The 123,502-nt window shown below is 53.7% G+C and overlaps 8 protein-coding genes across 12 annotated transcripts; 4 read left to right on the top strand and 4 right to left on the bottom strand.

The window, feature by feature from the left end:
• Positions 1–8,919: 8,919 nt before the first annotated feature.
• SDC4 (syndecan 4) lies at positions 8,920–26,119 on the bottom strand. The gene is made up of 5 exons (XM_054644320.2): positions 25,963–26,119; positions 12,409–12,550; positions 11,471–11,523; positions 11,060–11,243; positions 8,920–9,882 (listed from the first exon to the last, which is right to left on the bottom strand). Exons 1-5 carry the CDS (start codon positions 26,035–26,037, stop codon positions 9,731–9,733), a joined length of 606 nt encoding a protein of 201 aa, XP_054500295.2. The 5' UTR covers positions 26,038–26,119; the 3' UTR covers positions 8,920–9,730.
• A 6,086-nt stretch (positions 26,120–32,205) lies between these two features.
• SYS1 (SYS1 golgi trafficking protein) lies at positions 32,206–34,559 on the top strand. Its single transcript, XM_054644262.2, has 3 exons — positions 32,206–32,411; positions 33,052–33,119; positions 33,677–34,559. Exons 1-3 carry the CDS (start codon positions 32,250–32,252, stop codon positions 33,915–33,917), a joined length of 471 nt encoding a protein of 156 aa, XP_054500237.1. The 5' UTR covers positions 32,206–32,249; the 3' UTR covers positions 33,918–34,559.
• Positions 34,560–37,814: 3,255 nt separating this feature from the next.
• On the bottom strand, positions 37,815–41,978 carry LOC129127691 (neuritin-like). Its single transcript, XM_054644528.2, has 3 exons — positions 41,821–41,978; positions 41,305–41,452; positions 37,815–38,844 (listed from the first exon to the last, which is right to left on the bottom strand). The coding sequence occupies exons 1-3, from the start codon at positions 41,861–41,863 to the stop codon at positions 38,619–38,621; spliced, it is 417 nt and encodes a 138-aa protein (XP_054500503.2). The 5' UTR covers positions 41,864–41,978; the 3' UTR covers positions 37,815–38,618.
• A 3,465-nt stretch (positions 41,979–45,443) lies between these two features.
• DBNDD2 (dysbindin domain containing 2) lies at positions 45,444–52,861 on the top strand. Of its 2 annotated transcripts, none has more exons than XM_054644574.2 (4): positions 45,444–45,606; positions 50,743–50,898; positions 51,361–51,504; positions 52,265–52,861. In XM_054644574.2, the coding sequence occupies exons 1-4, from the start codon at positions 45,597–45,599 to the stop codon at positions 52,471–52,473; spliced, it is 519 nt and encodes a 172-aa protein (XP_054500549.1). In that variant the 5' UTR covers positions 45,444–45,596; the 3' UTR covers positions 52,474–52,861. The 2 variants fall into 2 exon arrangements, with proteins under 2 accessions (XP_054500549.1, XP_054500548.2); XM_054644573.2 differs by lacking the exon at positions 45,444–45,606 and adding an exon at positions 45,750–46,146.
• A 1,775-nt stretch (positions 52,862–54,636) lies between these two features.
• On the top strand, positions 54,637–60,098 carry PIGT (phosphatidylinositol glycan anchor biosynthesis class T). 2 transcript variants are annotated; one of them, XM_054644460.2, is made up of 12 exons: positions 54,637–54,847; positions 55,216–55,393; positions 56,324–56,451; positions 56,933–57,033; positions 57,175–57,261; positions 57,509–57,596; positions 57,671–57,768; positions 58,062–58,227; positions 58,348–58,516; positions 58,953–59,219; positions 59,339–59,422; positions 59,555–60,098. In XM_054644460.2, exons 1-12 carry the CDS (start codon positions 54,658–54,660, stop codon positions 59,805–59,807), a joined length of 1,809 nt encoding a protein of 602 aa, XP_054500435.2. In that variant the 5' UTR covers positions 54,637–54,657; the 3' UTR covers positions 59,808–60,098. The 2 variants fall into 2 exon arrangements, with proteins under 2 accessions (XP_054500435.2, XP_054500434.2); XM_054644459.2 differs by having other exon boundaries at positions 58,316–58,516; positions 59,054–59,219.
• Positions 60,099–62,837: 2,739 nt separating this feature from the next.
• BLCAP (BLCAP apoptosis inducing factor) lies at positions 62,838–70,687 on the top strand. The gene is made up of 2 exons (XM_054644457.2): positions 62,838–63,072; positions 69,072–70,687. Exon 2 carries the CDS (start codon positions 69,161–69,163, stop codon positions 69,422–69,424), a length of 264 nt encoding a protein of 87 aa, XP_054500432.1. The 5' UTR covers positions 62,838–63,072; positions 69,072–69,160; the 3' UTR covers positions 69,425–70,687.
• Positions 70,688–71,291: 604 nt separating this feature from the next.
• SRC (SRC proto-oncogene, non-receptor tyrosine kinase) lies at positions 71,292–102,983 on the bottom strand. Of its 3 annotated transcripts, XM_077187229.1 has the most exons (14): positions 102,752–102,983; positions 90,485–90,559; positions 86,130–86,379; positions 85,440–85,539; positions 84,961–84,978; positions 81,569–81,667; positions 80,711–80,814; positions 79,419–79,568; positions 78,999–79,154; positions 78,657–78,836; positions 78,500–78,576; positions 77,971–78,124; positions 77,727–77,858; positions 71,292–77,280 (listed from the first exon to the last, which is right to left on the bottom strand). In XM_077187229.1, exons 3-14 carry the CDS (start codon positions 86,368–86,370, stop codon positions 77,072–77,074), a joined length of 1,620 nt encoding a protein of 539 aa, XP_077043344.1. In that variant the 5' UTR covers positions 86,371–86,379; positions 90,485–90,559; positions 102,752–102,983; the 3' UTR covers positions 71,292–77,071. The 3 variants fall into 3 exon arrangements, with proteins under 3 accessions (XP_077043344.1, XP_054500281.2, XP_077043345.1); XM_054644306.2 differs by lacking the exon at positions 84,961–84,978; XM_077187230.1 differs by lacking the exon at positions 90,485–90,559.
• A 7,803-nt stretch (positions 102,984–110,786) lies between these two features.
• Positions 110,787–119,168, bottom strand: MANBAL (mannosidase beta like). The gene is made up of 4 exons (XM_054644428.2): positions 119,073–119,168; positions 117,516–117,564; positions 115,646–115,840; positions 110,787–113,213 (listed from the first exon to the last, which is right to left on the bottom strand). Exons 3-4 carry the CDS (start codon positions 115,793–115,795, stop codon positions 113,106–113,108), a joined length of 258 nt encoding a protein of 85 aa, XP_054500403.1. The 5' UTR covers positions 115,796–115,840; positions 117,516–117,564; positions 119,073–119,168; the 3' UTR covers positions 110,787–113,105.
• Positions 119,169–123,502: the final 4,334 nt, after the last annotated feature.

Raw genomic sequence — 123,502 nt, 5'->3', positions numbered from 1 at the left:
TGCAGGGGACACTCGCCTGCCATAGGAACAGATGCTCCTCATCGCGCCGCGAGCCGGGAGCGTGGCAGAGCTGTTTATTTGCATAATCGCTGATTAACACAAATGTCTCGGACAGGAGCCAGCCAGCCAGTTGCGTGTTCTCGCTCGGGAATGTCTCTGCCGGATCCCACAATAACCCAGCCTGTGCCGGGGAAGGGACACGGCCCGTCCTGTTTGACAACTCTGCTCTGAGCTCTGCCTGCAGCTTCTGCCTGTTCCCAGGCAGCCAGAAACACGGCTGGGCACAAAATCGGGCATGAAAACACCTTTACATGGCTCCAAGAGCTGGATTTAGGAAGAGCATCGAATGCTTTAGGGATGCACGGGATAATTCATGTGTAGGATTGGTGTGGCATGAGCATCTCCAGGTGAGGGTGAGGCTCGAAGGCGCTGGGGATCCCCTGCTCTCGGCAGCCCCACCACATCAAACTGCCACTTCAGGTCCCGGAGCAGAGCATTACCTTTAAAAACATCAAGAAGAAAATGAAATAATGAAATCCCGGCTTTCCCGCCGTGACACAAGATCCCAGAGGAGCGCTCAGCCCGTGTCGGGTGCCTCGCTCCCCGCCTGGGCTGTGTCACTGCGCTGTTTGGAAGAAGCTGCTGCCATCTAGTGAAGAATCCCAGCCTCAGCCCGGTGATCACACTGACTGCCCATCGTGCCCAGGGCTCAGGACAGCCCGGGACACGCACCGGGCACCTCTGGCCACCTTCGGGGCACATCTTCTGTCCGAATCAAAGGGTCTGGCTGCTTTCTGAATGGCCACTGCGCTGCGTTTTGCCCCGCATCACCCAGCAGGTTTCCCCGTGGGTTGGTTGAGTGTTTTTCAGAAAGGGGAGAGCAGCTGTGGGACACGTGGAGGGTGGGCACGGTCCCTTCCCTGCTCACTCAGCCCAGCTGGTGACACCGCTCCTGGCACTGAGGTGGCAGCTGCCCCTGGCTTCCAGGGCAGTTTGTAACAACACCTGCAGGAAAACCAGAAAAACTCGGTTAAAGCAGGGGATTTGCAACCCCTGAGTGCAAGGGCTGGGCCAAGGGGAGCTGTAAAAGTGAGGCTGTTCTGTACCAGAGGTTTTGCCTCGGCAAGGACAGCCCCAGGGCAGGTCCCTCTGCTGTGCTGTGATTTGGTCACCTCCCTGGCAGGAGTGGGGCAATTCTCCAGGTCCCTGTCCATGCCCTGTGGAGAAGCACAGGGTGTAGGCCAGCATCACCAGGGGATGTGCACCAGGATGAGCAGCAGACACGCACTGAGAGCAGCCTGTGTCCCCTGCTCTGAGCCCTTTGCCTGGGGCTGTCCCTGCCCCACACCCAGGCACAGCCCCCAGGAGGGCCACAATCCTCACTGCTCAGTGTAAATGTCTGCATCCCTGGCCCTCAGGAGCAGGGGATGTGGGGATGCTGCTCTGCCCATCAGCCAGGGTAAAGCAGCAGGGAGAAACCTTCTCTTGAAAACTGCCCCCAAAGGTGTTGGTACCCAGGGCTGATGCAGTGCACAGGAGGGACTCAGCCAGCCAGGCTGAGCCAAGGGGCCAGTTACTGCATCACAAGGCATAAAATCCCTCTCCTACCAAGCCTGGTCCCAGCACTACCCACAGACCCCAGTGGGGTCCCTGAGCATCCCACCAAGGGCACTCCCAGCACACAGGGCCCAGATTTGCACAGTGCCCAGAAACCCTGTGCTGATTTTATCCTTTTTCTGACAGAGCTATAAATTACCCAGCTGGGCCTCAGGATGCAAAACTATGCTGGGGCCAAAATAAGCCAAGCTGGGTTGCTGAGGAATTACAATTACCTGCTCAAGAGGCTTCAAGCACATCAGGAACTGCTCAGGCGTGTGGCCCTGCTGGCCAGGCTCTGAAATAAACCCAAACAGCAGCAAGGACAAAGTGAGGCACCCGTGGATGCCTGTGGCACCAGCAGTGCCAGGAGTGGGTGTTATTAGCCCTGAGATGGGCAGTTCAGGGGCAGAGACTGCCACGCTTCTGTGCCCACAACCCTGGGCACTCAGCCCTGCCCTGCAGCCAAAAAGCCTGTGGAAAATTAGGCTTCCTTTTTGTCAGTGGTTTTGGGTATTTTTCCTAAAAGCAAGCTGAACACAAGCTAATTCCTGTCAAGCTCTGGACTCCCTGCAAGTCAGGGAAGGACCAAGCCCAGGGGCCAGCAGTGTCCCAGGGGCCAGCAGTGTCCCCCAAGGCTGAAGCTGGGCTTGGATGGCCTGATTAGGGGTGGGGGTCAGTGCTGGCACAGCTCCCTGTGATCAGCCCCACGCTGCAGCACTGCTGGGGGCTTTGGGGATCCAGGAAGGGAGGGAGGGCACTGGCAATCTCCTTTCATCCTGCTCTCAAAATAAACACATGCATAGTTTTCTCAGGATTCACTAGGGAAGGGAAGGAAAGTCGCTTTTTAAACAGCTTAAATAAACAACTGGGCTTGAAAGCACGGCCCTGATTTCCATGCACTGCTGCAGTAATGAGGGTGCAGGGCAGTAACAGATCAGCACTGAGAAGGACAGGACTGGAAACAGCTCCCTCCCCATGAGGCCAGGGGGGATTTGGCATCAGTGGAGCTGCCAGTGGATGAGCTGAGCAGCACCCCTGGGTGCTCATGCACAGCCCCAAGGCTGTGGGGCTTGGCAGGAGCCTGGCATGGCTTTGGCCAGAGCACTGTGAGGAGCAGGCAGGACTATGCAGTGCCATGTGTGACCGTGTTCACAGGGGTCTCGGGTTGAGGGAAGAGAGAAGGATCTGACTCCATGTTTCAGAAAGCTTGATTTATTATTTTATATATTATATTATTATATTTATTTATTATTTTATATATTATTTATATATTGATTTATTATTTTATATATTAATAATATATTACATTAAAACTATACTAAAAGAATAGAAGAAAGGATTTCATCAGAAGGCTGGCTAAGAATAGAATAGGAAGGAATGATAAAGGTTCTGTCTCGGGCTCTCTGCCCGAGCCAGCTGACTGTGATTGGCCATTAATTAGAAACATCCAACATGGACCAACCACAGATCCACCTGCTGCATTCCACAGCAGCAGATAATCATTGCTTACATTTTGTTCTTGAGGCCTCTCAGCTTCTCAGGAGGAAAAATCCTAAGGAAAGGCTTTTTCATAAGAGATGTCTGTGACAGCCATGCAGGGAGCACACTGGCACCCAGCTGCGTGGTGGTGCTGCCTGCAAGAACCCCCCTGCCCCACATCCTGCTAAATCAAACCTCCTGCCCTGGCTGGTGTGGGCTGGGACAGCTTAGGGGTGAAGCCCCAGCTGTCCCACTGATGCCCCTTGCCTCTGCAGCAGATTTGGCCAGAGGCAGAAGGAAAGGCACTTCATGAATGGATAGCAAGAGTAGGATGTGTGACAAGAGGCAGGGTGAGATTTGCCCTTTGCTTTCTGCCTTGGGGTGCTCACCAGGAGTGTGGCTCTGCAGAGCAGCCTCCCCACTGCAGCTGTGGCTCCCAAGGAAACTGGGGATGCCCCCAGGGTTTGTTCCCAAGGCCTGCCCAGTGTCCCCATCCCTGCTGGGCTGCTTTTGTGGGTGTGCATGGTCACTGTCCCCTCACACCCGCTGAGCACTGACACGTGTGTGTGTGCCCACAGCCCCGGGCTGTGCTGGGGGGTTTGAAGGGCTCTTTGTTCCCCCTGTAATTATACCTGAGCAGCGGAATAGGAACGTGCTGAAAACCCCTGCTGGACCTTTCTGACGGAGCCGGGGCCTTCGGCTGCACAGTGGCTCCATTGTTCCCCTCCATGTGCCTCGAGCAGCCAGACCACCTCCTGCACCCCCCCTGCTTCCCCAAAATAACCAGCCTGGAGTAAAAAACAGATCTTCTCCCTCCAATACTGGGCAAAATGCCTCAAGCCACCGCCCTACCCAGGGCTGGCAGGGCGACGCTGTGGCAGCAAGGGCAGGGCCCACAGGTCAGGCAGTGCCTTTGGCACTGGAGACACCCCCAGCACCCAGGACCTTCCCAGAGCCATGGGGACATCATGGGGACACATCCATGAGGACATCCATGGGGACATCCACAGGACTCGTATCCATTCCTGCCCATGGCAAACCCCACGGGTGGAACAGGGCAGGGGGGAAGGCAGGGGGAGGGGAAAAAGCGGGGAAAGAAGAGGGGAAAGGGGAAAAAAGAAAAGGAAAAAACACAAACTCCTGCATCCAGCAGGAGATCGCAGAATTCCCACCCGCAGCGGGGCCGGTCGGGCAGCCTGTAACCAGCAGGGACGGCCCCTAAAGGATCCCCTTGGCCATGGGAGGCAGCGGGGAGCCCCCCAAAGGTGCCCTTGGCGGTGGGAGACAGCGGGGAGCCCCCCAAAGGTGCCCTTGGCGGTGGGAGGCAGCGGGAAGGTCCCTAAAGGTGCCCTTGGCGGTGGGAGGCAGCGGGAAGGTCCCTAAAGGTGCCCTTGGCGGTGGGAGGCAGCGGGGAGCCCCCCAAAGGTGCCCTTGGCGGTGGGAGGCAGCGGGGAGCCCCCCAAAGGTGCCCTTGGCCGTGGGAGGCAGCGGGAAGGTCCCTAAAGGTGCCCTTGGCCATGGGAGGCAGCGGGAGCGGGGCAGAGACGGGGGCAGCGGGGCCCTGCAGTACCGGGCGTGCCCAGGAGGGGGCAGCAGACACGCGGGGAGCGGGACGGGATAACGGGGGAGGAACTGGGATAACGGGGGAGGAACCGAGATAACGAGGGGAGAACCGGGACAACGGGGAGAGCCGGGATAACGGGAGGGACCGGGATAATGGAGAGGAACCGGGATAACGGGGGGAACAGGGATAACGGGAGGGAACTGGGATAGTGGAGGAACCGGGATAACGGGGAGGAACGGGGATAACGGGAGGGAACCGGGATAATGGAGGAAGCGGGATAATGGAGAGGAACCGGGATAACGGGGGGGAACCGGGATAACGGGAGGAATCAGGATAACGGGGGGAGCCGGGATAACAGGGGGGACAGGGATAATGGGGAGGAACCGGGATAACGGGGGTGCCAGGGGATGTCACAGTGCTCTGCCAGGAAATTCTGGTTGTGCCAATCCTGGAAGTGTTGAGAACCATGTTGGATGGGTCCCTGAGCAAGCTGGTCTAGTGGACGTTGCCCTGCCCCTGGCAGGGGCGGTGGAGGATCAGACTTTGAGGTCCCTTTCAAAGCAAGTCATGCTCTGATTCTATCAAACACAGCCCTTCAAGAGCCCCTTTGGCACAGGGGACAGGCTTGGACCCCCAAAGGGACCAGAACTTTGGGCATCACCACCTGCACCAGGACTGGCACCAAGCAAGGTGGGACAGAGGACAGGGGAGGAGGAACTGACAGGTTTTAGCCCTAAATATCAGAACATCCCTGCAGCAAAGGGTCACCTACACCCAGTGATACCTGGCAGACCCAGCCCAAGGACACCCTGCTCTGTCACCTCCCACACAGTCCCAGCCTGTCCAGCTAACTGGGAGCCCAGTGATGCCCCACTGCAGCCCCAGAGGGCAGAGCAGGGCTGTACCCAGGACTCCATCCCCTGGGCTCACCCTGACCCTGCCTGCAGCCACAGGGAGCCCAGCTGAGCACCTGACTCAGCACCCAGGGGGCTGGGGAGGCTCATGGGATGCTCATGGCAAACACCACATCCCCAGGGTGCAGGAATTGTGCCCTCCCAGACTCTGCAGGTGTTTGTCACAGCACATCAGTGCTGTGAGCCATTTTGGCATCTTTGGCACACAGCCCAGTGCCTCAGCTCACACTGCAAAACAAACACCCACAAACATCACCTCAAAACCCCCTGGAAGCCATAAAGCAAAGGGGGTTAGCAAGGTTAAACCTAATTTTCAGGCTCCTCCATGTCCCCCATTCAGGGAGCATTTGGGAATGACAGACCTTCCCTGGCTGCTCGATCACATCAGTACCTGGGAGGGTTCCAGCTATTTTCAAGCCAAATAAAGCAGATCTTCAGCCTTTTGGCTTTAAAACCAGAGTAGCACTAAAAAGAAAACAACAAGTGCCATCTGTGAGGTCAGAGATGAAGACCAGGAATTCTCAAGGTATTGGTGCTTCTCAGCACACAACCAGGTACAGGCAGGCTGGCTAGAAGGGCAGAAAGGCAGATGGAGGGAATGGTGACAAATCCATCTCAGGAGCCTGGGCTCTGCAAGGACAGGCAGGCAGCCAGGCTTGTGCTCTGGGGATTTGCAGGCTACCCGTCCAGATTGCTGTGCAAAAACAAGGCACTTCTACACGGAGTGAGGGCAGTTTTGGAAAGTACACAGCATTCTTGCAACCAAGAGACGAAGCCCAGGAGAGAAAGAAAGGGAAAAGCAAAATAAAAAAACCAAAAGTGACAAACATAGGTTGTTCCAAGCAGCACTTCCAAGAAGCTGTCAGAGCCAGGAGAACACAGAGCTGGCAGGGGTACGTAGCCATGTGCTGACAAACAGCAGCTCCCATGGGCACAGCAGGGCCCTGGGAGCACAGGGCTCTGCTTTTCTTGGCACTGCAGGAGACTCTCAGAGGACCTTTGAGAGCACACCTGGCACAGAGCAGGCAACAAGGAGCACAGGAGCACGTGCTACTCCCTCACCCTGAGGCAGCCTGTGTGCTCGTCCCAATTTGTTTCCTCTGTCTGTGCTAATCCAAAGCACCTGGAGCAGGAATTCCCACCAGGGAGAAGGGAATTAGATTTTCTCGAGGATGATAATCCATTTAAATACAGCACTTGTGAGGAGCCTCAGCACTGTTCCCAGTGAGCAGCCCCTGCTCTCCCACCTGCCCAGGGAGAGAGGTGAGTCCTGTCCAGTGAGAGCACCGAGCTGACAGAGCAGGGGAGCTTGGACAAACAGCAGCTTCCTCCAGAGCCGGCCTCAAAGTGCAGCTGTTTAACCCCAAACTGCAGGAACTCACTGTGGACTTGCTCCCAGAGCAGCTGAGCAGCTCTGCACCCATTGGAAGGCTGCATTGGTTAAACAGGGTTGGCCTGAAACTTGATTAAGCAGAACAGCCAGTGCACTGCTTTCATTCCAGGGGATGTGCTTTCTGCCTCCCTCTGCTCCTCCTGCTCACAAGGGGACAGCACTCTCCAGGTGCCATCACAAAACTGATCACGAGCAGCACACTGACCCCATGGCACTGTGCTGTGTCTGCTTTACCTGAGCAGCTCCAGAGACCCAGGGCTGCTGGTGCTCCGGGAATCCTGCACGGGTGAGGCACTGGAGGCAGCTCAGGAGCTGCTGACAAAGCCCCTTTGAGCTGCAGGCCAGGTCCCAGCCTGCCTCCCCCTTCAGTAACCAAGTAGTTACACAAACATTAGCTCCCAGTTATCCAGCTCCCAAAAGTAATTTCAGATCAGAAACAGTCCAAAAAGCCAGTTTTAGAAAGTACCATTTATTTGAGGAAAAAAAAAAAAAAAAACCAAACAAAAAACAAAAAAAAACAACAAAACCAGTAACAGTGGAAAATCCCCAAGAGCAATTACACAAGAGAATCTGAATATCCCGAGAAGCAGCCACAGCTCCTGCCTGCCTGGCAGTGCTGTCCACAGGCAGTGCAGCCCTCCCTCTCCTTTCCAGCCTCCTGTGAACTCTGTGCAGCTTTGAGAGCCTCCCAGAGCCCCCAGTTTCCCAAACACACTCATAATTGGGACTGAGTCACCCAGAGGAGGATCCCTCCTCTGCCCTGATGTCTCAACATTCCTGCCTCACCCCGACAAGGGGACACATTTTTTTCTATCTCCTCTCTGGATTTGGCCTCAAGCCTACAGCAAAGCCTCAGGAGGGTTTCAGGAGCCATGAAGATTTCCAACCAGCCTTTGCAACTGCCTGGCTTAGTGCTGCCTGCTCAGGTGCTCAGTTTGGGGACCCACACACAGATTTTTGTCTCACACCACGTCAGACTGGGAGATGCAGGAGGACCCAGCCTGCTCGTGGTTCTGTAACACCTTCCTGGCACCAGACACACATCACCCTTTGCTCTGGGAGACTGGGGGGCTGGTCCCCCCCTCAGTGGAGGCAGGAGCCATGCACAGGGGACACAGAAAGATCCAGAGCAGGGGAGCTCAGAGCCCGCCCCTGTGAAAGCTCAGTGCTTCCCAGTGGGAGATGCAGAGCTCAGAGCCAGCCTTCCCTGAGGCAGGGCTCGGCACAGCACCACAGGGGACAGAAAGCTGTCACCTCTACACTGAAGCTCCCAAGGAAGGGCAGCTCGAGGTGGGGATCTCTGCTCTGACTCTGTGGATCCAGCCCACCACATCTGGCCACAGCCATGGAGCCCCCAGGCTCCTCCCCAAGCACAAGCCCCTGGTGCTCTACACAAGACATTGGACAAACAGCAGCACAAACAAGATCAAAAGCCTCTTACACACCACACCATAAGGCTGCTGAAGAATTAACTCCAGCCTTTTCATTCTCATCTGTATATATCTCAGTAAAATATATAATATATAGCTCTATAGGACTGATTGTAATATATTACAGCCTAGAATTACTCCTGTCTTTTCCCTACTTCAATCATATTTATGCATCCAACTTTGCATACAGAAGTTATTGCCTTGAATTTGTAATTGAAATTCACAGAATAAAGCTTAAATAGTTTTCACAGAGACTCATTATATTAGTGTTTTACATAAAAAGGATAAAAGTTACCAAATGAGAAAGCAGCCATTTCAGAAACGATAAATAATTCTATTTTAAAAAATCCTAGAAAAGTTATGAGAAAACCATAAATATCTTTACCCTCTAAAGTAGCTGCTGTAGAACTAGAAGAAACCTGTAACACTCTGTAGCTAACTCTGCTTCAGTTCAGAATAGGAATCATATAAAACAGCATCTCTAGAGAAATGCCTGGCCAAAGGAAACACAAAGGGATTGAAAAAATAAATCTGAGGAAATTAAAAAAGTAGATTATTTTTTTTATTATTTCAAAACAATTTCTACAAACTTTATATAAACATTAGGCTATTTTCTTTTAAATTTTGTTATAAAAAAATCCTACAAGCGATCCTTAAAAAAAGGTAAGAGACTGAAGGCAAGGAAAGGGTGTTGCCATAGCCAAACACAACTGGCTGTCCTGATTTCAAGGACTAATGACCCTTGCCTGGGGCCAACAGGAAAAGACAGAAATCTCCTGGGGAAGACATTCCCATAGGCCCTTTATGGCATTCAGGGATATTGAGCCCTTGTGGGCCTTTTACTCCCTGATAAGGCAACATTATCTGTAGTGTAAGAGATTCATAAATAGTTCTCCACAAAAATGCTTCACATCAACAGCCTGCTGCAAGACATCTAGTAGCAAGATTTATATTAAAAAAAAAGCCATCTTCTATAGAAGCAGCCAATCCCAGCACGGCACACAGGATGCAAACACATGGTGTTTGCTTCCATACAGTCTGGTTTGTGTTTATATACCCTCTATAAAACCAAGCAGAAAATTTGGCATCTTTATTCTTTTTACACTAACTTAGGGGGAAAAAAATACACTGAGGTTTTTTTTTCAGACTCTTTGTATTTCATTGGGCCCTTGTTAGCTGAGTGGGATGGGAAGGGTCACGAAGGAAGTTTGTTTTTTCTCTCAAAGTCACTTTGAAATTCAATCCAAAAAAATAAAAAAAAAAAAAGCATTTGTTCAGCACATCTCATCTGAGGGCACAGTGTTTCAGTACAGTCTGCTTGTCCCTTGATGGGCAAAGGTGCTGCTGAGCTTTAGGCATAGAACTCATTTGTGGGGGCTTTCTTGTAGATGGGTTTCTTGCCCAGGTCGTAACTGCCCTCGTCCTTTTTCTTCATGCGGTAGACCAAGAGCAGGATCAGGAAGATGGCAAACAGGAGACCCACTGCTCCTCCTGCAATGAGAGCTGGGGAGGAGAGAGACTGGAATGAGCCTTGGAGAACCCCAAACCCCCACTGCTTCAAGGGTAGCAGCCCCCAGACAGTGTCCATGTGCCTGTCACTGCATGTGCTGGCACTGTCAGCCACAGCAGATGGTACTGGGAAAGGCCAGGATTGCTCCCAGCCCAACCACAGAATAATCACATGTTCCACATTAACCAGTTTGAGCTAATCTGCCAGTTTAGTCCAAAAGAGAAATGTTGACAAAAGATGTTCTCCCTGTATAGAGACAGAACAACAACAAAAAAACCCACCCAAAAAAGCCCCACCACAGCCCACAGGAAAATGGTACAGCTCCAAGCTGAATGCTTTGTTAACAACCTCTGTGAGCACACCCTGGGGACTCTGTATCTCAATTCATCAACATCCAATACCAACACCACTTCCCTCAAAAAAAAAAAAAAATCAGAAAACCCCATCAACCAAAACCCACAAACCTGCAAAAAACCACTAAGATTTCCTCTCTCCTCACACCAAGCATGGTCACAAGAGTCACTTAAGTTTATTCCTTGTTGTGACACCTATTGCTTGCACTAAATCAGCTTCTTTGTTAAATGATTTTGCAATCCACTCTTCCCATCTCTTCTCTGGCTGGGAGGATGGCTGCAGATCAGCACAAGGGGCTTGGGTTTGTACTTGGACCATCAGGCCAAATGCTTGAAGCAGCAATATGGTGGGGACAGACCTGTCCCACATACTGAGGGGAAGGCAGTCACTTGGTTTGCTCTAAACATTGGTACTCAGATTCCTACAGCTGACCACGTGTTGGAATCCCTTAGAGGGATTTAGAGGGGTTGCTCGACTCCTGGCAAAGCTCAGAAAAGGCAGAACTTGGGCAGAGGGTGGAAGGAAAATGCCTGTTGGATATGAAACTCTGATGACACTGCTTTATGGACAGAGCAGCTGCCACATGAGTCAAGCCAACAGTCAGCTGGCAGGCTCAAAAATGAGCTGTTCATCCCAGCAAAGACAGCAGCAGGCTCTGCTGTTAAGGACTGGGAGGCAGAAACCACCCTGCTACAGGCAGCCACAGAGGTAAAGCAACTCATTCCCCAGGGAGCTGCTCCCCAGGGAAACAGGGAACAACAGAAGCCATTCTGATTTTCATTATTAATGATTTACCAGTTCAAGGTGGAGTATTACCTGTAAGGACTTCTGTTCTTTCAAAGATGCTGCTGTTGGCTGTGCTTGCCATGGAGATCTTGTTGGACAGGTTCTCTTCCACAGCTACAGCTTTGTCTGGAATGATTTCATTGTCCACCATTGTGTTTTCCTTCTCACCTTCTATCTTTCTCCCAGTATCTCCAGGGATATAGTTGTCAGATATCTACAGAACACAGACAAACCACACCCATCAGCAAGCAGCACCCAGCCTACCCACAGCTGAAACCAGGAGGGTGTGCAGGGAATAGAAAGTTTGCTCAGTGCATTACAAACACTCTGTGCCTGCTCATGCAGGTGGATTTGTCTTGATGCCACGTCCTGCAGGGCAGGAGGGTGCTCAGAAGGTTTCACAGACACACCAGAGGAGCTAAATGCTGCTTAAATACCTACCACAGGGGTATCCATGGTGGTCAGATACAAGCCATCTTCAGAGTCTGGGTAGTCTGCAGAAATGACAAAGAAAAATATAGAAAGGGCTCTCAAGATTTTGCCAAGATTTTGCCTCATTACATGCTGTTTTTACAGGATTCAGACACTTCCTGCAATACCAGCAACTGCACATATTAGGACTCTTGTCCTCTACAATTCCCCCTTATCTACTAGCACTATTTATCACTGAATGACTTGGATTGCACAAGACCTCGAGATGCAATCATGAAACCAGCACCTCTCCACTGGGAGGGATCTGCAGCTGGACCCATTGGCCCTGCAGAGCAGGTGTGCCACAGCTCCTCAGGTAATGCCAATGGAGGGCACTGCTCCCACCACCCACCCCTAGAGCAGCCCTCACCAAGCCTCCAGATCTGCCCAGACATGCCAGGCACCGATTGCAGCATTTGTTCTTTTGCTTTTAGAGAACAAATGTTCACATAAAGGGACACAGAGCTACAGAAACTGGTTTGGGCAGGGAGCTTTGCATGTCACAGAGAGTTCACTTGAACACCAGTTGGTTCTTTACCTTGTTTGGCCTCAACTGAGACATTAACTTTAAGCCTTTTAACACTGCCTCAACAATAGATTATTTTTTGTTTTAAAGTTTCTCAGCAGTTCTTTGGAGTTCAACAGGAAAAAGATCCAGCCAGCACAAGGCTTTTTCATTTGCAGCAAGACAAGCTTGGCTGGACTCCATCTGTCCTCCCTGAGTGATTCAACATCACAGCACCACAACTTTCACTGTTCTCATCTGAGTGACTGGAGTCACAGTTTTCATCTCCACCTGACACTGTGCTTTCTCTGGAGCTCTGGCTGTGATTTAGCCCATCACTCAAGGGCTGGTGCTGAAAGAAATCTCACAGCAGCTGCTGAGGGAGATCCACTTCCCCACTTACCTCCTGACCCAGATGTCTCATCTATATCTAACCCATCAGAGGTTAAGTGAGGCCTGAATTCACCAATGTCTTCATCATCTGGCAGGTCCCCAGAGGCAGGGTAGTCCAGCCATCCAGCATCCATGGTTTCAGTTTCCCTCACCTGTAAATGGAGGTGGAGACATGTTATATATGAAACAACTCCCCAGAAGCATTTCACAGAAGGTTCAGAGCCTGAGCATATCACTTCCACCAGAAAAAAAAAATTAAATGCTGAATTTCCTCTCCACCAAAAGCATTATCTTTATCAGCTGAATTTCCCTAGAATTTCTCAGAACAGAAGTGAGAGCCAGACTGGGAGGGGAATTTCCTGAGGGCTACAGATTGAAGAGGTTCACCCAAACACACAGGGTGAAAATATCACAACAGGATCTTGGTCAGGAGTTTGTGGCAAAGCATTTGGAAAAGCAGTACCTTGAGCTTGTGATAAGGGAGAGTTAGGAAGGACTTGTAATTCCCAGGAAAAAAGCCTGATGGGTGTAGGGCAGGTTTTTGCATAGCACCAAAGCCTCATGCCAAAGCAATTTCTCACTCTTTATAGTGAGAACAAGGCTATTTTATCACCCAAGGGTTAAAAGCTGGTCTGTCAGTTCAGCTGAACTGCAGTGCAATACAGGCTGAGTTCAAGAGCACTGCTATCAATAATGACTTGCCTGAAGGAAGAGCTTCCCCTGCATCACCTTCTTTAAAAGCATGTAAACAAACAAACCCATAAAATATCTCCAGGATCCAAAGGCCCTAGGAGTGCAGTTCCAGCAGGAAAGCTGGAGAGCCTCCCAGATATCAGCTGTTTGCCCACAGTGGCAATTTGCACACCAGAGCTCATTTGCACTTGGACCTTCAAGGAGCCACAAGCCCAAACCTCCTGCCCTCACCCAAGTTATGCAACTCCCCAGAACTATTTCTCCTCACCCCACAGCCCTGGGGCCAGGCCAGTGAGGGTAGCACAGGTATGAGCTTTGGGGTTGCTCAACACCACCCCACAGACTCCAGATGCTTCCAGAGCCATGAAATCATCACCGAGGAGGGGGACTCAGCCCCTTCCCCCAGGCCAGAGGCACAATGCAGATGGACAGGTCCCTTAGCTGGGGGCTAAGCTGACAACATTCTTCTGTGCTGGCCTCACAGGACAACTTGGGAAGTCTTGACAAAGGTTCTGTCCAGCCAGAAGAGCATTCCATGAGGGTTTTTCCCAATACAAGATTTCCAGGCTACAGCCTCACCGGGGTGAGCAGGATCAGGGCCTGGTGGGGACACTCAGAGCTGGATGGCAGCACCACAGAGCCCTGAGCAGCTGGGGTCACCCCCCCTGCTCACCTGGCCAGGTGTGGCCCATCCCACAGCCCAGAGGTGATGAATTACATCCGCTATTGATCTCTGACCAAAGCAAACAATCAGCCACAAGCCATGTGTCAGCTTCCTCTGCCCACAGCCCTGATTCCAGCCCCATTCCCCTGCCCACTGGCACACAGGGCTGGCCACAAACAAGCACAAGATGTTTCTCAGTTTGCAGCACCAGGAGCAGCAGCACTGGATGTGCTTTTCCTTGCTTATTGAGGCATTTTTGGTTTCCCCAGCAACGCTGCTACAGGCTAAGCAGATGTACAGCCCAGAGGGCATGAAGTGCTGAGGCCAGAGCCTCTCTCCCTGCTATGCCAAGCCTGGCACTAGGCGCTGGGAAGGGGGCTGGGAGGAAAGTCAGCTTGGAAGGAATCCTCTCCCAGCCTGGAATCAGGCATTCCTAACGTTATGGATCACTTGCTCCAAGGCAAATTCACTTGAAGATATGTGAAACCCAGCCTCAGCTAGCCCTGCAATGGAAACTGCTTGCCAGCAGGCAATAGCTGTTCCCAGGGCAGCTTCTGGCCATTCCATGGAGGGGCAGGAAGAACTCAATTCCTGGGCCTGGGGAGCACATCTGCTGCAGACCCCAAAAGCCCTGCACCAGGCACGGATTGGTGTTGGCAAGGGCTGTGCCGAGCCACACCCCAGTGCCAGCTCACCCTGTACCTCACCATGAGTCACAGCCAGCAATGGCCAAGCAAGGACAGCTCAAGAAAAGCCAGGTTTAAGCCCTGAGGTGGCTGGACAGCCCACTGGCCTTTATCAGATCAGCGCAGCCAGGAGCTGAGTGGTGGCACACAGCCACAGTGATTAGTGCACGCTGTGGGCTGGCTATCAAAAATCCCTATTTAAATCAGGACAGACAGTGTTTACCAGCAGGGCACATAACAAGGAAATTACTGACTCACAAGCATAAATAAGATTAAATGGGAGCGTTCCCTGAGCTCATTCTTCATCATCCTCTTGAGCAAGGATGGGGAAGTTCCTGGAGGCTGCAAGAACTCCTCAAACCATACAGGAAACTTTTCTTGTGGGCAGTGGCCTCACATGACAGGTTCATCCAACAGGGAAGTCCAAGGGCTGCTGGGCACCTGTACAATTACTCTCCAGGTTTAAAGGCATGTCCTTCTAGGAAGCAGCCCTGCCTGGAGCTGGGGCACGGCAGGCTGGGAAGGGTTAACACTGGAGTGCAGGGCTCACAGGGCAGGTCTGGGGCAGGCACATTCCTCACATACACACCTGTGAGAGGGCACACAGACAGGCACCTTCCTCACATACACACCTGTGAGAGGGCACACAGACAGGCACCTTCACAGCTCTGGGGCGTCCCAAGTGCCACATAAAGAGCTCTCTGCAGTATTGTTTAAAAAAGCACATCCCTTTCCAAGAGCACACAGTGCTCCCTGCAGCTCTGCTGCCTGGTGCAGAGGCGCCACGGAAGGTGCCTGTAACTTCCTCTGGCCTGCAGGCTGTGGCCAAGAGGGAAAAGCTCTGGGATGACCACAAGAGGATGGTCAGCCCTTGCCAAGAGGAAGAAGCTCTGAGATGACCACAAGAGGATGGTCACCCCTGGCACATCCAGCTGAACACCCCCTGCAGCTGCCAGCTCTGAGCCTGCCTTCCACCACCTGCTGTCCTGCACTGGAGCCAGGGCAGGGGCTGGGGGAGAGCCTGGGGGGCTGCACAGCCCCACCTCACCCTGGCAGCTGAACTGCAGTCCTACAGTCAACGTGCTCCTCTCTAGGAGGGGTCTGTACAGGAATCCACCTTTCCTGCAGGAGTCCAGTTCAAGGATTTCTTCCTCATGTTAAGCAGCTTTATCCCCAGTAAGCACGAAGGGAGATTAAACAGCTGAAGCTTTTCCTGCCTGGCAGTGGCAAAAAAATAAATAAATAAATAAGAGTTTATTCCCTGCCAGACAGCCAGCACGTCAGGCACGTGAACTGTGAGTGCCATTCCTGGAAAAGCTGGGCACAGAGGCCCTATGTTTCCAGACAGGCAGCACCACTGGATGAGGCCAGACACTCTTTGCTGAGTGGAGGCACAGGAACAGCACCCCTGGGACTCCAGGCAGCCCTGCTGTGCTCCATCCCTAACCCATCCCACTCCATTTCGTGCTCCTGGGGTTTTCCCTTACAGCCCCAGAACACCACTCACCTCTTCTCAAAGCAAAATCAGCTGTTTGCTGAGGCAGTGAGCAAAGTTTCTGTGCAATGTGTGAACTTCCCCAGCCACTGTCACCTGCCCCAGCCTACATGTCCTCACCACAGCCTTTGCAAACCCTTTCAAAAAAACCCAAATGGTGTTTTGGGGCAGAGACAAAGTTTTCCAAACATGGAACTGGCTTTTACAGTTGTCCCTCACCTCTGATCAAACACAGAGTTCATTAAAAGCTCCCTTGAAGGGTCACAGCCAGCAAGCTGCAAAGGGAGTCAGACCTGCAGGGACTGGGGCATTCACAGTGTACACAGCCCTTTATCAAGTTTATAATTTTGGCATGGAGACCCAGCGCTTGCTCCTGGCCTCCCTTCCCAGCAGTGTGTACATAAACCCGGGAGTAAACAGGAACAAGGTGAAAGTCAACCTTTCCTAGACAAAGGCACATGGAGCTGGGCCAGCCTGGGGGGTGGCAGAAGAGGGCAGAGGCACAGACCTGTTAACCCTGTGTGGCCTGCAGGGACAGGTGGGTGTAAAGCTGTCCCCAGGGCATCTCAGGCTCTGCACTCTGGGTCAGGGGTACAGATCACCTCATTGCACTGCAGCAGGCAGCAAAACACAAAATAAGATATCCTCCCCAGCCCCTGTGCTGTCACAGACAGATGTCACCTCCCAGCACCCAACACACAGCTATCAGCATAGCCAGGAAGGGCTCCTGAGCACGAGCAGCTGCAAGGATGCAGAGCTCTGCAAACCACAGAGCCCAAGAGAGGGGATTTCCATACTCCCATCCAGCTCTTGCAGGAGCCCACAAACCAGGAAGGTTTTAAAGATCACACCAAGCATGTGAAAGAGCAGGGGTTAGGAGTGAGCTCACCCCCTTGGTGCCCCAGCATCTGCTCCCCCAAGAGCAGAGGAGCCACACAGCACTGGAAACAGGGCAGCTCATGTCAGGGTGAAACAGGAGGTGTGCAGTGACCACAGGCAAAGACTGCTCTATCTTCCCATCTGAATAAGCATTAAAAAACCTTATTAGAAGTTATGAGCTTCCAGCAGAGGCAGCTCTTTCCAGACAAGTAAGGGGAGGGTCTGTATCCCCCCACAAAATACCCTTCACTCCCTTCTCCTACTCCATGCTTCAGCTCCACGTAAGGGAGAAGAAAATAAACACCCAGAAGTCATTTTAGTCCTGAGAGCAAAGCAAATATCAACATTTCAACTAAAGTCACACCTAACTCCCTTAACACACCAGCCACAGTAAAATAATTAAAAAATCCACTTGTGCCAGCTCCTTGTGACTATGCCTGGAGGTATCATTTTACCACCCATTCCTGGTCGGTCTCCCACAAAACTTGCAGCACACACGGCCTGCACTGGCCTTTGTGCCAAGGGACAAAAGTTACACAGCTCCCATCCAGGCATGTTTGCATTTAGTTGCATGACAGGATCACCTGGGGCTTCCAGACATAGTTAAATACCACCTTTGCTCCACACTTCCCAGGCAGTCCCAGAGCAGGGCCACAGCCAGCCTTGCCCATCTCCCCTGACAGCCACTTCCCACCACGGTGACCCAGAAAGGTAAACCCACAGCATTGAGGAAAGGTGAAATCAGAGTGGAGAACAGCCCAGGGCTTGCAGGCAGCCCCAGCACCCACAGCAGTTACTGCACAGTCTGTGCCTCTCACCAAAGAGGGGAAAAGAATTTTTTTAATTGTTTTTGCTTAAAAAGACAGCAGAAGCACCAGGCAGGCTGGGGAGCTGCTGAGCTGGTTAGAGCATCACTTGTTCCAGGTGACACCAGTGCCTGTCCAAGCAGGTCTGCATCTCCCAGTGTGCTCACCCTCCACAGCCCACGTGCAGAAGGCACATCCAGCCCCATCCCAGCCCCATCCCAGCCCACTCCCCCCTTAGTCAGTCCCTGGGTGATTCTTTAAGCCCTGTGGCCACAAGCAGCTCTCAGGGCTCATGTGGCAGCACAGCCATAATCCCCGTGACAGTGACAGTAATCCCGGGCTCTCAGAGCCACTCCTGTCCCCTGCAGCAGGGATGAACCCTCCCAGCCCCTGCCTGCTCAAAATAGGCTTCCTTGCACTCACAGAGTCAAACCTCAGCTACCTTTGAGCTGCCGTGCTCCTGCTGACACACAGCCTGTTCCCTCCAGCCCACACCGTGCACGGCCACGCTGCAGGAGCAGGAGGACAGAGAGATTAAAAAGGAATGAACTCTTGTTTAACTGCTTTTGCCTGATTATCAGCCAAGAGCAAAGCCATAAAGATCGAGTCCTTTGCCAGACAGGCACATGCTGGGGTATGTTTACTGCAATGGTGGCAAAATAGCTGCTCTAAACACTCAATTCCCAGCTCCACACTCAATTCCCAGCTCCAGAGCCCGAGTGGGAAGGAGTTGACTGCTCCCCACTCCAGCTCAGGGAGATAAAGCTCAGCAGACAGTTGCAGATGGCTGTGTGTCCATCACTTGCCCTGAAGCAAAATGAAGAAAGTTTGGCTGTGTGTCCATCACTTGCCCTGAAGCAAATGAAGAAACCTTGGAGGAAAACTACAGGAGGAAAAAGCAGGAGGTGTCATGTGACTCAAGAGGAAAACAACTGTGACAGACATTTCACGCCCTTGAAGGGTTCTCCTGGTCACAGGCCATGATACACACCTAGTTCATAAAGAGATTATTTTTTATAGTATTTACAAACCTAATCATAAGTAGTTCATATGCTTCACTGTCCAGAGCTCAGCTCAGAAGCTGGAAAAATTCTGTTCAAGCTTAAAAAAGGAATTTACAATTTTTCCAGCTCACAACTCACTCTGAGTTGCCCTAGTCTAGAATAAATCTTTCTATTGCATCCTGGTCTGTGGAAGGAAAAAAAAGGATATAAATGCCTCAGCAAAACAGCTTTTCCATCAAGGATGACTTCTCATGCTGACACTTCAAACTGGGGATATCTCACATGTCCCACTTCCCCCGCATGCCAGGAAGAAGCCTGCCCTCACTGCCCTTTCCTAGAATACAGCTACACCCCAATGCTTCCCCGAACACGCACACAAGCACAATTTCCACTTAGGAAGAAATCTGTGACGTGCACTTTTGGGATCTTTCTGCTCCCCCATGCCAGAGCTTTAGCAAAGCTCAGCCAGGCAGACACCCAACTTCAAAGGGTGCCCTTCCTCTCTAGCTCACCATGCAGCTAATCTCAGCTTGTTTGTACAGTCAAGATTCCCAACGCTGCGCCCTACAAATGCTTCCCCTCCCACCATCCATTTTAATCTAATCAGAAGTAGTAGCCCAAAGATTTAGGCTTAGCCCAGGCTGTTGAGCTCTGCCAGCACAGTTGTGCTATTTCAAAGCCTGCTCTGCTGGCAGAGGTGCCAGCAAAGAGCAGCAGCAGGGGAAGTTATCAGCACCAAAGCACTCGAAACAGCAGAGCGCTGCTGCTACGCTATCAGCTATACCCGTGTGAGCATTTATACAAACAAACATTTCAACAGCAGGGATTTTCCTGGCTAGCTGCAGCACCACAGGCTGGGTTTTCAGCGCATGGGGCTCAGTGGGGATTTTTTGGTTTGTTCCTTCACAAAGACATTGCCTACTTCTGGCTTGGCTTGGGCCCAGAAAGCAGCAGACACAGCACGTGCTCTTTGGGATAATACAGCTGCACTTCAGGAAACCTGTCACTTCCAGAAGCATTTTCCTCCCTCTGAGGGCTCTGAACTCCCTGTCAGGTTCCTTCCCCTCTCTGAGCAGAGGGTGAGCAACCAGCAGCAGCTTTCCAGCCCTCCCTGACCACATCTGTGCACCCACAGAGCCAGAGCAGAGGGACCCAGGCGTTGTTTTGGTCACTCCTTCCCCTGCAGAGCCACGCTGGGCTGGACCAGCGAGTCCGGGAGCAACCAACACGCAGGACCTGCTCCTCGTCCTCAGCCTCAGGAAATTCGGAATTAGCGCCAAGAACAGCCCGCACATAAACAGTCTCCTGCAAGATCCTGGCTCCAGACTCTGCTCCACTGCACACTGAGGAATTGCAACAAATATTTACCTCGCTGGGGAACAGAATCTTCCAAGCAAAAGCTCCTGACATCAGTAAGGGGTTGTATTTCCATTTGGAGGAGAGTAGGAGCTTCTCTGTTTTTAAAGCAGGGCATTAGCCCACTAAAGCAGCTTCTGCCACCCTCCTAGCACCACAGCAGGCAGGATCTGTCCCTCCACCTATGGTCCCACTCCTCTCCAGGCCAGCACAGCAGCACACCTGGTGTCTTCCTTCCAGCCACACTCATCTCAGTCACTCTGCCTTCTGCACAGAGATTTCTGGCTACTGCACTGTGCAGGCCACTTCAGTGCAAGTCCAAGCACTTTCACAGTCATTAATACACATTACCATTGCTTTTCATTGCTCTAGTTTGACTGTGGCAGCAGCTAAAGGGCAGGAGGCAGGGTTAGCCTCACAGCAAGGTAAGTGGGGCAAGGCCACATCTCTTTGTATTCAAGTTGGACAGCAGCACAGTTTTAGAGGAAACATAGTGAATATACCTTTTTCCCTTCAGCAGCTAAGAGAGAGCAACATCAAGAGAGAAATCCTTCCCATGGAAGGCTTTGCTTTCCCTGACAGAACAGGATTTGTTTAAGCAAGAGGCAGCCGTGGTTTTGGTTGACATAAGACCAGCTGCTTGGGTAACAGTGCTATGGGTCTTCCCAGTCTCCTTCCTGCCCCAAGGAGTGTCTCCCTGAGATTTTAATTAACTGCTTTGATTTTTAAGTGATCCCAATAATTTGTCTAACAACAGCCTCTTGGCATTTCACAAGCAGAGTCTCAGCCCCAAAGGATTTAAGGATAAAACTGACAAGAGTGCATACTTCCAGCAAAAATAAAGACTTTTACAAGAAGCACACTTTTCAAGTCAGCCAGCCTTCAGAAACGGAGAGGGACACAGCTATGTATTGCATGCTTTCCCCTCCTACGCTGACATTTTCTCCAGATTCAGGATTAAGTATTTAACCCGCTCTTTTGAGACTTTACGCTCCTTTAGCTTGCTTTGAATGCTTTCAGTCATTTCAGATAATACTGCTGCTTTCCTGTCTCCCATGCAGCTCTTGTTTCCAACAGTATCTGCCTGAAAATGAAGGAACCACAGTGCTACCAGAGCGAGTTACAGCTCCTCAAGACAGGGCCATTTTCTGGTCTGTCCTTGCCAACACCAACTCTGCTGCTGGCAGCAGTCACATGGCAGAGCCCGACAGCTTTTCTGCCCACCAAAGCCACAACCAGATTAAACAGGAGGCAGCAGCTCGGTGCCAAGGGCAGCACAGACTGGGTGCCAAGCAGCAGCACCAGTTTTGCCTGTCAACCCCTTTTCTAGCCCCAGAAGAAGAGATCCACCTCTGCCTCAGAAGTGTGAGTCACTGCTTTGGGTAAGGGGCCAGGGCCGTTACTCAGAGGTGACAGCAGTGTCCTGGAGCTGGGATGCCAAGCCAAGTGCCAGAAACCTGAGTCAGAGCATGACTGCTGCAAGTCAGGGCAGCAGAGCTGGTCCTCTGACCAGCAGCGTTTACCGGACAAACATTCAGGCACACGCTTAAATATAAAAAAAAACTAAGTCTGAACTAACCCAGCAGCACAGCCCTAACTGCTCATTAGGGTAGGATCTTTTACAGCCCCTCAGAGCAGAAGCCTATTACAAGTGAAACTCTTTAACTAGGCTGCCCTGTCTATTCAGAGCCACCCAGCCCAGTCTCATCACAAGAGTCTCATTCTAGTGCAAATCATTTGAATCCTTAATCTCGAGCATTTGCATTCCAGCGAGTCTCAAACAAACAGCCACACATGCTCCTCAGCAGCAGCCCGGAGGTCAGGCGTGTGCAGGGCTCGTCCCCTCCGTTCTGTAGTGCTTCAACTGCATCAGCTTCTCCTTTGAGGCTGCAAAAGCAGCACAGCCCGGCTGTTGTTACAGGGCATAAAGGAACAGGATGTACTGAGCAGAGGGGGAGAATGCAGCTGCAAGACCTAAGAGCAGGCTCAAGAGGATAAATGTGGACTCAAGAGCTAGGAAGTGTTTTGAAGGATGGATGCTGAGTTTAGTCTGGCCCAAGTGATAGCTGGGGAGCTCTGCAGGATCACAGAGCCATGATAACTGCCAGTAATTTACATGGCAAACTGTGGAACCACAGCTACCATGCCACCCTTACAGGTACAGATACTATCACTGATCAAAAAAGTATTTAAACCTAACTCCATCAATCCATTCATTTGAGGAAAAACAACTTACAAAATACAGCACAGCTTAGGGGTAACTTACAGTCAAGGGGATTCAAGCAACCAGGATATTTCTAACAGAGCATTTAGCAGCACCTAAAGAGTGGAAAAGTAGCTGTAGGAGTCAAAAGGGAAGGAAAAGTAGCTGTAGGAGCTGTGCTGAAGCCTGCATGCTGAGCAGCAAGCCAGTGTGCCCCACCCCACCATCATCAATGGGAAAGTCAGGTTAGCAGCTTCCAGCTTGTGGGGGAAGTGGGACGCACACATTTTGAAAAGGCAGTAAGGCACTACAGGAAAATCATGGCACGGTCACATTAGGCTCTAGTTCAGGCATTTGAGAGCAAATGGCCTCCCCAAGCCATTCAAACAGCTCAAGGCAATAGTACAGCCATTAACAGAGGCTTGGAAGGGAAGGAAGAGGTGAAGACACATAGGAAAAACATTTTCCCTGTTGCTGGACTGGAAGTAGGATCCCAAAGTGCCGAGACCTCGGGAGAGAGCAACCAGAGGGGCAGGAAAGAGAGCAATCAGGTTGGCTAACAGCCTTTACTTCCCAGGGTGAATGAGCCTGTGGTATCACAACTCTGAGAAGTACCAAGTTCAGCTCCAATTCGCCTCTTGCGCAAGATGTTCGGGAAAGCTCTGGAGCACAGGAAAGCACTCTGCAGCATGGGAGCTGGCAGCACTTGGGACAGATGAGAGCTGGCAGCAGTGCTGTTCCCCTCACTGTGCCCCAAGTGCTGCAGGGTGACTGTTCCTACCCATGGGAACCCTCACATCCAAGGTGCTCAGCTGTGGAGGGACCAAGCAGCCCTGCATGGTCCCACCCCATCCCAGGAGTTGTGCACGCAGGTCAAGAAAGTACAGGGTGCTAAAGGAGTTGTTTTTTTCCTACACATTACAGTCATTTCATCCCAACAACTATAGGTTTGACTTCCAGAAGTCATGAGCTCCTTCCCCTTAAGGGCTGAGGGACATTGCTTCAGACACTGTCATTTTGCTGCTCTGTGTTTTAGAGAGACTGAAGCAGAGCAGAGATTTGCTCTAAATGTGAACATGGCAAGTAAAGGTAAAATAAAGTAAAACATGCAGATAGAAATGTCTTGATTTGATTGGGAGGGACAGATGAGAAACTGGGCAAAGAGCAGAAAGAACAGGCCTCGGGGATCAATGGCAGCAGGACAAGCCAAACCGGTTTTAACATTAATAATGCTGCACTACTTTCCAAACACAGCTATCATCAACAAGACACCAGCTTTGCCAATCAGGAGGCCTCTGAGCATGATTGCTTTAAACCAGCAAACAGAGCCCACAAACAGCACGAAGCCTCCCCCACCTCTCCCTGAGCAATCCTCTGCCAGCAGCTTCTGGGTTGGATTTGTGCTCCTCTGTACTGCTGAGGACACACAAACACGATGTGGTGCTGCACGAAGACTTTTTCTGCAGAGTTCAAGGCACAAAAGTAGGACAACTGCAACAAGCCTGCAGCCCACTAGCACTGCTCCAGCCCTGCTGGGCTCCGGGCCCCTTTGCAGCCCAGACAAACGGAGCAGAGCCCAAGCCTGCAGCAGAGGGAACACTCTCACCATGGGGAACATCCCCTGCGCCCCTCCTGTGCTGCCAGGGGCACGGCTGGAGGCTCAACGCACAGGGAAAGCTCAGCCACTCTGCCCAAGCAAGGCAGACCTCACGTCCTTTGTTAACTCCACCGATCCCACATCTTGGATGCATTGGTGACTTTCTGTGCATCCCCCCCTCAAGCATCTTCTGCAGGAAGCCCATCCTTGCACAGCACAGAGGGGAGCATCCTGCCCACGCATCCTCTGCTTTCCAAGGCACTCAAGCAGAGAGGGCTGGGGACCACCTGGTGACATCAGGCACCAGCTCCAGCCCCCCGGCCCCAGGGGGAGAAGGCAATGTTCTCACACAAAGCTGCGGGGCTGTTGTAACACAACCCACCCACCCACAGCCTGAGCTCCAACGTCACACTGAGGCACTTCAGTCCCCACCCTCTTACACATCCAGGATTGCTTCACACGGAGAAATCCCACTTACACCAGAAAGCTGCTCAAGGGGAAAAGAGCCAAGGCACTTTTGTTTGTACAGGCTTGGGGAAATATTCAAGCACCGATTCACTCTCAACGTCCATGCTCTTACATAAGCACAAGAAATACAATCCCCATCTTGTTAAGAAACAGCTACCTGTCTTCACCCTGCCTGCCCAGAAAAACCAAGAGCCACATGCTGTGCAGCCCTGCACGTTTTGCCAGTGCTATTAAAAAAAAATACGGGAGGAGTGCCAGGCAGAACTCTCCCAAACCGTGTGTCATCCTTGTCTCCTCCCCTGTAACCCAAACAATTTGTTTGGATTAGGCTTTATAGTACTCCAGTGTTACTTCTCAAGCATACACTCAATCTTAGGTAGCTTAAAAGAAACGGGTAAATATTCCACGTAAATTCTATATAAGTATTTACAGACCACATCTGTGCAAAATTTGTTGTCTTTGCAGAAACCCGATGCTCGCAGACCAGTCCAGTCCCCAGGGACACCAAGTTGCATTTCATACCAAACATGGTCAGTGCAACTTCCAGATGCTGTCTGCCCCAAAGGTTTGCCCTACTAGTTTGGGCCAGTTCCCAAACGACCGATTCACGTGCTTAATGGCAGGGATAAACACACCAGATTAGAGTAAAGTGGATTTGGGCTGCTTGGTTTTAGAGAGTAGCTGACAATTACTACAGATGCTCTCTGTGGGAGATTCCTGCTCTACAATCAGCAACCCCCCAGCCCTGTGTCCCTACAAGAAAGCAGCAGAGCCTTATCAGTTCTGATCGGCCCACCCAGCCATCAGTCCAAAACAAACCAACGTGGATGATTAAATCTACTTTGGGAATCCCTGATCTCCTGCAGTTACCTTAATCTCAGCAGCTCTTTCACACTACCAGAGGAATCTGCCCTGATTGCACTATCAGCAAGATGGTCACACACAAAAACAAACAAACAGCAGGGAAGCCAGAATGCCCAGACCTCTGATTCACCACGAAGACCCCACATGTGCTGGCTTGAAGAACATCCAAATGCTTCACCTCATTGTACGTTTAAGAGATTTTTAAACCCTTCACGGTAATGCATCATTTTTCACTCTCATGAGGACGCGAGGAAGGTTTGATAGACACAGAAAGACACTCGGTACCAGCACAAGCAAACTCAAGTAAGGCTGGAAAGCCTATCCAGGTACTGTACGCATCCACACGCACAAGAAAATAAGAATTACAGGACTTTCACGTCAAGAAATTGAAGATTAAAACTGTAATGGAGAGCGGCTCATTTCCACCAGGTAGCCGGTGGAAAACCTGAACTGCTGCAAGCCCGGCACCCTGAGCACGGCAGAGCGGGATACGTGAGCAGCGGCACAGCCGCGGGGACCGCGGGGCACCGGGCACGGCGACAGCACCGGGGCACCGGGCACGGCCGAGCGGGGACAGCGCTGCCCCGGCATCCGCCGGAGGAAGCAGCGTCCGAGCCAAGGGAACCGGAGGAAGCACAGGAACGGCCCTATCACCATACTTGGCTCACCCTTCCCTTTCCCGGAGAAGGGCAGACCGCCCGGGGGGCAGCGGCGGCACCGGCTCTCGGGCTGCCAGCGAGCGGAGCCCCAGAGCTGCATGCCACCCACCCCTCCGGGCACCGGGAGCCCTTCGCTGCCGGGGCAGACCCTCCCCTTCCCCCCTGTCCCGCGGGGCCCGGCCGGACTCACCGACTCGGCGGCGGCGGCTCGCAGGAGGAGGCCGAGCAGCAGCGCGGCGCGCAGGGGGACGCGGGGCAGCGGCATGGCTGAGGCTGGGCTGGGCCGGGACACACGGAGCGACAGCGGCGGCACCGACCGGAGCGGGCTCTGACCGTGCCCTGCCGCCGCCACCGCCCTTATAGGGCCGGCGGAATGCGGGGCGGAGCGGGGCGGTGCCTGCGGTCTGCCGGGAATGCCCCGCACAGACACCGGCACCGGGGGTGCGAACTGCCCCCACCGACACCGGGGAAGGGACACTGTGGGGCTGACGGCGGGGGGACACGGAGGAACCCAGCCCCGGACCCCGCTGTGCACGGCCGGGACCCCCGCAAGGCTGGCGGCCACCGTCACTGCGTTATGGGGAGCGGGCGGAAAGGAGAAAGGGAAAGGGGAGAAAGGGGCAGGGGGAAGAAAAGGGAGGGAAGGGGGGGAAAAGGCAGGGAGAAAGAGGTCAGGAGAAAACGAAAGGAGGAAAAAGATGGAAAGGGAAGGGAGAAGTGAAAAGAGAGAGGGAAAGCGAAAGGGGCCGGGGGGGGGAAGGAAAAAAGGGAAGGGAAAGCGGGGGTAAGAAGGAGGAAAGAGAAAGTGGGGGCAGCGGGCACCCAGGATCCGCTTTTGCAGCATTCCACAAGTGACGATGTCACATTTACAGAAAGCCCTGTCCCTGGCAGCGTGTCACCGCCGCGCTTGCATCACTCGGGGATGGAACACGAAACCGCTCCCTCAGTCTTCTAAGTAAGCGGCAAGCGCAAAAACCCACACTGATAAAGGAGGCGGAAAACCCAACAGCACAGTTCAACTATTTCCGTTTCTCTTCTCACAAGAATAACTTTGCCTGACCTTAAGAATTTGCTTGACAATCTCTATTTCAGCCCCTTAACCCGAGGGGCAGCTGAAACACCATAACACTACAGCCCCGTGCTCATGCTGCAGCCACATCAAATTTTCACTTGGATTTCCAGCAGGTTTTCTCTGGTTTGTAGAGAATAAAATGTTTTCTTAACAGGGAAGCAATGCACAACAAAGCATATGTGCCATGATCCCACCTGCCAGGTACACATGCCAGCTCTTCTTGGTCTGATACTCAGTCTCCTCCAGCACTGCAAAGTTACCTGAGAGAACTTGTAGCCTTCCCCCTGTCCCACCTCCAACCAAAAAGATCCCTAAGGTGAAGCGGCTTTTCCAAGTGCCTGTTCCTTTGGGAACAAAAAACTTCAGAGGGTGTGAGCTGAGATCCATTCGTGTCCTCAATGTTTACTGGCAGGAGGGATCCGTGCTGAGCTGGCTGTGGAGCCTGTTGGCATAATATAAAGTGACAAGGGGCACTGCTCAGGGCTTTAAAAAGTAGTTAAGATCTGAAGACAGCACACATGTGGGTAATGGTAGGAGCCAACCTGGAACAGGCTGTGGGGGAGTTTGCTGAGCTGCTCTGCTCAGGACAGCCATGTGTCACTAACCCTGTAGTTCACCTCAGCATCCAAGGCCATCAGGGAGGGATTTGTGCTGCAGGCTGGGTTACTACCCTTCCTTATTACCTTTACTTCGTCACACAGAGGAACTGATAAAAATCACTGCTGCTGCAGCCAGGGAGCCCAGCTCTCATAAATATCCAGCTCTGGACACTCAGCAGAGGTGGGGAGCAGTAGATGGTGAGGAACAAGAGCACATAGATTGAGTCAAATGTGCAAAGAGAGGTCCATACCATGACATCTGCCAGACAGGAGACAGCCTCAGCAGCACAAGGTGGCCAGAAGTTCTCCATGCCCCTGAACCCTCTAAATGCCTCCTGTATTTGTGTGCATGTGGCCACGACCTCTCTACACATCCTTCCAGCTAAAGCAGCCACCACAAAGATGCTTTCAAAACCAGCTTTCTGTATTGTGGCTACAAATATTGCTCACTCACCTGCTAACTTCCTCTCCAAACCAGCACAATATGCCAAGCTCCTGGTAACCATACCCCTCAGCACATACCCCTTCCACCAAAAAGTCCCCTTGCATGGCACAGGACAGTGTTTTCCCTCCCAGGGAAGTTCTGCTGGGATAGGATGGAGAGGAGTCAGTCTGCCTGGCCTGGGGAGCACACACATTGTCCATCCATCTCACATCTGCGGGCACAATCCTTCAGGCAAACTGATCTTGGGCTTCTGGAAACAGAAGAGAAAATTAAACTAAAGCCTAATGTACTTTTCAGCCTTGAGAACAAATTCCTATAACTTTACTGATGACATTTTTAAAGTGCATTGTGTAGATCCACCTCCGTTCCTCACACACACACAAACGTTCTGTGACTGTATCCCAAGAGAATAAGAGGAAATGCAGTCATAAGAATCATAATATGATTCTAAACTGATGGCCATAAAACAGCTGCCTTCATTTTGCCCTTCAAGTGTTTCCTTTCAAGATGCTGACATTCTCCTCTCTGGAATAATGCAGAAAACCTGTGGGTATGTGACACTCTGAGAGAGCAACAGGACAAATGGCCCCAGAGAGCAAAAATGCACCACTGAAATGTCCTTTCCTGAAACTTCACCACAAGGGAGAGAAGCAGAAGCAAAATAAAATGCATGTTGAGAAACACATTTGTTCTGGGCAATGAACTCTCACATTCAAGGTGTGTCAGTTGCATTCTCCACATAAAAGTTACAGCTGGCAGAGAAATAACACAGGCTGGTCACCACTGTTCCCAACCTAGTGAAGAATTACCTAAGCCTCATGTTGAAAATAGAAATAAACAGCTGTCAGTTACCAACACAACACAAACATGCTGGAAGTGGAATGGAGTGTCCAAATACAATACATTTGGAGGGTGAAGGGAATCTCACTTCTACATGGCACATTAAGAAATAATCTAGAGATAAATAAAAATAAATAATAATAGAAATAATAGAAATAAATAATAATAGAATAATAGAAATAAAAAGAAATAATCTAGATAATCTTGAGAAGACCACACACAAGGCCCTTTAAACAACTCAATCATAAATTCTGTTGCACTAATCAGGAAAAGAGATTCTCCAGCCAAGCTCAGCACAGTTCCTACAGGCAAATTTTTAAAAAGTGCTTAGAGCAGGATTCTCAAGCGAGAAGGAACCTTAAGTAGAGTTTTAAAAATTCCAAAGTCCATTCAGTACACTGAATTCTTTGGAAAAACACACCTGCACACCACGTGGGTGGAGGAAGAGGAGTGACTCAAAACTCTCATCCCATGGTTTGAGCCACTTAATGTCGAATTATTCTGGAAATGTGTGCTCTTAGCCTTGCTGTCCCTTTAGCAAAGGTGACCTTAGCACAACTCCTACCTTCCAGTCAAGAGGGAAATGAACTCCAGCAAAGGTTATCCAGACAGCACCACCCTTTGTACACCAGCTGGTAAAATAGAGACCACCTAAACAAACAGCTTCCTGTTTAGGCAGTGATTCCTGGGGAGGAAAACAGTGCCCTCCTAGGCAGCTATTTTTTAAGTAAAGAATCTGTGGCTAAATAGGGTATTCTTTTCCTACACTCCTGATAAAGAAGTGACCACAATAGTTTCATGTGACCTGGGTACACCCTCAAGTCATCAGCTGCGTCCTGGGCGTATCGCCACTGCTCCTTCCACCTGCTGCTCTTCACAACACACACACACACACTCACACAACAGTCACTGGTTAAAAAGGATGTTCTAAGCAGAAGTCAGGCCAGCAGCACCCACTGTGGCACCCTAGAAATCACGGTCTTTGTGTTTCAACATCCTTTTCCTCTTTAAGACGTTTCCTCCACAGCTGTCTCCAACTTTTTGTTTAAACAAAAGAGGAAGAAAGGAGAAATTAAGAAAGCTGTTTAATTCCCCAGTACTGCTTTCTTTCCAGGTCCACTTTAAACCCTATTCCACAGAGCAGGAGTGTGGGGCAAGGCACCCCATAGGGAGACCACCCTCTTTTCCAGGAGAAGGACACAGTCCCCTATGCTGGAGCAGCCTGGAGAGGAGAGAGAGCCAAATCAGGAGCAGGAGCAAACAAACATGACCATGAAAGATGCTGTCACAAAGTCAGACAGGAAACAAGTTCACAAACTGGGCTGCAGTTGAGTCAGAGCACAGATGTCTTTGTGCCACAGCCCTTCCCCGTGTCCATATGGGAACTCTGCCTGTCCAGGGCAGGAGAGAGCCTCAAATCTCACCTGAGGCTCACCTGTGGCTATTCAATGCCTTCAGTCACAAGGGCAGCAACCAAGCAGGGAGGAGCCTCAAATTCCAAAGCAATTCAAGTCAACACCTCCCAAAAAACCGGCTTGTATCATGTGATACCGTGGACTTTTGGATAAGTCAGATATTTGGCTGTGGAAAGATAACCAACAATGATACCAAGAGTGCTCCCTTACACTAGCTTGGAGCTTTAGTCAGCTTCTTCTAAACTGACAAAATTTTTGCTGGCAAAGGAAAGTTAGTCCTATGAGGGAATATAAAAGAATTAGGTAAGTGAGAATAATATCTAGGCGATGGTTTGCCTGTCTCTGAGAGCCAAACACAGCAGATTTCAGGAAAGGAAACCAATTTCTACCAAGAATTAACAGAGGAAGTGTCGAGCCTCACAATTTATGCTCAGCAACGTGTTGACAGCAGACAGCACTGACAAGGCTGGGATTTTCCCCTGTTCATTTCTACACTGGCTGAGGCTGGAGCTTCTGCAAAGATAAATTCTCCAAGGGCCTAAGTGAGAACTCAGCAATAGTGCCCCATATCCACCACACATGTGCCTCTGCCTTGCACAATCTTTCCTAGGAAATGGTCAGGGAACAGGGAACAAAATGTGTCAAACCTGGCTCAGCGCAGAAATTCACAGAATGAGGAAAGGAAAACATACAGCAGAGCTGCATAGGGAACTTCCCATAAGAGGCATGGAAAAAACGTCATGAGAGCCTGTCAGAGATCATAATCTGTGTTCCCATAGCCAGCATATTCCACACCCACGACTGATGTGAGCCTACCACCTCCCTCAGAACCTGGATTCCCCTTTTTATTCCTTCTCTTCTTTTCCAGGTGAAAACGGCTCTTGTGGCAACTCCCCCATCGACCGAAACAGCCCCGGGGGCGCCTCCTCTCCTTTTTCCAGCAAAGATTTTATCTCCAAAATGCTCCGTTGTCCCACACAGCCTTGGGGATTTTGCTATTAAGTCAGTGACAATTCTTATACCTGAAGCCAAGCAAGCAGGACAGCTCACAACAAGCCCCAGCAGCCAGGAGCTGATCACAGAGGGGGTACAGTGGAGCATGAGGGTGTCTGGCACCTGGCCATGTCATGAGGCTAAATAGACAATATCAGCAAGTACCAGAAAAAACCTCCCAACCCAACCCCGTAACGGAAAGGTGCTGCCAGGGCACACCAGGACTCAGAACAACATCCTGGTACCCGATGGCCTAGAGCTAAAACGAGCACAGCTGGGCAGCAGCTGCCAAGAGCCTCTGCGCCTACAGGAACTGGCCTGGAAATGAAATACCCGGGGACAACAATTTCTTGTATGGTTGGTATTTGTGTCTTTAGCAAGGGCTGCTCGGCCAAGTTACTGAACACACTGACACCAGTGCAGATGGGCAGGGCAGGGCCAGGGAAGCCTTATCTCCAAAATTCTCTGTTGTCCTTCACAGCCTCGGGAATTTCACTGTTCACACAGCAACAATCTCATACCTGAAGCCAAGCAAACACTGCGGCTCACTGAGGCCACCAAACCCAACCCCTGCAGCCAAGAGCTGATCACAGGAGGGGGACTCTGCGTCTTTTAGCAACTTTTAGCCAAGTTACTGAAGGCACCGACCCTGGGCTGGGGACAAGGCTGGGGACGCCCTTGGCAGGCAGATGTGGGAGAGCTGGTGCTGGACACTGGGCACGGAGGGCACGGAGGTTGCAGCTGCGAGTCGGGGGCAGCGGGCGGGGTCGGGATTGGGCGGCGTCGGGATCGAGCAGGGTTGGGATCGGGTTCGAGTGGGGTCGGGAACACCAAGCGGAGTTAGGATCAGGATCGGGATCGAGTGGGATCGGGAGGGCTCGGGGCAGCGGGCGGGGGGGTCAGGATCGGGACCGAGCGGGCTCGGGGACACCGAGCGGGGTCAGGCTCGGGACCGGGATCCAGCGGGGTCGGTATCGAGCGGGGTCGGGACCGGGACGGAGCCGGTCAGGGCAGCGGGCGGGGCTCGGGGCCGCAGCGGGTCCTCCCCCCGCCAGGGGGCGCTCTGGCGCGGCGCCGCCGGCACTTCCGTCGCGGGCGGGCGGCGGGCGGGCGATGGCGGCGCAGTTCCGCAGCTACGTGTGGGACCCCGCGCTGATCGTGGCGCAGATGGTGCTGCTGCAGGCGGGATACTACAGCTCCCTCGGGCTCTGGCTCGCCCTCCTCGGCACCCTGGGCAGCACCGGGCCCTCCCTCCAACAGGTGTTCAGCGACGAGGTGAGGGCGCGCCCCGGCAAGCCGCCGTGGGCACAGGCCCCTGGAGCGGGGGGATTGCTGGGGCTCTCCGGGGGAGGCAGAGCCCGCTGCCGTGTGGGCATTCCCGGTGCTAGGGACAGCCCCCCGCCCTGGGAGCACCCCGGTGCGAGCTCAGGGCTCCCCTGCCCCATAGCAACCCCCAATGCATAGACCTGTCCTGTGCGGGTGCCCCAGTGCGGAGGTAAAGCCGTCCCTCTGAATAGGTACCCGGGGTAGAGGCAGCAATTCGGTGTATGGTGGGAGGTACCCCCATAGAGGGACAGACCCTGTGCAGGTGGTGCCCCTGTGGAGAGGGAGCACCTCGTTCTGTGGGTGATACCCCCTCATAGAGATACCCTTTATAGGTACCCCCGGTATAAAGACAGCTCCCCTACCCCCTAGAAATAACCCCACTATGGACGCACACCCTCCACCCCCAGTTTAGGTGGTTCCCCTCAGCACAGAACCGGACCTTTCCCTTTCCCATAGGTGCCCTCAGACAGACAGACAGACAGACAGACATGTCCAGCTCCTCCTGTAGATCCTGATCCATGCAGGGCTGTGCCACGGGAGAGTCGGGCTGCGATTTGTGCCGCGGGTTCCTACTAATAGTCCCATGTAGATTTTAGGCTTCTCAACCCCGCCGGGGAGGCTCTCCATGATGGCTTTCATCCTCAATGCACTCACCTGGTAAGTCTGCAGCTAGCTGGAGCACCTGCATCTTGTCCTTTCATACCATTAAGCTGTTACAGAATTCAGTGTGGTTTACTGCCTCTCTCCAAACATCTCCCAAACTCCCTGTGCCTTCTTAAGCGTGTCTGCCGAGGGCAGTTGGGAACTGCTGACTCTTGGCCTTCTAGAACCTGGAAAAGTCATTTCAATTCTCTGCCTCAGTTTCCCAGCTGGGACTGAGATTTGCTTTTGTGGGAGATTTTACTACAAGTTAGAATTAATGGATTTCAGCAACCACTGGTCTATAAACACTAATGTATTAGGAGATAGTCTATAAATTCCTACCTGTTCTCTGCACTAAAATCTACTTTTCCTGCCATCACGTAATTAAAAGCTGTAAGCTTGCAAGTCTTGCTGCAGCAGCCAGGAGAGAGATCAGAAACAACCTATTAAAATATTTGAAGAAGTTTTAAACCCACTGCATAATCAGCAGTGAGAACTGCTGACAGCTCTTGCTGCAGCACCTTTTCCACAGGTCTGGTGGAGTTCATAAATCCCTTGCCTTTACTTTGCAGCGCTTTGGGCTTGCTGTACTTCATCCGCCGAGGGAAGCAGTGCCTGGATTTCACCGTCACCGTTCACTTCTTCCACCTGCTGGGCTGCTGGATCTACAACTCGCGCTTCCCCTCGACGCTGACGTGGTGGCTGGTGCACATCGTGTGCACGGCGCTGATGGCGGCCATCGGCGAGTACCTGTGCATGAGAATAGAGCTGCGGGAGATCCCCCTCAACTCCGCCCCCAAATCCAACGTATAGACTGCCGCTGGCAACCACGTGCTGCGTTTTGTCATTGTTCCCAGCACAATGCATCCAATGCCTCAGAATCATCCCTCAAGAAGCACAGCAGGTCTGTTTAGACTTTATGGTTTTGGTTTTTTTTTCCTTTGGACCTCGGTGACTGCATGAGTGTGAGCGTCTCCTCTGGCATCGGCTGACAGCGGGGGAGGAGCAGATGTTTATTTTGTTAACACAAAGTATTAATATGACTGGATGGAGAGTGTGCCCTTCAGCTCTTCACTCGTGAGACTGTTAAAAGCCAGGTAGCAAAACTCGGTGCGTGAGGAGCATTTGGAATTTAACGATGTGGGAGTGCCCTGGATGGGTAACACAATGGTCAGCTCTTCTTGCTGGAGCTGGCACGGTGAGCAGTGGGGCTGGGAGCTGCAGCTTCCAATCTGTGACTTCTTTGGGCTTTGCTTGGGAAAAGAGTCAAGGAAGTGAATGGATGGGGAGAAAGAAAACAGTTGTACTTACCTGAATCACCAGCTGAGACACTAAATAATAACCTGTAACGTTAGATGGGTTTGTTTGCTGTTTCCATGTTTGATACACAGAGGTGACAGACAGCAGTTTGCTGAAGAAATCTTTTGTAATAATAAAAATATAATGTTGCTGTGAGTGTTACGGCTCTCCTGGGAAGCTGAGCACTTCAAGAAATACCACGAGTGTCTGTATCATGGCAACAGGAGGATGCAGCCAGAGAACACTTGGCTGTGAGGTGCCCACTGTCTGGGCCACATAAAAATTCCTACAATAAACATTTCATACCTCTGCTCTGGAAGGAAGGCATCATTGAGTGCTGTCTTGGGAAGTCAGCTGGCATAACCCCACTTCAGAGGGAGTGTCAGCAGTCCACGATCTCCACATCTCCAGCCTGAGCCTGGAGCTGCCCTGGGGAAACCTGCAGAAGTGTCCTGGAGCCAGGATGCTCTTCCTTGGATGGGCTTTCCCATCAGGCTTCAGCAGTCCAGCAACAGGTCTTGCCTTGTAGAGGTGATGTTAAGTAAGAGACTGTTGTTATTTCATGATTATTTAGAGGTCTTTCAAATAAACTTCACCAGGCAGGGACATCCCCTTACTGCTGAGGGTCCAGACTGGGTGATTCCTCCAGATCCAGCGGCCCAAGCAGGCAGCCCCACATCCTGCCTGGTTTCCACTGAGGGATGGCCATGTTGTGCAACCCCAAACGAGGGCAAAGCCAGGTCTAGACAGATTTTTCTCCTGTGCAGCCTCTTGCTGCAGTAACTTCCCTCTGTATGTTAATATTTGCAAGTTTTAATTTGCAGAAATCGTTTGCGAATTCAGTTCATTGAAAAGTGGTGGGATAATGTGAGACTGATAAACTCTCTGAAGCTGCTCTTTTGAGTTCTGTTACTGAGCAGCTGAGCTGAATTTCAATCCCTGCTCTCACACTCAGACACTGTAAATGGGGGTAGGATGACATCCTGCTGCTTTACATGCTCAGCAGGTCTCCAAAGGAGGATTTCTGTCTAAACAAATGTAACCAGCACTTTTTATACTGGGGCAGTTCACCAGGACCCCTTCCTGAGCACAGCTCCTGTAAGCAGAGTTTCAAACAGCAGCAGCTTTCAGAGGGAAGAGTTTACACAAGTGTTTCTCTGGGCAGGAGCCAGCCTGGAGGGCCACCCAAAGGTCACTTCCTAGGGCTGCCCCTGCAGCAAGTCAGTCCATCCCTTCTTAAAATCTCATTTTTCCCGTACAAGGATACTTGCCTTTGTCCCAGTCACCTCAGCCTGGATATAAACTGATCTCCAGTAGGTGCCAGTATCTCCCTCAGAAAGGAGCAGGGAGTGCTGTGTGGGGATCAGGGTGAGGAGCAGAGGGCAGTGCTGCCTCGGGGTGATGAGTACTGCCCTGCTGTTAGCCATGTTTTCAGACTGCTTCAGGGTCATTTTGTCCTCTGCTGCTTCTTGGTGCTATTCTTGAGAAAGAACATCCCAGTCCTGCAGGGACAGGGAAAGCTTGCAGGTTTACTTTAAGGCTTAATACCACACCAAAGCCTTGTGTGAACTCCTGTGTTCAGGGCTGTTCTTGAGGCAAGCAGGAGCTGAGGATTAATTACAGTGAATTTGAGAGCAAGGAGACAAAGCCACTGTCTTCCAGCTGCTCCCAGAGTTGCTGTGGGTCTGTATTAATAGAGCTGCCACCTTTGTTCCCCTGCAAGAACAAAGGTGAAGACTTTGGACTAAAGAACACTTAACCCATTTCTTTCTGAATACATGAGACTGTAACAGCTTCAGCAGCTCCCCTGGGGTGGAGATCTGGGGACAGCTTTGTGTCTGGAGAAACTCACAGCAAGGCCATGAGAAGAATCCTTGACAAATGGGGCTTTAACACTGAGGCTGCAGGACATCCCAGGAGCTGCACTGCATCAGCATGAAGTGTGCTGTAGGATCAGAAATCTTTCTGAAAGGCTGCTGACTGCCTAGGAGAAATGAACCTGTGTATTACTTTTTTTTTTTTAAGGACCTCTACTTTAATTGTCCTAGTCATAGAGGAAGTTCTGCTAAAAATGAAATACTGATTGAGGAAACTCATCACTCCCATACTGTGAGACCTAGTTTTCTCTCACATGCTTTCAGTCAGATTTAGAAGCACCTTTGGCTTACAAAAAAAATCTGCTGCTCCATACCAGAACAGTGGCAGATGGTCTTTGTTTCTTAATGAATCTTTTGGGGGTTTTTTTGTGTGCAAGAGTTGAGGGATTTGCTTCCAGGGAAGATATGTCCCAAGACCTGTTCTTCTCAGAGACAGTGGCAGTCAGCCATTTGCATCCATGGTTTTGCTGAATGATTTCTTGCTGATCTAATTCTCTCACCTTCCCTTTCCCCAAAGCTGTTTCAACATAGAAAATTTTAAGAGAGGAATTGCCATGGTTTTGCTGAATGATTTCTTGCTGATCTAATTCTCTCACCTTCCCTTTCCCCAAAGCTTTTTCAACATAGAAAATTTTAAGAGAGGAATTGCCAAATTCAAAGAGAAGGCAAAGGGTGTGGGATTTTAGGGGGCTGTGCTTATTTCTTTTCCTAATGGCATCAAACAGTTGTTCTAAACAAAGAGCAGGTACAGGATTTGGAGCCAAAATACTCCAGTCTTGGTTGTACATCATTCTCCCCTGCTTCACTTTCCCCAGCCACTAAAGTTACCAGGGGAGAGGGAACAGGATGAAACAGCAAACAGTGCTGTTGGCATGGAGTACAAAGAGAAAAGTGAAGCATCTGAGTGGTTCACTCCAGGTTTTACAATGTTCTGATTTACCCTTTCTCCACTGCTCACCCTAAGGCTTTGTGCCCCAGATGCTGAGTACTGAATACATAAGTAATAACTTGTGCACTGAAGTGCTGTCTGAACACCAGCTGCTCTGGCTTATTTCTTGGAATTTGCTCTAATTTCTTCATTATCTCCTGCTGCTGCTACAGGAGTAGAGTGTTGAGGGATAGTGAAGGTAAGAGGAAGAACACGTGAATGCCAGAGGAAAGCAGCATGACCCAACAGCACTGTTAGGACTAAGATCCTTTGCTCCAGAAGCTTCCCAATGCCTGGAATGCATCTGGTGGGATCTGTGGAGTTAGCAGGGCTCTGGTTTCCCTGCTCACACTGTGAGCACACACCCCATGGCCCTGTGCAGCCAGGCAGGGCACAGAGATCCATCAGCATCCTTAAAACACAGACTGCCTTGGGCTAACCAATAAAATTGTTGTGTTTCTCCAACATACTCAGAAATCACTTGCAAACACCTCTTGGTTCCAAGTACTTCCATGCTTGTACTGAAGCTGCAAAACTGACAACACTCTGAGCCATAAAGGAGACAAGAGGAGACTGTGCAAGAGCAAGGACAAATAACTTCTGTCATGCTGTTGGCTCTACAACAAACTTTAATACTCTGGAATTACACACTTCTACCCACAGCTGCTTACAGGTACCTTGGGGAAAACTTTAAAGCAGAAGAGTTGCTATAAATCCCTTTTTTCCTCCTAGCTTGATACTCCCTCTCCCCCCAAATATTTTTCACCTCTGTCCATAGAAAAGGGATTTACACATAACACAGAAGTTACTCAGGAATTCAGATGTGTGCAAGAGAAGTCATGCAACTGTGATTGTTGTTCAGCAGGGGTTTTACCACATCCTCAAAGAAGAAAGGCCAGTATAGGACAGTAAGGGCTCCTTTCAGCCTGTGACAGGACAGACACCATCCCCTGCACCTCAGGGAGCAGTGGGAAAAAGACCCATCTTGTTTTGAGTGTCCAAATCAAAACCCTGGAGAGTTGATCTGGTGGAAAGAGTCAGCAAAGTAAACAGGTTTCCTTCCAGTTGCCATAAAAGAGTGCAGAAGTATCCAGCATTCATCCTTTTTCCAGAATTTATCATTTCTCTCCAAATCCTGTGCCCTGTATTTACAAGTTCCCAAATCTCCCGACAGCCAGATCTGTGCCCGTGCCTTCAGGCAGAAGGGGGAGAGGAGTTACTCCAAATTACAGAGAAATTTCAACACCCTGGAGATGCTGCCAAGCTCTTCCATGTCTCACAGGTGCAGGATGGAGCTGGGAGTTTCTGAGCTCCACACAGTGCATTCCTCAAAGGTTTGGAAAACAGATCTGAAAGATGCCACACCACACCCTGCCACCACTTCTGTTGGGATACTCACAGAGCTGCAGTTTATAAGTTCAGCCAAGTGACAATGAGGGGGATGCTGAGGATGGAAATGTTGGGAACGTGGGTCCAGGCAGAGCTTTGTGCCATGCTGGGGCTGCAGAGGTCGAACAAGCTGCCTTGAAATTTGGTTTTTCGGGACTCCCTTCTCAGCATCTCCCAGACAGCTGCTGCTTCCTTCTGGCACTCCCAGAGCACTGTCAGGGCACAGGTGTGGAATTCATCCCAATACCTGCAGCCAGGGAGACACCACACTGTCAGTCCCTTTGCACTCCCACAGTGCAGGATGCCAGGCAGTGCCTTGCTGCCCTCTGAGCAGCAGCAACCCTTGTGTTTTGTGCAAGCTTCCCAGACTATTCATCCCCTCCATCATCTCCCAGAGCATCTTGGCTAAAACTCCAAATCTCAAAACACTGAAATTATTTATTCCTTTTTTTTCCCCCTCCCTTTTCTCTCGAAGTCAATAAAATCCATTATTTTCCATCAACAAATGTTTCCCTGAGTATCTCACACAGGCTGCAAACAAAGGCCCAGCACATCTCATTCATCACTTTCTCCAAGCAGAGTCAAGGGCAAATGGGAGCACAAAGCATGGAGAAGGACAAGAGCTCCCACAGGCTGTCTCAGCTTTCCTGAGGTATGGGCAGGGGCAGGAGGAGTTAGTCACTGTGTTCTCATTAGAATCATCTCCATTTATCTGCTGGGTATTACTTTCACAAGTAGAAGCTGTTCAGTGGAAAGAGGCTTTTGGAGACTACCAGAAGGAAAAGAGAAAACAGGCAAAGATAACCTGTGGTCCTGCAGGTATAAAGCAGGAGCTGCTCTGCTGTCCTGTCCCAATGGGCTGGGGCTGGGCACCTCGCCCAGCTCCCTGCAAGCTGGAAGACAGGAGTCTAGAGGACAGGAGCAATTGCTCTGACACCTTCCCCGTGTCTGCCAACACTCCAGGCACACATGTCACCTGTCAGGAAGGGGATGCAGTCCAGCTGGCTGAGAGGGGACACTGTGCACCTGTAAAGGACAGCACGGTGCTGTGCCCTGTGCTGGAGATGACACTTTGTGCAGACAGGCAAACCTGAGCACTCTGCTTGCTCAGAGCTGGGGCTTACGTCAGAACGCCAGCTGTGAGGGAGTTCATTAAACCGAGTCACTGTGGCAGAATAAACCTCCCCAGATAATGAGAAAAGCTGGTGCCAGCCCTGGCAACCTCCAGTGCTCACTCCCAACCTGCAGCAGCAGCAGGCAGCTCAGACAGGTAAGAGTTAAACCTACCCCATGTCTTCAGGCAAGACAAGCTGGGAAGGTGAAGGAGAATGGCAGCTCCGGCCTGGATCTGCTCTCAGCTGGGATGGCAATTCCCAGCCTTTCACCCTCCACAGCCCCCATCTGCTCAGGCAGGCAGGCTGCACACCGAGCTGAGACACCACCAGCCCCCCAGGCTCCCTGTCCATCCCTCACCCACCCTCCTGGAGAGGGGATCAGCTCCAGAAATGCAAGCAGCAGTGGATAAGGCTGAGTGTCAAAGGCAAATAATTCAGAAATATTTCCTGGCAGGAAGCTGGGACATCATCAGCTTCCTGCTAGGGAAGATCCCAGGACCTGTTCTGGGATGGTCTGTGCCTCTGGGCTGCAGGAAAAACTCAGCTCACGCATTTCTCGTGTAAAAACACCCAGCTCCTTCAGCAAAGGAACCTCTCCTCCAGCAGCCAGCAGCAGCATGGGCTGGGCCGACTGTTGGGTGTTTTCTAATACCAAGAAGCCTCCTTTAAAAAAAAAACCCAAACAAACCAAAAAGTATCAATTCTGTCCAAAGCAGAGCAGTTCCCATTTCAGCCCACCCATAGGCAGGCCCCAGAGAGGCTGTTCATCCTGATCCGGGCTGTCTCCTGGAGAAGGGGGACACAGAGCATGTCCCAGCCTGCAGGGTGGCTCCCAGCAGCTCAGAAAGCCTGACCCCAGGGCACTCAGCCCTCCACCTTGCTCTGCCAGCTTTCCACCGCCCCCAGGCACGTGGCTTTTCCATTCATTGCTATCTGCATTTCCTTGTAACTCCTGTTCACTCCCCACAGCTCACTCGGGAGATGCAAAGCTGCCTCCATTTATCTCTGCGAACATTTTACATCCACCTTGCTGCTTCTCGTCTGCTTTTTAAGCGGGCCTTACTCCAAACTGCCCAACACCACCCCTCCTTGCCCAGCTCCTCTTCAGTTCTGTTAAAGCTAACATCCTGCTAATATCGTCATCTCAGGGCATCGCTACAAACTCGGGCAAACTAGGGCTGGGAGAAATCCAAGCCTGAAGGATGAAGGGTCCAGACAGGGAGGGAGAAAGCTTCTTTTGGGCTGCTCCCAGCAGTGCTGGGCACTGGGGCAGAGCACTGCCTGAAAACTGGGGTGCAGGGGAGATTTTCCTGGGTCCCTCTCGGCTCCTCCTGGCTGCGGGCATGCAGGGTCTGATGGGACCAGTGCTGGGGCTGGAGCTGCTGCCAAGGACCAGGGATACAAACTCCGGTGGGACACAGTTAGGAGGTGGATGGATGGACGGACAGAGAAAAGAAGCTCGCTGGGTCAACGTGAAACCGGAGTGAGGTGTGGAGCACATGTGTGTGTGCAGGCACGACGGGACTCGGGAGGGCAGGAGCCTTCAGACAGGGACAATGCCAGGAGCCAGGCTGGCCATGCACCGTACTCACCTGCAGACCCTGCGCAGCCCCTGCAGCTCCATGACCTCCTCCTCCTCGTACGCGGCCATGCTGTCCCCCAGCTTGAGGACGCAGTCCGAGAGGCCCCGGTAAGCATCGGCGCAGGTGGGTCCGGCTGCCAGCAGCCCGGCCAGGTGCCCTGCCAGCACCGGGGGCCGAGGTGAGCACCGGCACCTCCGGGGACAGAGCCCACCCCCGCCCCGGGGTGCCCGGCCGGGGAGCGGCCCCTTCCCCGCGGGACAGCCTCGAGCCCCCGCCGCCCCCCGGCCGTGCCCGGCGTTGTCAGGGTCTGCCCAGAGCCCCGCGGACACGGGGCCACCCGAGCCCGGTCACGGGGCTGCCATCCCGACACCGGCACCCCCGGCCCGGGGCGGGGGACAGCGACCGGCGGGGGGAGCCGCGCGGACCCGCCCGGACGAAGGGAGAGAGGGAGGGAAGAAGGGAACCCTCATCGCATCCCCCCGGACACCGCCCGGTCCCCCCGCCCCGACCGCCGCATCCCCTCACCCAGGGCGAGGAGCAGCACGGCCGGGCCCCGCCGCTGCCCCATCCCTCCGCCGGGCTCGGGCTCCAGCCCCGCTGCCGGTGCCAGCGCCGGTGCCCGCACCACCGGGGCCGGCAGCGCTCCCCTCCCTCCCGCCTCCGCGGGGAGGGCACCCGTCCCCAGCCGCCGCTAATGAGCGGCTCCGGCCGCGGCTAATTAAGGAGGGGGCTGGGCCGAGGCTATCGAGCGTCCAGGAGCACCCCCGGCCCCTCACCCTCAGCCCCGGGATCCCGCAGCCCTGCACCTCCCGCATCGCATCTGGCCGGGACTCGGCCAGCACCCACCGCTGCCCACACTCTGCATCCACCTCCGGGAACACGGCACCCCCGCACCAGCATCCTCACCCCAAAGGCCCCCATCCCCTGCCCACCGCCGCCTCTGCTGCCCACTCCGGGTGTGACACCAGTCATGGGACAGTGCCCGCTGCCAGCAGCAGGATTCCGGGCAGAGCAAGGAACTCTTCCTTCCTTGAGTCTCTTGAACAGCGCAGGAGAGCACAGTGAAGGGTTAGAAGCAAAACCTAGAACGTTTGAAGGGTCAAAGGACTAAACATCAGCACCTACAGCTCCAAAACCTTCTGCCCACACCCTGGCTCAGCAATTCCCAAGGCTGTGTGGTCTTTGTGGCATCAGCTGGGATTTTGCATGGTCGTGGCTTGATTCCAGCTCTTGCTCCAGGAATCCCTTTGGCTCCAGCAGGAAGGGGAGCAGAAAGTTTCCTGCCTGCTTTGGTGGCATTGCTGTGGAGGCTGGGGGTGTCAGACCCCTCTCTTTGCTGGTGACAGCTTTGCTCTTGGGGACACTGCTTTGCACCAGCCCATGGACACGACTGCTACCAGGACCCTCATAAGTGGGACCCCTCTGTGCCCGGGTACCCTCACCCCCGGGGCAGCTGTGCCACCACACCCAGACACCTCCAGCCCCAAGAACTTGGAGCAATTGGAAACCACAACTCTGCAACCACTGCAGGTACCCAAATTTAATGCAAAAAGGGCTGGGGTGTGAAAACCAAAGACTATTTCTTTATGAAAGATCAACAAAAACAATGAACTATAACATTTATTTACAGATGAGTGCCACGTGTTGCGTCTTCATCAGTCCTTGAAGAAAATCAAGCAGCGTGTTCCTTTCAGTCAGGCACATTGCATTTGCCACCAGCCTGGGACACGCAGGGGAGAACCTGGCCCAGAGGTGTCACCACATGCCCACAGCTACCTGCAGGGACAAGCCAGCCCCAAGGGCTCTTCCCAAGAAGCTGCACAATGTCCCAAGACACACAGGGCTGCTCCATGGCACTAAAGCAAAGTCTGTGCAGAATAGCACAGCTGCCCAAAAAAGTGGGATATGATGAAGAGGAAATTCCCCTGGGACAGGCACCCTCTGCCAGCCCTGCCTGCTCCTTCTTTGGCCCAGGCTGGTGTCCTGCTGTCCCCACAGCACCTCCCAGCTCTACCTGCTCCCGTGCCAGCAGCTGGCAAGCAGGAATGTCTGTATGGCATGGATCCCGAGGACATGGGGACACGACACCCCCGGGGCTTGGCAGGAGCCTCTCCCAGCACCACACAGGGACTGTTAGCACTGCGACAGGGGGTGTTCCCTCGGGACAGGGCATGGCCAAGGAACAGGCTGGCTCCAGGCACCGAGTGCTGGTGCAAACCCCATCCAGGCTCCCCCCACCTCGCCTCGCCTGCGGAGATTCTCGTTTCTCGGCAGCCACATTCCTTTGAGGGTGTTTATGGCTTTTCTGTCTCCCCGCTGTCCCAGGCTAAAATCGCCCCTTTTAAGGGAGCCACAGGACCACGGGTTGCTGGAGCTTTGCCGGCTGCAGGCTGCTCCTTTGCAGTGTATCGCCTCATTTACTGGAAAAGCAGCCTTGCCTTGCCTTGTTTTTTTTCTTGACTCCACAATTTTCTGATGGAGTCAAGCTGCAGCTCACTCCCAACCCCATCCACGCATGCTTCCCAGAAAATAAGATGTATTTTCACCAGCAAGTGATTCACCTGTGCCCGGAACTGGTTTGCCTTTCCTTAGCTGCCGATTCCTCCCCAGCTCCATCCTCACCCCGCAGCTCCCTGACTCACCTCCCAAACCTCTAATAAACGGGAAAAACCTGAGCAGGAAGGGCAGGAGGAACAAGTCACCTTACATTTTTCTCACAATGACAGGGGCACTTTGATGCTGCCCCCCCGGGGTCTTTTGGACTCCGTGTCGTGGGGAGAAGAGGTGACATTCCCGCCTGGGCTCGTGACCTGGGCATTTGGGGAAAGGGCGGGGGCTGTTGGCACAGGGCAGTGCTGAGAGCCTGCTCTGGAGGCACAAGGCAGGCAGGGATGCTGCGGCAGCCGAGACAGACCCTGCAGGTTTCTGGCAAGAATTATTCTTAGGGCTCCGTCCCAGAAGTGGAGACTCTCCACTGACTTCAGCGTCACTTCTGTCCCCTCTCACCTTTTGGCCCGGGGCAGGCACGCTTTGCTACGAGTAAAAAAAAAAATTTAAAAAATCATTATGTAGAGCTGGCTTGCCTGCAATGGTTTAATTGGAATAAAATGTGTGCCCCGCTGAGCGGCACGGCTTGTGCTGAAGAGCCAGGATGAGTCAGGCTCGGTGCCGATGATATCAGTGCTTTTCCAACGCCCTCCCGGCAAGGGGAGGATGAAGGGGCCACGACAGCGAGGGATCTGGGAACGTGTCACTCTGCACGGGCAGCACCCACATGTGCCGTCCCCGCAGCGGGGATTGGGGATGCAGTGAGCTCTGGGGACCTCGGGGCGCTCCGGAAACTCGTGAGTGCACAAACAGCCTCCACGCCTCGCAGCCGTGCCTGGTGCCAAAAGACACAGACGTGTCACATAGCAGAGACCTGAGCTAATTCCCCGGCGCTGCCTCCTCGCCCCTCCGCCGGCAGGGCCGGCCAGGGGGGCAGCAGGGACGGTGCCCACAGGCTGATGCTGCCCCGAGGCCACACGGGGCTGTGAACGAGCCAGCGCCGGCAGGTACCCGGCAGAGATTTGGTGATGCAGCTGCTCAGAGACCACGAGCCCCCATTGGTGCTACACCGGCCTGGTCCCCCCAAACCGCAGTGCTGGCACCCCACAACATGCCAACATCAGGCAGGAAGGACTGGCAGGGCTTATGGACAGGGATAAACATTTACGTGGATAAAATTCAAAACCACCGTGAAAGCTGAAGCCAGCGCCAGGGTGCAGGCTCCGGGTACCCAGCACAAAGCCGGTTTTCGGCAGCAGGAGGTCCCAGGAGAAATAGGGGGGACAGCAAAGCAACAGTAGCCAAAATAAAGCCGGGACACAAACAATACCCAGTTATCTTTTGTTATGCAGACAGCGAGAGGAACACACTGAGAACGGGACAGGCGGGGCACGCCACAGACACTGGAAACTCCCTTCCAGCCACAGCAAAGGGCACAGTGGATGTCCCCCATTCCGGCTTGGCACTGACCGGGCTCCGGGCAGAGCTGGCGCTGGGCACGGCGAGGCACTGACTCACCCTGCTGAGACACAGGAAGGAGGCGGCGGCCAAGCCCTTGGCCATGCCAAGGATCAGCCCTGATGTGCAGGGCTGAACGTGGGAGAAAGCACCCCGGAGTGGGGTCTGCCGGGGATAAGGGTCTCACAAGGCCAGGAGTGACACGGGGAGGGCCCATTAATACATGATGCTGTTCTCTCTGCCGCGGGAATGCGTGAGCTGGGCATTTTGAGAAGATAAGCAAAGAAAAAGCGAGCATGAATAATGGTAACTGCTCTCCCTGCCCAGGCAGAGCCCCTGCCTCCCTCTGCCTCCCCCTGCCCACCTCCTGCCCGCGGGGCACAGCTCCTGCCGGGGCAGGGCCCCTGCAGCCCAGCACTGATCTCTGCCTGGGGCGGGACCCTCTGCAGGACCAGGGACCCTGCATGGGGACACGCCGTGGGTCCCGCAAAGCAGAGACCCGGGTACCGCGCACGGGGACCCTGCTCTCCGTGGGTACTAGGGACCCTTCACGGGACCTTCTGATTGTCCCTGTGCACGGCAGACCCCATCCCCGGCAGCGGCGGTGCGGGACCCCGGCGGGGCGGGAGGCGCGGCCGCGGTGCGGCGGCGATGGGCGCGCCGGTACCGCCCCGTGCCGCGCCGAGCGCCGCCCCGCAGCGCGGCTGGGGAGAGCGGCGGCGGCGGCGGCGGCGGCGGGGGGGCCCGCACTGATCCCCGTCCCCCCCCGGCCCGGCCCGGCCCGGCTCGGTGGCAGCAGCCGCATGTCGGGGCCCGGGGCGCAGAGCCGCAGCCGGCGGCTGCCCGGTAAGTGCCGGCCGCGGGGTGGGCTCGGCGGGATGGCAGCGGACACCGCACCGGGCGGGCAGGGCTGGGGTGCCACATCCCGTCCATCCTCCCCGCAGCGCCCACCTGATGCCCCTGGCAAAGCCCCTGTGCCCCACCTGCCCCCGGAGCCTCCAGCCCCCTCGCTGCACCAACCTGCTGCCGGCCCCGCTGCTTTCGGGCGGGGAGCTCCGCGCCTGGGACGGGGATGCTCGGGGAGCGGGGGATTGGAGGGACACCTGCTTGGGAAGTGGCAGAGCTCGGGAACCTGTTGGGTCGCGGGCTTGTTTTGGAGTGGGCTCGGCAGCCCTCAGAGCGCCGTGGCTGCCGGAAGGAGCGGATCCCCCCCGTACCCGCAGGGCTGAGGATGCTGGGCAGAGCAAACTCCGTGGCGAGCGGCAGCCGGGGGAGCGGGGCTTGTGGAGGAGCAGCCCGCCAGGCACCGTGCCCGGGTTGTGCCTGCCGTGCCTCGGGCACCGCGCTGCTCCGTTCTCATGCTTCTCCTCGCGTGAAAGGAAGCAGGGCCCCGCAAATAGCAGGGTCTTATGACACAGCCTCTGCCGGGGAAGAGCTCCGGGCGGCAGGGAAGGATATTTTTAGTGCTGAGACGCAGGGGATTTGGAGATCGCTCGGAGGAGTGCAGGCGATGAAACCACGGCACACACAGGGGTTACGAGGTGCCGTGTCCTCTCTCTCCATTTCTCCATTCCCTCTCCTCCCTGCTTTTCCCAGCGAGCAGCCCTGCCAAAACCACTGCCTCCCTCGCACTCGCCCGGTGCATTTCCTCTCATCAGAACTACGGTTATTTTTTGCTGTGCTGCAACACGAGGTCAGACGTGCCCATGGAGAACTGTGCAGGGCATTAACACTCAGGCAGCTGGAGTCTGAGCATCCCATCTCTGCATGGTCTGACCCTGCGTGATTCTCTGGGCATTCCCAACTCTCCCTGGCAGCTGCTTCTCCCAAGGCTGAAGGAGCTGAAAGCCCTGGGGAGTTATCCTTGTTCTGCAGGGGTTGTGCTGGGGCAAGGTGGCAGGGAAAGGTTTGCCATCTCTGCACAGCCTCCCAGAAGATGCCGAGGCAGCTGAGGAGCTGCACTGCCCCCCACCCATCTCCTTGCAGACCTGGGCGGGGGGGGAAGGTGCATTCTGGCAAGTTGGGGGCAGTGGGGCATTCTGGGCTTCTCTGGACAAGCAGAGTCAGGGGTTTGGGCTCCAGGAAGGCTCTTACTCCAGCCCTTTCATTCACCAAAGAACTGACCCATGGTTGGAGCAGTCTCCCACTTAAACTCTGCTCACCTCGCCAGCACCTGCTGCTCCTTTCCACAGCCCATATTATTTTTCAGGACCTTCTTTAAATCCCTCGAAATCTCTGCAAGATATTGCAGAGCTATGGCCTCAAGAAAAGGCCATTCCCATCTTCTCTTGGCCTTGTGCCTTCACTAACAATCCTTCTCCCAACCCAAACACACCCCTCCTATTTACCGGCACAGAGGGGGTGTGCCGGGATCCCGATGGCCATGAGGGATGAAAAATGCATTGTCTCCCAGCAGAAAGGCAGCTGGGTCCGAGTACACCCTGAGCTGGTGCTCCCCGCACCCTCCAGCCCCGTCTGGCCCCTGCCCCATCCAAACTGCATCCAGGAGTTGCTCCTGTCCCAAGCCTGCTTTGGCGAAGTTGTGGATGGGAGAGCTGACAGAGCTTTGCCTCCCAGCCCTCCCACGCCTTTCCCCACCACAGCGTGGCCCCAAGCCCACACAACGCGAGGGGTGGTGGCTCTTTGGTGTGCTCTGGCAGGGCAGAGGGACCGCTGGGGCCATCCTCCTCGCCCGCAGCCCACCCTGTGGCCATCTGCCTAGCAGCAGGTGAGAGGAAATCCCTGCGGGGAATCCTGCCCTGTCCTGCCCGCCCAAACTCTGCAGAAGTGTTCGGCCCCGCTTGCTGTCCAAGCAGCGCTGAATGAGCCGTGAGAGCCGGAAGGATCTGAAGGCAGCGGGGCGCTCGGAGCCGCCGCAGCCGCGCTGGGCGGCTCAGGCAGCGGGGCAGAGCCTGGCTCGGAATGCTGATCAGCCTCCAGCCCCTCGCCTCAGCGGGCTCTCGTAATAACCATGACAATAGTAATAAAAGCCAGGCCACCAGCAGGTACCGACAGATCCCCCACGGTGCACAGGGGCCGCATTGTGCGTGCTAACGTGTCCCGCGGTGGGAACATGCCAGCGGGATGAGACAATCCCGGCGGCTGACAGCCACCGAGTGTGACCGGCCGTCACATGGGAAGGGCCGCGGCAGGGAACGCCGCGCTCCTTTATTTCCCCGGCCGGGGTTGCCGAGGGGCAGCCACACTGGCAAGGCTGTTCGCTCCCCCTGGGCTCGGAAGGGCCGTGCGAGGGGGGAAGGCTCCATCCCTGGCTCTCACCGCGGTCACGGGTCAGGCAGGGCCAAGCACAGCCCCAGCTGCTGCCTCCCGCTGCCGGCGTTCCTTACATAATGGGATCTCAGTGCTCGTGCCCAACTCCCCGACCAGAGCTCGAAAACAAGTTCATAAACAGGTCCTGCTAATTTCTCCCTCAAGAGAAACCCTGGCGCCCACAGGAATGCTGCCACCAGCAGCCGTCATCACTCTCGCCGAGCACACTTACTGCGAGTATCGGTCACGTGCAGGGAGAGCATGAACAGCCCGGAGCAGCCGCGCTCATGGCACTCAGGACAGCGCACAAGAGCTTTCTGCTTTATTTCGTATTTGCACTGCAGAAGGATTTGGACTCTGGTCCTTACCTCTGCACTGAGGTCTCTTTGGCGAGATGTCCCGTGGAGAGCTGGCCTGTCACCCTGAATCCTGCAGCCAGCACAGCCTCTGCCCTGAGCCCAGCCTCTGTACAGCTGGAGATGGGCTCTCCTCGGTGTGGTGAACTGCGGCAGTTTGCCATGGATTCTGCACAGCTGGGCTGGGGAGCACAGCTCTGCCTGGGACAGCCAGCTGCTGAAGGGAGACAGCTCCATAATCAGTGCCTTGATCACCCCCCCTCCTTGTCCCTGGCTTCATTCTGCTCTGCAGATAGCACAGGGAGGCTGGAGGTATTTGCTGTACCCAGCAGCATCGGGCTGCAGCCACCTGGTGAGTCGGCTTTCCCAGCAGGAAAGGTTCACTGGCACCACCATCCCGGGCCCTGCACTGAGCCTCAGCATCAGTGCTTTGGTCAGACATACCAAGGCAAAGAGCCCTTCAGGCAGCCTGGATTGCTGCCCAAGGCATTGCAGGAAGACGCTGAGCAGCCAGAAGAGGACCAGAGCCTCTTCCAGAGTGCGTGGTGAGTTGCCCTGAGTCACGGTGCATCCCCACGTGGTGCTGCCAGCACAGCCCAGCCCTCTGGGCAGCACCTGCAGATGATGGGTTTCACTGAAGGATGCCCCAGAAACAAGATGCAGAGAAGCCCTGGAAGAGCTCTCAGGAAAATGTAACATTGATCTCCATGACATCTCACCAGGCTCAGCATCTTTCTCCAGCGTGGTTCCTGTGCTGCTCTGTGCTGCTCTTAGCCAGTTCCCTGCTGTCCTTGCCCCTGTTCCTGCCAGACAGGGTGGGGATGCTGCTCCCTCTGTTCCCTCCTCCCCAGGCTGGAGGAGCAGAGGGTTTGGGTTGTGCTCAGGCAGAGCACAGGATGTTTGTTTGGTTTCCTTGGTTATTACACTGCCTGCTCCAATGATCACATTTTCCTTGTGCCGGTTGGGCCAAGTGCAGCAGAAAGGAAATGTGGAATGGTTGAGGTCAAACACCAGCCTGGGAACAGCTGGGGCCACCAGCCACAGCCTCTCTGTGCCACTTGAGTCCTTGTTATTTTGGGTACCCAGCCCAAAAGGAAGTTATCAAGACAGGGGATGCAGCAACAAACTCCTTCAACAACAGCCCAAGGGCTCCCATCACTCCCTCCCGTGAGCTGGGGACACAAGCACCGGCAGTGAACTGCTGGAGGAATTACAGGAATGAAAATGTTTGTGCAGGCAGAAGCCAAGCTGGCTGTGAGCAGGGATGTGAGCCTGGAGCGTGGGTGCGGCTGCAATTATAGTGACGGTGGTGGCGGGGGTGTGACAGGCAGGGCAGGGGTGACACGGTTGCCAGTTCTTTTCATTCCTTATACATCCTTCAGCCCAGAAAGCCTGGAGCACTAAGGCCAGCTCTTGACCCTGGGAGTTCCCCTGCTCGTTAGCATTCACAGACAGCCCTCTGTTCGGTAGCAGGGAAACTGAAACTTGAAAGTGTGCAAACCGCGGCTGATCTCACCCCAGTTCCCCTTCCCCCTCGAGAATTCCCTTCAGCAGCTGTGAGCACCGCACATGAGCTCCCCATTCCCGGCTGCCCTGCACCTCAGGGGAGGGATCTGAGGCTCCAGCACAGCAAGTGCTGGTGATGCTGCTGCTCTGGTGTGTCACATGCATCCACGGTGACTAAATCAATGTGTGCTGGTAAAGCAGAGCAGAAGAGAACCACCAACCATCCAGCACAGCCGTGCAGTGAGCTGGGACAGGCAGGAGGGCTCAGACAGCCCTGCCTGCTCCAACTCTCCTCACCTTCTCTCCCCAGCTGAGATGGAGCAGGCCCAGCGGAACCTGGATGCAGAGCAGATGCAGCAGCAGCAGCTGAAACTGCGGGACAGGCAGAAGTTCTTTGAGGAGGTTTTCCAGCACGATGTGGATTTCTTCTTCCCCATGTCCCACCTGCAGATTGAGCACCGGAGACGTACGTGCTGTGGGCACCAGCAGGGGGCTGGGGGTGTGACACAGGGGACAGTGACACAGGGGACAGTGACACAGGGGTTGGAGATTGCTGGGACATCCCCAGCCTAAACAGGACATGCATGACCTGAACCAAGGTGGGACCACAGTGACTGTGTGTGGGTGTGCTGTGGGTCACTCACAGCCCTCCACTGAAGGCACATGGGTACCCAGGCTGTGCCCTGTAGAGTCTGGCTCTGGGCAGGCTGCATTTTGGAGCAGGGACAAGGACTGCAGTGATACAGCAGGGGCTTCCAGAGGGATGTTTTAAGGAAACATGATTTTCCTGGGACCTCTTACCAGCAAGTAGAATTCAGTTCCTTGTGGCAAGGCTGGTCTCCCACCTCAGGGTCCTGCCTGCCCAGAGCTGATGGTGCCCTTTGCCTGGCACTATCACTTACCTTTTCACTGGCCTCTGTCTCTGCAGCCCCCTTAGGCAGCATTTCCTCCATGGAGGTGAACGTGGACATGCTGGAGCAGATGGATGTGCTGGACCTGTCAGACCAGGACACTGTGGATGTGTTTCTGGGCTGTGGGACAGAGGAGAGCAGCATTGCTGGGTCTCTGCCAGGTATGTGCAGTCCCAAGCCCTTTGTGGGCCAGGCTGGAAGCCCTTCCTGCCCCCAGTGCCCACACTGACTGATTCTCAGCCCTGGGGCAGATCCACACCCACCCAAAGGCAGATATTGGTGCTGGCTCTGTGAAGTTGGAGGGCTGGGCTGTTTCACATCACTATCCACCTCCCCAGCCCAGACATCCAGACCCCTGTAAATTCCTTGTGCTGTAAAAGACACAAGAGCCCAGGCACTTCCCAGAGTGTGTGAGTCAAATTCCCTTGTCCTGAAGCTTCTCTGGAGCAGCCAGTGCCTTGTCACAACTCCCAAGGTCCCCTCCATGCTGCAGAACCCATTGTGCTGAGCAGGGAGGCTGCAGAGCCTCCCCACCTCCCAGCCACACCCCAGGGGCTGGGCTGGGGTCTGCAGGGAAAGCAAAGGGTGCCAGCACATTCCTCCCCACTCACACACTGTAGTGAGGTCAAACCAAAGGTCTCCTCGCCTGCTGCAGCCAGCAGCCTCACACAGCGTGGCTCTGAGCCGTGTTTCAGGCAAGATGGAAGAGGCTCCACTGCCAAAAACGGGGATGGAATGTGCAGCAACTGCCCTGAGCCAAGCCGGGGGTGTGAGGTGGGGAATGGCTGCAGCAGCCACGTGGGGAGCGGTCAGGAATGCACAGCCCACTGAGGAGTGAGAATTGGAGGGGCCATCCATGAAGCTCAGGCAGCAATAAACCTCCAAGAGCCTTTTTCATTCTCATACTCCTCTCTTCCCCAGGGGCAGATGCCAGCCAGTGCCCAGAGGAGATCACCCTGCAAGTGCCCAACGCAGCTGAGAGCAAATCTCGCATTTCCTCCACCTCCTCTGCCTCCACGGATTTGAACAGCCTGGACACCAGCGAGGAGGGGGCCGAGACCCCCGTGGTGCAGTCGGATGAGGAGGACCTGCAGGAGGACAGTCCCAAAGAGCAGGTGGTGAGAAGCTAGCAGGCAGCTCTGCCCTGCTCCCAGCCTCCTCCCTACGGACTGGCCAGCCCAGAAGGAAAGCTGCTGGTGCTCAGTGAACCCCGTCCTGGACTGCTGCCCTGCCACAGGGGAGAGATGGTTTTCCTCTCCTCTCCCTCCATGTGTTCTCCTGGCAGCTAAAGGAGAAGGAAAGGGGTACTGTAAGCTCCCAAAATTAACTCTTCAGGCTTTGCTGCTAACACTCCCTGCTTCAATCCCCCCCACCCTCCAACATGCTCAGCATCCCACAGCCCCACCACCTGCAGAAAGCCATCCCTTAGGATCCCATTCCCCCTGCCCTACTGACAAAGGTTCTGTCCAGACAAGCACTTAACGATGGCACAGAGAGAAATAACACGGATCTAACCAAGCAGTGGGTGTGTGTGTGTCACTGGGGGCTGAGGGCTCAGAGGGAACTGCAGGAGGGAGAGCAGTGCAGAGCCAGTGTGCTCACTGTGCTATGCAGAAGCAAATGACATGTCCTGTTGCACAGCCCAGGGCTGGCTCCTGTGCCCAGGCCTTGGCAGAGAAGGGCACCATGGGGAGCAAGAAAGAGGCAGCTGGCCTGAGCAGGGCTGGGGTGCTCATGACCTGCAGCCACCAGCCATGAGCACAGTGGGCACTTCCCATGCAGATGGGCTGAGCAGAGAACAGCAGCAGCTGCTCCCACTGTGCTGCTCCACAGGATGGAGGAAGCACCACCAACATGAGGCCACTTTACAGCCCACTTGGTCCAAAGCTGGGCACAAAGCTGGCCACAGGCCCCTTGCCACCATCAGTGGCTGCAGGCCAGGAAAGCGCTGTCCCTGCCCCTGCATCAGCACAGCCGTGGTCACCACGGGGAAAGGAGCCTGGCAGATAAGCAGGGGACGCTCTCCTCTTCCTGGCTGCTTCCCAGGGGGTGCTGAGACATTACTGCACTCTTCCTGGGTTCAACCAACACTTTGTGGGACCAGCTGGAGTACCCCATATCCAAGTGCAGCAGAAATGTGTTGCATGTGCTGCCTTAAGCTGGGGAATTGATAAAGAAAAAAGAGGCAGGCTTCATGACTGTTCAGGCTGTAGCACAGGGACTTCTCTACCTAGGTATAGGGTACTTAATAGCTCTGGATGGATGTTTTTACCTTTAATTTGGCTGATCACTTCCAAAATGCATCTAAACCTTTATTACCTACCAGTATCCTGTTGCAAGGAGTTGCCCAGTGTAAAAAAAAATCAAATAACAAAACCAACAATATTATGTAAATATTACCTTTATTTTTTTTTTCTGGGCATGCTGACTTTCTGGTTTTATGTGATGCCATTAATTAGCAAGAGGGGGAAAAAGAGATATAAAGTAACTCCTTATTCCTCACAAATACTGAATCACATTGTCAGTTCCAAGTTAACGTTGCATGAGGACCTTAGATCTGAGCAAGTAAGTGGGTAATCAACAAGGTACGACAGGTGCTAAGTGGCAACCACACGTTGCTATAATTTTTATGCTTATTTCCTACTGGAACAAATCATCACCACACTCAGACCATCACGGGGAGAACAGGAGATGCTGTGAGCGCCATCGGACCGTCACCGCCGGCGCTGCCTTGCTGTGGCTGCCGTTCCCTTGCCCGGGGGCGGCCCCGGGCTGGCGGGTGTGGGAGCGGGGCGCTCCCGGATGGCTCCGCACCCGGAGATGGGCGCTGCTCTGCGGGAAGGAGCGAGGGAGAGCCGCGGGAATGGCTGAGAAGTGGAAGTCACCTGGGGACAGGGACAGTCCTCGCAGCGTCCTGGGGCACCCCACGGGGAGACGCCCAAGCTGAGACGGCGCCAGGGCTTCCCCTCAGCACCGATTCCGGAGTGGCGGAGGGAGCGCTCGGAGAGCCGCTCGATGCCCTCTCACAGCACCAGAGTTAACCACGATGACCCCTCTGGGTCCTTTCCGACGCAAACGTTCTGCGGCTCTGTGAGAGCGCTGGCGCTCGCCCCTGGGCTGGGGCAGGCGCAGGCACAGCCGGGCTGGCGCTTCTCCCCGCGGGGGCTCCGGGCTCGCTCCGCGCAGCGGCTCCGGTGCCAGGCCGGGACAGCCCAGCGCTCACAGCGTCTCCATGGCACCCCCGGAAGCGCCGCCATTGCCGGCGCGGGCGGAAGCGGAAGCGGGGCAGGGCGGGCGGCGGGGCGGGCGGTGGGATGGCGGCGGCGGCGCTGCTGCTGCTGCTGCTGGCGGCGGCAGGGCCCGGGCCCGGGCGGGCGGACGCGGGGCGGGAGCGGCGGGACGCGCTGCGGGAGGAGCTGCTGCTGAGCCCGCTGCCCACCGGCGATGTGGCCGCCACCTTCCAGTTCCGCACGCGCTGGGACGCGGACCTGCAGCGGGGCGCAGGTAGGGCGGGCCCGGCCGGGGCGGACCGCGCCGCTATTGGCTGGTCCGGGGGCGGACCGCGCTGCTATTGGTTGAGACGGTGCGCATGGGCGGGGGTATCGCGGAGGGACCGCGCAACGTGATGGTTTGCATCGAGCTATGACGTCAAGGGTGGGAGTGACGTCAGAGGCGGGGTGAGGTGAGCAGGGACAGGGCAGAGGCTGTGGGGACGGAGCGGTGACATCACACGGGGGGGCTCGGGGCCGTGACGCAATCAGGCTGTGTGTGATGGCGCAAGCAGAGGCAGTGTCGGTGATGTCACGCTGGGGCAGGCCCTGGTGTGATGTCGGGAAGGGGATGAGAGGGGCAGGGACTGACGCTGCCCACAGTCTCTCACTACAGGCTCTTCCCGAAGGCGCTGGGGCGGCTGGTGGCAGCGCTGGGCGTGCGGGAGCTCCACCTCGCGCTCACCCAGGGCTTCTGGCGCACCCGCTACTGGGGGCAGCCGCCCCTCCAGGCACCCGCTGGCGCTGAGCTCTGGGTCTGGTTCCAGCCCACGGTCACCGAGTAGGTACCCCAGCCATGGACCCTCTGGGTCCCCTCTGTGGCCACTGCTCCTAGGAGCTGTTTGTTACTCCTGAGGCAGCCATGGTGTGTGAGCGGGCCTCCTGGGTTGAAAAATGTCTGCTGGAAAGAAGAGCCCAGGAGTAGCTTTAAAAAACCCACAGAACATACCCCATCTGTTCACAGGACAGGATGTGGTGCTGAGGGCAAACCCTTGTTCATTAAATGCCCAAGTAATTCCCCTGTGGGCTCTGTGATGACAAGCACTTAATGATGGCACAGAGAGAAATAACACTGATCTAACCAAGCAGTGGGTGTGTGTGTCATTGGGGGAAAACAGCATGGGGGATGAGGGTTCAGAGGGGATTGCAGGACCCTTGCTGCGCTAATACAGTGGGGCTGTATGTTGGTCTCTCATCCATGACTCACTTCCTTTGAGTCCCATCCAATACCTGTCACCATCTCCCTTAGCACACCAGCCCTGCTCAAGCTGAAGCAGCCCTGTGGGGACTCACAGAGCTCTCTCCTCCCTGCAGGTGTCCCATCCCTTGTCTGCTGGTTGGGTCAGCCTTTGGAGCTGCACCAAGGCATTGCTTTGGGCCTCACAGCCCCTTCCCCATTCACACACATCACCTCCTGTGTGCTCCCTGCTCCCCTGGTCTCTCTCCTCACATACCAGCTGTGCCCATCACCATGTCCCTTGGCTGTCTGATGCCTGTGAGGCCCTGCTGTGTGTCCCTCAGATCTGATGTGTCAGAATAAAATACCAAGAGAGCTGGAGAATGCCAGCCCAGCAGTCTCTCTGCACACTCCATGCAGCTTTGGTAACCCAATGTGGTCACCCCGCTGTATTTTCTGAATGTTACTGACTTAACACTTGTTTTTTCAAGGATTTGAGCTGCTGAGTAATCTCTGGTGTCTGTTCTCACACAGTGTTGACAAAGCCTGGAAGGAACTGAGTAACATCCTTTCGGGAATATTCTGTGCTTCTCTCAACTTCATTGACTCGACCAACACAGTGATTCCAACAGCATCCTTCAAACCCCTGGGTTTAGCCAATGGTGAGCCTGGCTCTGCTCTCTCACTCTTGCCTCTCACTTTAGTTCTGTCCTGTGCCAATGCCAGCATTCCAGGTGCAGGTCCTGCAATGACTCTGGGTCTGGGTGTGTACAACAGCATCTGTTAACCTTTCCTGGGAAGGATTTCCTCTCCCTACAAACAACGCTTGATTTTAAACAGAGAAAACTCACAAGTAATACATGGCGGGTGCTCCCAGGCCCTTATCTGTCTCTATGAAAAGTGTTTTATGAAACAGTGAGGACTACAGGATTTAAGGCACTCACAAAAAAGATCTGCTAGGATGTATCCTTATCATTCTTTCCAATCACTCTGAACAGAGTGGGGTCTACTTCTGGTGGAGCTCACAGCATTTCAGGCATACTGAGAGGGTGGTGGGATGTGGGGTACACTGGGGGTGGAACACTGCTGCTGTGCTCATGCCTGTAGCAATCCCAGCCTGCTCTCCTCCCTCTCCCTGCCCAGGGACAGATCACCATCTCCTGCGTTATGCTGTCCTGCCCCGGGAAGTCGTCTGCACAGAGAACCTCACCCCCTGGAAGAAGCTGCTGCCATGTGGCTCAAAGGTAAGGACAAGTCCTTGTGCCCAGTTGGGCCACTCCAGATGGAGCTGGGCTCCCAGCAGCAATCTGGGAGCATGCACTGGGAAGTTCCCTCAGTGGGAGCAGAGGACAGGGCAGGGCTAAGTTCTCCTCTGTTCCCTGCAGGCTGGGCTGGCTGTGCTGCTGAAGGCTGAGCGCCTGTTCCACAGCAGTTACCATTCCCAGGCAGTCCACATCCGCCCCATCTGCAGGGTAAGTGCTGGCTCAGTTCCCTCCCTGAGCACCCCAAGAGAAAATCCAAAGCCCCCTTGTCTCATTGCAAAGTATCACACTGGTTTGCCCAGCTACCCTGTGATGGGTTCACTGTGTCTAACACAGCTGTCATCCTGTTTCTCTGGTAACCCCAATGGAAATCTTGCAATCCTGGTGGAGGTCCAGCTCCATCCTGGTGTCCTCCCCATCCAGAAGGTGTGATCAGAGCTGCTTTTCTTTTGTCCAGGATGCCTCCTGCCTGGCTGTGTCCTGGGAGCTCAGACAGACCCTCACTGTGGTCTTTGACTTCTTTTCCAGTGGCCAAGGAAAGAAAGGTAAGCGTGGTGGCTGTGCTGGAGTGCTCCCAGCCTGCAGCACTTGACCTGCCAGCTGACCTTGCTTCCCACAGACTGGTCCCTGTTTAAGATGTTCTCTCGCACACTGACTGACACGTGTCCTCTGGCATCGCAGAGCAAAGTCTACGTTGACATTTCCCCCAAGAACAAGGTAAGCTCATGGGCCAGAAAGCATGCCCTGCTCCCTCAGTTCAGCCACTTCATGTGGCTGTGAAACATCCTCACCTCCATCCTCTGCATGGCCTGGCCTCTCAGGGGCTAAGAAAGGGAGGTGATTTCCTTGCTCTGAGGAGGGCTGAGGGGATGAGCTTGGTGGTGTTAGCAAGAGCACAGAGCTGGCTGTTGGGTGGCAAAGCTCAGGGCTACCTGGGGGGGACTTTGCCCAGTGCTGCCTGTTTCTTCAAGGGGCACTTTTTCCTTTCATGGTCCATTTGCTCTCCTCAGGAAAAGGAGCTGCTGGAAGTGTCCCCCCCTCCAACATCAGTACATGAAGCTATTGTCCAGGGAGACAGGAGAACCTATGCTGTCTATGACCTGCTGAGCCCCTCCCTCTTCAACACATCTCGCAGCCTCAATGTGCAGCTGAAGTGGAAGCGGCCCCAAGACAGCTGTGAGTGAGCAGAACTTCACTTCATCTGCACCACTGCCAGGACTCCAGGGCTGAAAATCACCCCTCTGCTGTCCTTGCTCTTCCACAGCGGAAATGCCCATTCCCACCCTGCATGCTCAGCGTTACGTGGGGGGGTATGGGCTGCAGACCGGGGAGATCTGCACCCTCATCTACAACACCCACCCCTACCGAGCCTTCCCCGTGATCCTGCTGGAGACTGTGCCCTGGTACCTGCGCCTCTACGTGCACACCCTGACCATCATCACCAAAGGGAAGGAAAACAAGCCCAGTGAGTGAACCCTCCAAGCTGCACATGCCACCCCATTCCCTTGACATGAGCAGCTCATTCCAAAGATGGTTTAGTCCCTCCCTCAGACCCCAGTGGTCACTGGGAAACTGGATTGTGAAACAAAACATTTTAGGATGTTATCTTAGCCCCAAGTTCAGTGCTCACAGCAGATAAGAACATTAAGTAAGTTTTATTTATAAGAGGCACATGGATAGTGTTTCATAATCCAATAAGGGTTTAAACCAACATGAATTAACTTTTGTAGCACAGGAAGCTCAATTTAAAACTGATAATTGGGTTTTCTTTTGCATTTAAACCTTTCCTTATGAATACCTGACCGTCATGGGTCAGTAGCTTTAAAGACCAGCTAAATTTAGCTTTTACACATACTTTTTGCTATGGGTACATCTTCACTTGCCCAGAAAACCTCTCTCAGGACGTTGGAAGTAGGAGCACCCGCCTCATGGGAGATGTCCAGGCAATGTGAGATTGGACAAGGCTCCCCTGGGGCTATTGTGGAAATCTCTTTGGGGTTAGGTTACATCCACTACCAGCCAGCCCAGGACCGGAGCCGGCCTCACCTCTTGGAAATGCTGATCCAGCTGCCAGCCAACTCCGTCACCAAGATCACAATCCAGTTTGAGAGGGCCTTACTGAAGTGGACAGAGTACCCACCTGACCCCAATCATGGCTTTTATGTTGGGTAATGACATTCCTCAGCTCCTCATCCCTTTCTGGGCTTTGCATAGGACTTAACTGCCCAGGTCTCTGGAGATGTCTTTGCTGTCAGGACTCACACTGGCGTGTTCTTTGTGCCCTTAGTTCATCTGTGCTCAGTGCCCTGGTGCCCAGTGTCACTGCAATGAAGGACATGGATGTGGAGCAGAGCCCTCTCTTCACCTCACTGTGAGTGTGCTTGTGCTGGGGAGCTGGGCTGTGCCACAACCTGTGGGCTGTAGCTGCTCTCATCCTCTCTGGTGAGCACCAAGCACTGGTCCTGTGCAGGCTGACCCTGCCTTTCCTTCTTCCACTCTCCAGGTTTCCTTCCTCTGATGGCTCCAGCTACTTTGTGCGCCTGTACACGGAGCCACTGCTGGTGAACCTGCCAACCCCAGACTTCAGCATGCCCTACAACGTCATCTGCCTCACCTGCACCGTGGTGGCTGTGTGCTACGGCTCCTTCTACAACCTGCTGACCAGAACGTTCCACGTGGAGGAGCCCAGCCGGGGCGGGCTGGCCAAGCGGCTGGCCAACGTCATCCGAAAATTCAGGGGGGTGCCCCCACTCTGAGAGGGGCCAGGGCAGCCAGCACTGCCTGCAGGGCTCTGTGGGGAGACAGCCAGCAGAGCACTGCTGCCTCTTGTCTTGCTGGAAGCAGCTTGTTCTGTTTTGCTGGCAGGAATTCTCTTTGGGATCCAATAAGCTGAAAGATCACTTCCATTGCTAAGATGGGAAATGGCTCTAAGCCCATTGACTACTGAACTGCACTGCTGTGGGACTGGGAAAAGTAAGATTTCTGTTTGGGAGAGGTGTAACTTACATGCTGGGAATGGTGCTGGAAGTAAACTGGAGTGTTTTGTACATTTGTGCTGCTCCTGGTTGGTTTTGCTTTCTCAGCTCATGGGCAGAGTTGACCCTCTAAGGCTGTGAGCTGCCAAGTCTGTAGCACACTGCCTGGATCAGCTGGGATTTGATGCAGGCAGGACCAGGCAAGGGGGTTTGATCTGCTGAAAAGAGAGGAATTCATCTCCTCTAACATCTCACCTTTCACAATTGTCTTGTTTCACACACATGTGTCCTGTCAGACTTGGCCACATTGGAGCCAGTTTGCAAATTAATTATTGGGCACAGGGTATGTCTGCCCCCTCACCAACAGCAAGGGTTTATTTTCTTTTACAGGAAAAAGCTTTTCTTGCTCACAACTTCTCTTTGCAGGATTTTGAAACCCTCCACCTGCTCAGCCCTCTGCCACAGCACAGGATTCTCCTGTGCACCCACAGTGTCCCTGGGGCTTTGAGGAGCCTTGGCTCAGCAGACCCCAAGTGCTGAGCTGCAGCCAGCCCTGGGCTGGGAATGCAGGAGCACTGGCACCACTGTGCTCCTCAGTTATTTTCTCAAAACACAGATTACCACCTTGTGGTTCACCCAGAGCAGTGGGAGGTCAGTGGTGGTGCTGCTTGGCCTCTGACAGTGCTGCTTTCAGGGCTACACCCTTTCCATCTCAGATGTGGCTTTTGTGATTGCAACAGACACTGCTTACAACCAGCTAAACAAAGGACAGGGAAATCACTGGAAGAAATACTCTCCAGAACCAAAGCAGAGCACAGCCAGAGGTCCTTTAAAAGCTTCTGTTGAACAGAAAGGCCATAAAAACCCCATGGCCTCCTGTCCTGCACAGAACAAGCTGTTCCCACTAGCCTGGGATTACCTTTCCCTTCCCTGCCAGAGATGCTTTTTACTCTGCAGCTCCTTAGAGATCCACTCCACTGGATGGCTCCATGCAGCCTGCAGAGCCTGCTGAAATACAAGTTTTGGATGATCCCTCTGTGTTCCTGCCTGCTGAAAAAGGTGCCTCAGGGCTGGGAGTTCACAGCCCTGCCAGCCAGGCTGCAAGTGCAAAATGGAATTTCTTTATAGAAAGCTGGAACTACAACCAAAAAAAAACCCAAGCGAGCACACAGCTCCCACAGCAGTCTTAGGCATGAGGGTCCACGTTGCAGTTTGCAAAAGGATTTGGAGACCTCAAGTTGTATCAGTTGGATCCAGTATCAGTCCTGCAGACTGCAACCAGCATCATGTGCTGGAGCAGCTCAGAGCAGCCCAGTTCCCTGAGTGAAGCCTGCTTGCTGCTGGTGTGGGGTGGGATCCTGAAAGTCCCCTGAGTGCCATGGGAATCATAGCTGGCATCTAGTAGTTATTTTTACTATGAACCATCAGAGTTGGCATCAGCCAAAGGCTTTAGGGCCATTCCTATGCAGTGCCATAAACCAGGAATTTATGGTTCCAACACCCCATAAAAAGGTCAGGCCAGAATAATGGCAGAGCAGAGGGAAACTCTCCCAGGCTGGATACATGCTTGTAGAGCCAGTGGGAGAGCAGGTCTTATCATAACTATCAAAAATGCACAGGCCAGCCAAGTGGAAAACTGTGGGAAATGTGGGTGGCCCTGCAACTGTGGCTGGGTGGGTTTTAAATGGTTGTGAAAATGCCAAATCTTGGTCTTTGGGGTTTTGGGTTTTGTTTTTCTTGGGCTGTTTTTCTTCTTTCCTTGGGTTACTCAGTACAGGAGAGACATGGAGCTCCCCGGGGTGAGTCAGGGGAGGGCTGTGAAGATGGCATCTGTCTTACAAGGAAATCTGAGGGAGCTGGGGCTGTTTAGGCTGGAGGAGAGATGACAGAGAGGGGAGCTTGTCACTGCCCATGAGCAGCTGCAGGGAGGGTGTTGTGAGGTTGGAGCCAGGGTGCTGAACAGTGGGATGAGGTAACAGGAACACTGGAAGTTCCACCTGGACATGAAGAACTTTACTGCATGAGTGAGTGGAACAGGCTGCACTGAGATATTCCTGTGCCCCTGGACACGGTGATCCAGAGCACTGTGCTCGAGGGGACCCAGTGGAGCAGGGCACTGAGATATTCCTGTGCCCCTGGACACGATGATCCAGAGCACTGTGCTCGAGGGGACCCAGTGGAGCAGGGGCCTGGAGGGATGGCCTGGAAGGATGGCCTGGAGTGGTCCCTGCCCAGCCTCGCTGTTCTCCCTGGCTCTGAGGCAGCACAGTACAAGGTGCAATGGAGCGTGCAAACACAATGGAATAATAACCACACAATATTCTGAGTTGGAAGGGACCCCTCAGGATCCTCGAGTCTAGCTCCTGGCCCTGCCCAGCACACCCCAGGAATCCACCCTGTGCCTAAGAGCGGTGTCCAAACGCTTCTAGAACTCAGACAGGCTCAGGGCTGTGACCACTGCCCTGGGGAGCCTGTTCAGTGCCCGACCACCCTCAGGGTGAAAATCCTTTTCTAATACCCAACCTAACCCTGCCCTGACCCAGCTTCAGGCCATTCCCTCGGCTCCTGTCACTGCTCATGAGAGCCAAGAGACCGGAGCTGCCCCTCCTGAGGAAGCTGTAAGCAGCGCTGAGGACCGGAGCTGCCCCTCCTGAGGAAGCTGTAAGCAGCGCTGAGCTCTCCCCCTCAGCCTCCTCTTCCCCAGGCGGAACAGCCCAAGCGTGGCTCATTACAAGCACCCACAAACACGAAAATCTTTTCACAAAACGCGAACCCAGCCGGGGCCGGCCGCCCTGCCGTGCGCAGGCGCAGCGCCGTCGGCGCAGGCGCAGCAGCCGCCGCGCGGGGCTGCCCCGACCCGCCTGAGGAGCGGCCGCTGCCCGCGCCCCCGCCCCGCCGGCCGAGCAGCGGCAGCAGCAGCGCCCCGCGGCCGGCAGCGCTCCCGGGGACAGCAGCGCTCCCGGGGACAGCCGCCCGGCCGCCTGGGGAGGCCTGGCAGGCCTCTCCCTCCTTCCTCAGGGCGGCCCCGGGATGGCGGCGTGAGGCGGTGAGTACGGGCCGGGGCCCAGCGGCGGGGCTGGCGGAGCGGGGCAGCGCTGCGAGCTCCGGGGGTCGGCTGGGGGAAAGGGGGAAGGTTTGCCCCCGCCGAGGAGCCCCGCGCTCGTAGCCCTGAGTGCGCCGGGATGGGAAAGGCTTCAACCGACCCCGAGCTCGGTGCCAGCATGGAAATAACAGCGCTGTGTGTGCCCTCCCTCCCTTCCTGCTGCTCTCGGCCGCGAACCTCTCTGGCTCTCGTTAGCGCCTTCTGAAAGGAAAGCCGGGTCCGTTTCTCCCCAGGGCAGCACAATGCTCTGACACGCTTTTGTCCAGGCAGCTGGACGGGGTGGGCCCTGTGGTTTCCTTCCAACCCGGGTTATTCTATGATAATCTGTGAATACAGACTGTTGTGTTCAGCCAGGTGCCCTCCCCGAGCACCCATACGTGCTTTGAGCCAGCTACAAAGTGAGTTTACAAGCTGTTCTGTCATAGGAACATTGCTCATGATATCCCAGACATGCAAGTGCAAGAGAAGAGGAAAAACAAGCTCTTAAATGCAGCCCACAGCATGCTGAACTCTCTCATACTTCCTTGGTACCGAAACATTTCAATGGACCTTGCAAGTACTGTCATACTGTCATAGTGCAGTAACCTTTGTCTTCTCAAACTGCAGGAGGTCATAACTCTTCATAGCTGCCCAAACAGCATTTTTGCCTTTCCTAATCTGAGATGCCGAAAACTCTCCCTTATCAGGCTCTCTTTGGACCTCTGAAGCCTGCTGAAGGCACAGAAGGTAGAGAAGAGGTCTAAATTAAAACTGCTTTTCTCAGGGAACTTGGAATGGGCCTGGAAGCTGTGATCTGTGGCAGTTAGACAAAGGCAGAAGGTGGGAATGAGGACCTCTGAATTGGTACAACTGGAAGTAGTAATACTTCAGATGACAGCTGTGACTGCTGGCATCTCTTCCCAGCACAGAGCTGACTGACTTAAGAGCTTCTGCTCCTCTGATTCCTGATGATTTCCAGGCCCATTCTAAGCTCTCTGAGAAAAACAATTAGTTTTAGTTTGGATGTCTCCTCTGCCTTCCTGCTCATGGGTGGAGAAGGATTCACCCTGGTGCTGTGAGGGCATTGCAGATGGAGTGGGTGCTGCCTCTGGACAAAAGCTCATCCATCCCCATCAGGAATGAAGCTCAGAGGGCAGCTTTGGAAGTGGTGACAAGAGTGGCCCAACAGAGAGCCTCCACTTTTCACCAAGTGGGTTGCTTTGGCTTGTGTCTAGCTTGAGAAATCAGAATACTAACCCCAAGGCTTGGTTACTAAAGGATTTGTTGCTCTTTTTGGAAGCTGTTGTGAATTATATTGCACCATTTCTGACTCCACTCAAAGTGTCCAAGGCATGATCCAAGACTAGGGTAAGGCCTTTGCCAAAAAGTATAGACTCACTCTTTCCAGCTGAGTCATACCAGCAGATAAAGCTATTTAAAAAATTGAAATAATAGTGGCAAGACTAAAAAAAAACCCAGAGAAGTTAATCCCTGCTGCAAATAGGTCTTAAAGTTTGAGCAGTTATGGTTCTTGGGTTTACGACAGAAGGTTGGCATCTGGGGAGCTGGTCTGCTGTTGCTTTTTTTAGCTGAACTCTTCAAACTTGTCACTTGATAGTTCTTCAGCTCTCTTTTTGTCCCAGGGGTTTAGCTGTTGTGTATTTTTCAGCAGCTGTTTTGGGTGCTGTGTGATATTTGAGTTGGTTTTGAGCACACGCTGGCAGTGTAAAGCACTGCCCACTCACATCAGTTAGTATTTGTGACAGGGTTTTGAGTAAAACAATTTTAAGCAGACAGGTGAGCATTGTAGGTAAGAAACACATCCCTGAGCCTTCCTCTTCAGTTTATGTGCACTGGATGACTTAAAAGACTTTTATCTAACCAGTGTGGCTTTTCATCACAAGCAGAGACTTCAGCTTTTGGGAAAGGGGGAGGATGATACCAGCACGCCCCAATAAAAAGGTTACTCAGTGTTTTATTGCAGACCTTTCAGCTCTCAGCCTGGGAGACTCTTTCTGCAGCATCTGCTTGGGGAGTTCTGTGTGGACAGCACTGGCTTAAAGGCTGCCTTTGTAAGGGCTGAACAAGCTTACCCTTGAAGTGCTTAGGGAAGGCTGGCTGATTATTCTCCCCTTGCAGGGTAAATGGACTGTTAAAAAATTCAAATGTTCTTGAGAAAGGTACAGACTTGGTATTGACATAGTGATGTGCCAAACCTGTGGTGTAGGAACACCTCTCAGTGTGTTGATTGCTGAGTTAGTCTGTAGAATATGAAGGAACAGCTTGCTAGCTCCTCAGATGGATTTATTCCAAAACGTGACTGATCCATTGCAAAGCAGTGCTGTGTGCTACTCACCCTAGACCTGTCATAATTGAGATTTTGTTTCTGCTTGGGAAAGGTCTGCTGCTGCCTTTGCTCTGGAATTCCAAAATCCTCCACACAAACACACACCAGTAGGACCTGAATGTTTTTGGGAGGGAAGATGACAGCAGGGAGGGCTGGCAGTGCAATGGAAGCCAGCTAATAAGCATGTGGAAAAGTGCTGGTGCTTGCTTATTAAGGAGGTGTGCAGGGAACCTCCCCTGGCTGCTCCTCTGCCTGCAGGAACTGGCAGAGGAGGCTCTGGCAGCACGTGGAGATCAAACTGGGACACGGTGGGAGCATCACCAGCTCTGCTGCTGAGGGGTCTGAAGTGAGTTCAAGTGGCTCCAAGAGCTGTGGAGGGATGAAAGGAGGAAGTGGGAAGGAGCTGTCAGGTAAACATGAGTGGCCACCAAATCAGGTGACATGAGGAGCAGCACAGGGGCAGGTTTGGGGATAGTGGGACACGGGGCTGGCTGAGGCAAGAGGTGAGTCAGGCAGGGGAGAGCAAGAGCAGCTGGCTGAGGGAAAACAGGATGCAGTTGTGAAACCAGTCCTGTTGGGTGACAGCTTATTATTTGCTCTGGAACATGGTAATCTTTGGCTTGGGTTGTGAGAAGGGGACAAAGACAACAAAGTAGGAATCTTTAATTTGCAAATTTCACCTTGCTTGAGAAACCAGGCAAAACCAAATGTTGTTGTGGCTTCCAGAAGGATCTTGCTGTCCTGGGCACGAAGGAGAATGTTCCCTGCTCAGTAAAGAGCTGATAGCAGGAGGTGCTGTTTCTCTTGGATCAATAGAGTGTAAAGAGAACTCAGTCTCAGTGCCAGCTGTACAGAGAATCTCTAGTGAAGAGCACATATCTTACTGGTGGAAAGTCCCTTGAGGGAGACAGAACTGTAGCAGCTCCTGTAGTAAGTACTTGGTCTTACTTTTAGTACAGGATCAGCTGTGGGATACAGCAGAGGGTCCTCAGCCTTTAACTGGTTGGTAGTGAAGGGACTCCTGAGAATAAAAGCAAACTGGCTACAGATACAAAGAGCAGCTGTTTGAATGGCTGCATTTGGCAGAAATCCAAGAGGTTTGCAGGTTGAAAGGCATTGGCATTGAAACTTCATAGTAAGAATAACTGCTATTAAATGGTTCTTTATTCTGCAGTGTTTGCATTGATTGCTACAAGCAGCTGGTTCTTGCAGGAAGTACTAATATTTAAAAATGAGTAACTTGTTGTGAGGTGGCTTTGTGTTTGTAGGAACTGCTTAAGTAAAGCTTAGACACTTAAAATCAACTCAGTATTTAGAGTGTTATTGTTAAGAGCATTGTAGGAGTGAGGAGGCCAAACCATGAAGTACAAAGTGTAGCTACAACACAAATTATAATTATTTTCTAACTGTAGTTGTAAAGTTTGGGGCTAAAGGCTCAATAGTGAGATATGACCCTGTTAAAGCTGAGAGATTTGTGACATTAGTTCTGAAAAATTCTAGTTCTTTGTTTCAGCCTTTTGCTACTTAACAGACACTTTCTCTACCCATTATTTTACTCTAGAGACAGAAAACCCAAAGCAAAGTAGGCACTTTAAACTAAAGTTTTGAGAACAGCTGACACAAATTGCCACAGAAGTCAAGCTGATGCAACTTAGGGCTGGATCTGGCAAAAACATAAGGTGGTGTTTAGGCACTGATTTTTAATGCTTGGTGTTTGGAGCACTTGTGAGAAAAAAATGCAGGAAACTTCAAGAAGGGAACAATTCAGGAGGATTAAAGCAGCTGCAGATCATTGATTTAGTACAACTTTGCTGCATTCAATGCAGTCTGAACTGAAAACTTTGGTGATGGGGTTTAATTACCTTCCTGTTCAAATATTTGTTCTTAGATTTTTTTTTCTCTCCATTCTTCCCCTTGGCAAAAAGTTCTGTAGTACTTCTGTGGTATTGTTTACTCCAGAGACATCTGAGCAATTCACAAAGGCAAGCAGAGAGCATGTTTTGTTATGAAATGAGTAATAGCTAATTGCACCTTACAGATGGGGGAAAAGGCTTGGGACTAGACTTGCCCTTAAAGGTGCAAGTGAGTGACCTCCCTAAAACAGGACTAACATTGGGAGCTTTATTCCTGTGACTTGGCTTTATCTGTATTGCAGCATAAAATAACTTTTTCCTTACTCTTTGGCTACTGAGCTGCAGCTTAGTTTTACTAATGGAACTCCAGCTGCTCTCTCTGCTGGAGAACACTCCCTTGCAGGAGCACCAGCACAATGTACTTTCCCCACATAATGTTTGTGCTGCTGGAGATGTTGGCCTGCATTTTCTTACTAACATTAAAGTACAATAGATGGTGCTGCTCAGGATGGCAGCATTTCCTGCTGCTGACAGCAGAGCCCATTGCTACCTGCGAGACAAGTCTGACCTCAGAGCTCTTTTGGAAGAGAACCTCCTGTGGTTTTCTCTTGGCTTTTCTCTGCAATCCCTCATTCTCCCTCCCTTTGGCAGGAAATCCCTTCTCCTGCCAACAGGAGCCAGTGGAATGTGCTGTTTGTTTACATTCTCACTCCTTCATCCTACTAACCTTCCCACCCCCCAGCTGTAATCCTGACAGGCTCGGCTGAGCCCTTCATCCTTCTGAGGGAGCACTGCTTCACTGAGTAATTGCAGACACAAGGCTTTCTGCAAGGAGCTGTCCCCACCAGCTCTTGGTGGGGGTGAGGCATTTATTGTTTCTAAAGCCATTTGAAATTCTTGAAGGGGTTTGTAGTGCTTCAAAGGAAAAAACAAAAGCACACACTTAATGTCATTGAGGGGGTTGCTGAAGGTAGGAGCAGGTTTTCTGGACTTGCAGCATGCTGCCATCCCTGCCTAGGAAAGCCCTTAAAGCCCAGTTTCCAAAGGGTTTTATAATAATCCAAGTGAGGAAATCCTGTGTTTACAGCACTTAATGGAAATTGCCATTCTGAGCCTGTCCTCCCGTTTGATCTATTCACATACTTCATCTTATCTGACTTTAGCTGTTTGGCAAGGATTATAAATCTTTAAGCTGTGACTGTCCTCCCCTTTGTTTTGCAGCCTGGACACTGCTAGGGCTTTCCTGGGTACCTTGATGTGTAGCTGGGTCTGGTGCTGTCCTGCTGGAACACTTTATTGTTTGTGTGCAGAACAATTCCTTACACTAATGCTTCCTTAACACTTCTCTGTAGCACCAAATAATGATTACCCTTCAATTGCATTTCTTTATATCATCACTCAAGCCTTTGGACTGTCTTGGATCAATGTGTGTAGGGAAGGCTGTGACAGCTTGTTTCCCATTTCCACCTCTCCCTTTCTGTACCTGCACTGTGCTAAAAGGGTCTCACTTGTTAGCCTGGATAAAGGCCTGAGTAACAGAGCACACAGGATGCATTTCTATACCAGCATTAGCTGATCCTGTCCCCAGCTGAGTGGTTCAGAAAGCAGGGAGCTTTCCACCAGCTCCAAGACACACCAGAATTTAGTACTGGGAGTTCAACCATCAGCATATGATGTTTGGGAGTAAATGAAGCTTTAGAAGAATGTCAGTTGATTTTTTTCCCTTCATTTTCTGAGAGTCTGACATTTCCTCCTCCCTACAGAGCAGCCTGCCCTCCGGAGGAGTTGCTGGAGCCTGTTCTGGAGCACATCTGACTGCTACTGCCAGCGAGGCCCCAGCCAGCCACCCACCATGTACTGCCTTCAGTGGTTGCTACCTGTCCTGCTCATACCCAAGCCCCTCAACCCAGCCTTGTGGTTCAGTCACTCGATGTTCATGGGATTCTACCTGCTCAGTTTTCTCCTGGAACGGAAACCTTGCACAATTTGTGCCTTGGTCTTCCTGGCAGCTCTATTCCTCATCTGCTACAGCTGCTGGGGGAACTGCTTCTTGTATCATTGCACAGGATCCCAGTTACCAGAATCAGCTCACGATCCCAGCATAGTGGGCACCTAGAAAATCATAATCTTCCAGTCTGCTGAGGGCTCTTGTTTTGCTTTTTAAAAAAGGGGTGGGGCTGGGGAGGAGGGGGGTGTTGGGTGTGGGACTGGAGTAAGGACAACCTATTTCCTGTAACTGTGCGTGGACTGGAGTGGCAAATTCTTCCCACTCTGCCTGTGAAATCGACTCGTTTACTGTGTGAACTCTGGCAGTACCACCTGCTTTTTTAGGAGCAGAAGTCTTTCTTTTTCTTTCCCGTATCACCGGGAGCAGACACCAGCCCTCTCAACTGAGAACTGCTGGAAGCCTGAGCTGCTGGCCCTGCCCAGCTGGGAGTGCTGGAGTTGTGACACACAAATGTCTGCATTAGGCCATGATGGCCTAACTCAGGGCTCTTGGCCCACTGATCCTGCTTGAATAGCTGCAAGATTCTCTCAGTCTCTCTTTGTGGGGAGCCAGCCTTCCCACCTTGCTGATCAAGGGCGAGTGCAACAGCTCACAAATGGACTTGGCCAAAAGCTGCTGGAGCCAGAGGCAGTTGAGTCATCTCCTCCTGCTCAGCCTGCCAAAGAGATGTGTGCACTGCCCAAGTGCTTTCTGAACTCTTTGCTCCGAGATCCCAGCCTGAAAGCCTCACTTATGCTGCTGCTTTTATAAAGCCTGACAGGCAGTAGAGACTCTCTCTTCCCCTCCTCTTCCATGTCCTGGTTTTACCAAGGTATTGACCATTGGGAGAAAGAACCAGCATGCTGCAAGACACAGGGTTTTGGAAGCCACTGTGAACTTTACCCTACAGAACTCATGCTAGCCCTAAAGGCTGGGTGTGGGCAGGGCAGGAGAGGATCCATGAGGTGGAGGCATGGCTTGAAGCAGTAAATGCTTCAACCATTTTCAGAGATAATGGTTTTGGGCCAGAGGTGACAGAAGGTGCTGGTGCTACTGACTAGAGAAGGGCAGAGGCTGGAAAAATGCCTGGTGTCTCCAGCTTCCCTGGCAGAAGGATGGCAAGAATCCAAGGTGATGGTGGTCAGGCCTACAGCCTGGGGCAGAGGTTGGTTTGTGAGAAGCCTTAGAGGTTGGCACAAAACACTTACCTCTAAACTTTCCCTCCCCTTTGCCATCTGTTTGTCTTTCCTTCAGTCTTCTGGTGGAGAGCAGCAGAAGTGGCTGTTGCTGTCCTGAGGCAGTTCAAGCTATGAGGTTGTGAAACTTCCAGAGTATTGTTTGTTCATTGCACAGCTGTTCAAAATGTTTAATAAAGCTTTATAAACTTTGGTCTATGGCCTCCTGCCCAGCATGATGCATTGGCTGCTCATTGTGGATGCCTTAGCCCAGCAATCACGTGTCCCTGCATCGTTCCTGTTCCCAGCACAGCAACCCCCAGCAGTCCCCAGCAAGAGGCAGAGCCTGTTTGCCCTGTAGCTCCCAGTACTGACTCCTCTTGACTGTTTGGGCTGACTGGGAGCCAGACTGGCAATTCCTAAACAGCCTCATCTCACAACCAGAAGCACTTCTGTGTCCTGTGTGTCTCTGCACTTACATGACAGATTCCCCTTTTTCTTGCTGCTTAGGAAATTAAACCCCTGAGCTGTGTCCTGGAAGCCACTAATCCCCAGCAACAGTAAAAGTGTCTGCTGGGTGCCCACGTGGTGTAAGCCCATGCCATGACACCACATCACCCCAGCCTGTTCCTCTGCTCAGGGCAGCCCAGCTGCCACCAGCCATCCAGGGGGACACACGTGCTGCTGTGAGCCCTTCCCCAGCCTTGGCCATGCAGACTATGGGGTCCAACAGCACCCAGAAGCACCTGAGAGTGTTAAAGGGTGTGGAGCTGAAACAGGCTTGGCTTTATCCCTTCTCTGAAGACGAGGTCCAAGTTAGAAAGAGTTCAGGACATATTTATTGTTTACATGATTAAAGAAAAGCATGTGCCACATCAAAAATAGATGTGACAGCTCTGTCACCTGTCAGGCTGAGGGAAGTCCCAGTAGCTGTCACATCAACTCAGGCATAAATAACAAATGGAAAGGAGAGGGGAGGGCACCCATTGCAAGCTGTGGCACAGCTGTGCTCTGAGCAACTTGTAAGTTTTAATGTATTTAAGCTAATGCACTGTGTTCTGTCAAGAGAACACTTCTGTTGCTCACTAGCCGAGTTGCACTTCACAGCAATTTAAATAAATGGTAGCCACCAAGCCAGACTGTGCTTTGGATGAGAGCAAGGCCTGGCTTTGTATGTGGGGTTCAAGACAAGGTACAGCTGCAGGCTCCTGCCTTGTATGAAAGCCAGCTCAAAAAAAAGCACTTCAAAAGAGGGAGGCTGCAGGACAGCTTTCAATGGGGTAAGAAGCTTCCCACCCCTACTGCAGAGAAGGAGCACTCTTTGATGTGCACACAGCACTCTCCAGCACACTCTCTTACCCTCCCTTAGGGCCTGAGATACCATCTTCATTGTAAAGATAGAAAAGTAAAGCAACTTCGTCATGGTCAGACAGAAAGCCTCGGGCAGAAGGAGGAACCCAACCAAGTCTCACATCCCATGCTAATGCCTGCTTCATCCTTCTCCATAAAGAGACTGTGAAAAACCAGCCTGTGACTGCAGAACAGGTCAAACCCGATGGCTTCTGGAAAGCAGCATCACAGCTGCCCTGCCCGTGCACCACAGATGGGGCTGAGCCTGGACAGACACAGCCAGAGTGCTCAGCCAGGCGTTTGGCAGCTCCATGGGAAATGCTCACACGAGATGTCCTGCCCTCCTCTGCCAGAACACTGCGGTGGCTCTGTCCCTGGGCATCCTGGGGCACCTTGGGGGCTCTGTGTGGGGACACACAGCTGGACAGCTGCACCAGTGGCTCAAAGCAGTGGGATTTAGAACACAACCACTGCTGTGCTGGCCCCACTGAGCCTGGGCACTGCCCACAAGTGTCACTTGACACTTTGGCACAGACTGAGTGTCATCACCTTGCTGAATTACAGAGTGTCCATCTGCCTGATGCTCCCTGGATACAGGAGCTGGAGCCTTAAGCTGTTCCTTTGTCTTTCCGTATGAGGGAGAGATCATTTTCTTTTCTAGGTCACATAACAGATCAGTGACACAGCAGGGTCAATAAAGGAAAAAAAAAACAAAACAAAACAAAAGCCAGCCCAGGTTCCAGTCCTAAGAAACAGAGATGCAGCTTGGCTCAGGCAGTCCTTGGACTCGTAGACCCTTAGGGCCCAGGGGCTTTTCATACTCCTCCTCAACCCTTCTCAGGGAGAGGGAGCACCCCCAGGATGAGCAGCTGGAATACCACAAGGTTACCTTTTTCTTTAAGCTTTAGATCTGGCTGATATCTGTCTTAGTGCATCATCTTAGGGTCTGATACTTGGCAGCTGAGCTCCCCAGCAGTGCTCAGGGTGCAGGTAGGAGTCAGGCTGCTCTCCCAGCATCTGCCTCTCAGCCATGGATCTTGCTGGGTGATCAGTGCCTCCTGCATGGATTCTCTTCCTGCTCACCCTGAGACAAACCCACAGCATGGCCTTACAAACAGCAGCTGCCAGAGGAAAGAGGCTGATCCCATGGAGGAGCCATTAGGGCTGGAAGCACCCACCAGTGGCTCAGGGAGGCAGCCAAGTCTGGAGGCACAGTCCCACTGACAATAGCATCAGCCTTGTCCCCTCATGCTGTCACTCAGGCTGGTCCAGCCAATCTCCTGAGCCAGGCAGACACAAACATCACTTAGGGTCACAGGTAGCCCTGCCCTGCAGCTTTTCTCTGCCACCAGGTGGTTTCCCAGCTGTGGGAGGTAAGCTACAGTCAGGTAAGGACTTCAGCCCTCCCCCCAGAGCCTGAAGATTACCCCTTGGCAAGAGGGCTTTGCTACTCTTCCAGCAAAGGCAAATCCTCTGGTAGCAGGGCAGGGAAGGACAGATGGCTCAGGTGCCACCCAGACCTGCTGCTGGAGGGGATGAGATCCAAGTGACAGCAGGCTGTGTCCTCTGAGGGAGCACGTGCTGGCAGCCTCCTGTCCACCCCTTGTTACCAGTGAGTAACAGGCACTGTGGGAGCTCTGGTGGCACTGCCAGCAAAACCTGAGAGCCTGACACAGGGGGACAGTCCTGCTGTGAAGCAACCCTTTACTACAGCACCCTGCTCCTGCCCCAGGAGACCTTCTGCTGCATTAGGCTGTGGGAGAGACCCCAGCCCTCAGCACAACTCGGGATTTGCAGTTCAGGGCTGACCCTGTGTACTCAAAAGCATTTATCCTGTGGGAGCCAGGATCCACGTTCTTGGGGAGTGCTACCACTGAGCTTTGGGTAAGTGAAGGGGATGCTCAAGTCAAACAACAACTCATCCTCACCATTTTAGACCCCATTGCCAACACAAACTGCACAGCACAGGACCCCTTTCTCCTCACTAGAGCTGCTCAGGGGCAGCCATAGCCCCACCCCAATGCCCTCTTAAAATGCTTCAGCTGCCACTGAGGCTGAGGACAACACAGGGAGAGGAGGAAGCACAGTGCCATAGGCAGGGCTTGGAAGTACTGAATCCAGTCCCCTCATCCCCTGCACACAAATCACCTCAGTTCCCTGCACCTTCCCAGAGGTCAGGCTGACAGCAACACCCTGGCCTGCCCCAGCAACCATCTCCTCATACAAAAGTTACACTTCTGTTTTGTGAGGTCTGTTTGTATTTAATTATCAAATAGCAAAGTATTTACATCAACGTTAGAGTTTCAAAGCATCTCCACCCCCCCACCACCCAAAAAGCTGGACCTTTTCAGGTTTTTTTCCAAAGTTATATTATTATCCAAAAAAAAAGAAAAAAAAAAAGCTAAATATTTTACTGAGACACCAAAAAAGGCAAGTGAGGAAGTGAGGGGAGCTGGGGAGAGAGACACAGATCCACACATTCTCTGCATAGTCAGTTGGAGATCTTACAAAAGACTGTGTAAAAAATGGTAACAGCAGAGGAGAATGACTTGTAGGGTTTTATGGGCCCCAGGAAGTCAAAGAGCATCCTTAGGTGCAGGCTCCCCTCTGGAGTTTATTGGCTTAAAAAGTAAATTGGCAGACAGAATGATGGAGGGGAAGCTCTGCATTCCCAGGTCATGCTGGCTGTGGTGCTGAGTCTGGTGACACCTGGTCCCACCACAAGCACTGCACAGACACATGGATGGACACACGGACATGTGGACACACAGCCTCATGGAGAAGGGCTTCTCTTACTGCCCTCTGCCCTGAAGTGTCCCCAGCACATCTCCTTCACCAGATCCTGCTGAAAGCCTGAGGGAATTCAGCCATGCTGGGCACCTGCTGCCTCCTGGGCAGAGCCAGAGGCTGCACTGGCCTCCCTGCCCTGCTGCACCCAAGGCCCTGCACGTGCCAGACAACCAAAGGCCAGACCTTAACACGTGTGCTTGCCTTCTCTCTTCCCAGCTTCCAGACCAAACCTGCCTTCCACATGTTACAGCTGCAAAAGGTTTCTCCCAGGGATAGGGATTTGTGTAATTCAGGCAGAGCTATGGCACAAGCCACCCCTTGGAACAGCCACCATGGGACAGGGTATCTGTGGCAGCTGCCCATCCCAAAAGGCTGCAAACATGGGAAGACCCAGAACACTGAGGTTTGGGGAGTCCCTGCCCAAAAGCAGAAATGCTAACACAGCAAACCTGCTAGGAAAGGAAGGGGGGGAGAAAAGGCTCCAACTCCCAAAATCATTAAAAAAAATTCATTATCCAGCTAGCATGTCCTCTCCATACTGCTGAAGAGCCTGTTCAAACTGATTTTAAAAGCTTTACTATTAAAAAAGGAGCCACCAAACAACCATGTACTTGGTTCATAAATAAGTGGCTGGGTCAAACCACACCAGGGCACTGTGGGAGTGAGTGAGTGAGTGAGTGAGTGAGTGGCAGTGGCTTGCCTGGGTCCTGCTCTGATGGAGACCTGGGGCACGGGCTTTGGCCACCTCCTGCCCATGCTTGGCTCCCACCCCGCTTTTGTAGGACACTGGCACCATGGCAGGGGCTGGTGAGGGGTGGGTTGGGTCTGCTGCCTGCCAGGAGGCTGTGCCAGAGGCAAACACAATCCCAAAAGGTGCTGGGGAGGCACAGAAAGCCTGAGGATTGAGGACACAGCCACTGGCTCCCCTCTCCAGGTCCCTCCCTCCAGCACCCCTGCCCCACAGCATCCCCCAGTTCCCCAACCCTTTGTGCTCCAGGAAAGCATCTGAAGACCCCCAGGTCTCTCTGAGCAAGCGTCTCTGGGACCCAGGAGGTGAAGGAGTGAGGCTTTGTGAACCACCATGGTGAAGGCTTTCCAGCAGGGTACAGCCACAGGACAGGGAAAACTGACACATGCAATGAAGTCAAGGTCTGGGACGGTGCAGGGACCACTCAAGGGTTATGTACAAGCAGGTGCTGGGTGGGAGAGGGCAGGGGATGAGCCTTGCCTTGCCTACACAGGGATCAGCCCCACAGGGTGAGTGTGGGACAAAGCTGGGCAGGAATACCCACAGCTGAGACATGGCTGAGGCCTTTGGTAGCGAGCAGAGGGGAGATGAGGATGCAAATGTGGCACAGCACTTCCAGATGGGGGATGTGGCTGGGGATGCTGCATGGGGACTGCTGCCGGGAAGCTGAGACACAGTGGGTAGAAGGAAGGCAGCTAAAAACATACCAGGTGGACAAAACCATCTGTGAAAGTCGAGTACTTCCTCCAAAACATTCCCACACCCAGAACACGACGTGGGCCATGCACCCAAGCACCACAGTGGCGCTGGATTTGGTGGCAGGGCCAGCCCAGGGGACTCTGCTGGTGGGAAAGCTGGTGGCAGAGCTGGGGAGGGTGGCTGGGGGGTACTTCCCAAGGGTCTGGCTGGAAGACCTGGAGCAGGTGGAGGGGCAAAGCACAGCAGGGTGAGGGCTCTGCTGGTATCCCCAGTCCTGCTCCCCAGAGAGGCAGGATGTGTCCCTTGGGGGAACAGACATAGCTGGAAGATTTGATCGTGTGCTTGGGTGCTCCAATGGGACAGTGCTGCTCACCAGAGCCTGGAGCTGTCACATTTCACAGTCCCAGAACCTACCAGCCCTTAAGGTCATGGTGAGGCCAGGGGGACCACCAGAGTTCTGCTGTCATCCCATGCCACCATCACCCTGGCACATCATCCCATTCAAGCCAGCCTGGAATTGTGACATCCCTGTGGTAAAACATCTCTGCCAGCACCCTCAGGAGAGCGGGAGCCAAGAGGGAGGTGGTGGGGAGGGTCAAGGGGCAGGGAAATTTGTGCTGATTTAGAAAGGGGTTGCAGGAGACTGGGACCATGTGTCTGAGGTGGGGTGATGCTGTCCCTCAAATCCTCCTGACTCACCCTAGAGCTGTGAGGGGGAAAGTCTCCCAAAACCCAAGTCTCTTGGCAGGAGATGCTCTGCTTGCCCTCCTGAGCTGGCTCTCTTGGTGCCCACAGGCTCCTCTCGCCAGCAGAACAGCGCCGCTTCGTTAAACACGGGCCACAAGTCTTAATGAGCGGTGGGGGAACCCAGGGGCTCCCCTGGCTGCATCTGGACACAGTGCCCTGTCCTGCTCCAGGGCTGCTCCACAAACACAGCCCCTCGCTGGGGAGGCCAACCCTCGGCGCCCCGCGCTGGGGACAGCAGTGTCCCTGGTGCCAGGAGGAGCCCCGTGTCTATAGGTTCTCTCCAGGCTGGTACTGGGGCTCTGTTGAGGTGAAGTAGTCCTCCAGGAAAGCCTGCAGGTACTCGAAGGTGGGTCTCTCCTCCGGGTCCTTCCGCCAGCACTGGCACATGAGGTCGTGCAGGGACTCGGGGCACTCGGGCGGGCAGGGCATGCGGTACCCCCGCTCCACCTGGTCCAGCACCTCCCTGTTCACCATCCCTGTGTGCAGCCAGAGGAGACATGGCACTGGTCAGAGCCAGGCCTGCACCCTGCCTGCCCCTGAGCAGAGCCAGGCCTGCACCCGCCCTATCCCTGAGCAGAGCCAGGCCTGCATCCTGCCTGCCCCTGAGCAGAGCCAGGCCTGCACCCTGCCTGCCCCTGAGGGACACCAAGGGTGCTGTGCCAGGACCCGCCTTAGGGGTAATCCCAGTGACCCAAGGAGAGAGGGACTCCTGGTATAGCAGCACTTGTCCCTGTCACCTTGCTCAGGGACTAGAGCAGGATAGGGTGGCTGGGATGCTGCATCCTGGCCAATATCTGCTCACCCCAGTGGGGCAGGATCCAACCTGGGAAGAGGCAGCTCAGGGGCAAGCACTGGGCATGGACAGCTGGTGTTGGGCACCACAGTGGGGATAGGGCCTCTGCCAGCAAGTGCCAGCCCTCACCTGGGTATGGCACTCTGCCCTTGGTGGTCAGCTCGGTCAAGAGGATGCCAAAGGACCAGACGTCGGACTTGATGGTAAACCTGCCGTACAGAGCTGCTTCGGGGGCCGTCCACTTGATGGGGAACTTTGCACCTGGATGGAGAGGCAGAGTGAGGGGGTGCCTCCAGGGCCCCTCTGCTGGCTCCAGGCAAACACACCGTGGGACCAGTGGCCATTGCTCTGGCCAGCAGCCCGGGGCACGCACCTTGCCGAGCCGTGTACTCGTTGTCCTCGATGAGTCGTGCCAAGCCAAAATCAGCCACTTTGCACACCAGGTTCTCCCCCACCAGGATGTTGGCTGCCCGTAGGTCCCGGTGGACATAGTTCATCCTCTCCACGTAGGCCATGCCAGATGCAATCTGTGGGGAGCAGCACATGGGGCACTGTGGCTGACAGGATGACACGAGGGTCCCCGGGGGAGAGCCTGCCACCACTGCGGGGAACAGGCCTGCAGTGGGACCCAGCTGAGGTGTGGGGAACACCAGCTGCTCAAGGAATGCCATGCAGACTTGGGTTTGCTGGCCAGGGAGAGCTGGCAGCAACAGGAGCAGGCAAAATGATGGTTCAGGAGTGCCACCCTGCTCTGGGCTGAGACCCAACAGTGGCATCCACCCAAGTGAGGCTGCAGAGCACCCCACTGCCTGACTAGTGACAGCCACCACAGCCCAGTGAGGGGCTCAGGCAGCCAGTGTCCCCACAAGGAATGAGGGAGGCCCAGGGATGTGCAAACCCACCTGAGCAGCCATATCCACGAGCTGGGGCAGCCGCAGGTACTTGCCCATCTCACCCTTCAGGAAGTCCAGGAGGCTCCCTGTGAGGAAGACCATGGTGAGACCAGTCCAGAGGAGCAGGGCCCTTCAGCTGTCCCCCCAGTGTCCCTCCCCTGCTCACCCTTGCTCATGTACTCAGTGACAATGTAAATGGGCTCCTCTGACACCACAGCGTAGAGCTGAACCAGCTTCTCGTGTCGGAGCTTCTTCATCACCTGGGCCTCCTGCAGGAAGGCCTCTGGGGACATGGTGCCAGGCTTCAGTGTCTTGATGGCCACCCGGGTGGTGCCATTCCAGGTCCCTGTGGCACAGGACACGCTACTCAGGACACACGTACAGGGCAGGGGGCTGTGTTCCTCCTGTGCTCCCCCACCCCACCACCAGTTCCAGGCATCTGCCAGTGGCTGGGGACAGGATGCAGGTGGTGACAGGGAGGGGACAGCAGGGTGGGAATGGTCCTTACCCATCCACACCTCTCCGAAGCAGCCCTGTCCCAGCTTGACCTCCAGCCGCAGCGACTCCCGGGGGATTTCCCAGGCATCCTTGGCAAGGCCTTGGGTCTGGGGCTTGGACGTGGGGCAGATGTTGGTGAGACGGTGGCACAGGCCATCAGCATGTTCTGGCACGGGAAGGGACAGCAGCAGGGTGACACCTGGGTACTTAGGCATGCGATGTCTTTACCCCACAGCTTTCCTGTAAACACCCTGGGGACCCAAACCCTCACCCTCTGCCCTGAACACAGCTTTTCACCACAGTTCCACACAGCTGCTTTGGTGTCCCCCGGTGCAGCAGTGACTTCCCAGCAGCACCCACCCTGCAGCAAGGGCAGGGACAGCACCCAGGGTGCCCCCCAGAGCCCAGGGGGACCCACATGGCTACCCACTGGAGTAGTAGGCCACCAGCTGCTGCAGGCTGTTGAACTGGGTGCGGGAGGTGATGTAGAAGCCGCCGCTGTCCAGCTTGCGGATCTTGTAGTGCTTCACATTGAGCCCCTTGGCGTTGTCAAAGTCAGACACAGAGAGGCAGTAGGCACCTGTGGGCACAACAGAGGGGCTGCAGGGGATGTGCCATGGGTGGGTGCTTCCCATGGGGTCCCACTACAGGGCTGGGCATGGAGGTGCTGCCTTCACCCAAAAGCACAGGATGGGGAGCAGCTCCTGGCTGCACCAGCTGGCACCAGGTGCCAGGGAGGAATGGCACACATCCCCCAGCTACAGCCATGCCACACCCTCACAACCTCCAGCTGCCCTCTGCTTGTACAGCAGCTCTACCAGCAGCTATCCTATGGGATGTGCTAACAAGGGGAGTGGAGCAGGCAGAGCCAGGCTGGGGGGAGCTGCTGACCAACAGCTCCTCAGTGTCTCAGAGAGGAGCTAAGGGGCTGGTGGGCCCAGTTCCCTCCTGCACAAGTCCCACCACAGGCATTGCTTCAGGAGCCTGGCTCTGCTCTGCCCACATGAGGACAATGTGGTGTTGCTGGGGCCACAGATAGCAGAGGGCAAGATTTATGCTGCTGCTTGAAGAAGCTGCTTCCATCAGAATAAAACAAATAGTGATAAGTTCAAGGCATAAAACCAGAAAGGAACATCAAGGAGCTTTTCCCAAAGGTGCATTTGGAGCCAAACTAAATCAGGTAAGAAACATCCTCAGGCAGTCAAACCTCAAAGATCACAACTCGCACTTTCGGAAGTGTCAGACTTGAAAGGACTAAAGTTCATCATTCCCTTAGCCTGGCTGCCCAGGCAGCATGTGTTCAAGACTTTGTCACTATACAGGGACCAGGAGAAAACAAAAAAAAATCTAGTTGGGGGTGTACAAAATCCCAGCCAAATTAACCAACAACAAAACAACAAAACAGGAAAAGAGACCATCCTGCCTGGTGGTCTTGCCAGAGTTGGTGAGACCCCTGGCTTCCACCCTGCCATAAGCTGAACCACCTCTGAGAAGGGCATTCACTGGGTGGGCAGAGGTGGGAGAGAAGTGGCCACATCCCTCCAGCCCATGGGCTCAGTGGTGTAACAGTGCCTTTGGCACAGGCATGTCACTGGTGATGTGATGGCCACGTCAGCATTGGCTCCCTGGAGACCAGCAGCAGAGACTGAGGGGAGTCAGGGTACCACCACACCCCCCAGAGAGGGTCTCCTCCAGGCCAGCAACCCCCCCAGCCCTGCTCACCTTTCGTGGTCTCGCTTTCCCGGACCAGGAAGGTTCCTCGGGGGTTTTCAGGGTTGAGCAGCAGCCGCTCGGACTCCCGGCGAGTGATCTTCCCAAAATACCACCTGCAGGACAAAGGCAGGGGCTCAGCCCCTGGCACTACCCCCCTCCACTGCCTGCCCAAGCAGGGGGCTCAGCCCTGAACCTCCCACTGCAGGTTTGGGAGAGCAGGGGCTGTGTCTGGGCTCGGGCACCTCGGTGTGTGTCACATCCCCATACAGCCTGGGCTGGGCATCGCCTCCCTGCCAGAGGGGCTGGAATCTTCCTGCCACACCTTCAACTAGACCAGGTTACTCAAAGCCCCATCCAAACTGGCCTTGAACACTGCCAGGGATGGGGCAGCCACACTGGGCAGCCTGTGCCAGTGTCTCACCATCCAATGGGTAAAGAGTTTTTACCTAACATCTAATCTAAATCTCCCCTCTTCTAGTTTAAAAACATTCCCCCTTATCCTTTCACAGGCCTCTCTGCCTGTGTAAAACACCTCACTCTTTTTTAGAATCCCCTTTAAGTTCTGGAAGGCTGCAATGAGATCTCCCTGGAGTCTTCTCTTCTCCAGGCTCTCCACAAAAACCAGAGCAAAAGCATCCACAGCCCTGCTATGCCACCACTCACCCCTCCACCATGCAAGCACGCTGCAGCACTGCACTATGGCCTTAAAGAGAGGCTGGTTTGCACACTCACAGGGGAAAACTAACAAAAAGGAAAAACCCTGAGGGCTTGGAGGCTTCTCCCAGGAGCAGGGCAGGGGTGGGGGGGGAGTGCTCAGGGTGTGTTTGCTATCACTTGTCTATAAACTGTCTAAAAGATGGCAATTACTCTTCAGCCTGGATGGAGTCTGAGGGCGCGACATAGTTACTGGGGATGTAGCCCGTCTGTCCTGTAGTGAGGGAATGAGCCAGCCACCAGTCACCTTCCCTGCAAGAGAACCAAAACACACTCAGTGTGGAGCCAGGAGCCCCCCAGCCAGCCCCTCACCCGCCCACAGGCATTGGGGCAGGATGAGCCAGCACAGAGCCCCACTGGGAAAAGGTGCAGCCCCAGAGCCCCCAGCCCCACAGCCAGAGCCCAGCCAGGAGAGCTCCTGCTGCCAGCCCCTGCCCCTGGCTCTGTTTGGGTGAGCTCTCGCTCCTGGGGCCATCCATCCACATATGGAATGCTTTAAACCCGAATCAGGCAGGGCAGCCAGCAAGCCAAAACACCTTTAGAGCCACCTGAATGGGAAGGGTATCTGGCTGGAGGCTGGGGGCACTCGGGGTCCTGGCAGCAGGGAGCAGCAGGCAAGGGGAGGGACAGGAAACGTGGAGAAGCAACAGAATGATGGCAGCAATTGAAAAAGGAACCAGGAAAACCCAAGGGAGTTAGTTAAACACAGGCTGCAGAAAAGCAGCAGGACAGGGCTGAGGTTTGTGGTCTGTGGTGTCCAGCCTGGATGCAGCGGGATCTGTCCAGCCCGGGTGTCCCATTCACAGCCCCTGCAAGGCTGCAGCCCAACCCTGAGCCTCCTGCTGCCCCAGCAAGGGCTGTGCCTGCACAGCCACGAGCGAGGCTCCTTGTCCCTAAAAACCTGCAGCTGAGCCCCAGCCAGCCCTCCTGCCCCGGGCACAGTGGCCCCAGGCATGTCCCCAGGAGCTGGAGGGTGCTCTGCCCTCCTTCCCACCGGCTCCTGCTCCGGACGGGGCTGGAAAGGACAACAAATAGAGAACAACAAGAGCACGGCAGGAGGTGGCTTCCCCTTCCTGTGGACAGCAGGGCTTTTCCTCCCACCACCTGCATCTTCTTGCCCATCAAAGACAGCCTCTGAATTCATCCTGACCACAAGGGAGACGAGGCTACGGGAAAAGTGCAGATTCGTGGGAACAGCCCCGTAAGGATACAAGAACTTGGCAGGATAACCTCCACAAACAAGCTACAGAAAAACACCAATAACCTCAGCCACCACTACAAGGATCACCAGACCACATCCAGACCCATCCCTGACCCTGCAGACGTGTAAACCTCCATCCTTGCTTCAGACTCACCAGCTGCTTGTGATCCGTGCTTTTCCCAGCTAAACCAGTGATGCTTCAAAGCACTGGGATAACCCAGACATGCCCCCAGCTCCCTGTGATGGTGTCACTTGGTGGGGATGGTGGGGACCTTCCAGGCTTCTCTTCCTACTCACAGAGCTGGGCTCTGCCCCTGGAACAGCCTCACAGCAGCCCTGGATGACATTTTAGCTTCTTCCAGCCCCAGCACATCTTGTGGCAGGCAGCTTGTGCCCCTCAGCCAGGGCTGTTGCCCAAGTCACCTTTACTGAGGTGGCTCTGAAGGGGACAGGAGGCTGGTTGGGCTCCTTTCCCACAGGACCATAGTAAACATCTGCTTGAAAAATGCCCAGCTTTTGACTTGTGGCTTTATTCCAGCTTGGGCTGCACGGCTACAAGCTGGGAATTCAGCAAAACAAACTATTCCAAAAATGTCTCAGTGGGGAAAAAAATAATCATCATCATCATCATCAAAACAAAGCATTTCAACAATTCCCTGCACAATCTTACCCAAAATATCCCACCACATCCCAGCTGGCTGCCTGCTGGCTGGGAGGAGACTTCTTCCCACTGGAAATGGTAGCACAAGAGCCTTTCTGCACTGGCTGGATTGGTAGGATGACCCAGAGCAGGGAGGTGAGTGATGTGGAGGCTTCTCATCTCACCCTGAGCAACCCCAGCCCTGTCAGAGCAGCCAAAACCTGCTGCTACCCTGCAAAGCCACCCTGGCCACTGTGCCCAGCACCTGCCAGCCCTTCCTGGACTGAACCCAAGTGCTCTCCCTGCAGCTCCAGGGCACTCCCTGTCCTGCCAGGCAGGCCAGAGGAAGGGGACATCACACATCTGTGTGTGGCTGTCCCCAGAGTGCAGCAGCCTGAGCTGTTCCCAGACTGTGTGAGCATCTCTGGGAGGTCATTGAGAAGAGTGATTCACCCCTGAGCACTGAACAAACTCCCAACTTCCTCCACCACCTCTCTCCCTGTGGACATCTCACCCACAAAGGCACTGGGAAGGTTGGCAGCCACATCCTGTATCTTCCACCAAAGGACTGTGTCACCAATAAAAAGCCCTTTTGCTCCCCAGGGTGATGCAGAGCCCATCACAGACTGAGCCTTCCCTGTGACTGAGCCTTGGACAAATAGCAGTAAAGGGGGAAAAAAGTGTGGAAACCCCAGAACTGATAAAAGGTGAAAAGAAAAATCCCTCATATATGGGCCTGATCTGGACCCCCACGGGCAAAGCTCACTTTGCAACAGCCAGAGAGCAGAACTCAAGCATGGGGCTCACACACTGCTGAGACTGAAAGTAGGAAGCACCAAAACTCCCAAATTCAGGCTTTTCCTGCAATGTTGAAATGCTGCACATCCCAGACTTCATAGATGAAACAAATCATTAATAAACAGCACTGGAACAACGAGAACAAGGATCAGATTGAAAACATGTTTGTGCCACACTGCCCAAGCACTGCAGGAGAAATCTCACTCCTGGGACGTTCCCTTGTCTTTCCACCCTTTGACTTTGCTGTTTTGGGTGCCCAGGTTGGAAGGCAGCAGTGGAGGGGGAGCAGGAGCTGCAGACCCTCAGGACCCTGTGGCAGCTCCATAGCTGGGGACATTGGGGACATTGGCTCTGCCAGCCAGGCTCTGGACTGTCTGTGCCTCCTGACACGACAGAGCACACATGGGGTTAATACAGGATCATTTTTAGGAGCATCTTCCAGCTGGCCATGCTGCCCTGCACGTGATGGATGTGCTGTGGTATCCAGGATGGGGAGCAAACCAGGGGGTCAGACCCCTGAGGAAATACTTGAATCACCACTTGAGAGCCACTCATAAATATAAAAGTAAAATTAAATAATGCAAAAGAAAAATGCAAAGGGCAGGGGGGAGTGAAGAGCCAGCTGGAAAGAGAGTGCAGAGGGGAGCCACACATGGACAAGGAAAGGGGATGGGTTCCAAGCTCCCAGGTGCAGACACAGCTCTGGATGGAACATTTTCCCAGCATGGGAAGGGACTCCCTGCTCTGTTCTGGTCACTCAAAGAGGACAAATGCAACCAACCACAAAACCATCTGGAAACCATCTCCTCCCAGCCCTGCTCCATCCAACCTGCCCTCAAGTGGGCAGCAGACAGGCTTTGATCATTTAGGTCATTTATAATAACAGTAAGAATGTGCAATACACACCTGACATCCACTTTTCTCCTAAACGACAGCATGGAAGGAGAGAAAGAAGAGTCAAGAGAGAAGCTGAGACCAGAGACAGCATGCAAGCACAGGGAAAAGCACCCATGAAGCTGAGGGAGGTGTCCAGGCTAACAAGAGGCAGCTGAGCATGGATGGGGACAGGACTGGTCAGGATTGTGTTGGAGGGCACAGAATGGCTCTGTGGTGGCACAGAATGGCCAGCAAAGAGAGGACATGGCTTGGTGACAAGGCTGTGAGGCCACAGTGACCAGCAGCAGGGTCAGGAGGATGAGGAAGCAGGCAAATGACTGCTTTCAGTGTCAGTGTCCTTGGACAAGTCAACGTGTCCGTGTGCATTTTGGCACATCCCTCTGAGCACCCATCCCTGGGACAGCTGGTCCTGCCAGGCTGGGCTGGGGTTCCACAGGAGGGGCAGAAGTGACAGCTCACCCCGTGGGCTTGGCTGCAGGGACACTCACGTGTTGTTGACGATTTGCAGGCGCTCTCCTTTCTTGAAGGACAGGTCTGTTTCCGTGCGGGACTCGTAGTCGTAGAGGGCTACGAAGGTGGTGACTCCCCCTGCGACAAAGAGCACTCAGGAGGGGCACAGCCACAGGGACACTCCCTCCCACCAGCCTCCCACTGGCTGATAACACAGAGCTGCTTCTCCCCTAAGCCCAGAGTCCCTCAAAAACCCCAAACCCCAAGAAGCTGGACACAACCTATAGGAATGTGCCCCCTATTGACGGAGTGACAAAAATATCCTTTGTCCCCTTAAAAAGGAAATAAGCCCAGAACTTTCACTCCTCGATTAGGTGAAAAGACATCTCATGGGACCTTGGGGAGTTCACCTCAAACTTAATGACAGCTAATTGGACAGAAGCCAAAAAGTCCCACCTAAGCAATTTACTAGAAAAAGAAGAGAACAAAGAAAATAATGGCTTCTGTGAGGTGTTTTAGCAGGGGCAAAGATGTCGCGCACCTGGCTCGGTTTTTCTCAGTAAAGAGTTTTGTTATTTTGCCTTTTATTAAAACCTTTTTGTTTCCAACACTACCACAGAAGCCACCCTGCTGATTTTATGCCTTCTAAGGTAGCTGAGCTGGCTCGAGGGGCCCCACATTTCACAAACCCACCCGGACCCCACCCTGGCGAGCCCAGCCCCACGGACCAGCCAGCGCCCCGGCGCGCTGCGGCGAGGTGACGGTGTCCGAGGTGTTGAAGCCCCCAAAGAGCTTGGATTCAGCAGCCATGGTGCCGAAGGAGCGGCTGGGGGTGCGGTGGGCGTCGGGGGCAGCCGCCTTGCTGGGTGTCTGCGAGGCTGGGAAACCCCCATGGTGGGGGTTCTCCGTGGGCTCCAGGCTGCGCCGCCGCTGGCTGGGGTCTTTGGGCTTGCTCTTGCTGCTCCCCATGGTCCCGGGCTGCAGGACACACAGAGGGCTTCTATTATTATTATTATCATCATCATCATTATTATTATTATTGTAATTATTATTGTTAAGAAGAAGAAGAAGTTGTTTCCCAGGGCTCGAGTGACAGATGCCTGCCCACCAGGAAACGAAACAACCTCTGGAGTCAGTTCAAGCAGCAGCTGCTGGGCAGTCTGGCCATGCTGCCCTTGCCCTGGGATACCATTGCCCCTCATTAACATGGAGACACCTCCTGTGTGGCTGCAGCAGGCAGTGAAACTGCCAGGACATGGTTTGGGAGCAGAGGGAAGCATGCTGAGCTGTGGGAGTGCAGAGTAAAGATGCTGAGCGTGGAATCTGGACCTGTGCTGAGACTGTGGCAGCTCTGGGGCCAGGCACCTGCCATGGGACACAGCTCAGTCCTCACGTGTTTCCTCCTACACATGAGTTTCTACCAGGAAGGGGATTTAGTACTGAAGATGGACCTTTGAAGTCCAAAGCATGCAGCCAACAGGATAAAAGTTTAAATCAGGAGCAGTTTCAGGCAGTTTGCAGCTAAGGACCAAGGGATCTCGCTTTTATATATAGTGAAATAGTTTATATATAGCCTTCCTTTCCACTCAAGACCACACTCTATAAATACCTTCAAGGTAATGACATAAATGAAGGCAGGGAATTATTTGCAGTCTCTAAAGATGGCAGGATACCCAGCAGTGTCCTGAAGCTATGGCAGGAAATATTTAGGCTAGATCACGCATGGCAGGAGGGAAAAGGGAGGTGGAGACAAGCAGGGAGGAGAGTATCTCTGATAAGAAAACAAGCAGGGAAGCAGCAGAGGAGGCAGCTGCTGCCCACAGGGTGCAGACCTGGATGCAGTGAGGCTTTGGGAGGGCTCAGCCTCATCCAGCAGAGGGTTTTGAGCCCAGCTTTGGAGAGAAGCTCGGGCTGAGCCCCCCAGAGCCATGTGCAGCCCCAGCAGCCTGCACAGCCCCAGTGTCACTGGGGCAAAGCCTTGGCTCTTGCTGTGGGAAAGCTGAGGGGTGCCAGGCACAAGCTGCTCCCTGTCCCCCTCAGCTCCCCTCCCACAGCAAGGCTTTGACTGATGATCAGGGCTCATTTCCCAAAAGACACAATTTCCATCTACTGCTTTCCAGCTCCCACACTGCACAGAGGACCAGCAGTGTCCTTGTGTGACCCGTGCCGGCAGGCTCAGATCCTGCCATGGTCTGGGAAATGTAATAAACTGGGGTTTTTTGTGCTGGGTATGACTCCAGCAGCCACTCCAGCAGAGTGGGCAGCAGAGCTGTCCTTCCTCCTGTGGATGCAGGTGATGAGGAGGGACCATGCCTCTATCTGCCACAGGACTCAGTCCACCCATACCTGTGCCAGGCTTTGGGGGTCTCAGAGCAAATAAAGGTCAAATAAAAGCTTTGGATTTGCAAATGGTCACTTCTGGCAATCCAGAGGCAGATCCTGCAGCCAAGGAGAAGGAGTTTGTCCCATAAATGCACTTTAAAAGCCTGTTGCAGTAGGGGAGAGTAAGACCTGAGGAGTGATGACAAGGAGCCCCCACCTCCCTGTCCCCAGCCAGCCCCTTGCTCACCTCTGCCCGGGGCTCTGGCACCCGCTGGGGCTCCCGGGATGCCAGTGGCAGTGCAGGGAGAAAAGTGGGAGCATGGCAGGGCTGTGACCGTGTGGCTTGTGACTCCCCACGGGACAGTGAGCAAGAGCAGAGCTGCTCAGAGTTTCCCCTGGAAGCAGCACTTCCCCAGGCAGGAAAACACCCCAGCCAGGGTGGTGGATTTAGCAGCACTCTGGGGACACAAGTGTCCCCCAAGCACATTTTCTGAGCCTGGGTCAGAAAATTATTTATCAGTGTGCTGAGGAAATCGAGGTATCAAATAGTAAATATGCCCAGAGATTAGGTAGAAGCAGAGCACAGAGAGGGGAGAGGGACTTCCCTAAAACAAGGGGGTCCTCACCTTCACACCTGTGAGCCTGTGGGCACAGGATGTGCAACTTCCAGCCATGTCCTGGCCAGGAACACCATGAACTGTGAGTCCATCCCTCCTCACACAGCAGTCTGGGCAGGGAGAGCTCCCACCCTGCACTGGGGTGCTGACCCTCCCAGGCAAGGGCTCTGCTGGATGTGCTGGTCACTGGGACACGATGCCCTGGCAGGGCTTTGGCTGCAAGAGCCAAAGATGGAGGAGGAGGAGGCAGGAGCCCACAGCTCTCTGGGGAAGGGGCTGCAGAGCCCCACTCCAAGCTCTCCTGTTGCTTTGCATCTGAATAGCTACACACTCTGCCTTCAATCTGGCCCGTGCAAAATACAGGCTGGCAAGCCCAAACTGTGCCCAGGGGCACTGGCAGCCTTGCACCATGCCCACTCTGAGTCCCAGGTAACTCAGCCTACATGACCATGTGGCTTTAGCCCTGTGGCTCTCCACCTGTCCCCAGGGAGGAGAGGGGCCTGAGAAAACCCTTGCAGCTCCCACACCTCCTTGGCAGCAGGAAAGGAAAGGGTGCAGATTCCCCTGGGAGAACACAGGGTTGTGCAAGAGCCTGGCAAAGGAGTGATTAATGACAGCAGGAATGTGCTGTGCACTCAGGTCCTCGGGAGGCACCAGGGAGAGACCCCCCTGCTTCTGGCACAGCTGACAATGAAAACCCCCCTGGAGTTAAAGGGCAGGGGAGGAAGTGTTGGTGGCTCCCAGCACACCCCAGCAGCATCACTGGGAGCTGTGGGACAGCAGCCAGACTGCAAAAAACACCCATTGCCAGGAGCTATGCTGTGTATATGTCTAATAAATTTATGTCTAATAAATACAGCATTTCCACACGCAGCAGGCTGCAGGGAGGCTCAGCACCACCAGCACCCAGCCAGGGCAGCCTGGCTGATGCCCAGTGGGATTCTGCCCTGCTGCCGTGCTTTTCACAGCTGACAGCGCTGACATGGGGGGCTCAGCATCGCTCCCCATCATTCACCTTTCAGCAGAACTGCCCCTGTCCCCCTGCCAGGGCTTGTGCAGGGGGCTGGAGCACGGCCAGCGCTGCCTGTGCTCAGCTTGAAGCTTTCCTGCAGCGGCAGGGATTAGCACCCCGGGCACGTCGCAGCCTGCAGGAACTCCCTGCCTTCCGCCTGGGGGGCAGCGCCAGCGGCACGGCACGAAGCACCGCTGGCATGGGCTGAGAGCCCGCGGAACCACCGCTGGCATGGGCTGAGAGCCCTCAGAACCAGCACAGGCATGGGCTGAGAGCCCGCGGAACCACCGCTGGCATGGGCTGAGAGCCCTCAGAACCACCGTCAGCATGGGCTGAGAGCCCTCAGAACCACCACTGGCATGGGCTGAGAGCCCTCAGAACCACTGCTGGCATGGGCTGAGAGCCCTCAGAACCAGCACTGGCATGGGCTGAGAGCCCTCAGAACCAGCACTGGCATGGGCTGAGAGCCCGCGGAACCACCGCTGGTATGGGCTGCAAGGCCTCAGAACCACCACTGGCATGGGCTGAGAGCCCTCAGAACCACCACTGGCATGGGCTGAGAGCCCTCAGAACCACCTCTGGAATGGGCTGAGAGCCCTCAGAACCACCGCTGGCATGGGCTGAGAGCCCTCGGAACCACCGCTGGCATGGGCTGAGAGCCCTCAGAACCACCGCTGGCATGGGCTGAGAGCCCTCAGAACCACCGCTGGCATGGGCTGCGAGGCCTCAGAACCAGCACTGGCATGGGCTGAGAGGCCTCAGAACCAGCACCAGAATGGGCTGAGGGGCCTCAGAACCATCACCAGCATGTGCTGCAGGGCTTCAGAACCATCACTGGAGTGAACTGCAGGGAGCCCTCAGAACCACCACCAGCATGAGATAAGAGGCCTCAGAACCAGCACCGGAGTAAGCTGGGAGCCCTCAGAACCAGCACCGGCATGGGCTGCGAGGCATTAGCTCCACCGGGAGCACTGTGGAGGGCCGTGCCTTCCGCACCTGCAGCCAGCCCCAGCCCGCCTGGGATGCTCCAGGATGCTGTGGCTGTGGCACAGCACGCAGTGCCGCTGCTGTGAGCCCCCCAGAAGGTGAAGCTGCCCAGTGCCCGGTGCCCAGGCCATCGGGGATGTCTTACCGGTGCTTTCGGCTACAGCCTGGCCGCGGGGTGGGGAGGCGCTGCCGGAGAACTCAGCTCAGCTCCCGCTGCAGCCTGCGAGGAGAGGGAGCGTCAGCACCGCGGCAGCCCTGACACCCTCTCCCGCCACGCCGCGGTTCAGTGCCCAGGGCTGCCTTCATCCTCCTCCTCCTCCTCCTCGCCATCCCTCTGGTGAGCTCACACCGCTCACTCTGATCTCTGCTGTGAAGAGGGGATGATTCTCTGCTCCACTTCATCAACCCCACTGGGGATGGGAAAGCAGGCGGCTGGAGCCACCCCAAGCCATGTCCCAGAGTGGAAGGGGAGCAGAGGCACCCCCAGCCCAGCAAGGGATTTTTCAGGGGAAAAGCAAAGCCAGTTCCTCCAGACACACCAGCATTTCCAGCCCTGCTGCTCCATCTCTGGACAGCCACGACCTGTGGCAGGGCATGGTCGGCCACCAAGCAGAGACCTCGTCCCCCGGGATGAGTCATCTGCTCCAACAGCTGAGACAAAAGCTACGGCACAAACGAGCACAAGGTATGGGAGCAACCTGTGCTGCTCAAGCCCTGGCTCATCCAGAAAAGCGTGTTTTAGCTAAATTTTTCAAAAAGGACGGTTTTCTGTCACAAGCCTGCGTGATGGGGGGACCCCAGTCAGCAGCAGCAGCTCGGGGCAGAGCTGCAGGTGGAAAGCAGAGCAGGACATGGCCCCACAGAGCCAGGGCAGCCCCTCACCTGGCTTTGCCACTCTTTCCCAGAGCCAGCTCCTGCAGGAACTGCTCCTTCTCCTACAGAAAGGAAATCCTCTCTCCAACCAGCCCTGCTCACCCAGCGCTGGGCAGAGGCTTCAGCCACCCCCGAGGGGCTCCTGCTCCTGCACAGAGGGGATTCAGACCCTACTTCAAGGCCCCAAGCAGTATCCCACCAGGCTCCTGTCCCAGCTGGAGCCTCGGTTTCACACCTGATCCAAGGGCAACATCCCGGATTTCACACCTCATATAAAGGGAATATCCCAGTGTCTGCATGCAGGGGCCATGCCCCACCGCAGGTTTGTTTTCATGGCCTCCCCTTCCCCCTACTAATAAGTTTTGTCACTATTTTTAGTGCATTTGATTAGGATAATGAGTGGGAGCTGACTGACAGCTCTTTAAGACGTTGAATGGTTTGTAATTTGTACTTGACAAATACTGGCTGGCAATGATTGCACAGCGGGATGCAGGGGGGAAGCTGCAGCCCCAACTCCAGGCTGCAGCACATACAAATAAAGCTGTGCCGTGTACACACGTGGTGCCCGTGTCCCTGCCCCCTGGGCACGCTGTGACACGGGCCACAACAATGATTTACCCCCAAAAAAGCCACGAGGAAAATCCAAATATCCTCAGCCTGGGGTCAGCCATGTGCCAGAGCCACAAGGTACCAGGTCTGCTGATGGGGAAGAGCCGGTCCCTGGGTGAATGGACGCACTAGCAACCTCATGCTGAGAGATTTGCCTGTTTGGTGGCTGAAAGTGGCTGCTGTGGCAGCGGCCTGGCACTCCCTGGCACATCTGGCACAACCTGGCACTGCCCTGCTGCTGGCTTGGCAGTGGGGCTGCCATCCTCACCAGCACATCACTGGCACAGCCACAGCCAGGCTCAGAGAACACCAGCACTGCCATCCCCACCCATCCCCTGTGCTGCTGGCTCTGCATTTGGGGTCTTCCCTGCCTCCATTCCTCCCTCGACAGAGGGGAGGGTGCCAGGGCTGAGCAACTTGACCGGGGCAGAGGCCGCAGCAAGGAGAGGCCAGCCCAGTCCTACCCTCTCCAAAAGCAATTAAAAATGAAGCACACTCGGCTGCACAGCTCAGCTCGGATCAGATCACGGTACGCGAGGCAGCGGCATCCCCGTCCCCCGCTGCCGGCGCTGGAAATGCCACCTGGACCGCCCAACACCCACGCTCCGGGCTGTCTCCCCCCAGAAAATTCACTGGCAAGCTGGGTGGCAGGAAAAGGCTCCATCCTCTGCCCTACCTCCCCGAGGAGAGATGCTCTGGCAGCGAGGGGAAGCGGCAGCTCCGCGGCGAGTCCCGCTCCGGCTGCTTTCCTGCTTTCCTGGATCGCTCAAGGATACAATGGCCGTGGTACGGGCAGGCTGACAGCGCAGGGGAAGCGATCTTATCGCCTTCGCAAAGACACTAACAAAAGACACTGATTGGGAGCAGACAAAACACGGCAGAGGCAGAAACCTTGGGAAATGCCGCGACAAGCTGGGGCCCAGCACCAGACACCCGAGCTTTGGGGAGGGAAACAAACATCTCCGGCAATAAAGGCGCTGTCCTTGGAGCTGCTCCAGAGCCGGGGGTGCTGAGCAGCACTGCCCGCAGCAGGGTGGGGGTGCTGGGGACAGGGGGCAGGGGCTGGGAGCATCAGCACCCAGCCCCTGATGGAGGGAGACGAGCTGAGCCGTGTCCTCAGCTCGCAGAGCCGCGGTGAGATTAATCACGGCAACTGTCTCACACCAGACTGAAAAATGAAGCGTGCGGGACGGCGGGCGAGACAAAGCAGCCTGGCGGCACCCAGCCCATGGCAGCCGGCACCGGGGACAGGGAGAGGCACAGAGCAGAGGTCCCGAACACACCCAGCCCCTCCATCCCCTTGGCACACAACCAGGCCCCTTCCAGCCGGGGCAGATCCGTGCAGGATCAATGGAAGCCGCCCGCAAGGGGGGCATTAAACCAGAGGTCCCAGGCTGGAGGCAACCGAAGGGCCCTTTGCCACCCTTCCCGTACTGCTGCTTGGGGGGCACGAAGTGGCAGCAGTGCTGCCCCTGCCAGCGTGGCCCCCAGAGAGCGGGGTCAGTGCTGAGGGTGAAATCCCAGCTTGGTCAGTGCTGCCATTACCATGGCATCGAGGTGGTCTTTTAATCATCGAGGAGTCTTGTAATCATCTTAAGGTGGCACCCTGTCCCCTTCCCTGCTTTGCTCTCTGCTCCCTCCCCACATTTCAGTGCATGCACAGCCCCGGATATGCTCACAGAACAGTTTCCCCCTCTGTCCCAGGGGATGCTCCTGGTTTTGCCCTTTCCCACGGCAAGCATCTCAGCTGGGGGCCAGCGAGCAGCAGCACAGCCCCCGTGCCTTGGGGACAGCCTGGCTGCCCTGGCCCAGCCCACCATCCCCTCTGCCACCTGAATACACAGTCACTGTGTCCAGCCAGTGACAATTCCTGTCCCCTGTCCCTGCCATCAGGCTTTGCTCAGTACAGGACAGGGAACACAGGCTTGTCTCTGCCAGGCTGGGACCAGGCTGACTGCAATGAGTCCCAGGAGCTGTGAAAAGGGGGAGCTGCTGCCCCAGCCCCAAAGTGGGGTGTGGTGCTGCAGACCCTGTCCCTGCCCGGCTGACGCAGTGAGGACATGTCTGGCTTGTGCCTGCAGCCCTTCTCCTCCACAAGGACATTCATTTCTCACCTGCACTGATTCCTAAAACAGGAGGAACAATGCAGGGATGCTCACTCATCCCTCAGCTCCAACCAGGAGCAGCCACAGGCAGGTGTCCCCAGTCCTGATCTCTGCTTCACCCAGTAACAGCATGATGAAGGCATCTGAGCCAAGGCAGGCCAGCCTTCCCCTGGCTCCCCCAGCTGATGGAGAGCTCTTCCAGATGAAAGAATGGCTGGAGTAGGGAGGGCAGTGCAGCTGCTGTGCAGGGGCCCAGCACAGATATAAGTTCCAACACACTCCCCACAGATATGAATCCCAACTCCTCCTCTCTGGCCCTGTCAACTCCCGTTAAAATTAAGACCATCTTAATTAAAGCTCCTCAGCCCAAGACAGCAGAGGCCAGTGCTTCATAAGAGGGGAAAGGATAATTAGATCAACCATCCAAATTCACTCCCCCTAAGCATGGGGGAGAGCACGGTCGGGAGCAATGCAAAACGCCTCCAAAAAGACATGTCAAAACAGGGAGTTGAAAAGACCAAAACAAACCCTGAGAAGCACACAAGCACATTCTGCATGTTCATGTGGCCAAGAAACTGGGAAACTCCAAGCAAGCACACTGTGAGCATGTAGGGAGCTTGAGCTCTCCCAGCCATCACAGGGTCAGCCCCTCCACGGGCAGATTTTGGCTTGCTGGGGTGATGGGCAGTGGCTCAGTGGCACAGAGAGCTGCAGGCTGTGCCCCCCCTGCCCCCACAGCAGCCCAAAACCAGACAAAGGCAGGGGCATCCTGACACTGGGCACCCCCAAGCACCATCCTGCATAAAGCCACAAGCCTTATCTCCCTGAAACCATGCAAGCAGCTGGATGCAGGAAGCAGAATGTGCTGCAAGTTGTGCTTGCTGGTGCTGAGCTGAGCACTCAGTTTTAAGCCTTTTCTCCACTGAGAGATGTGAGAAGGGAAGGTGGCCATTGCCACACCTTGTCACATCCTTGTCACTGTGCTGCAGCAGGCCTGGGGACCGACAGGGACCATCTTTGTATCTGTCAGTGTGTGGGTGCATCCTTTCTGCACTGTAGGGGCATCCAGCAACTACAGAAGGGAACACAAAGCTTTCTCACCCTGAGAGTGGTCCAGCACAGGCACAGGGACTGGAGGGGTGGTGGGATCCCCAGCAGGAGATGCTCAGAGCTGGCTGGGTGCTGTGCAGCCTGACTGTGCTCTGGGTCAGAGCAGGGATGCCTCCCAGTACCTCCCAGCCTGACTCAAGTCTGCACTTCCAGCATTCCCATCAGGACACCAGCCAAAGCCAGGAATTGCCCAACCAGCTCCAGCAAATGCTTTCCAAGGCACACAAAGCCCTTGGCCTGCATTAACCTGAGCTGGCTTCTCCCAGGCAGGTGATGAGGGCACCGCTCTCCTCCTGCCAAGTCCGGGAGAAGGAAACTGAAAGGAAATGCTTCCAAGGGCAGGAGTGCCCGTGGGGCTGGGAAGACACAATGCTAGGCAGGGAAACTCTGATGTCAAGCTGGAATGGCACTGGGAGCTGGAGCTCTTGGCTACCAGGACTGCCTGGAGCCACGGGGCAATGCTTCCCCAAAACAGCCCTGTGGCTCAGCACTCCTCAAAATGTGCCCTTTTAACACTGGCCCCTGGGCATGCTGGCACCTCTGAGCTCCCACTGCCAGCCACTTAACTCTCCAGTTTCCCATGGCCCATCCCAGCCCTGCTGTTCCCATCCTCCTCCAGGCAAAGAACCGGGACAAGGGACTGATCCCACTGGAGGGGGTGATGGAGACCTGGTGACACGAGCTAGCCCTTGGAGGAGGAGGGGTGATTTCTGTTCCCCATTTCTGCAGCGCCTCTCCCAGCAGCACAGGCAGCCTCAGGCTCCAGGAAATGTGCTTTCCTTCTGCTTTCTGGAAGTGCACATCCACCCCGGGGGCTGTCAGGGGATGGCTGTGGCAGCACCCAGCCCACCCCGTGCCCTGCCCAGCTCCTGGGGAAGGGGCAGGTGGCAGCAGGAGGCTGCTGTGACTCACAGGTGTCTCAGATCCGGATAAAACAGTGGCTGTAGGGCTGACACACCCATTCTGACCTGGGCAAGACATCAGTGCAGGCAGGCAGCAAATCTCCAGGGCAGGGGGAGGAAGGGGGCAAGGAACGCAGGAGGCAGAAAAGCTCCACATCTGAGCAAGTTACAACCACCCCTGGCCACGCTGGCGTCACTGCTAAAACATTTCCACTTTCAGAGAAACCAGCCCATCCAGTCCAGCCAGGCAAGGAGCTCCCAGGGCTCTGCTGGCCCTCCAGGACCAGAGCCAGAGCCCCACCAGCCCTGCTGAGGGGTCCTGTAGGACCCCCGTGGCAGGAAACCTCCCACAGCCCTCCTGACATGGAACAGGAACCGAAACACTCTTGGGGAAAAAAAGGAAAAATGCTGGGAGGGTTTGTGGGTATGTGCACCCATGGGGCTGGGAATTGCCCCTCTCCCAGTTGGAGACTTGGCAGGACACCTGCTGGGCTTCACTGCAATGGGAGGGGATGAAGGACAAGCCCAGCAGAGGCCAAGGCTCTTCTGTCACAGATTTCAACCATTTCCCACTTTGCAGACCCCTGAACATTTTCAAATAAATAATCAGGATCCCACAGTGCAAATTTATCAAATTTATTCTGATCATTTTCCTGGGTTACTTTGGGACTTTGGGGCATTTGCCCAGCACAAGCCTCGTGCTCTGGGGAACCATGGGGCCACCAGCCCTAATGTACACGTGCTATGTGTGGCTGCAGGTCAGGGCTGGATGAGCAGGGTCAGCCTCCAGCAGTGCACACCCAACTCCTTCTTTCACCTCCATGGGCATGGATGGGACCGGGAGCAGGTCCCATATGAGTGATCACAGTATGGACTGTGGCTCTGGCCTTGGAACACCAAGGACATCACTGGCAACAGAGCCCTGAGAGATGCTGGTCCCCACAGACACTCCCATCTGCACCACCAAAACAAAGCATCGCTCAGGATGCATCAGAGGAACAACCAGGGAGGGTCCTGAGGGGCCAGGACCCAGATCAGCCAGCCCCAAAAAGCTTTTCCAAGCCCAAAATGCTGTGTTGGATTGCCAGCTGCTCCCAGGGTGAGTGGGATGCTCACATCAGAGAGGATCCAGCTGGGAGGTTCAGCCCCTGATGGTGCTCACTATCAACAACCTGAGCAGATGAAAAACAAAGAAAAATGCTGAGCTGGTGTCTTTTATCCCTGTCGCTCCTGGAGCAGAGCTGGGCTCTGCACACCTCTGGCACTGCTCTGCAGTTGTGGTGGGGAGCAGAGATGGACTATGGGTGAGGTGGATGTGACCAGTGACACGTGAACCTTGCACCCTCCCAAGCCCCTGCTTGTGCTGCTCATCCTCAGTCAGGGACAGACTGAAGGGATGCAGGGACAAAGGGACACTGGGCGTCTCCTCTGCTTCCCATCACCTGTGGCTCACAGTGCCTTCAGCAGAGCCCCCCTGTACGAGAGCTGTGCCCACCCCAAATCACCCAGAGGGCTCAGGTGAGCGTGCACACACACGTGCACACCCCCACACACACCTGCACCTGTGCAGGCAGCCAGGTGGGCAGGCAGCTGCCCTCCTTGCCCTGCTCCCAGCAGCCTGAGCCTTCTGAGCTCATGGCATTGGAGCATGGAACTCATCCTGGTCACAGTGACTTTGCAGCTACATCTGCACCCTTCCTGATCCCACGTCACCCTCCCTGCCTGGTGCACCAGGCTGCTGACTGGAAGCTCCCTCCTGCTGCTCCAAGGATTCCAAATCCCTTTCTCAGCACAGCAGGGCCCCACCAGAACTTGCCCCATGGGCAGGGGAAGGAAAGGGCCCATCTGAGCAGGGAGTGGCTCCAAGAGCCTTTCTGTGTAGTTTTTTTGCATAAGTCAGCAAGCACATGCTTCAACCCGGGGACATGGGAAGCCCAGGGAGAGAACTGCCTGACCCTGCTGCAGCTGAGGATGAGGAAGGTGCTTGTGCTTCACAGAGATCAGATTCTGTCTGCCCTGTCTAAGGGGAGGCTTTGCCCATGGTGTGTGCATGGGGTAGGGCAGTGCAGTGGGGCTGGGAGAAGGGGAAACTGAGGCACACACTCTGTGTAAAACCTCACCAACTCCAAGAACAGCTTCTCCTCAGGTGTTCCTAGGGGAAACTGAGGAATGCAGCGGGAAAGCAAGTGGAGAAGTGAACCCAGACACAATGCTATGCCTCCAACCCCAAATTACTGCAAAAGGGTGCCCCGAGGCGAGATAATTTTAGGATCAATTTAGCACTGACCTGACCCTCTCATGCTGCCCCCAAGCTGGTGTGTGGTGTGGGAGGGGACACATTGCTCAGGACAGTAGCTGGACTTGTTAACCTCTGCCATGGTAGAGGGGCCAATGCAGCCATGGGCTTTTACCCTCATTGCCCAGGGTTTTGGTGGCCAAGGTTGCCAAGCACAGTCAGGAACAGTGGGAGCAGCTGCACTGGGTGGAAGCTACTTACACAGCATGCAGTCAGGTTTCCATCCATCCAGCCATCCAGCCATCCATTCTCAGCCCAGGGGGCTCAGGCCCAGCTGAAACCTCACAGTCACAGGAGTGAGACCCCAACAGGTCAAGCATGGGCTGGGAAACTCAGGGCCAGCCTTTGAGTCTTGAAGCTCAGGGAAAGAACCACAGCACAGCCCAAGTCACACATGTCCCTCTTGGCTGCAGACCCCAAAGCCATCCCAGTGTCCTCCTAGCATGGGGCCCACAGCTGTGAGGTGAGGGCAAGCTTGCTATGCACGGGCCCCATTTCTTATTTTTTTGCCTTAAACATCCAGGCAGTTCTTTCTCCACATTTCTCCAGACAAGCTCACCAATCCCACATGCCATCCTATGGATGTTTCAGATGCTGCATCTCCACTGAGACTACATGGAGTTGGGCAGATTTGTTTAAGGGCTGAGTTAACCTCAATGACCAGTCCCACCCTGCCCAGCGGCCGATGCCCCCGGCAGCCTGGCCAGCCCCCAGCCCTTGAAAACCCCTCCCTGCTCCCCAGTGAGAGCAGCCAGCAGATCCATAGCCTGCAGGGAAGTCAGTGCAACATGCAGATTTGCAGGTCCTGGTTCCTGGCCCAGGTTCAAACCACATTTGTTCCTGAAATCTGTTTCAGGGTTTTCTTTGCGAAGCGCGCGTGTGCAGAGCCATGTGCGCTGGTTCCCAACACAGCCAGTGCCAAGGTCACTGTGCCAACCTGGCACCGAGCTGGGGGCCTGGGTGCCCTCCTAAGCACACTCTGGGCAAGTCTGGAACTAGATGATCAGGGGAACGGGAACTAGATGAGCTTTAAGGTCCCTTACAGCCCAAACCAGCCCACAATTCTGTGATGTACTGGACTATCTCCCACTTTGCTGCCCATTTAAGCGAAGAGGAACCAAAGGCTTTAAAACAGCCCCGTGACACGGGGTGTTTTCTGCTGATGGGTGGAAACTTCAGCAAGACACGAGCCCTCGGGAGCTGGACTGCACCACCCACAGCTACGGGCAGTCGGGAAGAGCGGCTTGGACTGGAAACAGTGACAATCCACGCTCCTGTCCCAGGAACAGCTATGCATGGATGATTATTTCCATCCACAGGTCCGAGCTGCTCTCCAGGCATGGGGTTCAAGGGCTCCCCTCTGCAGGGAGGTGCAGGGGTGTGCTGCTGTCTGACAAGGCTGTTTCTGATGGGATGCATGCTGGACACATCTCCAGGCGGGCTCCGGGGCGAGATGCGGAAGTGAGCTCAGATGGGAAATTGTTCCAAGAGATAAAGAAACAAGTTGGAAACCGAGCTGCAAAATAGACAGCACAGGAAACAATAGCACTTCAGATAGGCTTTCCAATTTCCCACAGCCATGCCAGGAGTCCAGTGCTTTGTCCCAGGGATGCTCGTGGGTCCCCCCCTGCTCAGACATGCTGGGAGGAGGTGCAGGCTGCTTGTTCCCTCCTACCTCTTCTCTTTCAAGATCTTACAGGCATTTGCTGGTTGTTTAAATGAGAGGTTGTGGACCAAGTCCTTCAGGTGTCATTAAATAAGAGTTTAGCTCTGTGATGACTTCAAAGGCCAGGCAGGATCCCACAGCAGTAACAGGGAGAGGCAGATGGGATTCTGAAGGCGTGGGAGCCCCATGGTCCATCCCCTGCTTGCCTCAGTGAGTTCAGTGAAATGATGCTGCTTTGCAGGAGCTCTCAGGATTGCTGATGTCCCCTCTGTGCCACCAAGGCAGAAAAGGACCCTCTTGTCTTTGCAGCAGAGCCTCCACACTGCTTGGTCACCGCAGCGCTCTCCTCGTCTCATCCCCTGCTCCCCAGCCAGGGGCTGGGATGGCCCTTTCTGCCTCCCCATGGAACCTCCCTGATTTTCCATCACTCTGGCACAAAGTCATTAAAGGGCAGAGCTATCATTAGGGCATCTCCATCACACAGGGAGCACTGCAAGGCCACTAACGATCGAGACAGGGAACATTGGACTTCCCTTCCCTGCTGCTGCTGTGTAGCCCATAAATAACCCTGTCTTGGGCTGTTTTGGTGAAGCTGGGAGGTGTTTAGAGGAGCATCTGCCCTGCTGCTCCCAGGTCAAAGCTTGGAAGTGAGAATTGACCCTCGATCTCCTAAGCCAAGATGTTCCTCCCTGATATATAAGCAATAACTGGCTAATGATTACAGAGACACAAGCCTCGGCTCAGACACTGAGTGCCACAGTTTTGCTCTGGGTGGATCTGGAGCCAGCTGAAGCTGATGGCTTAGCACAGGATCAAACTCTATGGCAAAGGTGTCAGGGGCAGCCCAACAGTGAAAATGACAGAAAGGACATTGCTTTAAAGTGCAAGATTGCTGATGTCATCCTCCACATCCCCTTCCTCATGCCTTCCTGGGCAGCCCTGTGACTGTCTGACCAACACCTGCTGCACAGGGGGCCCGGGCACATGTTGAGCCCCTGGGTTCTGAGGGGCGTCTCCAAGTCTGGCAGGGACAAAAGGATTCCCACCACTAATGGCTGGATATTGGGATGTTTGTCACCACTCGGTTCTTGCACTGGTCATGCTGGCAGTGGGTATCTCCTCGGCTGAGAGGAGAGCAACAAAGATCCCCAGCACCTCCTCCTCTGGGAGCACCAGCCAGGCAGGAGAAAGAAAAATCAAGTCTTTTGTTACCACCTTCGTTCAGTTTCACAGAGCGCTGCTGGATATGTGCTGTCCTGTCCCTGTCCCTGCACAGGCAGGAGCTCACCTCAGGGAGCCCTGTGCTCTGCACCCTCCACTGTCCCCAGCTCCTAATGGCCCTGTCTTGAGGGACCCCTGGCTGCATGTCACATCATGTCCCTTCCATTGCATCACTTCTGGGGAGCCAGGAGGACAGGCCATGGCACACACAGGGCAGCACAACCTGCTCCCGGCCACCTACAGCCTTTACTGCTGCTCAACATCTCTGGGACTGGGACCAGGACCACAGTCACTTCCTGGCACCGAGGCCAGGGCTGAGCCCTGGCACACCACAGCAGCCACTGGGGTGAGGAAGGACCAGGGAGGAGTGCACTGTGCAGGGCCAGCAAAACACAGGGAGGTGGAGCAGATCCCCACTCAGTCCAGCAGGTCTCACACGAGCCTGCACAGCTCCCTGACATGATGCTGAGAGGACCATGCCAGGATCAGTGCCACAAGATGCCAGCGCTCTGCCACACCTGTCCCCATGCACACAGCCCTGTGCAGCAGCCTCAGCCCTGCAGGCTGCCTCCCGTGTCCATCCCAAGTGGCCCCAGGATGCAGCACAGCCTGTCTGGGCAGTGAGCGGGATAAAACCTCATCCTGACCCCAGTGTGGCTCAGGGCAAAGCCCACGATGCTCTTCCATGGCACCGGGGGCTGTGACAGTGGGGACACGCCACTGCCACCACTCGCAGCCACACACGGGGCTTGGATCGCCCAGGCTGCGACGGGGAACTTCCCGACTGGATGAAGTCTTAAATGGGAGAAGCCGGGGCTCTGCAGCCCCCCCAGCAGCTGAGCCAGGCGGGCACGGCGAGGGGCACGACTTGCCCGGTCCACCAGGGCTGGACACTGGCCCCAGAATCACCGGTGAACAAACACAACAAGGGAAGCGGATCACGAGACATCAAAGCAGGGGGGCGATGAATATTTCATGTCCTGGCCTACATACAGCCCGGCTGTCCCCGCCCTGCGCTCCCGGGGGTCCCCCACAGCCCCTGAGCACAACAAAGGGGAGTTGCAGGCAGGCGGGGCCGCCCCGCCGGAGCCCCCGCGCCCCCAGCTCTGCCCCGCCGGGCAGTGACACCCCCAGCCGGCCCCACGGCTGCCCCACCAGACCATGTGCATCCCGCTGGACCCACCGCCGCCCCACCGACACCCGGCGCCCGAGCGCCAGCATCCTTGTGGGGACCCGCAGCCAGGGTATCGCACGCTGCCGGACCCACAGCTGCCCCACGGCAGCCTGGGCACGCTCGGCTGGAGCCATCGCCTCCTTGCCGAGCTGCCAGCATCCCCGATCGGACCCACAAGCAGCTCGGGCCACCGCGGGCATTACCCCGCCGACCCGCTGGACTCCTCTGCGGGCATCCCACTGCGGGCATCCCCCCGCCGCCCCGCTGGTCCCCACTGCGGATATCCCCCGCCGGAGCCCACGGCCGGAGCCTGGACATCCCCCGCCAGAACCCATGCCCCGAGCCTGGACATCCCCCTCCGGACGCACTGCCGGAGCCCGGGCACCCCCCGCCGGAGCCCGCTGCCGGACCGTGGGACCCCCGCCTGCCCCACAGCGGGGCAGCCCCGGCACTCACCTCCCGCCTGTCCGCGGAGCGGGGCCGCCCCCGCCGCTCGCCTCCAGCGCTCGGCCCCGGCTTTGTCTCCGCGCCGGGGGCGCGGCCGCCGCCCCCCGCCGCCGCCGCCGCGCTCGGTGCCCGCACCGCCCCGCACCGGGCCGGGCTCAGGGCTGCGCCGCCGGCAGCAGCATCGCGCAGCGCCGCGGCCCCGGCGCGCTGGTGCCTCGCCCGCCCCCGCTCACCCCTTCTGCGGGGCGGGGGGGAGCACCACGGGGAGGGGAAAATAAAAAAAAAAAAAATTAAAAAAAAAAAAAAGAGTAATATGGCAGCAAACCGGAAACGGAGGATGGGGGAAAAGGCAGCAGCAGCCCCTCCCCTCCCTCCGTGGCTTTTTTTTTTTTCCAGGGAGAAGGCTCCGGGCAGCCGGGCTCCGCGGGGCGCGCACGGGCCAGGGGCCGCCCCCGCCGCCGGCGCTGCCGGCGCGTCCCGGCCCGCGGCGGGGGAAGCGCCTTGGCTGCGCCGGGGACACGCGTGGGAGCGGCGGCCGCGGTCCTCAGGGCGCGTCGCCCCGCGGGTGAGGGGCTGGGGGTGCTCCCACCCGAGCCCAGCGCTGCTCGCCCCGGCGGGCTGGCTTGGTGTGGTACCTGGAAGCCGGAGCTGGTAACACAAAAGTGATTTTCAGGAGGCTGAAACCTCCTGGCTGGGTTGCGGTTCGCTTTATTCAACAGCTCTAACACACGGCGAATTGCGGGGGAAATGCTGTTTTGTCAGGTTCTGTTCCTCCTCATCCCCAGGAGGGACACCTCGCCTTCCCAGAGGACTGCAATCCACGTTCCCCCTTCCCTGAAGTCGGAAGGAGGCAAAACTTCAGATGGAAAGCAGAGAAAGATAAACCACGTCCTGTGCCTCCCCGGGGAACTTTGTGGGGCCCTTTGGAGGCAGCACAGGCACTCAGCGGTGTCTGAGCTCCGCTGGGGCACCCATTCCGTTTAGGGGTGAACATGTCCCACCCCTGCTCGCCCCTGAAGCCGGTGTCGGATCCAAAACAAGGCAGAGTGGAGCTGCGGGTGTTCTGGGGGTCCCAGTCCCCAGCTGGCAGCATCCCCCGCTCAGGTGTGTGTGTCCCTGAGTTCCACTCAGGAAGGTGGGCACACGGGAACAGTTCCACCCATCGTTCCCCTTGCTCCTCAGCAGCCTCCCCTTTCAGCATCAGCAGCGGGAGGTGGGAAATGCCCAGCTCTGCCCTGGCACCGGGGTGCACACACGGGCTCAGGCTCTGCCGGGTGCCCCGGTGCCTGCACCCAGCCCGTCGGGGCTGCCCGACCAGCTCAGCGGCGCTGGCAGCCCTCCCACCTCCCCCACTGGCGATCCATTGAAGTGTTCCCTGTCACGTTATCCTCCAGGAAGAAAGGGGGTGAAGCAGTCCACTCCTTAAACCCACATTTAGCTCTTTTATGCGGCACGCTCGGCTGCCGGCCAGCTGCAGTGACCCTTGCATTTCCACAGCCAGCAGCACCTCTGCCGTCCCTGCCCACCCCTCCGACCAACGCTGCAGCCACTCCGCGGGGGCTTTTCAAAAACCCTCCTTCCTCTGAGCAAGATCTGACATTTCAGAAACAATCTGGGAAGTTAACAACTTTGAAAGAACTATGTGGTGGAGTTTTTCTTTCTGTTTCCCACTCCCCCCCCCCCCCGCCTTTTGAGTTATTAAAGAAGTATTTCCCATGACACTGGCGAAGGCCAGCGAATCCATGAGTCACCAGGAACAGGGAGTCATGCACGCGCCGATCCATCGGCCGTGGCCAGCACATTGTGAGGGGCCCTTCCCTGGGAGGAGCTGGCGCTGATAAGGTCCCTCCGGCCGCGCAGGAGACGCTTTCGCCTTGGGCTCCCTCCCAGGCCGGCCGGGCTCCCCGGACACCCGTGGCGTGCGTGGTCTGGGGGGTCGGCCCTGTCTGCTCCAACCGCAGGCTTGGGGGTGTTATTTCTTAGCCCACCCTCTCTGCTATTCAGCTGTGGAGGGAGGGATTTTTCATGCGATGTGGGATGAAGGGGTTAACCCGGTGGTGTGGAGTACTGCTCTGCTCACCCACGGATGTAACACAGGGGAAAGAGGGGGTCACAGCAATGCCTGGGCAGCCCCACACCTCCTCCCTGCTGTGCTGCACAGGGACACAGGGACGCTCCCCTGTCCCTCCCTGTCCCAGGAGCACCCACTGCAGCTCGGAGCTCTGCCGGAGGGGAGAACACCCCAGGGAAGTGGGGACCTGGCTCCAGCCCCGGGTGAGCTGGTGAGGATGACTCAGCCTCTACTGGATGCAGACCCAAATCTAAGATGCAATTATGACTTATAAATATTTGTATTTTGTTTTTCTCTTTTGCAATCAACTTCTTTTCTGCAGGCTGTCCTCCCAATCGGAGTTCCCATCTCTGGCGGTGCCGGCCCATGGCTGGAAGGCAAACGCCCACAGCACTGAGCCTTTCAACAGCCAGACCAAGTCCACGACACAACTTCTTCTTCTTCCTCTAAGATGATGCCAATGTGCAAATATAAAATTACAAACAGACACAGTCTAAAGCCAGACTCTTATCTTTTGGTCTCAAATGCTGGAATGTGCCCTCACAGGGCTGACATTAAACACGCAGTGCTGGTGATAGTGCGATTTAAGACCATTTAAACAACCCAGCTCACCTCAGGACGCTCCTGGCTCAGACATGAGGTCTGGAGCCTGACGGCCCCTGGCCACCCACTTCCCTTTGCCTCCTGCCTCTCTTCAAATATTTATCTTTAAGCAGTCTAATGCAAATTGCTGCTTTTTTCACCCAACCAGAGATTTCGGTCTCTTGTCCGAAACTCATTTTCTTGATATGATTCTTCACTTTTAAATAGAGCTGATAAAACCCACCCCAGAGAGAGGAAGAGGGTTACAGAAACTGAAAACCAGATACTTTCAATTTGAACAAAAGTAGCACTGAGCATTTCCAGTGGCTTGGTTATTACAGGACGGCTTGAAAAGATACTTTAAAAAGAAATGAAGACACGCTCAGGTATTTCTGTGTTTTCTTGCTGACCTTTACACGAGTTTCATCAGCAACAAGAAGAATGAGAGTTACTGTGGGCAGATGCTGTCATGCTCATGAGTAAGTAAGTAAGTACGTGGCTCCTTCCCCTCCAGGTGTGCAGATCAAACTGCTCCACAGGGCTCCCAAAATCCTCCTGTGAGGTAAGAGGGTGCTTGTTGGGTCCAGTGTTTGATCTGAGCCCTGACCTCCCCAAAGTAACTGTGGATTTACAACAAAACATCTATTCATCTCCAGCCAGCTTTATTTTTCAGCATCCCCTTGGCACACGTGAATAAGTTTTGTCTATTGGATTCTGCTCCTGAGGCTGCACTTTGTTCACTGCAAATTGCGAATACAGTTGCAGGAATTATTACTATTAATAATATAATGGTTATGTTTGAGATGCTGGACAGAGAGAGAGAGAGAGAGAGAGAGGCAGCCATGGCTCTTGCCCTGAGATTTTATGATCACTGAGCTTTACAGCCCTGTAAATAGTGAGTGTGAGATGGGAAATGATCAGCACCATCAGCCCTGTTAGGGAAGCTGCAGTTTCAAGCTCAGGAGCTGATTTACTAAGGGGGATTGACCAGAATAACCCTGCAGCACGAGCCATTTGGCAATATTTCATGCTAGAAATGCTCATTCTGGCCATTCTCTCCCACACTGAGCATCGGGGCTGCAGGAGCAGCGATCGCCAGCATTCTGCAGCTTATAGGATAAAAGGGGCACCTGAGAAGAAATTACCAGGAGGGCTCAGGACCTGTTGTGTCCCTCAGCGTGGTGACAATCTGCTATGCAAAAGGGGCCCTTAGCCCCTGCCAGGAAGTGTCATTGCAAAATTCCCTGGGGGAAAGGGCTGCGGGGAAGCCACTGACTCGGTGACATGCAAATATTTAATAAGGAGGCACTGAGTTCAACAGCTGTGGGCTGAAATTATCTGCATGGTCAATAAAGGCACAACATTTCCTGTCAGGGTTCTGACTGATAAAATATGCTTTGATACAATCTGAATTAAGTATCTTGGAATACAGCTCGTTTGGGCAAAAATCTGACACGTTTTGCTTCTTGCCTCAGCTCAGCATGAAAGCCACACACAAGATGTTGGCATCTCCCAGCATGGAAATTCTGCTTTTTGGCCAGTCTTAGTATCCATAGAAAAGAGTGATTCAGAAAAACTCAGGGAAGCTCCTGCAGCTGAGATTTATAGCCCTGCTTCTGGCTTGGTTTGGGAGCAGAGCAGTAGAGGATGGCTGGTTGGTGCAGAGCTCTGGTAGCCACATCCAGCAGACCCTGCCCCAGGGCTGGGATGTTCCCTCCCTGCCAGCACCCAGCTGCTGGCTGGCCTGCCTGCAGCCTGAGCAGGCAGAGCTGGAGCAGACACGAGGGTGTTTCCCCTTAATCATCCAGCCTTGGTCCTTGGAGCGAGGGATGGGCAAAGGAGGCCACAGTCTGAATCTGAAAAACTTCAACCATGTGATGCTTGGATCCCAGCTCAGTTTAAAACAAGTCAAGTGAGGGGGGAGGTAGGGATGAGAACTGCTTGTACCCTTTCTCAAAATCTGCTCCTCCTGTCCAGACCTGACACTGGGGGATATCTGCTTCACCAAAGGAGCCACCACAGCACCACAAGGAGCTGCTGCATGGAAGCACAGCCATGAGGAGCCTCTCCTGCACACAGCCCTGCAGCTGCAGCCTGGCCCTTTGGCTAGAGCATTGGGCAAGAGCTGCCCTCAGGGAGCCACAGGGATGTCACCCCACAAGCTCCAGCAGGGATCCTGCCTGTGCAGCCAGAGCTGAGGCACAAATAACAGCAGGAAACGTCTGGAGCTGATTCCTGGAGCTGCACAAGCGGCTTTGCCTGCAGAGCTCGATGGTGTCTGCTGTACTCTGGACTTTGGCTCATGGCAAGGTGAATTTATAAGCTTGGGATGGCTTTTGCCATCAAGAGCAGCCAAAGGGAAGGCAGCAGGAACAAGCCTTGGAGCCAGGGACACCTGGGTTTAGCTTGGGCAAGATATGAGATGTCTCAGGCCACTGCTGATGCCTTCTATGGCCCCAGTCCATGCACTGGGACTGGCTGAACTCGACACAGGGGGGGCAGCTCAGAGGCTGGGACAGCCTCTGGCAGAGACATGGAGCTGTCCCTTGTGCAGGTTTCACACAAAAGGAATGCTGTGCAAACAGGACTTCCAGCAGAGCATGATGCTAAAGACACAGCTCCTTGCCTGGAGCTGGAGATAGGGAGAAGTGAGAGCCCTTCTACCCACAGCTCCCCATTTGGGAGCTGAGCTCCTTTCATACAATGAGAGACATCAACCAGGCAACAGATGCTTTAAAATGTGACCAAAGCAGGTTTACCTTGTACCCAGCAGCCAGAAAGGCTGGACTGGAACCATGGAGGAGCCCATCAGCCTCTGAGCTCCAACCCCCTGCTCTGCATCACTGAGTCCTCACCTGGCCCGTGGTTTCCCAGGGATGGCAAGCAGAGTGCAGGGGGCATCACAGCCACACAGGGGCCTGCAGGCAGTAAATGAAACCAGGGGAGCTGTGAGGAGGGAAGTGGGCACTGCAAGAGGTTTGGGTTTGCACAAGACAAATCCTGTGTGTGCCCGTGAGGAGCAGGCTCTGAGGGGTGGTGTGGGGCACATGCAGCACCACAGCACTCACTCATCACCAGCTCAGAAGTGTGGTGTGGGATGGGTTTGGCTCCTCATGGCTTGGCACAGCTCTCCAGGGGTACCCAGGGCTCCCAAGGCAAGGGGAATTCCTTCCCTGGCTGTTACATTCTGCTGGCTGAAAACATCATTGCCAAAAATTACAAAGGGACACCTTCCTCCATCCTGGGTGCTCCTGCACCTGCTCCTTCTTTGTATCAGTCCTTGATAACAGCAGGTAATGCTCACTGTCACTGGCAGGTAAAATGTGTCTGCAAGGACAGAATTACTGCACTGGACATGAGTCTGCAGGCTGGAAGCAACAAGAGGAGTGATTTATGGTGACAGAAAAGTCACAAATTGGGAAGAAGCACCATGAAATGGGAACATCAGCTGAATTTCAAGGGAGAGGCAGGAAGCTGATTTCATTGCCCTGCAGTTGCCAGCTCCAAGCACGAGACACTTGGAGCAGCTACTGCCCAGTGGCCTGGGCACCAACAGCCAGAAAACACCCCCACAAACCACCACTCAAAAGGCACAAAGTGCCAGAGAAGAGCTGGACCTTGGACCTGCAGTGACTGTCAGCTGGAGGAGGAGTGCAAACACTGATTACAGCCCACAGCTGTGGCCAGGGAGAAAGGGAATGAATGCTTCCCAAACAAATCATCCCCCATGGCTGCATGAGGAAGAGGAGGGTCAGATCCTTCTCAGTGCCAAGGCCAGCAATCAGGCTAATCATCAAACACACAGCAATGCCAGCACTCTCCATTCATCATCCCATTTTCTCAATGCAGTCAGTCTCTGATGCCTCATGAGATTAATGAACAAACAACTAAATCAATACAGTCATCTCAATCCCTTCAGGCCACAGGCTGTGAACAACACAACTTCTGCCTGAAAGAAGTATCAATGTGGAAGAGATGCTCCCAGGAGGGAAGTCCAGCACCCAAAAATTAACACACACACACAGAGAGGGGAAAGGTTGAGCAGTGCCCTGGCAAACAGATACAGAGCAGGTCCTCCCTTCCTACAGCTTCCTTATGGTCTCCTCCAGCATTGCCAGATAGCCTGACCCTCCCCAAAGCCAGGCACTGAAGGAGTGTTTTCATTCTCTGTGACAGGCTGGGAAAAAATCTGAGTTTATTGACTCGACAAGGGGGCTGCTCTGCAAACATCAGTGTCTGAGGGCCTGGGGCTGCTCTCCAGCCCTGTCAGCAGGGAACCTCAGCAGAATCCCTCTGCTGAGAGAGGAGTGTGTATGAGAATGAAAGTAAATTAGGTCTGAACAAGATTAACAGGGATTTAATTGAACTATGTGAACTGGAACTCCAGTCACGAGCTACTTATTAGTCTGTCTCAAGGGATTGTGCTGCTGGCTCTGGGGGAAGCACAAGGATGCATTGTGAGCCTGGGACAGCTCCAGGGGACAGCCATGGCCACAGCTCTGGAGAGGAGCATGGCCAGAGAGGCTGAGCTGCTTCAATGTGATCAGAAACTGGGGAAAGAGCTCTCAGCCACGTTTCTTCAGAGCTGGGGCACGTCCTGCTGAGGGACAGGAACCCTGTGACACACACCAGCAGAGGAAATCCTCAGCCAGCTCCTGGCTTTGGGTGGCACAGCAAGGTGTGGCTGCAGAGGTGCTGCCTACTGGCAGGTACCTGGAGACAGACCTTTGAAAACCTCCCCTTCAATAAAATTGACTTAATGAGGTCTTCAGCTCCCTTTGGGATGTTAATTACAAAACAGCCTGGAGAAAAGTGCTTGGGAATTAAAGGAGTCGCCACACTAGTCCTTCTCTGCTTTGGTTTTCTGGTGAGAGAACCAGCAGACACTTGCCAGAGTTTGGCTACCAAGAACCAACACACACTTGCCAGAGCTTGGCTGCCACATTGGTCTCACTGCAGCCAAGAAGAGCCACCAGACAGCCCCATGCTCCAGCCATGCAAACCTGAGCTCCTGAGAATCCCTTTTACCAGCCTACTGAATCCCCACCTAATCCCCTGCTTGCATTGGTAACAATCAATGCCTTTACTGGGGATACCTTCATGGGGGCAAATTGATTTAGTCACTGGCTGGCTTTCTCCCTCCTTCCAGGAAGGTGAAGCAGTGTTAGGAAATAGTTTGCTACTTCCAAGTCAAACATAGATACAGATGCACACATGCCTGACAGTATTAACTAACCAATTTCTCACAGATTAAAGGATCTGAAAGGATTTCCCTTAATGGATCATTTTAATGAATAGGTTATTTATGTCCCTGTGTTCCTATAGTCTGGGAGTTCTGGCAGCTTTCACAGTGAAATGTGAGGGAACAGACAGCACAACTTTAAACACAGATTTCTTTTATAACAAAGATTCTGATGGCATTTATTACACATTTCAGGATAAACTAAAATACATGGGTTATTGGTAATCTCTACATACTCTAAGTTCAGCAAACAAGAGCATTCAAATAGGTATAAAGGTGTCAGGAACAGAGTGGGGAATTTCTCTTCATCCCTCTTCCCCCCAACAAAACCCAAACCCCAACATCCATGATTTCTACTGAGCAATGAGTGAGCAGCCTGCAAACAGCTGGGTGTGGACATTGATGCAGCAGCTGCTGTTTCAGTAACAGCCACACAGTGCCCACTGCTAACTGGTTCTGAGCTGCAGAAGTGACTCTGTATTTTGGATAACCTGTGTCCTGTGATTCCATTAAAGCATTAACTCCCTGCTTTAGGTAACCTGCAGAAAGCTGGGATTTACATAAAACCATTCTCATGTATTAAAATGGAAAGAGTGATCTGCAGTTCCTACTCAGGGCTTTCCTTTGCCCTGCAGATCAGAGACAGAGCACAGGTCCATCATGGAAACTCATGGCACAACACTGTTCTTTGTTATCTGCGTGGGAACTTTTTGTAATATTTCTTTGTACTGAGAACTTAAAGCAACTTTAGAGTGCTTGTGTCTCCTATGCTTTGTTCTGTCCTCCTAGTACTGCCTTCATGTAGCTCAAAAAAAAAATTATTTAAAAAGCAGAATTTAAAGCAGAACTCCAAGCTGGATTTTAAGAAGTGCAACTTGGTGCCAGCATTCTGGCAAAGAGCATCAGAGAGCCTGGAGCAGGGAAGTCAGAGCCACACTGGTTCTGGGATCCATCTGTCACCCCCAAAAACAGCAAGAGTGAGCAGAGGACAGGGCTGCTCTCAGCACTGATGGTTTCTGTGAATGTGCTGCTCACCTGCTGTTACAAACACACACCTGGGCTCACCAGGCATTTGTGACTCGAGGATGGGAGTCTGTGTATGCAAAGAGGATCACAGACTTGCAGCCCTGCCAGGGAGAACCCTTCCTTCAAAGCTGCTCTGAACCCTGGGTGCGCCTCAGAGAGCAGGTTCTCCTCCCATTGACTCACTCCTGATCAAACAAACCAAGATGTGAGCTGGCATCAGGAAGCCTGAGCTGCTCTGCAGAGACTCCGTGGCTACGTCACCACCTATCTCCTTCCAGTCCTGTCTAGCCATATTTAAATCCAGCCCTGGATTGTCCCTGGGCCTGGAGAGCCAGAGCCTGAAGGAACACAGTGTCTGTGTCTCCTGCCATGCAGCCAGGGTACACAGCTGGCCTGCCACCCCTTGGATCTTAAAATACCTCATCTCCTCAGGCTGAGAAGGTGTTCACCCTCAGGAGGAATTCAGCCAGGAGAGATGGAGCAGACCGTGGCAGGGAAGGCAGGGAGGGGATTTGCAAGTGCAATGATGCCCAGCTGTGCTGAAAGAGAGCCATGGTCAGGGCTCAGCCAGCTGGCAGGAGGGTTTATCCCTTTTTATGGCACAGAGAGGCAGAGCAGGCTGATGCACCACCAGAGCACCAGGCTCCCACCTCAGCAGCTCCTCTCCAGCACCTGGTCTTCCCAAGTCTCCAAGAACAACTCCCCTAGCATAGGCATTAAATTCTGCACCTTCCAGAGTCCAATTGTTTCCTGATTCCTGTAGTCATTGCAATCCCCAGCACAGTCTCAGTTCCCTGAAATGTACCTGCTTTCAAAGGTGGGAATGGAAAGGAAGAGTGCATGGGTGGGGAAACAGCGACGCTGGGGAAATGAAAGCTTTCATCTCCAGCAGTCTGGAATCTGGTGAGTTATTACCTAAAGAATTAAAGAATATGACAAAGGCATTATGATTAAGCCATAAAATGCAGCTATGTATTTCAGACTAGATGACAACAGAGATGAATACAAAGCTGTGTAGTGTGGCATTCTTGATCCATTTGATCCCTCTGCCTTCAAAAAGCACAACACAAACCGGTATCCAAAGCAGCAAACTCATGCTCCACTTTCCACAGGGACTTCACTACAAATCCCAGCCAGCAGGGAGGAGCCAGGCCAACAGCCCTCTCTACCCACCAGAACTGGAAGAAGTCACTTTAATGGTGACTGACACATTAATCAAGTCAAATGAAGTCCTGGATATGTGAAGTTCTCTTTGCTTGTAAGAAATCTATGGCAGAACCCCAACCCTTCCACTCTTCTAAGATTCTTCTCCCTTGCCCCTGAAAAGTAAAAGATGGCAATGCCAGAAAACCATTAAGAGAGTTAGTTGCCTTTGATGTTGTCTCTGAGGAAGCACAATTATAGGTGGTTGTTTGGTCTTGGCAGGCTCATCAGTCACACCTCTATCGTTTCTTTTTGGTTTCCTTCTTAGGTTTCTTGCTTATCTGTGGAGCAGTTGCCTTTGGCTTCTTCACTGGCTCTGAATTCTTAGGCTCAAAACTGTCAGAGTCCTACAAGAATCAATTAAGAAACAGTCAGTAACTATTTTTTTACCATTTGCTAACAGGTTGCATTGGGGATTCAAGTATAAACCAGAGGAAACAAGTGCTGAGTATCTCTGTTGGAACACACTGATGTCAAACTGAGGCCACATTTAATGAGACTCAAGCAGCAGCATCTCTGCTCCTTCTGCATGTGCTTTTTGATGAGTGTGAGTTTCTGCACAGAAACAGCTTGTTACCAGAGATGCCATTAAAACCTTAAATAGCTAAAACAGGCTTTGGAGAAGAAAAACTTTGAAGGCAAGAAGAAAATCAACACTAAATGAAAACTATTTGAATTAGGAAAAGATAACATATAATCACCAGGATACATGGAAACAGGCAGCAGGCATTTCTGCCAAACATTAATCACTATCATGTGCAAGACAAAAAAAAAATTACCCAAAGCAGCATTAAGAATATAAAGTTGAGAGCCTCTAAAATCCGAGGAGGGAATTGCAGGCAAAGCTTTCTTCACCTGGACTAACAAAATACTGAGATGTGATGCTTGTTTCCTTCAGAGAAGATGAGAGATAATATTGCAGCCATGGGAAATAAAACCTAGTTATCTTGTGAAAACACAAGGGAACAGTGCCAGTCTCCTCTGAGAAAGCACACACATCCAGACTGCCTCCTTTCATTAAATGCATTTGAGTATAAATATTGCTTTAGCATCTTGGGCTCTCTCAGCCTGAGTGTGCCAACTGGAAAAGGACACACAAAAAATGGCTGAGCAAGACGTGCGAGTTCCAAGCTTCCCAGCCAGAACTCCAGATAATGGAGGGGGAGGCAGCATCTGACAGTGTCCTTTTAATCAAAGAGCTTGGTTCAAAGTCTCTCAAGTTCCTGGGCTATTACAGCTCACATCTGTGTGGCTTTCCAAGGAAGGAGACTTGGCTGGCTTTCCAAAGCTGTGATCAGTGCACAGGGAGCTGGTTGTTACTCAGGGATGCAGAAAGCTGCTGCCATAATGTGAACACTGCTGCCTTCTAATGTCCAAACTTTAAAGTTTGAGGCTCCCAGGCAGCAAAGTTCCCCAATATCCTACCTAGACTCAAACATCATTCTCAGGATCTGGAGGGGCAGCCTGTGGTGTTTATGGTCTTGTTTACAGGTCATATGGACAGCACATCAAGAGAACGGTTTATATATGGAGAAAATAAACATTAGACTATGCAAACATCAAGGCATACTACAGATGTAAGCAGTAAAAGGTCCTTGAGCCTTATTTTAACTGGGGGCTGGACTCCAGTTTCCCACTCCAGACCAAAGCTCTCACTCTTTCCAACTTTCAAAAATGGGGTTACTTGGTATTTCTCAAAAATTTACTGGGGAAATGATAGACTCTGACAGACAGGTGCTGGTGGCTCCAGAGTAACAGTGCAAAGGTTGGTCTTGAAGGTCTTTTCCAACCTGAATGATTGTAAGATTCTAAGACTTGCAATGCCACTGCATGGTGTCCAACAACTGCCTGTTCCTGTGGCAGGACAAGCAGGAGGGAGCATGACCCATGGCAGGACAGCATCACATCACACCAGCAGTTAAAGGTGGAAAAATTGGATCATGAACTTGCCCTTCCCCCAAGAGGTTGAAAATTTCCAGTCTTCCTCTGCACAGGAGGGAGCAAACATGGAAATAAAAAGTCTGAAAACAAAACTCTCCGGGCTGAGTTGCTACTGAAAATATACCATGAACATCTGTATCAAAGCACCAAACCTGCATCCTGATCACCTTGCAGCCCTGAAATACCTGTCCCCAGCACCAAAGACATTTTTCTCTTTAATGAGAAAAGCCAGGAAGATGCAGGACATCCCTCAGTCTAGAGGAACAGCTCACCTCAACTTCAGCTTCACCTCAACTTCACCTTTCAACTTCTCCAGTGCCAACTACACCAAAGGACCCTTGGGCAGTGAAAGGGATGCCAGTCCAGAAAACTGCTTTCCTCACCTTTAGGAGATACTAGAAATCTCATCTGCACCTTGCTTCCAGAAATCACACAAACTCAAGCCCAGAGTCCCTTCCTGAAGGCAGGTCCTGCCAGGGGATGTCCTGCCTGGCAATGAATGAAGGAAAACAGCAGCAGGATGACAACAATATGGGTTGGGACAAAGCCTTCTCTTGCAGCCAGGAACTGCACATGCATTTAGCACCTTGTCAGTGCTTCAGGTTGCTTTTTTCACTGAGATCCTGGCTCAGATATTTATTCCTGACTTTCCTATCTGGTGGTAAATCACAAGATAGAAGCTGGTGGAGGGAAAGCCAGAGGGAAGGAAGGAGACTGAACAATGAAACTGTCACCAATCCCAGGGGCAGCTGTGTCTCCATTAGCCACTCAACATTCCCTCCCATCCCATTTTCCCTGACTCTGCCCATTTATATCAATATTAAAGAGCACTACTCACTGCCTTGTGGGACTTGGACACAGGCAGGATGATGGCAAGCACACAGATCAGCTGGAAAATGGCTCCAAAGAAGAGTCCATAGCGCAGCACATTCTCCATGAACGTGGGCTCAGGGATCTCAGGTGGGGAGAAATCCAACTCTGCAGACATTGTCAGTGCACCCTTCTCCTCTACTGCTCTGAGGAAAACTGGTTACTGCAAGGGGGAAAATACAGAGCAATTTTTTGCATCATCTTTTCTGGCATTTGCTTTCTGTTATCGAAAAATGACAGACTCCCTCATGGAGTTTGGAAGATCCTCTTGATCTACTGGAGCAATAACAAAAAGGAAAATGAAAGCTGTGTTTAATTTGGGTGTTTGTCACCTGCCTACAAAAACAGCACTCAACTCCTGGTATTAGGCCATTTGTGGATGAGGAGCAGACAAAATACGACCCATGTTCATAAAACAATAAGGGAAAAGCTTAATAAGCAAGAATAAATTTCTTCCTGAAGCTGATCACACATGCAAGGTGATTACTACTTACTTTTACTTATATTGTCTCTGTGGTCACAGCCTTGTTGTTTTAGATGCTGTACAAACCCAGCAACTTGAACCACACAGAAGCAGAGCTGTTGAAGGCAGAGGAACAAGTTATGTGTACAAATTTAAGTGTGGCTTTAGTGGCTGGTTACACTAAGCCTCATACAACTTAAAACAGTCTCCCAGGTAGTTTGTGGCAGAGTTAAATATTGATCTCCTGGGTCCCAGGCTTCTCAGCCATGAGACCATCCTTCCTTCCTCCCTTTATCTTCTGCTAATGGAGTTGTCAATTTGTCCTATGAATGAGTAATGGCTTTTTACAACGAGGGAGAACTCTCCTGCCAGAACTGCTAGAGTAAGCCTCAGGAAGTCCCCAAAGGGAAATCCAATTAGTCTGAGATGCCATCACACTCAGCTGTGATTAGTGCCCCACTCAGTTTTCCTGGCCTGGATGATCCCAGTGTGCATTCCCTGGATCAGCACTGTTCACTGAGAGCCACAGTTCTCTGTACCACTAAAATTTGGGTCTGACTGAGTTTGTGTGCTGAGTTTACCCCTAGGAATTATCTCCAAAGCAGGAGATATCTCTGCATTTCTCAGGCTGGGAGGAGACTGTTACAATCTACAGATGTGACCCAGTCCAGAAGGATGGTAAATGTGGCAAATTCCAGCAAAGTAATAGTTGGTAAATTTGAGAATCAACTCAATCCACAAGAGGCAACTATCACCTGGTGACACACTAAAGGGAGAGGTATATAAATTAAAAAAATAATTATTTTGTTTTCATTCAGCTGAAACACAGAATGTTATTTTGAATTTTAGGACAGGAGAACATTTCCAACTTCACAGACTGCCAGCCACTGGAATAGAGAGACTGTGGAATCCCTGCTGCTGGTGATTCAGAAGAGCAGATCAGACAAGCACTGCCCTGGGATGGGTGTGGGTATATACAACTCTGCCTTTGAACCAGGAGATAAGAACAGGTGACCTCTCGAGGTCCTGTCCAGGTCTGTACTTCAGTGAAGGAAAATGTTTTAAATTTTGATTCAATCCCAGTCAGCAAGGGCTGTGTGGGACCTGTACATGAAGTCAGGACACACTGACCCAGGGCTCAGCCAATGGCTGCTCAATGCCTGAACACAGCCTGCATGCACGTGGCTCATCCCAACTGCTTTTGCCTTTTAAATCATCTCTCCCAGCCCACTAAGGCAGCAGTTCCTAAACAAGACACAGAATCACCTTTGAATTGCATTTATCTCATCTGGGTATCTTTTGAAAACATTATTCTTGCCTGACACTGGCCCCAGTCCTCAAACACAGCAGGAAGGGAAATTCCTTCATTCCTCACCTGGAGTCTTCTCAGGACGAACTCCTGCTGATAACCCCAATTCACACACCTGAAACACAACACACAGAGATAAACAGGAAAAGGAAACACAAACAATGAAAGCAAAAAATCCTCTGTCCTCATCTTCTACAACTCTCCCCTCCTTTCCCCTCTTCTAGCTGACCTTCCCTTAAGGCATCAGTAAGTTAGTTCCCCTGTTAGTTCTCTAACAAATCCTGGAGCCATGACCAGCACTAAGAGCTCTCCTGGCAGCAGCTGCCACCACCATTTGAGGCATGAAACCCCATGAAACAGGGTCAGAAAACACCTGGCATTGTGCTCCAGCTAATTACAGCAGTATCCTTGCTTGCTCAGGGAACCCATGCTCTGACCATTGATTTTCCTGCCATCACTGGAGCCCAACTCTGAGCAAAACTCCAGTTTTAAAAAACTCCAGTGGTTCACACAGTGCCCAAAGCCTCTGCCTTGCACCTAAACCAACAGGTCTCTGGATGGTGGAGCCTTCCTCCCTGTTCCCAAGAAGTTCAGTTTCATCACTTATTCCTCAGATAACATCTCTTCTTCTCCACAGGTTGTCAGCTGCCTTTCTCCTCAGACCACCTCTCCATGGCCGCACTTAAAGCAGCTCTTCTTAAATTGCTTTTGAAGATGAATACTCGTCTGTCAGACCCTGAGAGGGAGCTGTCCTTGCCCCTCCAGTTTATTCACAAGGTTTGATACCCAGTGAATGAGCTGGAGGAGTGGGCAGAGCCCAGAGCCAGCCAGGGCCCCTCGGGGCTGCAGCTCCTGCTGTGCTCAGTGACAGCATCACAGAGGATGTGGCTGTTCCCCACGGCTCAGGAACAGCCCCTGTGATAAATAACCAACATATCCCCACAGCCCCTGTGATAAATAACCAACATATCCCCACAGCCCCTGTGATAAATAACCAACATATCCCCAGGATCAGGGCCGTGCACCAGCCAGGAGAGACTCCAGCCTTTCTTCTTGCTGCACTGTGTTTCCCAGCTGGTGTCCTCACCTGGCACTACATAAATAACGGGCAGAGGGCAAAGTCACGGGAACAGCTCAAGTAATATGTATTAACTTCTTCTTGGTGTGGAAATAAATAAATAAATAAATAAATCTGACAATTAAAAGAATTGTCAGAATTTTTACCTCCTCCGTCAAAGGACGGGGCAAAAAAAGCTCAAGTTGGAATTTTCAAAAGGCTCAGCAGGTGTCGGGATGGAGCCTGGGCAATTTTTACCGGGTGCTCCTGCCCGCGCCGCTGGATCCATGGCCGAGGAGCCCAGCCTGGCACAAGGGCCGGGGGCTGGCAGCCGTGCCCGGGCTGTGGCAGAGCAGCTGGGCAGCCCCAGGGAGGGGACACCGCTGTCGCCATCCCTGTATCCCTGCATCCCTCCGTCCCTGCCGGGCCAGCCCCGCGGTGCCGCCCGGCCCCGCCAGGACCAGCGAGCCCCCCCGGCCCTGCACTCGCTCCCGGGGAGATGCTGAAGCCACCGCCGCCCCTGGCCAGTGCCCCGTGCCCGCAGAGCCCCGCCCGGCCCCGCTCACCGCCCGCTCCGCTGCGCTCCCTGGCCCCGCCGCCCCGGAACGGCTTCCCGGCCGCTGGAAGCGCTTCCGGCACGGCCCGGCCACCGCCCGCCCCGGCCCCGCCCCGGCCCCGACCGTGACAACCATCCCGGCAACTGCCTCTGGCCACCGACCGTGACAACCATCCCGGCAACAGCCTAAGCAACCATCCCGGCAACCATCCTGGCAACCATCCTGGCAACCATCCCATCAACCATCCGGCAACCGTCCCATCAACCATCCGGCAACCGTCCGTGACAAACATTCTGGCAGCCATCCTGTCAACCGCCCTAGCAACCATCCTGTCAGCCATCCCATCAACCGCCCCTGGCAACCATCCCTAGCAACCACCTTAGCAACTGCCCCTGGCAACCATGCCAGCAACTGCTCTGGCAACCTTCCTTGGCAACCATCCCAGCAACTATCCATAGCAACTGCCCTGGCAACCGCCCTGGCAACTGCCCCTGGCAACCATCCCATCAACCATCCCTAGCAACTGCCTTGGCAAACGCCCCTGATGACCATCCCGGCAACCATCCCGGCAACTGTCCCTGGCAACCGTGCCTAGCAACTATCCCAGCAATCATCCCTAGCAATGGCTCCCAGCAGCCATCTGTAGCAACAGCCCCTAGCAACCATCCCATCAACAGCCCCTAGCAACAATCCCATCAACAGCCCCTAGCAACCCGCCCACAGCCACCCTGTGCAAGCACCCACACCCCCTGTGCACTGCGTTCCCAGGGCAGCCTCAGGGTGATGCAGGGCCTGGGGCAGCAGGGGCAGTGGGGGCCTGGGGGCTGCCCTGCCGTGTTCCTCAAACCCCCTGAGGCCAATCAGCCCCATGGTGCATGGGCCCAGCCCAGCTGTGGGAGCCTGTGGGTCCCTGGTGGGTCACTGAATCCCTGAATCAGTGAGGTTGGAAAAGACCTCTGAGATGATCCAGTCCAACCTATGACCCAACACCACCTTGTCAACCAGACCAGGCCACTGAGTGCCACGTCCAATCTTTCCTTAAACACCTCCAGGGACAGTGACTCCACCACCTCCCTGGGCAGCCCATTCCATGTCTAATCACCCTTTTGTCACAGACATCTTTTATGAAAAATCTTTTCCTTAGGATTTTTTCTCCTGAGAGGCTGAGAGGCCTCAGGAACAAGATGTAAGCAATGGTTATCTGCTGCTGTGGAATGCAACAGGTGCATCTGGGATTGGTCTCATGTGGTTGTTTCTAATTAACGGCCAATCACAGTCAGCTGGCTCGGATTCTCTGAGAGTCAGAAGCTTTTGTTATCATTCCATTCTTTTTCTTGCTTGCTAGCCTTCTGATGAAATCCTTTCTTCTATTCTTTTAGTATAGTTTTAATATAATATATATATAATAAAATAATAAATCAAGCCTTCTGAAACCTGGAGTCAGATCCTCGTCTCTTCCCTCTCCCCAGGACCCCTGTGACCACCACCACACCCTTTCTGTGAAGAAATTCCTCCTGATGTCCAACCTACACCTCCCCTGGTGCAGCTTGAGGCTGTGTCCTCTCATCCTGGCTGGGTGCCCATGGTAGAAGCACCCCAGGCCTTTACACCTCAGGCTTAATGCACTCACCCCCTAAATCCCTGTGAGGGTTTTAACCCCACCATCAATTCTGTGGCCTTCCAGTCCTGGTGGGTTTCTCTTTATCCACAAGGTTTTCACCTGCTCCCTTGACATACTCTGGCAGCAACAATTAAGATGTGCTTTTGTCTTTGCTCTTGACAGGGATTTTATTTTTAATGTTCTGTCCAGTTTCCGGCTCTGAACTGGAGGATGGCTCCATAAGATGAGCTACAAAGGGGGAAATGCCCTGGGCTCTGTTTTGCTCTGTTTGTGGTATTTAAGGAATCTGATTTGTTTTGCCCTTTTCCTATCCCTAAACTATCAAAAGTGCCAGGTTGGTTTTTCTGCAGAGCTTTATTACCAGAGAGCCTAAATACTTTGGGGGAAACCTAATCAGTTACTTATCTACTGAGGAAGTAAGGTATGGTATTTGTAATAAAAGGATTTTCTAGGCTGTTACCAAGCATTTGAATTAAATGGATATTAATGATAACAATTTCAAAGATTTTTAGCAATTGGATTAGATAATCCTTCATGTTTTTTAGTGCAGAAGACATTACAGACAACTGGAGAACACTGCTGAGTGAATGGCAGAAGCCAGAGACATTTATACACAGAAAGTTCCTGGCATAATAATCCTAAGAGAAAATTACTCTTAAATGGAGCTTCTCCTGCCCCTGGTGAGTGACTAAGGGATAATGCCAGAGCTCAGGAAAGCAGTAAATTCTGCCCTTTCACCTTCTTACCTCTCTAAATGTTTAGGATGAAAAAAAAAATCACTGAGAAGGGAGAAATAATTATTGAAAATGTCAGGAGGGATCTTATCAGAATGGATTAACAGACAGATTAAATTCTTCCCAGTATTACCAGTACACTGAATGTGCTGGTGCTGCTGTCCACACACCTTCTCACACGCTTCAGTCCTCTCAGATGGGGTTTGCAGGCAAAGGGGGAAAGACCTTTGTTACTGTATATTTTAATCTTTTTCTTTTCTCCCCAACAGAAATGGCACAACTCACTCCAAGCAGAATTAGGCAGGTGAAATGTTCAGGTTTTAGGCAGCTCCTGCCCCTTCTCTCCCCCTCTATTTCACCCCAAACCCTCCAGGCCAGGAGTGCCCCAGGCTGGCAGCCACAAGCAGGTGGTGCCATCTGCCCACTGTGGCTCCTTGCACAGCACCACACTGACCCACTCCTTGCACCTGACTGGAAATGACAAAAAGAAAGCTATTTATTCTAAAAAAAAAGAGAAGATTTCCCCAAAGCTTACTGGATGTAAGTGGGTTTCAAAGCCAAAATTGATTAAACAAGTGGACACGACAATTTTGTCAGCACTCTGTTCTAAACTGGGACAATGCTCAGGCAAGAAGTCTTTATTCAAATCCAAAAAATCTTTGGCTTCTTTTAGTCCTTTCTACATTTCTTTCTTGTGGTATTTCCTGCTTGTCTTTGCAGTGAGGCCTCTTTGTTATCACTCACTGTATGTGTGACCCTTGTTCTCCAGGATCTCATCATCCTCAGGTTGCACATTTGTATTCAGCCAGGAAAAAAATTACTCACAACTGCTCTCATTTCTCATCCTTTACTGGAAAAAAAACCTGCCTCATTCCCTCTCCATAAACCACATTTTGCCTTCTTTATGCCAGTACCATCTCACTCTTATTCAGTTTTTTATCAGAGGCTTTTCAAAGGATTGAAGCTGCCTCTCCCTGTTCACTGATCCTGGCTGTAATGTGCTGTGTAACCTTCTAGCCAAGGCTCCTTTCCAAACTGAAATGAGAGTGCTAAGACCAAAAATGAGCTCCCTAATTACTGACATTCACTGCTGGCATCTCAGCTCTGTCTGCCACGGCTGGAGGAGGAAGGAGATGATATTTAGAGAGCCAGAAATTCGGGAATCAGTAACTCTCAAGCCTCCAGCTGAGTGTAACGTGCTGATGCCTGGCTGAAACTCCTGGCAGTTCACTTGGGCGATGCTGAAATGCTCCAGAGCTCTGCTAGGAAATAAACAGAGGCAGACAGGTATCTACAGGCTCTATAAATGGATCCCACCTGCAGAGCCCATCGTGCCTCCTGACAGATGCACATCTCACAGGCTGCTGCCACTTGCTCTGTTGTACAGGCTCAGGGACAGCTCATGTCTGAAGATTAAGCAGGATTTTCAAGCAGGCTTTTAACACCACAAGACAGCCCTTCCAACAGCCCTTCTTGCACATTTTGAATTTCTGATTTATTTTGTCTGTTTTTAATCTGATCCCTTGCTTCAGACTCATTCTCAGAGTGCAAACAGTGCTTTCACCCAGAGTGTCTCCTTCCTTGAGATTATTTTGATAAATATTGTTTGTATTGGGCTTCCTACCAATTTAAATTCCTCCAGGAAAAATTCTCTTCAGGAACTCTATTGATGTTCAAAGGGTTGAGTCTGGAAGATCTGAAGATCCAAGTCTCAACACTTTATCCTTCCAAGAAGAAGAAACCGAGTCTTGTATAATTTTCTAATGGCAAGTCTCACCACACCCACTGGGTTGGAGTTTTGTTTTTTTTGTTTCTTCCTTAGAAGGAACTGGTATCACAGGCTAAATCTTGTCTTTCTCATCTCATTTTAATTTGCTTGCCTTCCACAGAAATTACAGGATTTTTACAAAGAACTTAGAAATGAAAGTTACTGTGAACACAGCAGTAATGAACACTGCAATTAAATGATTATGAATTTATTATAATGTGTCTGAGTTCTGCCACTTGGGATAAGACACTTAAACCAAAATGGGTTCCATCCCACCTCTATGGTGGCAAACCCAGGAAAAAACCCATAATTTTTA

This window comes from Agelaius phoeniceus, chromosome 17 (assembly GCF_051311805.1).
Source record: "Agelaius phoeniceus isolate bAgePho1 chromosome 17, bAgePho1.hap1, whole genome shotgun sequence".
Lineage (NCBI taxonomy): Eukaryota > Metazoa > Chordata > Aves > Passeriformes > Icteridae > Agelaius > Agelaius phoeniceus.
Note: the sequence above shows the minus strand (reverse complement) of the source record. Positions and strands in the feature narration are given on the sequence as shown.

Coding starts and splice junctions, on each gene's coding strand:
- PIGT (XM_054644460.2), top strand. CDS start 54,658: ATGGCGGCGGCGGCGCTGCTGCTGCTGCTGCTGGCGGCGGCAGGGCCC. Junction 55,394..56,323: donor TTCCAGCCCACGGTCACCGA/GTAGGTACCCCA, acceptor GTTCTCACACAG/TGTTGACAAAGCCTGGAAGG. Junction 59,423..59,554: donor AGCCCTCTCTTCACCTCACT/GTGAGTGTGCTT, acceptor TCCACTCTCCAG/GTTTCCTTCCTCTGATGGCT.
- MANBAL (XM_054644428.2), bottom strand. CDS start 115,795: ATGTCTGCAGAGTTGGATTTCTCCCCACCTGAGATCCCTGAGCCCACG. Junction 113,214..115,645: donor TGTCCAAGTCCCACAAGGCA/GTGAGTAGTGCT, acceptor TGATTCTTGTAG/GACTCTGACAGTTTTGAGCC.
- BLCAP (XM_054644457.2), top strand. CDS start 69,161: ATGTACTGCCTTCAGTGGTTGCTACCTGTCCTGCTCATACCCAAGCCC.
- DBNDD2 (XM_054644573.2), top strand. CDS start 45,765: ATGGGGACACGCCGTGGGTCCCGCAAAGCAGAGACCCGGGTACCGCGC. Junction 50,899..51,360: donor GCAGATTGAGCACCGGAGAC/GTACGTGCTGTG, acceptor CTGTCTCTGCAG/CCCCCTTAGGCAGCATTTCC. Junction 51,505..52,264: donor CATTGCTGGGTCTCTGCCAG/GTATGTGCAGTC, acceptor TCTCTTCCCCAG/GGGCAGATGCCAGCCAGTGC.
- LOC129127691 (XM_054644528.2), bottom strand. CDS start 41,863: ATGGGGCAGCGGCGGGGCCCGGCCGTGCTGCTCCTCGCCCTGG. Junction 41,453..41,820: donor CGTGCTGCTCCTCGCCCTGG/GTGAGGGGATGC, acceptor CGGTGCTGGCAG/GGCACCTGGCCGGGCTGCTG. Junction 38,845..41,304: donor GGGCTGCGCAGGGTCTGCAG/GTGAGTACGGTG, acceptor CCCTGGCTGCAG/GTATTGGGATGAATTCCACA.
- SDC4 (XM_054644320.2), bottom strand. CDS start 26,037: ATGCCGCTGCCCCGCGTCCCCCTGCGCGCCGCGCTGCTGCTCGGCCTC. Junction 12,551..25,962: donor GAGCCGCCGCCGCCGAGTCG/GTGAGTCCGGCC, acceptor CTCCATTTACAG/GTGAGGGAAACTGAAACCAT. Junction 11,524..12,408: donor TGAGACATCTGGGTCAGGAG/GTAAGTGGGGAA, acceptor TCATTTCTGCAG/ACTACCCAGACTCTGAAGAT.
- SRC (XM_077187229.1), bottom strand. CDS start 86,370: ATGGGGAGCAGCAAGAGCAAGCCCAAAGACCCCAGCCAGCGGCGGCGC. Junction 79,569..80,710: donor GGAAAGCGAGACCACGAAAG/GTGAGCAGGGCT, acceptor TTGTGCCCACAG/GTGCCTACTGCCTCTCTGTG. Junction 78,125..78,499: donor TCGTGGATATGGCTGCTCAG/GTGGGTTTGCAC, acceptor TGCTCCCCACAG/ATTGCATCTGGCATGGCCTA.
- SYS1 (XM_054644262.2), top strand. CDS start 32,250: ATGGCGGCGCAGTTCCGCAGCTACGTGTGGGACCCCGCGCTGATCGTG. Junction 32,412..33,051: donor AACAGGTGTTCAGCGACGAG/GTGAGGGCGCGC, acceptor AGTCCCATGTAG/ATTTTAGGCTTCTCAACCCC. Junction 33,120..33,676: donor ATCCTCAATGCACTCACCTG/GTAAGTCTGCAG, acceptor TTTACTTTGCAG/CGCTTTGGGCTTGCTGTACT.